This window comes from Glycine max, chromosome 5 (genome assembly GCF_000004515.6).
Source record: "Glycine max cultivar Williams 82 chromosome 5, Glycine_max_v4.0, whole genome shotgun sequence".
Classification (NCBI taxonomy): Eukaryota; Viridiplantae; Streptophyta; class Magnoliopsida; order Fabales; family Fabaceae; genus Glycine; species Glycine max.
In genome coordinates, this window is record NC_038241.2 from 31755850 (window position 1) to 31869325 (window position 113476).

The 113476-nt window shown below is 33.3% G+C and overlaps 11 protein-coding genes and 1 pseudogene across 12 annotated transcripts; 9 read left to right on the top strand and 3 right to left on the bottom strand.

Annotated features, from left to right (window-relative positions):
• Nucleotides 1–1297: 1297 nt before the first annotated feature.
• Nucleotides 1298–7318, bottom strand: LOC100127418 (p34cdc2 protein kinase). Its single transcript, NM_001250701.2, has 8 exons — nt 7122–7318; nt 6837–7021; nt 5677–5797; nt 4680–4853; nt 3753–3916; nt 2224–2311; nt 2089–2142; nt 1298–1765 (listed from the first exon to the last, which is right to left on the bottom strand). The coding sequence occupies exons 1-8, from the start codon at nt 7128–7130 to the stop codon at nt 1676–1678; spliced, it is 885 nt and encodes a 294-aa protein (NP_001237630.2). The 5' UTR covers nt 7131–7318; the 3' UTR covers nt 1298–1675.
• Nucleotides 7319–23203: 15885 nt separating this feature from the next.
• LOC100776919 (probable WRKY transcription factor 35) lies at nt 23204–27741 on the top strand. Its single transcript, XM_006579964.4, has 3 exons — nt 23204–24222; nt 25234–25374; nt 26583–27741. The coding sequence occupies exons 1-3, from the start codon at nt 23600–23602 to the stop codon at nt 27109–27111; spliced, it is 1293 nt and encodes a 430-aa protein (XP_006580027.1). The 5' UTR covers nt 23204–23599; the 3' UTR covers nt 27112–27741.
• A 2524-nt stretch (nt 27742–30265) lies between these two features.
• LOC100776194 (polygalacturonase inhibitor 2) lies at nt 30266–31395 on the top strand. The gene has a single exon (XM_003524721.4). The coding sequence runs from the start codon at nt 30282–30284 to the stop codon at nt 31287–31289; it is 1008 nt and encodes a 335-aa protein (XP_003524769.1). The 5' UTR covers nt 30266–30281; the 3' UTR covers nt 31290–31395.
• A 1948-nt stretch (nt 31396–33343) lies between these two features.
• On the top strand, nt 33344–34849 carry LOC121174866 (serine/threonine-protein phosphatase 7 long form homolog). The gene is made up of 4 exons (XM_041015292.1): nt 33344–33479; nt 33554–33874; nt 34253–34548; nt 34634–34849. The coding sequence occupies exons 1-4, from the start codon at nt 33344–33346 to the stop codon at nt 34847–34849; spliced, it is 969 nt and encodes a 322-aa protein (XP_040871226.1).
• Nucleotides 34850–37191: 2342 nt separating this feature from the next.
• Nucleotides 37192–39314, top strand: LOC100777450 (polygalacturonase inhibitor 2-like; annotated as a pseudogene).
• Nucleotides 39315–43476: 4162 nt separating this feature from the next.
• LOC100777271 (polygalacturonase inhibitor 2) lies at nt 43477–44684 on the top strand. The gene has a single exon (XM_003524723.5). The coding sequence runs from the start codon at nt 43486–43488 to the stop codon at nt 44494–44496; it is 1011 nt and encodes a 336-aa protein (XP_003524771.1). The 5' UTR covers nt 43477–43485; the 3' UTR covers nt 44497–44684.
• A 3841-nt stretch (nt 44685–48525) lies between these two features.
• LOC100777796 (polygalacturonase inhibitor 2) lies at nt 48526–49802 on the top strand. The gene has a single exon (XM_003524724.5). The coding sequence runs from the start codon at nt 48549–48551 to the stop codon at nt 49551–49553; it is 1005 nt and encodes a 334-aa protein (XP_003524772.1). The 5' UTR covers nt 48526–48548; the 3' UTR covers nt 49554–49802.
• A 1993-nt stretch (nt 49803–51795) lies between these two features.
• LOC100777982 (alpha N-terminal protein methyltransferase 1) lies at nt 51796–57950 on the bottom strand. 2 transcript variants are annotated; one of them, XM_003524047.5, is made up of 8 exons: nt 57665–57950; nt 57373–57523; nt 57007–57065; nt 55328–55447; nt 54227–54328; nt 53582–53636; nt 52612–52709; nt 51796–52191 (listed from the first exon to the last, which is right to left on the bottom strand). In XM_003524047.5, the coding sequence occupies exons 1-8, from the start codon at nt 57896–57898 to the stop codon at nt 52066–52068; spliced, it is 945 nt and encodes a 314-aa protein (XP_003524095.2). In that variant the 5' UTR covers nt 57899–57950; the 3' UTR covers nt 51796–52065. The 2 variants fall into 2 exon arrangements, with proteins under 2 accessions (XP_003524095.2, XP_040871382.1); XM_041015448.1 differs by lacking the exon at nt 51796–52191 and adding an exon at nt 52203–52541 and having other exon boundaries at nt 57665–57935.
• Nucleotides 57951–58322: 372 nt separating this feature from the next.
• LOC100779045 (LRR receptor-like serine/threonine-protein kinase FLS2) lies at nt 58323–60560 on the bottom strand. Its single transcript, XM_003524049.3, has 2 exons — nt 59318–60560; nt 58323–59204 (listed from the first exon to the last, which is right to left on the bottom strand). Exons 1-2 carry the CDS (start codon nt 60558–60560, stop codon nt 58864–58866), a joined length of 1584 nt encoding a protein of 527 aa, XP_003524097.1. The 3' UTR covers nt 58323–58863.
• An 880-nt stretch (nt 60561–61440) lies between these two features.
• LOC100778329 (DNA polymerase delta subunit 4) lies at nt 61441–62107 on the top strand. The gene is made up of 2 exons (XM_003524725.5): nt 61441–61653; nt 61759–62107. Exons 1-2 carry the CDS (start codon nt 61509–61511, stop codon nt 61950–61952), a joined length of 339 nt encoding a protein of 112 aa, XP_003524773.1. The 5' UTR covers nt 61441–61508; the 3' UTR covers nt 61953–62107.
• Nucleotides 62108–76562: 14455 nt separating this feature from the next.
• On the top strand, nt 76563–78670 carry LOC100778869 (E3 ubiquitin-protein ligase SINA-like 10). The gene is made up of 2 exons (XM_003524726.5): nt 76563–76974; nt 77799–78670. The coding sequence occupies exons 1-2, from the start codon at nt 76660–76662 to the stop codon at nt 78444–78446; spliced, it is 963 nt and encodes a 320-aa protein (XP_003524774.1). The 5' UTR covers nt 76563–76659; the 3' UTR covers nt 78447–78670.
• Nucleotides 78671–100362: 21692 nt separating this feature from the next.
• Nucleotides 100363–102438, top strand: LOC100779395 (berberine bridge enzyme-like 28). Its single transcript, XM_003524727.5, has one exon. The coding sequence runs from the start codon at nt 100619–100621 to the stop codon at nt 102266–102268; it is 1650 nt and encodes a 549-aa protein (XP_003524775.2). The 5' UTR covers nt 100363–100618; the 3' UTR covers nt 102269–102438.
• The last annotated feature ends 11038 nt before the right edge of the window (nt 102439–113476 follow it).

Genomic DNA, 113476 nt, shown 5'->3' on the forward strand with positions numbered 1-113476 from the left:
AAGAAATTTAAAACGTATACGGAAAATTTTCAAACAATTTAATTAAATTCATATAGTAGTGCTCATGTTAAAAAAAAAAAAAATTATGATGTCACAAGACTCGACGAAAGTTAATATTTATAAAAAGATAAGAACTCCAAGTCAATACAGTTCTTCAAACCTATGGTTAATATTCTTTCACCTCGTAAGTTCATTTTTGTAAGATACCTAAAAGATAATAGATAATGTACATCTAGATCTAGTGTGGGATTGCACAGTGGAATAAAGTTTGTTGTCCAAAGGAGAGGGAGTTTAGGTATTAAAAATCTATAAAAATTCAATGAAGCGGAACCGGAGGGCATTGGCTAAAAATAATAGCTTATGGTGCAAGGTGTTGAAATCCAAATATGAGGAGTTAAACAGGTTGGGAGTAGGGGTATCTAACAAAGGGTCGGTGTGGTGGAAGGATATATGTAAGGAAGTTATGGGGAGGGGTCAATGATGAGGCTTGGGTTGGAAATAATATAAGTTGGAAACTTGAGAATCGACTAAAGGCTAGGTTTTGGCACGAAAATTAGGCAGGAGATAAAATCCTATATAAAAAATTCAGCAAAATGTTTAAGAATTCAGGTCAAAAGATGTGTTGTGTTGGAGAAATGGGTAGATGGGTGCAAGGGAGGTGGTAGTGGGAATTCGAATGGAGGAGGGACTAGTTTGAATGGGAAAAAAAATGCTGAAAGATTTCATGCAACTCATTACCCAAAGAATGCATTAATGAAAAGTGGGTATGGAAACATGACAACAGTGCAGTATAATATGTTAAATTTGCGTATGCATTTCTGCGACAAAGACATGATCATGATGACAAATCATTTTTTTCACTGCTTGTGGATGATGAATATACCCTCTATTATTGCGACGTTCAGGTGGAAGGTGTTACTTGACAATATTCAAACTAAAGATAATTGAGAAAGAGAAACATTTTGTTCAAAATAGGGATTTACAATGCCTGTTCTGCCATATTGAAGAGGAAAATACTATACATCTCATGTTTTCTTGAAGGTTTTATCCATTGTTTGGAAACATTGTTGCGGGTGGCTAGGAGTCCAATCGGTGCAGCCCATGGAGCCTATGGTTCATTCTCTACAGCATACAGGTGGGCTTTATTGGAAACAAATTTAATTTAATATATAGCATGACGGTTTGTATAGTTTGCTGCTATATGGATTTTATTGTTGCATATTATTAGAGTTTGAGATACTTTTTTTAAATACAATGTCCTAACTTCAATACAGAATTTTAAATTTTTCCAAGAATAATTTACTCGTACATTGATGCATCATATGTTGTTCATGGAACTTATGTCCTGATACCAATTTGGGAAAGCAGATAAAAGCAGTTTACAGACAGGAACAGTAGCCAATTTTACATGCCCCGTGCTAAGCAACATTCAGCATTAAGTACAAACAAGTCAAGCAAACTGAAATTTGCTAGTTGCATTGCATCGAGACTAATACATTAAACGGGTAAATAGGTAACAAGATCACACATACTAAATAAAAATGTAAGAACAAATAAATGAAATATGATTCGGTCCAAAAGCATTGAAGAAAAAAGCAAGGACAACACGCGTTTGAGTCAAAACCCATAAATGCTACACATACTAATAAGACACCTCAGCCTTGAAGATAAGAAATCAGGGTACAAATTTAATGTCTTTGAAGTATTCATGCTCAAGAGCGCTCCTAGCAGTAATTCTTTTGCTGGGATCCAAGTAAAGCATGCTCTGGGATACAACATAAATTCACTAAAGTAAGCACCAGAAAAAATCAATGAAAACAATTTTGAGGAAGGACATAAAACTTAACATATCTTCTCTTATAAACTAGAATAAATAAATTTGCAAGTGAGGCTCTCTCTCCAATCTCTCAACCAAAAATTCTCTATTTTTTCTTTTGTTTTATCCCTTTTCTCAACAGAATAAAAATTCTCTATTTTCAGCCAACAGAACTCTTTTGTTTTATCCCTTTGGCTACACATTTTATCACCATATTAGAGAAACACTTATTTTTTATTATTTAAAAATATTATATATGATGTTCCACTTACAGAAAGAAGATCAAGACCAGCTGGCTCAAGATTTGGAACCACATTTTTCAGGTCCTGCAAAGTACAAAATAAGGTTAAATTCTAAATTTTTATAGTAATTACAAAATCAGGCAAAGAAAAAATCCATTTAATTACCTTAGGTTGCCATTTGGGAAAGGCTGATTTAAAATCTGGCAATGATGTCACTCCAGGCCATGTATCTTCATTTGGTGTACCCATGATTCTTCATACAAGGAACGATGTGTCAAAATATAAGCATACATTATGTAGCTTGGTTTATTTATTTGTTACATGCCTGTTTGAAAGCAAAAAAATGTATTGTTTGCATTATATAGATTGCAATACTTAAAATATAACAGTTTCTGTACTATAAACTTTAAGCCAATTAATTAACTGGTTGGTTAGAAATCATGCAATGTTAATTAAAGGAAGCTTCGATTAAAAAGAGAGGATATAACAGGTTTATACATTTTACACCTATGGCTGATAATCAGTAATCACCTACGAATTACCATATTATGGTATCACTCTTCAAGCAGTAGTAGTAGAATGTAGAAGGTTCAACCAAAAATTCAAAAATGGTCCAGGCAAGACACAAGGAAAAACCAAAAACCAGATGGGAAAAAGTGTAGAAGTAGAACAGTCAAATATATTATACTGAAGCTCTAATTATATGAATATGTAAAATATCCTATCAAGTATATATAAAAAAGGTAGTCCAACATACAAGGCTCTCATAATGGGCCCTGAGCCTTTGAGGAGGATAGATGTATGTAACCTTATTCTTACAAGTGGAGATCTATTTGCTTTCCAGGATTAGAACCTGTGACCTCTGGGTCACAAGGCATCAAGCAATTCTACAAACATACATTTGCGTTTAAACATTAGAGCAATGGGTTCCAAAAAATAAAAAGTTACCAAGGAGATATACTCAACACATGCTGATAACACTTTATTCTCCTTAGAATGACAAAAACTTCAGTATCTAATCAAAAGTATTCCTTAATGACATACCCACAAGTACAACTCACTAAATATAAAGAGTACAGAAAGCCAACTACAAATATAACTATCTGATGGACAATCTAACACAACTAATGCAAGTCGTGAAAGAGAATCTTTCAAGACTTAAAACTATACACTTTGACCAAAAGATACACAAGTACTAAATTCTAGGTTGATCCAAAAGACAGCACATCAAGTATATGGAAAATCTCAAAGGGATTTCTCATTTCTGCCATTTTCCCTCCCAAATCCTCAAACTAGATTATAAAGTAATGACAGAAATTCAACTTAATACAGAAAAGTTAATGTAACAAGCATCTGAGAGACTGAGACTTCAAAGTTCATACACATGCATATTATTTGCATCAGTCCACCAGAGTATGACATTTAGTGCTCAGATTCTTCAATCAGAATCCCCATCCAAACTTTTAATTCCAAAATATTAAAAACTGCAAAAAGTATTTGCAACCTCCCAATCATTAAGATCCACATTAGTCGGAATATGCCAGATTGCCAGTACATATTTGTGCCATACATCCATTTAAGTCTAAAGACTGTTAGGGGAATTTGGGCAGGCATTCTTTGTCAAGTTTTCAGCCAACAGATTTTAATATGCTTCCCAAAGAACAATAGAAATTATGGAAAAAAAGGCTATTCACCTGAATATTTTAAACAATTCATCAATCTCAGAGTCCCCAGGGAAAAGTGGTCGTTGATTTACCATCTCTGCAAATATGCATCCCACTGACCAAATATCAACTGGGGTAGAATACTGACGGGATCCAAGCAAAATTTCCGGAGCTCTGTACCACAGTGTTACCACCTACAAACAATCGCCAAATTTATAACTCAGAAAAAGATAATTTGATGTTTTTACTGTCCATCTACCATTATACCTTTACAAAAGATTTATATTTTTTAAGAGAATCTACTACCATATATCTATCAATTTAATAAAATTATAATAATTTTCCATTAGCAAAAAAAAAAAAGAAGAAAAGTAAAGATTATGTAATGTGACTGATATATATATAACAGTTTGAGTATCAGTTAGACAAATAGTACGAAACAGATCAATAATCTTTCAGAGTTTCTAACGAGGCAATTTTCTTACGTTAATTTGCAAAATTTTGAAGAAAATCCACTTCTTACAACTCAGATAACTATCATGGGTTATTTCTAGTAAAAACAGTTAGAATTAACAAACAATATTAATAAAGCAACAACATTCAAGCCTTTATAGCCTTCTTGCATGGCCAAACCACATTATACGATTTTTTTATGATTTTCTCCCCAATTTAATGAGAAAGATGAAAGAAAGAATGCAGGACAATAAGAAGGAGAATGCCAGCTGCTGGCACATACTAATGAATTTTAGATCAGGAGAAGAAATAACAAACTACCAATCCCATCTCCAAGATGTGTCGCATTGTTTTAGCATTATAGGGCAGTAACTAAAGTTTGGAGATCAAAAACATTCAACCTTAAAATGCTGCATGAGTATTTCTTCTCTAGTACATAAGCCCATTAATTTCAAAGTTTAATTATATCCAAGGTAAGAACCCAGTACAAGGTAGCACACAAACCTCATGTGTAAATGTCCTAACAGGAATTCCAAAAGCCCTGGCCAATCCAAAATCTGCAAGTTTCAGTGCATTAGTGCTGCGATCTATCAACAAATTCTGTGGTTTTAAGTCTCGATGAAGAACTCTATGTGAATGACAGTATGCAATGCCACAGAGAATTTGGTACAGGAACATCTGCAGAAAGCATCATTTAAAAATTTTAATTAGCTCATCTTGTTTTGAAACCACAATAAAAAATAAAACATATTCAATTAACGATGCATGATAAGGTGGAAATACGTAGTCATGAACATGATCAAACATAGAAACAATGAGTAGGAAAGTTAATGGGATTGGGAACTTTGAACATTAATACAAAATTACACATGTACTCATGCTCAGATACTTCAATCTTGAGGAGGCAGACAATGAGAAAAGGAGCCAAAATCTAATGAAATAAAAAAGCTGCATGTTAGTACAACATCTTTATTGTCATACTGTAATGACTTGAACAAACAAAATAAAGTTTTTTCGGCCGAACTGAAAATAAATAAGAATAATTAACCTATAGACGTCGTTTATTTTTCTTTAAGAATAGAGAACTCTACTTTAGCATCTTCAGTTTTAATAAGCACTTAACAGCGCAAATCAAAATGCTAAAGGCAAAACTTATTACACACATCACTTGTCTTCAGAAACAAGAAGCTTTTATGGACAAAGTCATACCAATCGACTGCTATCCACGTAACTGGTAATTCATCACAAAATTCATGAGACATGCATATTATGTATGGACCTGCATTTTGACAAGCTAAAGTTATGTCGAAACCATAAGGGTATTTAATCATCATTGGCTCTCATATTTGATTTATTTAATTTATGCCAAGACAAGAAAGTGGATAAGAGAACCAGGCATTTGATGGCTACGCTGTATTTCTTGCTCTCTCTTATAACTATAACTTCAGTTACAAAAAGCTCAAAAATCTACAAAGAAAAGAAAACAAGATAAGTCACACACTTTTACTTGTCGTGGATCTTTTGCAAATTCTGGAGATGAATCCATGTGCTTCTTTAGATCTAAGTCAAGGTACTCAAAAACCAGATACAAACTCTTCTCATCGTGCACTACATCCTGCAACCTGCGTTCCACACATACACCAATGATAATGAGGAAATGACTAAGAGACAAATAACATTAGGACAACAATGTATGAACTAAATGAAGCAACATAATTAAAGGAACTAAAGTCAACAAGTTTTCTTGGGCCATTCAATCCTAATTTTAATGGCATACATAACACCCCACAGCATGTTTTTAGTAGACCTTATAAAACAGTGCAAACAGAATTACGTCCCTTGGGAGTATTATGCTGGGACACTGAAAAACATAGGGACATTAAGTATGGTATTTTTTTTTCTTTACATAAACAGCCAGACTCGGAAACGAAGATGTTCAAACATTATTTATGCATCCAAATGTCACATACACGAACAATTCACAGCTGCAGGGTTTGTCAGACGATATATCAGACAAATTTACCAGTTGCCCAAACATTACCATTAATTGAATGGAATTAGAGTATCAAAAACAACAAGACAGGGACAAAACTATGAAGAATATGGATATCACTGTAATGGCTAGCAATGTCTATATGCAAAAAAATATTGGTGAACCTAGGGTATCTCCTTGCTGGTAGCCAAAGACTAATCCTTCAAGTTAATGAGATTCACTTAAGAGGTTGACCTCTCACAACCGATATTTTTCCATACACACAGACATGAGGATCAAACTCCTAACCACATGATTAAGGGACAAGGTTATCAGCCAACCACACCATGCTGGTGTCTATATGTGACATTGGAGGGACTAAGAAAATACACACATTATTCAATTAATAAAATATATATCGTCCTGCACAAGTTTAACCATGCCAAAATAATCATTGATTCCCTACCTACCTTCTGTCATCTATCATAATTTAAATGCTTAAGCATTGGTGTTCTATGCAGAACCAAAAAACAACACAAAATGAACACCATGCCGAGACACCGAGGCTCACACCGAACATTAAATCTTCCTATTTTTCTAATTTCTACCACTACGTCCATATAATATTCTTTCTCAGCACATGAATTGCACAATTGAAGACCAACACATTCTTCAGATATATTATATACCTAACAATGTTCCTGTGCTGCATTTCTTTCAAGAGAGAAATCTCGCGAATGGCGGTGCTGGGAACCCCCTCATCCTCCTGCTCGAGGCGAATCTTCTTCAACGCGATGGTCTCGTTGGTGACGCGGTCGCGACCCTTGTAAACGACGCCGTATGTTCCTTCGCCTATCTTCTCAACCTTCTCGTACTGCAGAAATTCACAAAACGCACACATACGCAGAGTAGAGGGAAAGAATCGAAACTCAAAAGTGAAAGTGAAGCTTCAAAACGCAGTGCGTTTTACTAACCTGTTCCATCAAAGAAGCTCTCTGAGTTCCAACAATCACCGGAGAGAAAAGAGGAAGAAGACGATCTGGGAAGTTAGGAGTTACAGTGCGTGCAGTTGCTCTCTCGCTCTCAGCCTCCTTGCTTCTGCCGATTTGTCTCTCTTTCTCACCTCTTACTGTAAGCGCTATCAATTTCTTTCCTCACATCCCTATTCTCCCTTCTATTCAACAATTTCAACTGTTTTTACTTTTTACTTTTACATTTTTCTTCCCCCCTAATTTTACTTTTACTGTTTTTTTTTTAATTTTTCAATTAAGTTCTTAACGTTTTTCATTAACATTGAAGTGGCATTTGTTGTTTAAAAACATTTTATTTCCAATAAGATTACTTTGCTGGAAATGAAATTATTAAGAATGAGATGTTTAAGAAAAAAAATATAAATTCCGTTTCAAAAAAAAGAAAATATAAATGATATTTAATTATGAATCAATTTTTAGAAATATGTATCATTTATTTTTTTATAGAAAATTTTAATTAGATTTAGGAATGATAATGTTAGTTGACCTGAACCCGTGAAAAAAATGGTAAAATGGACGAAATCATCTCAAGTCCCTAACTGATCACATTTAACCTACTAACTCGACTAGTCAAATGTATTGACCCATTTGATTAGTTTTCTTTTTAAAAAAAGAAGCTTATTTTTAGTTGATTTTTTGTAATTTATTTAAATTTAACTCATATTTTACTATTTTCTTAAAAATATTTTATGTAATGTTGAATTGAATTGATTTTTTTAAATATTTTTTGAGTCAACCAGTCAACCTCTATTTTATAATCTACACAATTATTTTTATTTTTTACATAACCGGCGAACCCACTTTAACAAAAGTAAGTTATATTTTTTAACTTTCTTTTATTAATGGGTCAAGCCTTGCTCACCTATTGAAATGCAAAATTAAGTAAAAAAGAGTAACGTTTTCCAGGGACAAAATCACTGGGTTTATGGAACGTGTAAAAATTTACTAGCTAATTTTAGTTAGTTAATAATTTTTTTTCGATACTTTAATTAATAATTTTACAAGGGTCCCCACATACTTAGATAGATGCATGTCACATGAGACTTGTGAGACACTGAGACTTGTGTCTGTAGTAGCCTTTTCACTTTTCAGCGTACCATACAGTAAGACACGCAATTTCGGTTCATTGCTATTAATACTATTCTTAAAAGAAAATTTGAAAAAAAAAATGGAAATATATGAAAACAATTTCATTACTAAAAGTCTAAAATGTAAAAAGACATTGAAGTCCAATCACCAAATCCGTGTTTACATTTTTTGAAATTTTAAGTAAAATTTGTACTTAAAATTTAATTTAATATTGTATTCTTTTTTTCTAATTGTGATGTTATATTAATCAAGAAATTTTAGTGTTTTATTTTCAATAAATAATATAACTAGTTAAGCCTAAAAAATTTAACCATTATTTATCAGACTAATTCCTGCACCTACGGGCGTTTATGCATGCAAAAGATAAATACGTATAAACCTATAGTAACAGCTTTTGATTGAATTAATGAATGATCCCTTCATTTACATTAATTTTAACCATTTCTTATACACTTTTTTATATATGTTTTTATACATTATGCGAGGCTTGTAAGTATAATGCGACTTGCATGTTTTAGGTCTCGACCGTGGGGGAAAAAATGTTGAAATGGCTATGAAATCAAAGGAAGATAGGAAGATATATGATGCCTTGCGGTATATGTACAGGTCAAAGGCCAATTAAAGAAGAAAACGCACAAACAGCCTAAGACAAACTCTACAACTCAGCTTTCATGCTTGGCAATCTGCACACACATTTGCCTCTCCAAAAAATGTCATTAACGGAGACACTCTAATTAAGCTTTGCTTAAAAGAGAGTGAATGCATGTCTACTACTACACTTCAAGAGACATGGAAAGGAACAAGAAATAATTGTCTATTAATTACATAACATGCCTACAAAGATTAGATTCACTCAATACTTTACAGTTTATATATAACCTATGTAAGTTCCAAGCAAGATTAAACACATGTTTAGCTGCTTAGAGTTCAATAAGGAGCACATCACCGAATGAAATGTTTTCTGAGAAACCCTCCTAATTAATTAATCCAACATTGTGATTACCCCCAGGTTTGAGACTACCTCTTAATTTATGAAATGCAAATTCAAATATTTCATCCATTAATAACATGGGTCAATAAAGTCATGGTTAGATTGATTCTTAATTAGCATAGTTTAAACTCCTATGTGAAATAAAATAGTTACTATTAGTTAGGTTAAAATATCATTTACAATCTGTACTTCATAATACATACTTAAATTTTGGATGAACCTACAAAATTTGTGGTTTGAGTAGCAGAACAACATTCAAGATACCACCATGATGTTGAGATGAAGAGGAGGTAAGAGGCCTTGGAGTAATAGCAACACTTGACTGACATAATAAACTATTCTAAATAGGATGAGGATTTGAAAATATAGTTCACAGAAAAAAGTATAAATGATTGTCTTATCAAATTCTCTAAATGACTATGTATGTAATAAGTCTCAATGGATTATCAAAGTTGTTATATATGTCATTAGTTAACGTTTTTTTATCAAAGACTAAAATAAAAAAAATTATGGGGACTAAAACAAAAAAAAGTTTTTAAAAGACTAATTAAAAATATAATATTTTATAGGGTCTAAATAACTATTTAAGCCAAAAAAAAAATTGAATTATGCCAGTGGAAAAAGAGAAAATGTTAAGAGTGAATAACCAATGCTTTCTCCTTTCTAATTTATGCCTCCCTTTCAAGGAGGTTTCTAATTAAGAAAAACTCACATTCAAACACTGTAAAGATTATTGATCGATCTTGAGAAGTCTGGATATTCGTTGAAAGAAAACTTGCTGAGTTTCTCAATTTCTCTCTTTTCAATATAATCGTGCCCATTAGGATGGGAAAAAAATGTTACTAATGAATAACTAACACTTTCTACTTTCCACTTGAAAAATATTTCTTAAACAATCTTGAGTTATTTATAATTTAAAAAAAAGAAATAAGTAAAGTTTGATTTATAATACAGATAGGAAAAAAAGAGATAAAGAAAAAAAATATTAAATGAGTATTTAAAATTTTGAATTATCAAAATATAGTCACTCTTTCCAATTTAAGCCTCCATCTACGGAAGTTTCTAATTAAGGGTCCTATAGTGCATATATATTCAGTTGGTAATGATTCGGTTCTGCGATTCAACCATTATGTATTACACATATATATGTAATTAAATATGTATTTGGAACTAATTTCACCACACACCGGAATCACATGCACTATTTTTTTCTTCTCAACTTTCATTTGTGTTGAAATATATATCTATGAACCATAGACACTATATGTGACAATGAAAAGACAAATGCCGAAATGAGATATGAACACTATCTATATGGCTTTTCTTGAACTTCAAATACACACACGATCCATAAATAATCCCCCACATGCATATATAAAGGCCAAAGATTCACTAATCTCTTGATTTCTTCTACCCCTTGTTGGGCGAAAAAAGTTGTTTGTATCACACGGGAAAGGACCACACGTCCCAAAGTTTTTCAGTTAATATACGCGTATGAGGTTCCAGCAAAAATATGCAACAAATCTTAATTTTTGCAGCTCGCAATGTATGTATTTTATCTGAACTATTTTCCTCATCTTCATAAATTGAACATGTGCTGACATTGGTTTGGTTTGGTTTACATTTTCCTTGAGTCCATTCACGCTGTTGAGTGAGGCACGTATAATTATTGAATTCTAATTGCACCAATTAAAAATACGTGTAGGAAATTTTTTTTATGACAGATCAGGAAATAAATTAAAATAGTTTTTTAAAGCTATTGGTCGAGTTGCATGCGTCACGAGATGGAGGATGTAAAATTGTAAATATGTGTAGTTAAGCTATTCTTCATTTATTTGAGAGGCTAAAATTAGTTTTAGTGTGATGGTCCAGACCCACCATAAAATTCTACAGCTAAGCCTACTAACTAGGCACTGTATTTAGTGGTTCATGGTTGGAAGCAATTACCCCACATCACATCCCTTAAGATCATCGATCCAGATATAAAGTCAGACAGTCCTCTTGCAAGTTGCAATTGGTTTGTTTCCTTAAAAATAATAAATATATGCAACACTGAGCAATTCTGGAAGATGGAGTGCAACTTAGAATATTGAAGCAAACGCGGGCTATTAATGTAGTTATAAACCCTGATCTAGCACCTAATTAGTTAAGTTGGGTCATCACAATCAAATGGTAGCATGCATATATAATCACACCCGTCCAGATGAGCATTTCTATATATATAATTGATATTTGAATGAAATTAATCTGTTAAAATTGATTTTCAAAAGTGATTTATATTTAAATGCTTTTTTTCTTCTTAAAAGCAAGTTTGTTATAAATTTTAATGTAACTTCTTCATCTCAACGTAGAAGCTTACTGTTGTTACTTCTAGTTAGGATGTTCAGAATCAAACTGTCCAAAAAAATAAAATAAAAAATTGATTCAAAAAATCCATAATCAATCAAAATTGAAATGTTTTTGGATTTTTTGATTTAGTGAACCAAAGAATTCGGTTTGATTTTCGGTTTGAAGTAGCGAAAACCGGTCTAAACTGAACCGAACAACAGGGGTGTGTATAGTAAACCTAAAATTAAAATAGCAAGTGTGTGTAGTGTAGTGCTTCATTACTTCTCTTCTGTTGTGCTTGCGTCGCGCACACTCTCTCTCTCCTCCGTCTCTCAGATTCTCACTCTCGACTTGACCTCTGATACGGGGTTGGGAAAGGAAACTGGTTTTCGAGGAACCAGGGACCTCCAAAACGAAGAAAAAGCTCAAAAGATAATTCTCATTTTTCATTCCCTTTGCTTGATTTTATTTACATATATTTATACTATGGTTTCTAACAGAATTTGGATATTTGCAGCTCAAGGAATCAGAATCCGTTAAGCTTGTCCCCCACTACCAAGCAAGTATCAAGCAAGCTAAAATACCAAGCTAAATTCCTATCTCGCCCCTTATACATAATCTCTCAGGTATGATGGTTTAATAACTGGTCTTTTGGGCCTATTTGCTAATTGTACCCTCTGTTCTGTTGCCTCTGCATTTTCCTGATTTGCTGCCATTGTAGTAGCTCGTTCCTCTGTTATAGTGGGTTGCAGTGTTTGTTCCTCCGTATCATTCCACGGCCCATGGAAAAGCACCTTGTCCTCAAGGTGAAATTCATCGCGAAGGGTATCCCAATTCTCCCAAGTAGCATCATCTGGAGACAATCCCTGCCACTGAACCAAAACTTCTATGAGTGCATCACCCTTTCTACGTGTGGCCAAGATAACCAATGGAGCCACTGGTCTTTGTTGATCGAAGGAAATACTTGTGAAAGTGTTCGACGCCACTGCTGGATCACCATGGAAGAGTTTGAGCAAGGAACAATGAAAGACTGGGTGCAATTTGGCCTTGGGTGGAAGTTGGAGCCGATAAGCAACTTTGCCTACGCGCTCGACAACTTGGAAGGGGCCAAAAAACCGCTTAGAGAGTTTGTTCGTGACCTGCTCAGAACCTTTGGCAGAGACTTGTCTGTGAGGGTGAAGTTTAAGCAAAACCCAATCACCAGGGTTGTAAGTGACTTCACGGCGTTTGAGATCAGCTTTATGTTTCATGGCCTCTTGTGTCTTCAACAGCTTCTTGTGAATCATGTGGAAAACTTCATCGCGGTCTGTGAGTATCGTATCCACAGTGTCAATGGTGGATTGACCCGTGAGGTAAGTGAGAAAATTAAAAGGCTTTCTTCCAAAGGTCACTTCATAAGGTGTGGTCCCCGTGGAAGAGCTCCATGACGTGTTGTGAGAATATTCTGCCCAAGGAAGAAGTCTGCCCCAAGAAGTTGGTTTCCGATGGACGAAGGCCCTCAGGTACAGCTCTATAACCCGATTGATGACTTCAGTTTGCTCGTCACTCTCTGGGTGGTATGCCGAGCTCATCCTTAGCTGGGTACCACTCATGCGAAAAAGCTCTCTCCAAAAATTGCTTATGAATAATGGATCCCTGTCAGACACCAAGCTTCGCGGTGGACCATGAATTTTGACTACAATGTTCAGGAACAATGAAGCAACTGCATGCGCAGTGTGAGCTGTGGGCAACATTCCTAAATGAACTCCCTTGGAGAATCGATCAACAACAACAAGTATTACAGTATGGCCCTGGTAAGGTGGTAACCCCGTAATGAAGTCAAGGGAGAGATCCTCCCAAGGTTGCTGGAGAACTGGTAATGGGCATAATAGGCCAGGCTTCTTCTTTGTTTCATATTTTGTGCATTGACATTCAAAGCAATTGGCGACAAAGGTGGAGACATCACTACGCATTCCTGACCAAAAAAAGTTCTCAGAAAGCCTGGTCAGAGTTTTGGTGATTCCGGCATGGCCCCCAGTAGGGGTAGCGTGGTACTCTCGGAGCAGAGTGGGGATGATGGGCAGATCGCGAGGAAGCCAAATTCGATTGCGAAAGAGGATGAAATCTTCAGTCAAGGTAAACCCCTCGAAGTTGGTAGGATCAGTCGTGATGTTCTGACGTTGTCGGAGATAATCATCATGGAGTTTCAGTTGTTGAATGAGTTCCTCCAAGAAGGTGAAGCAGGGAACTGAAAGAATCATGTAGAGCGTGGAGGGACTAACAGGAGCGCGCGACAAGGCATCTGCTGCTTGGTTGTGGGCTCCTGATCGATACATAATCTGATAATCATAGCCCATGAGACGGGCCAAATACATGTGTTGTTCCGGTGTCTGCACAGCTTGAGTGAGAAGTTCCTTAAGGCTTCTATGGTCCGTCAGAATGATGAATCGGTGACCCAGCAGGTATTGGCGCCACTTCTTGATGGCGGCCGTGATTGCAAAGAGTTCCTGAACGTAGGTGGATGAGCGAAGTAATTTGGCGCTAAACGGTTTGCTGAAAAACGCAATTGGGTGACCTTTCTGAGATAGAATGGCTCCCATACCCACACCCGAAGCGTCTGTTTCCACTGTGAAGGGAATACTGAAGTCCGGCAAGGCTAGAACTGGGGCAGAGGATAACGCCTGCTTCAAATTTTCGAACGCAAGTTGAGTTTCCGGCGTCCACTGTAAAGGGTCAACGGTCGTTGCTTTGACCAGAGGGGCAGCAATGGTGGCATACCCTCGTATAAAGCGACGATAGAACCCTGCTAAGCCCAGGAAACTACGAACTGCCTTGGTGGTCTGAGGCACAGGCCATTGCTGAATGGCAGTGATCTTGGAAGGAAGGGGCTCGACACCGGAACGTGAGACCAGATGGCCAAGGTACTCTACCTGAAGTTGAGCAAAGAAGCATTTAGAAAGCTTGAGGATGAAGTGATTGGCAAGCAGTACCTGGAATGTAAGCTCTAAATGGTGCAAATGGTCATCCATGGAGTAACTATAAACAAGAATGTCGTCGAAGAAGATGATGATGAACTGACGGAGGTACGGCCTGAAAATCTGGTTCATAGTGGCCTGAAATGAAGAAGGGGCGTTGTAGAGCCCAAACGACATGACTTTGAACTCATAGTGACCGTGATGGGTCCTAAAAGCGGTTTTCGGTATGTCGCCGGGATGCATTCGAATTTGGTGATACCCCTGCAGAAGGTCAAGCTTCGAAAAGTAACAAGCTCCGCCTAATTCGTCCAAGAGCTCGTCGATGGTCGGAATTGGGAACCGGTCACGCACTGTCAAGGCATTTAGTGCCCTATAATCCACACAAAAACGCCACGACCCATCGCTTTTCTTAACCAAGAGCACCGGAGATGAAAAGAGACTGGTGCTTGGCTGAATGAGTCCCCTCTGAAGCATCGAATCCATCTGCTCTTCAATTTCGCGCTTCTGATAATGAGGGTATCGATAAGGTTTCACGTTGACCGGAGCTGCGTGTGGTAACAAATGAATGTGGTGGTCAGTGTGTCTCGGAGGTGGGAGGGACTTAGGGGGTTGGAAAAAGGAGTCGAATTTGTCAAGGAGTGTTTGGACGGGCTGAGGAAGAGGGTGGGTTGTTGAATTGAGGTCTGGTAATAGGGTGATATGATAATACATGGCATTATCGGGCTTTCGGGATAAACGGCGGAAGAAGGATAGTGAAGTCAAGGAAGCATCCATGTCTCCCTGTAGTGTGATCAGACCACCATTATGAAAGAACTTCATGAGGAGCGTATTGTAGTCCTTCAATACTGGTCCCAGGGACTTCAGCCATTGAACGCCCAACACCACGTTCGCGCCGGAAATGGGAAGAACATATAAGTCAACGTGAAAATTGTGAGCCTGAATGGTGACCAGAATGTCCTTGCAAATGGTGTTGCACTCGAGTTGGTTGCCATTGCCAACCATGACACGCAGGGGGGTTGTGGTTTTGCAAGGGAGGCTCAGTTGAGTCACTAGCTGCTGTTGAATGAAGTTATGACTGCTCCCGCCGTCTACAAGGAGCACTACATCATTGCTGGCAATCGTGGCAATGAAACAGAGTGTTTTAGGAGCTAGGTGGCCCGCCATGGAATCAAACTCAATTGGGCCGGGCACGGGTCAGGGTTATGGGTCGGGTCAAAAGGTGGGTCTGGGTCAGGGTCTAGGTTGTTTATAAGAGATGAGTCAGGGATGGTTAGGGTGTCGCCGTCCTCAGCGAGAAGGAGAAATACCCGAGAGGCACACTGGTGTCCTCGATGGTATTTCTCATCACAGCTGAAGCATAGTCCTCGTTCTCGGCGAGAAGCTATCTCGTCCGAGGTGAGGCGCTTGAACGGCGGGGGTGGGTTGGGGCGAGGATTTGGGGAGGGTAACAGAGGGTTCTGTTTGGGAGAGGGTGAGGGAAAAGAGGATGGTGAAGGAGAACGAAGAGGTGGGGTGAGGTAAAAAGGGGCGGAGGGTGGTCGCAGACGGCTAGGGGGAAGGAGGGGTCGCGACTCAAGGAATTTTTCTTCCTGTAGTTTGGCGAGGCCCGCGGCCTGGGTGAGGGTAAGGGGTTGGTGGGCTTGGACTTCACGGCGGATTTCCGGCGTGAGGCCGGAAATGAAACAGCCAATGAGGAAGGTGGGGGGAATGCCAACGATGCGGTTCGCGATATCCTCAAACTCCGACAGGTAATTGGTGACTGTGGTTTTCTGTGTGAGCTTGCAAAGGATTCCAATGGGATCCTCGTATTGAGACGCCGCGAACCTGGTCTGAAGCGCCTGGATGAACGCCGGCCACGACGTGAATTGCGCGTTGCCGGACATCCACTGAAACCATGAGAGGGCTCGACCCTCCTTGTAGAAGGACGCAATCTGGAGACGTTCGTGCTCAGGGGTCCCATGGTAATCAAAAAATTGATTGACCTTAAAAATCCAGCCAACGGGGTCCGTCCCATCGAAACGGGGGACCTCTAATTTGAGTCTGTGTTGTTGTGCAGGATTGGGAAAGACGCGAGGCAAGGAAGAGGGAATGGCAGGTGTGGGGTGGGCGAGATGGTGGATAAGGTCGTCAATTTTGTGAGATAAGGACAATTGCTGGGTAGTGAGGGCCAGACATGGGAGGCAATGAAAGCACCACTGATACGGGGTTGGCAAAGGAAACTGGTTTTCGAGGAACCAGGGACCTCCAAAACGAAGAAAAAGCTCAAAAGATAATTCTCATTTTTCATTCCCTTTGCTTGATTTTATTTACATATATTTATACTATGGTTTCTAACAGAATTTGGATATTTGCAGCTCAAGGAATCAGAATCCGTTAAGCTTGTCCCCCACTACCAAGCAAGTATCAAGCAAGCTAAAATACCAAGCTAAATTCCTATCTCGCCCCTTATACATAATCTCTCAGGTATGATGGTTTAATAACTAGTCTTTTGGGCCTATTTGCTAATTGTATCCTCTGTTCTGTTGCCTCTGCATTTTCCTGATTTGCTGCCATTGTAGTAGCTCGTTCCTCTGTTATAGTGGGTTGCAGTGTTTGTTCCTCCGTATCAACCTCTGTGGTCTCTCATTTTCGTCCCTCACTCTCTCGCTCAACCTCTCTGTCTCTGCTCTCTCTGTATCTCATTCTCTCGTGAGACGTTAATAGCCACCGAGAGCCAACGTGAGCACCACTATCGCAAGTCTCGGCCTTTACGCAGATCTGCTACCTTAGCCACCGTGAGCCAGAGCCCAGAGCCACCGTAAGCCAGAGCTGAACCACCATTCTCGTCTCTCGCAAGTCTCAGCCTTTCTCGCAAATCTGCCTTTTGAGCATGAGCCACCACTCCAAGCGTGTGAGAAGCACCACGAGGGTTTTAAATTGTAATTGTTTTCTTCTCCCTTATACTAGCTCTTTATGCTTCTGAACTTTTATGTTTTCTGGTTTGTACCCATATAGCTAGCTAATTTTCTTCAGTTAGGGTTGTGATGTAGCTATGTTGTGTTTGTGAACCCCAATTCTCCATTCAATCGGATTCCTATTTTATTCATTCTAGAATTATTTCACTGCATTAATCTATATCATAGAATATTAGAATCGATCACTTTAATGCTTAATTAATTAATTATATACTATCTGTTGAACAGTGCAAGAACGTTCTTACGTTCAGTTGGATTAAAAATTATTAATCATATCATCCTCTAAGTGCTTCTTGCTTTTCCCTAATTTCAAATTAATCCTTTATTATAAGCTAGACGTTTAATTAGAGAAAAGACGATAGATAGAACTTGACCAATTTTTGTTGATAATTTTAAGAGAGCTAATTGGTAGCTGAAGTTAAATTAGGAGTCAATAGAAATAAAAATTGGGGGAATTTAAAGCACAATTAGAGTCACAACCCTATGTTCCTTTTGCTTGTAGTCCTTTTAAAGTATCATATTAATTCCATCTTAGGTCCATTGTTACTGTCGTGTGTCGGGTGTGTAGGATATGTTTTTACTTAAGCACATTTAATTAGCATTGAGAATTTGTTAACAACTAAATAGAGAGAAAGAGAAGCAATGAGATAATAGAACAAGCATAATTAAGTGCATAACTAGATGGTTGTACCATCAGAAATATAGAGTATATATGAAAGCATACGTAATGTGAACAAAAATATGACAACTACTTGAAAATATGAATATGTCAGTAATTATGGAGACTTTATTTGATTAATTTTCATTATAAAAGGTCCAACAATGGTATAGCAACAAAAATCACAAAAGCTGAACCAAATTAAACAGCAAAAGATTGCTTTGGTTTAGTTCAAATTTTATTTTAAATAAAAATCTAATCAAATCAAATTGTATGTGGTTTTAAAGTTTGATTCAAGTGATTTTTGATAAAAAAAATCTTATCAAACTGAGTCACAAACGCCCCTACTTCTAGCTAAACTAAACTTTAAAGCAAAATTAATTTTACTTATAAGCCAACCAAACATCAATATTTTTATACAATCAAAATTTATTGTAATAAAAATCAATTATTGTTATTTTTAGCATGCGTTTGGATGAACATTGACAAAATTAATTTTAAATATAATTGATTTTGATTAAAATTGATTTTGAAGTGATATAATTTATGTTTGAATGTTTTTCTTATAAAATCAAATTAGAAGTAAAATTCAAGAAAATTTTGAATTTAATGTAAAAATTATTCAAAGTTGTTTACAATCAAGTATGAATTCTTCTCCTGGGTTAAACTAAATAGAACACTCTTAATTGAATTTCAAGGACCGTGACCGGTGTAGTGCATGTTTGAAAATTGAAACCAAGTTTGAATGCGGATCTAACACTTTCTCTCTACATCTTAAGATCAAAAAATGTAGAAGCTGCATAACTGAGATTGCTTCTAGGTGGATGTGATTTTTCATGTTTGAGATGAGCATACCAGCTAGTAACCGTTAAGCTGCGTGTGAGAGGATGACATATCCACGCGTCATGAATTGAAGTGTCCCTCCTTGGCCAATGAACATGCTTGTCACAGGCATCATCTTAAGATTATTTTAGTGTATATGGGTTTAAACACTTTATTAGTTTAATCAGAAACTTTACAGTGGTCACATGTTTAATATTTTATACGTACATAATAGTTATTATATATGAATACGACTAAATTAGATGGCCTGCTGCACATGATAGGATGCTGATGATCCTCATTGGGAATACAAAATCCTTGTTAGAGTATGGGTGGGACTAGAAGAATCCCAGTGCAATGTTATTTGTTTGTGTGATCGATCGGCATGTCATGCAGAAACGTACGTGGAGCAAGTGTTTCTTGCCAATAATAATGACTTTGCGAGACAAAATACCACGCAAGTTATGCTCACAAAATATAAAACAAAATAAACAACACATATTTATATCTTGTTTAAAATCTTATTTTTCGAAAATTCTTGAAAATTCCTAATTTACACAACACGAAGCTCTACTATAGTAGCAAACAAGCTTGTTCGAGTTGTGTTACACATCTGGTAAGTAGCAAAGTAACAAACCATCAGAAGAGCTATTTATTTGTGAAAATTTATAAACCTTATATAAACTATGATGTCAGAGACTTAGAGAAGAGGTGGGAAAAGTTTGACAATTCAGATTTGAACCCAGACATGATCAAGATGGGGAGAAGATCACGAACCCAGTACAGATATACAACCATTTGAAATCGACCAATTTTATTATGATACAGATTCATATGGTTAAATAATAAAGTAAAGCCACATGGGTAGTATTGTTCAGATTCACAATTCTAGTATAACAAATGTTAATGGGGGGGGGGGGGGGGGGGGGGAGGTGTTGACTATTCATATGATTATTATGTGGATATTGTATGGGAAGATAACAGTAGCATTTATAGTTGGCGTAATAGTAGCTCTTTTGGAACGTATGATGTCAAAATCAAAACCTAGCATGACAAAAGGTCCTGAGAAGAGAAAGAAAAGTTAGAGGTGATCGAGTTTTTCACTGTGCTTGTAGTAGATTCTCAAAATGTCTCGTCAAAGATAATAAATATATAGGTCGGTGATTCTCGTCGTGGTCATTGGTCCATCGAAACTTAAACGTGAATTCTTCAAATTGTAAACAGGATTATGGGGAGGAAAACGTTTCAAAACCTCATTGTAAAAAAGTAACAATCAAGGCCCTCGATGTCTTATCGTGTACATGTGTCAATATATTAACAAGATGATTTAAGCATATCAACTTTGAATGTTTTCGCAAGACGAATCCAAATAATAGGTCAAGAGAATCCTTTAAGAAAAATAAAGTTTAGTATATTACACTAACAAATCTTAGATTAGGCTTCCTAGTTTTACTAATTAATCATTGTCCTTTACCATTCCGACATATATATTAGTATTTCCCAGTTAATTGTATCGATCCTAGTCTTATCAAAATCATTGTAGAAGTTTAATTATCCTTAAAAGTTAAAAAGCCATCTTTAACCCTCTCAAGCATTCTTTGGCTCTTAATTCTGTTCCTAATAAACCTGTCCATTTATATATATCTTTCATACTTCATAGTTGTGAATAATGACCTCTGAAAATGATGAAAAAAATGGCCTGATTCCCATTAAGAGTGGCTTCTGAAAGCAGATGATATTTGCATAGAAAGAAATGATCTCAACCACGAGAAAATGCATATATACCATATGGCTTGTGAGGTGAATTCATTTTGACTTTAAATGAAGTAAGTGGTCCTGGATGTTCTCAACCACGCACGCTTCTCTTCGATAATACGAATAAGATCATTCACTAATTTGTCTCAATTAATATTTTTTGCATAATTCCATAGTCATTTCGTCATTAATGGAGATGTACTATTTGGATAATGCATCTGAAACGTTTACGGAGAATTATTGACTAATGTTTTGTGAGCGCCGAATATTAGAATACTGTAGTAGTGACTAGAACTATAAAATTGATAATCAGATAAGATAAGACAATTGATTGAAACCAGAATTAATGGCTTAGTCCAGAACAAGTTTGAGAATTTTTAATGAGCATTTATTTTGGTAATGTTGGAATTCTTTCCGTAATTGATGGAGCAATATATTAAGGAAAAGGTTAACCAGTCCTTAAGGGAGTGAAAATCAATTATGCATGTTAGTAGTCTAGGAATTTAACTGAGTAGTCTTGAAATCACCATTATCCCATTTTGAAGGTTCTTGGAAAGATAGACAAACAGCTAATGTTCACTCATGTATGAAGTTACATTCCTCCATTATATATATATAGAGAGAGGAATACTTGAAACATTCTCATTCTCAATCTCATTTGAGAAATCTTCTTTAAAAGGATAAGAGTGTGTGCGTGAGAGAGTTCTTGTATGAACCTTGTGCTTCCTAGATTTAATTAGATGACACTCTTTGAGGCAAAAGATGATGTTTTCCATTTGACCGCGTGCAAGGAACCTATGAAGCACAAACTTAGATACGGATAGAGGACATGCACATTAGGATACGACTAAAATCTAAAACATAGAAAATAAGGAATATATATATATATATATATATATATATATATATATATATATATATATATATATATCACAAAAATATAAATTAATAATTAAGATTTATATAAAGACAAATAAAGGATGTATCAGAAACGCACGAAAGGAAAGAAAAGTTAACAAACTAAAGAAAAATAAGATGAAGTAATGAACAGAGGGACCACCGCAAATTCAGTCAAGCAAGACAACCAAATGTCGACAAGGCAATGACGAATGGAAATAACCAGTGACACTTGTGGGCTCTAGAATGTGAACAGATGGTGACAGAACATTACGTGAAAAAGGCTATTAAAATAGGTTAATTTAAAAAAGAAGTTTTTATAATCTAATGTTTTAGGTTAATTTTTAAAAGATTTGATAAAAAAAACTAAAAAAGTGTTTTTTGTGTGTCTAGAGAAGTGTCCATTGCTGGTTCAGTTGTTTGGAGAAGTGTTTGAAGCATATCCAAGCTAAAAGAAAAAAATTGGACACCACAAAAAAAGTGTACAATACATTATTTGCCGTGTGTTTAAGGAGTTCGGTGTTATAAAGGTGTCCTACATCTAAAGTGTCCGTGCTTTCTAGCAAGGAACACTTCTGTATCAAATTCTGCAATTCGCAGGTGCTTGTTGCTAATGGTTTATAGTCATGTTCCACTACTTCGCATTCATATGAGCTCTTATGCAATGTCGGGAAGATAGTGGGATGGTGGGGGACGTTGGGCATTGTTGGGCCAAAGAATTGAGGAACTTCCAATTTTCAATATGCATTTAATTAATGTATGATTTTAAATAACGTTTCGCAATTATAATTGCTGCTATAATATTAAGGTATTTTGATCTATCAATGCAATTGCAATTACAGATAACATTTTCCCTCAATTAGTAGTAATATAAGGATTTTTATGACTCACCGTAATTATGACTGTGACCATAATTTAAAACCCTTTTTTTTTAATTAAAGAAAAAACCTTAAATTTTGCATTAAAAGAATCTCATTGTTTAGTTGTGAGAATGAAGAAAAATCCTTACATAGCTGCAATATACTACTATACTATATGTTCAAATAAAATAAAAAAATGAGGGAGTCAGATTGAATGGTTCGAAAGGTTTCTCCGATAAATGCGGCTACCTGTCGCCTCTTTTATTTCTCCTCAATTGTTTTAGGAGGGGTGACTATTATGTAATTTTCTTTTAACTGAGAGAAAAAGATAAAGAAATTAATACTTATTAATTAATAATGATTAACAGAACATAATGCATCATTTTTTAAGATTTAATGATAGTGTTAGATAAATTAGTGTTATTCCCACACTTAAAATTCCACAACTTTTATTCATACTTAATGATAAATAAATTATTAAATAATAATATACTGTTGACGATTATGACATTTTTTTATTTTTAAGAAATAGATTATTAGTGCAGTACGTATTTATTATAAATACCCATGAATTAATTTCTCATTGGCGTGTGAGAAGTGTAGTATAACCTAACGTGTATAAGAAATACTTTTCATTATATCCCACCTCTAACACTCATTTTATATTTATATTAGTCCTACCATTTTTGTTTTCTTGTTAGTATTTAATAAAATAGTTGCGTGTGAAAGGGAGTGCTTGGAGCCATTTTGTGTCAAAAGTCAGCGTCTGTGTTTTTCAATTCTCTTCTGTGCGTATATGGAGAAAAGAACAGTCAGTTTTCAACCTCCGAGAACCTGTTCATATGCTTTTTCTTGCCTCTTAGTAACCAGAATAAATCCCATATCCTCAGGAGAAAGTTTTCACTCTCATTAGTCCCAACCTCTTAATTATCAAAAAACCTATAACACTCCCACACATACAACAAAATTTCTAGATTTGCATGTCTATATTATAAACTCTGCAAATTAGAGGCTACAAGACATCTATGTTCCAAGACATGGCACTGCTAATTTCCTTCTAGTTGAAGCCTTTTCTCTAAGGAAAAAGCATGTGCAATAACCCTTGCAACAATTATGGACAACTATCAAGGTGATTTAAGTGACATAATTCGTGCTAGTGGTGCATCGTATGGCACTTGCAGCACGGGAACTCCATCATCTGAAGCTGCTAATCCCTTCTCTCGTGGTCACTTGCAATTCTCTTCTGATCCCATGATTTTCTCTTGTGTTTTGGAAGGGTTCAATAGCAACTTCGGTGATCCCTTCTCAAACATGAGAGATCCCTTTCTACACGAGCTTGATTTGCCTCCTTCTGCCTACTTTAACATCACAACAAGTTCATCTGCAGAAATGAGCAGTTCTGGGGCATTGGAAGAAGCAACTTGTTTTGGTGGTGGGGTTGTTGCTGGTAGTAGTAGTAGTAGTAGTAATAGTTGTGTTTTGGCACAGAAGATTCTTGAGGATGATGATATGAGAAGGCCATGTAACAGCATATTTTCAAACATGATTCAGATCTCTCCCAATGATAAGTTACCCATCTCGCCAGCGGTGGATGCTTTGTCAAGGGCACTCAAGCCTTCTAGTATGGTAATTTCAGGTGACAACATGATTGATTCAAAGACCTCTATAGATCATTGCTTGGTGGACAACACAGAAGTGCAGATCTCATCTCCAAGGAATCCAGGTCTTAAGAGAAGGTGAGTTACTATTAATTAATTGATTAATTATATGATATGATTTTGCTGACCAATATAAAAATTATAGGAAGACGTAAAAATATTTATAAACAACGTAATTTTACACGTCTAAAAAAAAATATTCTTCTCTTGGTTTTTTAACCCGTGCCATATTGTATGCACAAAAAATCCATGTGATTAAAACATTGGTTAGTATTTACCTAAATAATAAATTAGTAGTTGAATTAAATGGAGAACTGGTTCCAAGAATCGAGTCAAAGTATTAAATTTACATTTGTTGATTAATTTTAAGTTGGAGTCATAAATTTTCCAAATGGAATTAATCAGAGTCATTTCTGGGAACTTAAATTTTTGTGAATTCATGTTGAGGTAGGGATAAAGTAGGGTTTGGCATGAGTGAGGTAAGGTAATTCCTTTGTCTTACTTTCCAAATATGTTTGGTTGACTGCATCTGGTCATAAAAACTTAGAGGATTATAATCAGTTTCATGTTGGAAACAGTTCATTGTGATTAAGACTAAACATGGTGCATCGGAGGCTTTATAGGGTTAATCCACCTGAAAAGAAGAGCTAGCTATATAGGTGTCACCGTAAGAGTCACATACTGAGCTTTCAAGAAAGCTTATCGTGAACTACTTTTCTTCCGAACACACCTGAAATGTCCTGTTCCTTTGATCATCAGATAGAAACTATATCCCTTTTACTTGGCCACAAAATTTCTACTATTTCAGTGGAATTAACAACTAATTAACCAGAAAGTTTAATTGGAGTTATTAAACATTCTCTATAATCATATATGCATTTGCACTTTGTTTTGGTACGTACACATATATAATTGACAAATTATGTTTGTATAACTCCTTTTTACTGTTGTTTCTATAATTAAATAAAAGATAAGAAGAGAAGAAAATAAGTATTAGTATATAATAAATAATATGATCAAATGAAATGTGTTGTTTAGTTAAAGTTTTAAGAGGAACAATGTAAGTGATGATAATGTTGTGTATTGCAGAAAGAGCCAGGCAAAGAAGTCGATTTGTGTTCCTGCACCAACTGCACCAAATAGCAGACGAAGTGGCGAGGTAGTTCCTTCTGATCTGTGGGCTTGGAGAAAATATGGTCAGAAACCCATTAAAGATTCTCCATATCCAAGGTATGTAATTAAGTTGGTATAATGTGATCTTTCTCGGAAAGAGATAAGGTATTTTAACGAAGATTTTGCCTAACTTCTTTCAAACAAAAGAAAGCACGTAAAGTGACAAAATTTAAGTACTGAATTTTAGGTTTTGCATTTTTTTGATTAAAATTATAATTTTATTTTGACAATTTGTGCAATAAAGACTCACATTGTAAAGCTTTAATTTTAATTAATGAATAACACTAAAAACACTTAAAGTACCATATTCTCCTATATAAAATGAGAAAAATAATGTCCTTACATCTAGATTATTAAACTATTTGCTAGCCCCACTTAATTTAAATGAAGGATATATATATATATATATATATATATATATATATATATATATATATATATATATATATATATATATATATATATAATCTTATTCTTTTCACTGCACACATACATTAAGGTAAGTATATATATAAAAGTAAAAGTTTTAAGTATAATATAATTGTAAAAGAGTTTAATTTTCATACGTTATTAGTGTAATTTTTTTTACAATATTAACTAATTAAAAATCACTTTAATTATAAACGTCAATATTTTTTTTTATTAAAACTAACCATCTTTCCATACATAACAAACTATAATTTGAATGACCGCATAAAAATGTCAGGGACAACTTCCTTGTACTTTATTTATCAATAATGTTTTTGTTTATAAAAACTTTAGAAAAATCACTTGATAAAACCATGGGCAACTTGCAATCTTGAAGTAAGATCTAATTAAATCACCTGTTTCTTCTGAGGATTCCTTTCCTATAACCTTCCAAAAGAAAAATGACCACCTCAACAGATGAAATTAACATTATTTTTCAATCATGTATCATGCATATTTTTATTGGATGACAAAGGAAGGGAGCAAGAAAACGAGCACATGTGGTATGATATCCCTTGTAGTGTTTTTTCCATTATTTGTCACCCAGTGCTTTGGTCACTCACAGTTAGAGGTCCAAAAAACAACTAGGTAAAGTTATCCCATTATTCCAAAAGTTTTCTATGGCAAATTATTATATTGGAAGAAATTTACTGTACCCACGTCAAGCAATTTGTATTTATGGTACGCAACATTATGTCATTGGTGCAGGTGATGGAATTCTTGGTCCTTCACAATACCAGTATCATTAATGGATTCTTATTAATTATGTTTGTCTCTCTCTTTGTTACCACATGTAGGGGTTACTATAGATGCAGCAGCTCAAAGGGTTGTCCAGCAAGGAAACAAGTTGAAAGGAGCAGAACAGACCCAAACATGTTGGTCATTACTTACACGTCAGAGCACAACCATCCATGGCCAACACACAGAAATGCTCTCGCTGGTTCATCTCGATCCCAACCATCGAAAAACAACAACATTGCTGCTTCAAAGAATGAGGAAGAAGAGGAGGAGGAGAGCAACAGTGGCAGCAATAATGTAAATAACAGTGCATTTGTGAGGGAAGAAGAGAAGCAGCTTGAGATGGATGATGGAGAATTCAGTGATATTGGAATCCCTTATTGCAAGCCAATATCTAAGATGAAGAACAGCCAACAACTTGATCAGGGTTTGTTAGCAGAATTGGGAGAAATAGAATTTGCTGACTCAGTAAACCTATTGTCTCCACCACAAGGTTTTGATAATCAGAAAAGGGAATCCAACACTTTAGATTCATTCCATTTCTTTGACTGGAGAGGTGACAACAGCACCAAGTACCACCTTGTTTGAAGCATCTAAGAGAAGGTCGTATATTCACAAAAGCCTTTTAATAGGTGCAGGTCATCATCTGATTTCAAATGTGTCATGTGGGGGAGATTTGAGGAGATCATAAAAACGCCTTTCTTGTTTCTGTTTTCTTTTCTTTTTCTCTTTACCTGTCATTTCGCATAACAGTAAGGGGGGTAAATTAGTGGAAGAAAATGAGGATTCTATATGTGGGAGTGCTGCTTGATTGGAAGCACACACAACGAGTCCCACGTTCCTTTTGGAGTATTGGTGGATGGGACAGAAAAGCCGAGGAACAGAAGATTTTAAACAGTTAAAAACAATTTTCTGAGACTTTATTGATTCAAAAGCTCACTGGGTAGATTAATGATTAAAGGATGAGAGGCTAGTCCTTTCATGTTTTCAAGTGGGAAAAATTATTTTAGATCTCCCCCTTGGTCATGTGGGTTATTCCAGAAAATGACGAGAAATTAAAATAGGTTCGGAGATTTGAGATTAATTACCTCCCGGATGAAATTGATGTAGATCATGAAGAACAGTATGGTAAAAGTAGAGTGATGATATATATATGGACCCTAGGTCTCCATATAGATCACGTTTTAATAAATACAGAACATAAAACTTAACTCTAAATTTGACATGCAAGCTCTGATTCCTTAGTTTTCTGCTTCTCTTACTATCCAGTATCCAAAGACTTGCATTAATATTATTTTTTTTTTCTTTTCTTTTAAATGATTACTTGAAATGTTACTGTTTAATAGTTTTAAAGTTTAATGCTATTGTTTTTCACAAAGATGATTCTATTGTGTCTTTTCTGTTTGTACTAGTGCAGAATAAAAAAAAAATTGTTTGTACTAGTAGTATCTGGTAGCATAAAAAATCCAGCAAATCGAGGTTGGCTTTTAACCATTTTGCATGTGCAGGCTAGTCAACTTGTCCATATGTAGCTTTACATTTATAGTTCCTGTATCATTCGTATATGATATTGTCATATTGATATATTATATAAATAGTAATAATACATAAATGTTTATTTATTTAAATATTTTATTAATATCTTTTATTTCTTTTAATATCTATATATATATTTTTCTTTTTATGTATCTTATAGCATAATGGGTATTCATAAAATATTTTTCTTATATAAAACCATAACTTGCGTTCGGCAACTTCCCAAAGAAAGGAAAATATTAAGAGGTAAATATTTTGTAACAGCTAAGAATCTAAAATGCTTATGAATGAGTTAAAGAGATAAGAAGAAAAAAAAGTAGAGAAAGAAACAAATACAAATGATAAGTAGTACTCTCATATAAAAAAAGAAAGGGGGAGAAAAAAAAGAAAAAAAAAAGGAAAAAGGAAATAAATAAGAAAGTGAGTGTATATATTTATAATTCTTTTACAAAAAGATATCGTAAATAGAAATGTGTATTTTTTTTTCTGAACTCACTATTTTATAAGTTTTGTTGATCACCGAATTCCAAAAATGTTTTGAAAAGCCTATAGCTTTGTTTTCTTTAATTTGGTAAGATGTGCTCTTTTAACTTTTTGGACTAAATAATTTTGTGAATAATATTAATGCTATTTTCACGTGGAAACACTGTATTCAAACAGTTACTCCCAACCATCTTTTGGCAAATAAAAATGTGGTAAGACCAAATATCCCCACCACCACCCTTTGAAAATCCAGCCATAGGTTAACTCTTGATCCTGAATGGACAAGGGTCCAGGAGGCCCAACATGTTTGGACTGAAGTCCAAAGCTTACCTGCCTTAGATAACATCCATGCTCATCACTCCATATCAGGCTACCACTGGCCCTTGAGCAAGGATGAACTGATATAATCAACCCATTTAGTTACTAAAACCTTAATTATATTTTTAATCCTTCTATAGTGTTTAATGTGAAATTTTAATCACTAATTTTTTTGTTCAAGTTTAGTTATTTAATATTTTTTTCTTATTGCAATTATGTCCTGCCAAATTATATTTATCTAAAGTTCTCAAATTTTATGAGCGGGCTTCAGCCTTCTCCTCCCCTTTAGACTATCATTCTTCCGGATAGTTTAGGGTGAACTTAATTTGTTTGTTTTTCTTTCCATCGAATAAAAAAAAAATCTCTATGAAGCGAATCGCTTAAACTATTGGCCACGTAAATTATAATTATCCTGTAATTTAATTTTATTTAGTCATATATTAACATTATACACATTGAATGAGTGTGGAATAAAATAATTTTTGACTTTTTTCCATGTATACACAGATGGACATATGGAGTGAAATGATTAGAGGATAAAATTTGATTAATTAATTAGGTGTCACACCAAGAATGCTTATGCCGTTATTCTTCAATTAAGATTTAATGAAACTTCAATTATAATTAAATAAAAAAGAATACTAAAAAATACTTAAGTATATTGTACGTAATTAAGTTTTGTATAATATGATAAAGGTTTAATTACCTATTTATTTTTTATAATTTTTAAATTTATCTCTTCTAATTTCTATAGTTAATTAGTAAATTTTTTTAGTTTCTCAAATTTAATAAGTAAATTTTTTAGATTTACTTATTAAACTTCAGACACTAAAAAACTATAGGAGTAAAAGAGATGAATAATTAAACATATTATAAACTACATCATTGTAAACCAATGAGCTGTGTGATGATTTGTGAAACCACGAAATGGTCAGTATCCGCAGTAACATATGCCAATGAGCTTCTTTCCGTCAAAAGACATTGTATTACACTACATTATGATTAATTAATCATTTCATTGTAACATTCTGTTCAACGAAGTCTAGGATAGACATGCATATGCATGATCCGATGCAGAAATATATTAATTAAATTCATATTAATTTACGTATATTTTTTTAATTGGAACCTATATCCAATAATACCACAATCGGTAATTAAGTTTTGTCCATTGGAAACTATACCCAATATAAGACCATAGCCCATAAGTTTTGTCCATTGGAATTACTATATAAATAAGACCATAGCCCATTGGAGGGGAGGGCAAATACATGCACAACTTTTATGACCACTTACGTACGTAGCGCGAGTTAACTAGAATTAGGAGACACGCTGTGATGCCATTACATACATATATATACATGCATGAAATCCACGTCCATTTTCCACACTCATTCAAAATCCCTGCAAATTAACGAAAGATGTCACGCTTAAGCATTCTGATTCTCCTACTCATAGTCCTATCCTTCAGTTCCGCACTTTCAGAACTATGCAACCCACGAGACAAACAAGTCCTTCTTAAAATCAAGAAAGAGCTTGGCAACCCAACCACTCTTTCTTCATGGCTCCCAACCACTGACTGTTGCAACAATTGGGTAGGTGTCTCATGTGACACCGTCACCCAAACATACCGCGTCCACAACCTCGACCTCTCCGACCTTAACCTCCCCAAACCCTACTCTATTCCTTTCTCCATAGGTAACATTCCCTACCTGGAGTTTCTTTCCATCACCGGAACCCCCAACATCATTGGCACAATACCCCCGACAATCACCAAACTCACCAAGCTTCGTAATCTCTATATCAAATACACCAATGTCTCTGGCCAGATACCTCGTTTCTTGTCCCAAATCAAAACCCTAGAATTCCTCGACCTCTCCTACAACAAACTCTCTGGCAACCTCCCTGCCTGGCTCCCTTCTCTCCCCAACCTCGTAGGAATCTCCTTCGACGGCAACCGCATCTCCGGCGCCATACCGGACTCCTTCGGCTACTTCCCGAAGTCGTTCGTGATGTTGTCGCTCTCCCGCAACCGCCTCACCGGGAAGATTCCGGCGACGTTGGCGAAGCTGGACGTGAAGTTTGTGTACTTGTCTAAGAACATGCTGGAGGGTGACGCGTCATTGTTGTTCGGGTCGGAGAAACACACGCGGCACATGTATCTGGGAAACAATTCGTTTGCTTTTGATTTGGGAAAACTAGGGTTGTCGAAGACCTTGGAGGGCTTGGATCTTAGCCATAATCGTTTATATGGGACGCTACCTAAGGGACTTACGTCGCTTAAGGATCTGTATTATTTGGATGTGAGCTACAATAATCTATGTGGAAAGATTCCACGGGGTGGTAAATTGCAAGAATTTGATGCATCTACCTATGCTCATAACAAGTGCTTGTGTGGCTCTCCTCTTCCAAGCTGCAAACGGTTCTAGAGCTCAATGGAGCATATATAAGAACATAGTTCACTTGTGCTTACGAGAAAATTAAGGGTATAAGAATAAGATAAATTCTCTTAATAAATAAAGAGAAATTCTTTAATGTTCTTAACTATAATGTTAAGCTACTTTGCTAAGAATTTTTTTTAGTACTATCTATGCTAAGAATTCAACGCGTCACATGATTGTATGTGACACTGTAATTGTATTACATTTTTCGTTTATCAGTATATTTTAAACATTGTGTATGTTTTCTGTCAATTTTTAATGCACTACTAGCTTCTTCTTTTTTTCAATTAATCACCTATGAACCTTAGCTGCAGGCAGGCAGAACTTTTCTTAAATTAACAAAAAAGAAAAATTCTACACCACGGATAAGTGAGAAGAAAAGTTCGGTAAATATATTACTGAAGAATAAATGGTTGAGATCAATAATTAATTTATTTTACATCTTATAAACAAGAAAAATTATAATGCCTCAATAGTTGTCGGCTTAAATGGCATTGACAAGTCATTTTATATTGTTGCAACCACTAGAGACTTATGAGTATGATTATTAAATTCTCTCGTTACGAGTCTATTTATTCTCTGTAAGTTGACTCTTGAATAAATTCTTTCTTTAGTAAATTATGCATAGATTCTATAAACTTTAAGTAATTAAATTCAGTAAATTCTCGAATTTACCCCACCCCAACCCCTCCTGGTCCCCCCTCACCCCCTGGTCCCCCCTCACCCCACTCCCTCCTTCTCCCCCAAACTCTCTTCTGTCTCAAGCTTGTTCCCCCCCTCCCAACACTCCATTTTTGTTTCCATTCTCCCCCAAACTTGCTGGTATGTTATTTTTTTAATTGTTTTAAATTTATTTATTTTTTATAAATTGTTATATTTTATTTTTTGTATGTTTTTTTTTAAGGTGGTCATCTTGTGTACAAGAAAATTGTATTAACTCACAACATAACAAGTTTATTTTTTTTATCTTTATATATTTTTGCTGTTAGTTTAATTTGTTTATTATTTTAGTTATTTTTTATTAATTATATAACAAATTGTTTATTTGTGTTACGGTTGTTTAATTTTTAAAATATAAATTTAATTAAGATTCATAATAAATATTACTGTAATAATGTTATTAGGCGTATTTAAAAAAGAAAGGCATATTATTATTATATATATAAAAAAAAATATATATATAATATATTATATATATATATATATATATATATATATATATATATATATTTTTTTTTATATTATTTTCTGAAATTTGTGAAATTGAGGAAAAAATATATATATTTTCTGAAAGTTGAGAAAAAAAATCCTTAATGTGAAGAAATTATTTTTATTATATATATATATATATATTGAAATTTTGAAATGACAAAAAATATATATATTTTTCTGAAAATGAAGAAAAAAAATTCTGAATGTGTAAAAATTATTTTTATTATATATATATATATATATATATATATATATATATATATATATATATATATATTGAAATTGTTGAAATTGACAAAAAATATATATATATTTCTGAAAATGAAGAAAAAAAATTTCTCAATGTGTAGAAATTATTTTTTTGAAATTGTTGAAATGGAGAAAAAAATATATATATATTTTCTGAAAATTAAGTAAAAAATTCCTCACTCAATGTGAAGAAAATTTAAATTACGTGTTTGTTTATAAAATTTAAATTACGTGCTCGTTTTTAAAATTTAAATTACGTGCTCGTTTCTAAAATTTAAATTACGCGTACGTACTTAACTTTATTTATTATTTATGATATGTGTGACTATTAATTTTTTTTCTTTTTATATAGGAGTTTTAATATGGCTAGTTCATCATCTTCTCATCATTATGACGTAGCATCTGGACCATTAGAGGATGATTTATTGTGGATGCAAAAAAATCATGTATCCCAACATATTTGGAATGGTGCTAATGATAGGACATTAAAAATTCGACGAGCCACACCACTGTACAATCATAGAGAAGCACCGCCCGAAGAAATTATTCCTCTATTACAAATTTCGGGTTTGTACCCGATAATGAAATTGGCGCAGCTGAAAGTGAATGGAGCATTGGTGAATGCTTTTATTGAAAGGTGGAGGCCAGAAACGCATACATTTCATTTGAAGTGTGGAGAGGCAACTATTACACTTCAAGATGTTTTTGTGCTACTTGGTATTCCTGTGGATGGAAGACCATTAAATTGAGTTGGTTGTCTTCTCATTTTGCAAATATTCATGATTTTACAGGCAACCAAGAAGGCCTTAAAAGATTTGCTCGTGCTTGGATCTTACGATTCATAGGTGGGGTAATGTTTGTTGACAAAAGCAGCAAACGGGTGCATTTGAAATATTTGCAGTTTCTGAGAGACCTTAGAGAGTGCAGTAGTTATGCATGGGGAGCTGCTGTTTTGGGTAACCTTTATAGAGAGATGTGCATCGCAACAGACTATAATGCTAAATCAATAAGCGGTTTCACTCTCTTGATTCAATTATGGGCATGGGAACGATGCCCAACATTAGCCCCTCAGTTATTCCTCCACAACAACAAAACGCGCCACTTGGTTACAGGTATACTTTCCTTTACTATTTTGAATTCATTATTAATAAACATGATTGGTTGATGTTAATCATTATTCTATGTAACATTTTATTTTGTTATTTAATTTTTTGTGAAGATGGTTGGGAGGTGAATTGCATCACATAGGAAATGACAATTTAATTGAGTTTCGTCGTAAATTAGATGTCATGAAACGCGATGAGGTAACAATTTTGATGTTTGTTTATTAAATGATGTTGTATTTCTTAATTAATTTATTAAATTTAACTTTTATATGCAGTTTGTATGGGTCCCTTATGCTGGACATGTGGAAATGAATTTGAGTTAAGTTTGTTTTTTTGGGTCTGTATTATGGACATGTATCATACCACTTATTTGTTTTCAAAAAGTGGAATGGCACCAGCCAGATAGAGTCATGAGACAATTTGGAATGCAGCAACCTATTCCGGGACCAGTAATGCAACCCAACAACATACATGACTTGACATTAAAGGGAAAGGAAGGAAAAAATTGGATGCGACTAATGCAACCCGCGCTTAATGAATGGAATAGTCGCTATGAAAGGAGAGTAGAGCAGACGCCGCCACAAACAGGGACCCTCGGTCTGAACTCTGAATATATGAGGTGGTACAGGCGTAAAACAAAAGTTTATGTGGACCCAAAACATGCAAGAAGAGGACTATTGGTATACATTGTCTATTATAATTTAGAAAAGAATATTGCGCTTATTTAAGATTATTTTAATAACTATTCATTTATTTTCTATGCAGGGTGAAATCGCCGAAACACTACATTTTATGGTGTCGCCTGTTGGGAGAAGGGTTTCTACTTTTGACGATTTACTGCCATGTATCGAGAAGATCACTCTTTTGTTGAGGAAGAGGATAGGATACTTGAGGCACATGAAGATGCTCCCCCTTCTCAGCCACAATTTGAACATCAACAGTTTAATATACTACGGCAAAGTGTGGAGACTCGAGGCTTAGCGCGACGTCGGGAAACTGTTGATGCAGCAACATATAGTTTGCCTCCGATGCCAGAACGACAACATGGAATGTATTACACACCGTCGACATTCACCCAAAAACCGTCTCAGATGCCGCCGATGTATTCATACCCACATGATTTTCAACCAGGGTATAGTTTTGCAGGCATATTTGGGTCCTCTCCTTCTTCAACGGAAACTCCTTCATTTACCCAAAGTGGTCAAGTATCGACCCCAAATGCCCCACTTGCTGGTCCGTGGAATGTACCTGGAGATATACCCGACATGGACGACTTATTAGGGGTCGATTTACGTCATGATTTCTCTGCCGAGGCTGACCAAGTGGATGAAAGGGCGAATCCTAGAAGAAGAAATCCTGATAGGGCAGCTAGAAATTGGGACCGGCCATGTGGAACTTCGTCGCGACATCACAGACATAGTGATGATTGATTAATAATGAGTTTACATTTTTTCCGCATGATTTAACATTTTCATGTACTTTGTATTATTTTTTTCCATGTGTTTCATATTGTCATGTACTTTGTATGATTTTTTTCATGTTAATTTAATATTATTATCACTTCAACGTTTCAATTTATTGTGCAATGCTTTTAAAATAAATAAAAATAAATAACCATAATGTTAATGACACATAAATCAAAAGTGATCTCTAACGTAATTTAATGGCCAAATCAAAAAAGAATTGACCAAATCAAAAAGCATTTTAAAACATTTTAGGATTTCAAAATGTATTTTAGGTGAAAATGTATTTTATTGAAAATGTACTTATATATACTTCAAAAAGAGAGAATAATAAAATATAAAAAAATAACAAATAATACTAATAATAAAAATGAAAAAAATTTAAATTTTTGATAAACAAATTAAAAAATATACAATTTAGAGTGTATAAAAAATAATCTTATTGAAATTTTGGGGTGGGGAAATATAAAAAAATAACAAATAATACTAATAACAAAATTTAAATTTTTGATAAACAATATAAAAAATATAGAATTTTCGGGTGGGGGGGTGTGGGAAGTGGTTGGGGGGTGTGAGAAGAAGAGACTGGGGGGTGTGGGAAGGGGCTGGGGGGTGTGAGAAGAAGAGGCTGGGGGGTGTGGGAAGGGGCTGGGCTAGCCGTAGCGCCTGACCCCTAGGCGCTACCAAAGGCGCCTGACCCCTGGGCGCTATCAAAGGCGCCTGCGTCAGGGGCGTTACCTCCCTGTGCCACGTGTCACGTGCACAGTGGAGGCGTCGGGGTGGGGGGCGCTTTGCAATAAAGAAAGAGACCCCCCCCCTCCCGGAAATAATTGCAAAAGGGCCCATTTTTGGTAAATAATTTCTAAAAAGGACCCCTTTTGGTGTTTTTGCCAAGAATGTAAAGGTTTAAACTGTGACCGGCTAGATTTATTAATCTTAATAATAAGTTTATGGTACGTATAGAAAAAAAAAGAATTTTACTTAAATATTTTTTTTTCTTAAAAAGTGTTTTATTTCAATCTTTATTTTATTGGTATATTCAATATTATTTATACATGATTTATAATATTTAGTAATGAGAAAATTAAGAAATATAAATAAAATCTTAATGAGATTTACAAATATGTTATTAATATAAATAACTTTATAGAAATTTTAGTCCAGAAGTTTATTATCAGTCACCACTCCTTTTGATCAATTCAGAAAAGGTAATCCAAAACGAAGGTTTTTAATTCTGAATTATCTTTTTCAGAATGAAAAAGTATGCTTACTAATTTTTTTTTAAAAAAAATAAATAATTATTTTCTGAAACTTAGTACGTAATCTATAAAATTTACTTATATATATTGGATTTTACAGTAATGCATTAATAGTGTAAATATTTTTTTCATTATAATCTAATTATAAGCTTTAATGAAAGATAAGATTATAAATTTTTATAATAATTACGCTATAAAATGTCATATCTAAAATATTTTCAAACAATTAATAACTTAAAAATTTTATAGTGACAATATATTGATTAAATCCATATTAATTTAAGAACGATTTCTTGAATCGAAACCTATATCCAATAATACCACAACTACAAGCCACATTTTTTGTCCATTGGAATCAAAATCCACCAAGACCATGGCCCATATATAAGTTTCGCCCATTGAAACTATATTCCCACAAGACCAGAGTCCACTGGCGGCCGCATACATGCATGACCTTTTTGACCCGTTCACCACTTACGTATCGCGCATTGACTTGAAGGAGACATGGATGCCAACACACACACACACATATATATATATATATATATATATGCATGGAATTCACGTCCATTTTCACACCCCATTCAAAATCCCTGCAAAGATGTCACACTTAACCATTCTCATTTTCATTCTCTTACTCATAGTCCTATCTTTCACTTCAGCACTATCAGAACTATGCAACCCACGAGACAAACAAGCCCTTCTTCAAATCAAGAGTTTGGCAATCCTACCACTCTTTCTTCCCGGCTCCCATTAGGGGTGGAAATGAGCCGAGCAGTTTGTTGAGGGTCTTCGACTCGATCTATGTAAAGTTCGGCTTGACTTGTTTATTATAAAGATCAAGCTCAAGCTTTTTAAAAAGTCTTTTTAGATAAAAAGGCCAAGCTCAAACCATAAAAAAAGCTTGTTAAGCTTGACAAACCGGCTTGTTTAACTAATAATAATAATAATAATAATAATAACTTTATTTTATCAAATCTTATCTTATCCAGATTTTATTCTATCTAGATTTTATTTTATTCAGATTTTATTTCATCACATCTTATCTTATCTTATTCAGATTTTATTTTATTTCGTTTATGAGTTTGGACTTAAAATAGATTTGTAAGTTTTGGGGCTGAGGACCTATATATTATGCTCTTTTTATTTTCTTTTGATATACTTTGTACTTTAACGACCTAAATTCAATATGATTTTGTTTATCAATTATTTTTGGATTTGTACATTACTTATATGAAATTTTATAAGTTTCTGTTTTTAGTTAGTATTTCACTAGATTTTAAAATAATTAATTAATCAAAGACGTCTTTAAGCAGACTTTTAAATAGACTTGTGGGTCAAATCAGGCTTTTATATAAGCCGAGCTGAGCCTTAAAAAAAACTTATGACAAGTAATGAGTCAAGCTCAAGCCTTACGTATTCAACTCAGGCCGAGCTCAAGCCTAGTAAGGCTTGGCTTGGCTTGGCTCATTTTCACCCCTAGCTCCCATCCACTGATTGTTGCAACAACAACTGGGTTGGTGTCTCATGCCCAACAAAACCCTAGCATACCGTGTCAACCACCTCCACCTCAACGACCTTAACCTCACCAAACCCTACCTTATTTCCCCCTTTGTAGGTAACCTTCCCTGCCTCAATTTTCTTTCCATCACAAACACCAACAACCTCGTCAGCTCAGTATCCCTCACACTACGGCATTTCATGCGGTAATACTTCACTCAATATTTTTGTTGGTCAGAATCCTCTACTGATCAGAACCGTCCATAGATAGTTCTTTTCGAGATCTCAAAAATCAACTCTGACTATTTTTAGGATTAATAATTGATTCCACAAACCAACACAAAACTTTTTAGCGTATTTTATCCTCACTTACATGTTTTTCAAAAAAATATTCAATAGGTCACTCATCTCATAATTACTCCAAGTCAAACTTGTTTAACTATGGAGTTCTTAAGTAATGGATTATCAAAAAGTAAATGTATCTTGTTAGTTTAGGTAGTACCAATTAATTTTTTTAAGTCATCTTTAACTACATAATCTCATACATGTACAACCTTCAAATCTCTTTCATTCTGGTGTGATTTGATCGGAGTGTTATACCCAACCATTACCAAACTCACCATGCTTTGTGAACTCCAAATCAGATTCACCAACGTCTTCGGCGAGATACTCCATTTCTTGTCCCAAATCAAAACCCTAGAAACCATTATCTTCCTCTATAACAACTTCTCCGGAAACCTCCCTCTTAGGCTCCCTTTGATCTCCAACCTCTACAGAGTCTCCTTCGATGGCAACCGCATCTCTGCCACCATCTCGAACTCCTTCGGCTCCTTCTCGGAGCCCTTCAAGCTGATAACTCTCTCTAACAACTGCCTCACTAGGGGGATTCTGGAGACACTGGCGAAGCTCGTCTTTGATTTTGTGGACTTGTCTCAGAACATGTTGGTGTGTGATGTGTCGGTGTTGTTCAGGTCGGAGAAACACATCTTTTAGATAAATCTGGCGAACAACTCATTTGCTTTTGATTTCGGGAAAGTAAGAGTGTCAAAAACCTTAGAGATCTTGGATCTTAGTCACAATCATTTATATGGAACGTTGCCTGAAGGTCTTACGTCACTTAAGAATCTGGGCTTTTTGGATGTTAGCTACAATAATCTGTGTGGAAAGACTCCACGGGGTGGTAGGTTGCAAAAAATTGATGTTTCTTCCTATGCTCATAATTAGGGTGGGCAAAAAAATCCAATATCCAAATCTAATCTGGTCCAATCCATTTTAATTATTTTTAATGGTTCAGGTCTTTTACCACATTCATAATTTAAATCTATTTATAAATCTAGAACCCACTTTCTTTTCATATGATTTTTAAGTGGAAAATCCAAAGTCCATTTTTTGGACATCTTCTACACTCCAAATACAGTATCGTTTTCCAGCAACCATCTTCACATCTTCAGAATCACGTTCAGATTCGTTTCTTCAAACCACTGCTTCATCTCCACCAACAAATCACTAGAAATCACACCTCTTTTCTCCGCCGATGCTCTTTGTAGTTCTCTCAACGAGCTCTCATCTCAATCGGCAAAATCGTCATTCCTTCTATCTTCTATCATTCACATGTGTTTTGCAATTTCTTGGAATGAGTTGTTTGCATCGGCCCCTTTTTTTCTATATGCTTTTGCTTTGCTTCTCCAAGCCTATTTAATGAAATTCCTTAATGGGGTTTCTGATTTGGGAATTAATTTCTCGTGTTGTGTGTGTTTTTGGATTCTCAAACCTTACCATTACTATTATATGGATAATAATAATATTTATTCTTACTCTCCTATCATCAAAATCCTCCTTTCTGCAATTATTCTTTTATAATACTATTATTATCATAGTGTTCCCCCTTTTAATACTAATCATTTCTCTTCTGATGCTCCTTTCTTAAAGGCATTGAGTGAGGACTCTTTTCTTAGACTAGTGTTCTTTCATACAAGTTTTGGTGGCCTATAGCTAGCCCTTAATTGAAAGCCTGTTTGTTATAGTATAATTCCTATTTACAGTATATAATATTATGTGTGTTGATTGCAAGCAGGGAAAGGTGAGGTTCAGTTCATAGTTGAAGTTGGCGTAGTTGGAGAAAAGGCAGTAAAACACAAGGTTTTCTTTTCTACTAATTTTTCTCACCCTTCTTTCATATATTCATTTCAAACTAGTCATATAATAGTAGTATTTTTAAGTAAGAAGTTAAAACAATACATTTCCTTTATAAATTTTGGCACTGAATATACCACCCACCTGCATCATGTGTCCATATTCCACTCAAAGTCCACAACCCTGTAACTTCACTTTTGGTTTTATCTATGACTCTCCTTAATGGATTCTTTTCCTTTTTTTCTTGTTTGTGTGCATGAGTGATCGGGTAGTACTAGTAGTTTAGGGATACTATGCATGTAAATATAAAGAAAAAAACATGGTGTAACATGTAAAAAAATATATGTGAACGTATGCAGCTGGGGAATAGGAGAAGTACTTGTATATATTTTTGGGATTAATAGTTTGGGGAGTTAGCAAAGAGGATAAGTGATGATGGGAGCAACAGTATAATCTCTATGGTTTTACCACAATATGAATTACTTTAGTGAAAATATAAGCCTCTAGATGTCACCAATTATATATATATATATATATATATATATAAACAGATTCAATATAATTACAATTTAAGCAAATTATCTGTCAGTTCAGCCTCATCGACAAGGTCAATAGGAAATTCAAGTAGGCAATCGCCCACCACCAAAGTAAAAGATATTCATATGCAAGTGCGTAACTATTTAGCATTTTAGGATGGCAAAAAATCAATAATTATGTCCTTATTGGGCAACCCTCGTGAAGGACTAAAAGTTTAATTGCATTGTGTTGGTAATGGGACTAAAAGCTAGTAAAAATAAATAAAATAGGAAAGGTGCAGTTAGAAAAACGTAATATCAGATTAGTTAATGGATCTTTCACCTGCTATCCTATTTATTTCCGTTAATGAATCTTGTGCAATTCTTTAGATTGATCATGTTGCCTTTATGAAAATAAAGAATAATATAATTCCAGTTGTTTGGAACATTACTTTTAGGAAACTGAAGAATCTTAAAATTGGGATTTTGCTAATACTTGCATGAATATACTTGTCTTACGAGAAAGGGTAAAAGAATAAGATAAATATACTTGTCTTCTCATAAGTCTTAATGTTAAGCTACTTGGCTATGAATTTAACGCGTCACGTAATTGTATATGTGGCACTATGTAATTGTATCTCACTTTTATTTTATCATCAGTATATCTTATAAGTTGTAGACGTTTTCTTTCAATTTTTAATGCACTATTAGCTTCTTTTGCATCGCACAAAGTCAAAAATAAAAAGATTATAATAAAATGTTTTTTTATTAAATTAGAGTAAATAACAAGAATTATTTTAACCCATTTACCTAGTTTACAGACTTTTTTAAATATCAAAATAGGTTATTTTGCAAATTTAATTATCAGAGTGGGTGTTTTATAAAACAATTATCTATTATAAGTGATTTTTATCATGTAAGATTCACGAAGTGACATCTAAATTTTAATTGTCCTTTATCAAGATGTACTACTTTGGCAATCATCTCTATGAAATATTTAGTGTTAGATTATTTAACGATTAGATTTCATGTCATATTTTTACTCAATTTAACAATGCAACAGCGAAAAAACATTTTAGAATATGTTTCATGCTATAAGATAAACAAAAAACAAAACATGTTACTTAGGATGACAAGCTTAGCATCCTACGTAACAAAAATCACTTATAACAAATAAATAATTTTATAAAACATTCAATTTAATAATTAGTTTTGAGAACTAATCCATTTTGGTAAAAAATCGAGTTTACATTAATGAGAAAACCAACAAGCATGCCACACCTCCGGCTAAAGACACAATACCAACTTATCCTAATACACGATATAAAAGGACTAACAATCACCTTCGCATAGAATCATTATATTAATTTTCATTAAGATTATCTAGGCGTATACGAATTAATAGATTCAATTCGTTTCTAGAAATAGCACCTTACACACAACCCAAGAGACCAAAGAATGAAATGCCAAAGAAGAACTCCCATTTGCTTAGCTTTATTACATTGAAAAACACCGCCATGCAAAAAATTTGGATCTAACAAATTGAAAGGGAGAATATAATCAAATTGGGATATTGGAAAATACTGTTGTAATCACCCTCCATTTAAATATGTAAAATAATAGCATATAACATATTTTTAACACCATCTGATAGGAATATATGATTGGCATAATTAAGTTTAGAAGCATCTGCGGTTAAACCCAAACCTAATCTTCAACCATCACCTACATGGCGGATGCCAAGCACCAGTCTTTTCTAATTCCCTGATCTTGCTTTGTTCGTCATGCTACTTGGCATTGATATTTAAGTCAAATTTGGCTGAGCCAATGCAAGACTAATGGTGTAAGACTTGAATGTTTTGTTTATATGTGAAGGGAAGATGAAAAAACAAAATAAAAGTGTTTTTTCATTATTTAAAAGAAAAAAATAAGAAAAGTTATTTTTCTTATTTTAGTTGAAATTATAAAAAATATAAATATATAATAAATTATAATTTTATCTTTCTTCAACTATACATAATATATATATATATATATATATATATATAACTTTATTTATATACATTTTCTTACTGTTTATTTCTCTTTAAATAATCAAGTGAAGTAAAGAGGTAATTAAAAAAATATCTAATGACCGTTTTGATCATGAGTACTGATTTAAAATAGTTATAATTAAATAGCAGCTAAAATAATTATTTCTATTCATTTTTTTTCCATAGTTTTCACTTTCTTTCATAGCTAAATCAGCTAAACCAAAGATAGTGTGAGTGTATTTTTTGCATCGTTTTGTTAATGAATTAAGAATTTGAGCACCGTCGATGCGTAGATTATGTAAACCATGGGACTAAGTTTTGTCCATTGGATTGGAACTAATATCCATGAGACTGTAACCCATAAGTTTTGTCCATTGGAACCTAATTAAGAGAATAACCCATAAGTTTTGTTAGATTGGAATCAATATCCATGAGACTACAACCCATAAGTTTTGTCTGATTGGAACTGTCATCCATGAGACTGCAACCCATAAGTTTTGTCCATTGGAACCTAATTAAGAGAATAGTCCATAAGTTTTGTTGGATTGAATTGGAATCAATATCCATGAGACCACAGCCCATAGGAGGGGGAATACACGCATAACTTTTATGACCATTTACGTAGAGCGATTTATGGTGTGCCATGATGCCAATACATATATATACATTGAATCCACGTCCCATTTTTCACACCCATTCAAAATCCCTTCAAAGATGTCACACTTAAGCATTCTCTTTCTCTTGCTCGTAGCCCTATCCTTCACTCCCGCACTGTCAGAACTATGCAACCCACTAGATAAACAAGCCCTCCTTCAAATCAAGAGAGAGCTTGGCAACCCAACCAATCTCTCCTCATGGAACCCAAAGACAGACTGCTGCAACAACAACTGGGTAGGTGTCTCATGCGACACCGTCACCCCAACATACCGCGTCGACAACCTCGACCTCTCCGAAATTTACCTCACCAAACCCTACCCTATTCCCCCCTCCATAGGCAACCTTCCCTACCTCAAATTTCTTTTCATCACCAACTCCCCCAACATCGTTGGCACAATACCCACCACCATCACCAAACTCACCAAGCTTCGTGAACTCTATATCAGATACACTAGTGTCTCCGGCCAGATACCCCATTTCTTGTCCCAAATGAAAACCCTCCAATTCCTCGAATTCTCCAACTGCAAACTCTCCGGCAACCTCCCTACCTGGCTTCCTTCTCTCCCTGACCTCTACGGAGTCGCCTTCGACAACAATCGCATCTCCGGCGCCATCCCGGACTCGTTTGGCTTCGTCTCGAAGCGGTTCGGGTACATGACACTCTCCGGAAACCGCCTCTCCGGGAAGATTCCGTCGTCGCTGGGGAAGCTGGACCTGAAGACTGTGGATTTGTCTCGTAACAAGCTTGAGGGTGATGCGTCTGTGTTGTTTGGGTCGGAGAAACGCACGGAGATGATATATCTGGCACACAACTTGTTTGCTTTTGATTTTGGAAAAGTAAGGGTGCCAAAGGTCTTGGACTCGTTGGATGTTGGGCACAATCGTTTATATGGGACACTACCTAAGGGACTTACGTCGCTTAAGAATCTGTACCGGTTCGATGTGAGCTACAATAAACTTTGTGGTGAGATTCCACGGGGTGGTAAGTTGCAAGAAATTGATGAGTCTTTCTATGCTAATAACAAGTGCTTGTGTGGCTCTCCTCTTCCAAGCTGCAAACGATTCTAGAGTTCCACGGAACATAGTTCATTTACGCTTACCGGAAAAGGGTATAAGAATAAGAGAAATCTTCTGTGTTCCCATAATGTTGAGCGAATTTGCTAAGAATTTAACACGTAAGTCACGTAATTGTATATGTGACAGTGTAATTGTATCCCATTTTTAATTTGTTATCAATATATGTTAAATATTGGATAGTTTTCTTTCCAATTTAGTTTTAATGCACTATAAGCTATTTAGCTTCATTGCATCGTACATAGTAAAAAAAAAAATATAAAATGTTTTTTTATAATTTATTTTTAAGAGATTGTTAGCTAGATATAGTAAGATTTGAACAGGATTATTTTTTGGTAAACAAAATATATTAAATAGAGTACAAGAGTTGTTTTCACCCATTTACATTTAAGAGGAGTTCACATCAATGACAAAACCAACACCAACAAGCATGTCACACCTCCCGTACGTACTTTAAATAATGAAAATAATCAAAATGTTACCCTAATATTATTTTTTTAAAAAGTGAACTTTTTATTGTAGTTTTAGTCAAGTGTTCTAATTCAATTGCTTATAGAGAACCATATTTAATTGTAATTTTTTTTTATAGATGTCACGGGTATCTTGTATACAAAGCAATTTTAATTGAGTTTGGATAAAATTATCATGAACAAAAAATTATGTCATCCAAGAATTTAATGTAATTGTAGTTCTAAGACTTAATTTTGAGATCATTTGTAAAGTTTCTAGCTCGAACGTCGAATGATCACTTCTCTGGATTGAGTTTTGAGCTGTATGTTTATAGTATCGAATAGATTTTGTAGGTCTCGTACGTAGTGGGTCAAAGCGGTCGTCAATTTGTTGATCATGTCATTGACATAAGCTTCTACATTTCTCCCCAACATGTCGGCGAGTACATTATCCATAAGTCGTTGATATGTCTCCCTTGCATTCTTTAATCTAAAAAGACATGATCCAGTAACAGTAGTTGGTCGTCTTGGCCTTAAACTCAGTTTTTGCCTCGTTTTAGGAATGAACTCGAATCATGTTGTATCCTAAATAAGCGTCAATGAAGCTCAACAGCTCTCACCTCGAGGCATCGTGGACCAAGCAATCAACATTCGGGATGAGAGTTAGAGTCCTTAGGGCATATGTTTTGTTCAAGTCAATGAAAACAATGCACATTCTCCAGTTGTTGCTCGGCTTCTTGACCATCATAACGTTGGCTAGCCACCAAGGATACTGAATTTCCCTTGTGAGGTTTCCTGGTAGTAGTTTATGGGTTTCCACTATTATTGTCTCTCCTTTTTTCTGCATCGAACGTTTAGACAATTGGCTTGGTCTTTGGGTCAAGCGCGAGCTTATGGCATAAGAATTAGTATCACGGGCATGCGTCTGCAACATTCCAAGCGAACATAGTGATATTTCTCTTCAAGAGATTGACCAGGACCTGCTCGACGTTCGGCGTTAGGTTCACAAGCGCTAATTTTTGCTGTCTTTCCTCCCTTATGATTATGATTATCTCCTTTTCCTCCTCTGCATGCTAGGGCCTTCGTTCACCAAACCCTTCATGGGGTCAAAGGACTAGCAAATTATTACACATTCAACTCAATGCAAGTGTAAATGTATAAAAAAAATTTCTTCTAATTTATCAATATGTTATAGATTGTACTTAACTGTTTTCTTTCAAGTTTTAATGAACTATTGCTTTGCATCGCAAATATTAAAAAAATAATTAAATAAATATAAAACGATTTGTTATAATTAAATTAGAGATTGTTTGTACATAGTAAGATCTAGATAGGATTTTTTTGTGAAGCCAAATATATTAGGCTTATTGTTAGGTCTACACAACCATATATTTCATCTATTCTAAATTTTTAATGTATAACTTAAGTATAAATTATTGATATTTTAATGAGTTATTGATAAGTGAATAGAATTATTATATTAAAGAAATATTGTCCACAACTATAGAGAGTATGTTGCTTCAACCTAGTATCTAATATGCTATATTAAGTGAGAGTCTACTCTTGTCCATAAAATATAACACATTGTCATAAGTAATTTTGTGTCTTCATTCTTAAGGATTGAGTATCACGAAAAAGGAATGTACACATATATTATTTTATTCAAATTTCATTTGTCTTTATTATATTTGAAATCTAACATTTAAATTCAAGAAAATGACAATATAGAAGAGATTAGAAGACCTCCAAGGAATATCCTTTGGAAGATTGCTTTCACAAAGATCAAAAAGCACACGACACTATCTGTACTTCATATAAATCCTCGAAGCTTGACACGTGGATCAATTCTTCTATGTGAGACAACAACCCTTTTAAGATAACGATACACATCCCGCAATGGATATCTCACAAAAGCTTATAAAAGGAAATCTCTTTCAATGAAGTAATTAACGAAAAACGAGAAAAAAAAAAAGAACAATAGTGCAAGAAAAATACTTGAGACGAAACTTTATTTTAAACACTACACATTCTACATTGTTATTGTTCTTTGCTAAACAAAATAGTTTGTATCTATGCTTAATTGTATATTCACTCTCTGAGTATTAAGAATACTTGTTATATTCAATTAAACATTTGTTTATGAAAGTCATAAATGACTTAGTATTAAAAAATATTTGGGTTCTTAGATTCAGAAGGAGTATAAGAAAATACTAAAAGTGGTTTAGGAATATTTATAAAATTAAGAGTGACATTAACTTTTATTTCTTAGTGAAATTCTTTAACAGTAGTTAAGGTTGAACGAACCAATATAATGAAATGTTTTTATTTCTTTTCATATTATTTTATCAAGTGTTCTTATTACTTTTTCTAACATTAACTTTACACAAGTGCTTATTTGAAAAACTATTTTAATAAACTTTTATTTGTCACTAGACGTTTAGTTTATTCTTTATTACTTAGTTTGTTTATTCTTAATGAACGACATGTGTTTGTCTTTGTATTACCCATATATATTATATATGTTATTGCGAAAAAGTTTTTATTTTTCATATACACATTATATCAATTCCTTTTAGTGTATTTCTTACACTTTCACTTATTTTAAGAATAAGCTTAAATGCAGGTTTAGATGTGTTTTTGTTATTGTTCTCCAAGTAGAATTGTATCTCGACAGCATAATAAAGGTTTGCATTAATTTCATTATAAATTACCAAGAGGAAATTGCAATTCAGCTTAAAAAACAACGCTGAAAGCACTTATGAAATTATTTATACCCAACTCATACTCGTGCAATTACAAACTTTTGTCCTGATTCCAGTATTCGCTAATTACTTATTTGCCTATACCTGCACTCAGCTACTGACTACTTTCATTTTACTTAACTTCAAAAGCTTAAAATTCAAAGATAACTAGTACATGACTACATGTTTAATGTAACTAATTTCTAAAGTATTTTTTTATTTTTATTAAATTTGGGGAAAACAATTTAAAAATAAAGAATTATTTTATAAAATCTAATCATTTGTAAAAATTAAAGTTTTCTAATTGGATTTTACTATGATGAAATAAATGTGTAAATATTTTATAAATTATTATCTAATCATAAATTATAATGAACGGTAAGATTATAAATTTTTATATTAAGTACTTTAAATTCATATCTTAAATGAATTCTAATTGATTATTAATATAAAAAATAGTAATACATACAAATTAAACTTGTATTAATTTAAGTATTTTTTTCAATCTTTAATCAAAATAAGAATTTGAGTGCCGTCATTTCATGCGTGGATTATCTACATGCTGAGGGCAAGATTTCTGAATTGATACTTAAAAATCTACAAGACCATAGCCCATATGTTTAGTTCAATTGGAACCTAAATCCATAAGATCACAGTCCATAAGTTTGGTCCATTGGAACCTATATCCATACATAAGACCACAGCACATTGGAGGGAGCACACATGCATGACCTTTTTGACCGCTTACGTAGTGCGAATTAACTCGAAGGAGACATTCGTGATGCCAACACACCCATATATATACGTCCAATTTTCAGAGACAAATCATACTGAATTAATCAAAATCCCTTCAAAGATGTCTCTCTTAAGCATTCTTCTACTCATAGTCATGTCCTTCTCTCTCGCACTCTCAGAACTATGCAACCCACAAGACAAACAAACGCTACTCCAAATCAAGAAAGAGCTTGGCAACCCAACCACTCTTTCCTCATGGCACCCAAAGACCGACTGTTGCAACAACAGCTGGGTAGGTGTCTCATGCGACACCGTCACCCCAACATACCGCGTCGACAACCTCGACCTCTCCGAACTTAACCTCCGCAAACCCTACCCTATTCCCCCCTCCGTAGGTAGCCTTCCCTGCCTCAAATTTCTTTACATCACCAACAACCCCAACATCGTTGGCACAATACCCACCACCATCACCAAACTCACCAAGCTTCGTGAGCTCAACATCAGATACACCAATATCTCCGGCCAGATACCCCATTTCTTGTCCCAAATCAAAGCCCTCGGATTCCTCGACCTCTCCAACAACAAACTCTCCGGCAACCTCCCTTCCTGGCTTCCTTCTCTCCCCGACCTTTACGGAATCTCCTTCGACAACAACTACATCTCCGGCCCCATCCCAGACTTGTTCGCTTCCGTCTCGGAGAGGTTCGGGTTTATCTCACTCTCCGGCAACCGCCTCATCGGGAAGATTCCGGCGTCGCTGGGGAAGCCGGACATGAAGATTGTGGACTTGTCCCGGAACATGCTGGAGGGTGATGCGTCGGTGTTGTTTGGGTCGGAGAAACACACAGAGAGGATATATCTGGCAAACAACTTGTTTGCTTTTGATTTGGGAAAAGTAAGGTTGTCGAAGACCTTGGGGTTGTTGGATGTTGGCCATAATCTTATATATGGGACGCTTCCTAAGGGACTTACGTCGCTTAAGGATCTGTATTATTTGGATGTGAGCTACAATAATCTCTGTGGTGAGATTCCACGGGGTGGTAAATTGCAAGAATTTGATGCGTCTTTGTATGCTAATAACAAGTGCTTGTGTGGCTCCCCTCTTCCTAGCTGCAAACGGTTCTAGAGTTCAACCAAACATAGCTCATTTGCGCTTAATTACCACAAAGAGTATACTACATACGAATAAGAGAAACTCTTGTGTGTTTTCATGGTGTTAAGTTTCTTTGCTGAGAATTTAACGTGCCACGTAATTGTATATGTGACACTATGTAATTGTATTGCATTTTTAATTTCAGTGATGCTATATGGTGCGATGTCGGGTTTGGAGTTGTGAAACGCACGAATTGAAGCTGGCTTGTTATTACTTCATAATAAAAGCTGACATGTCTACGGTGAATAGTTATTTTTTAAAATAATAAATTAAAATGTTAAAATAAACAAGAAAAAGAATATCAAACTTCTGATTTTATCCTGCTAATTGTGGAATTTTTTATTACACTATGGTTTTGAAAATTATTTATTAAGGATTGATGATTTTAGTTTGTGATATTAGTTATAATTATAAGTAAGGTAAAAAAAATGACTTTTAATATTAATTATAATCAAATTAATGTAGAAGTGGCTTTTTTATATGGATAAGAAATTAAAAGTAAAAATCATTCATCTCTTATCAATAGTGTCCAATTTCGTCCGAATCACTTTCGACTTGGATCTAAGGAACAACCGTATCTATGGGACGCTACCTCAGGGACTAGCTACGCTTAAGTTTTTGCACCATTTGAATGTGAGTTTTAATAATCTGTGTGGTGAGATTCTGCAGGGTGGAAACTTGCAAAGATTTGACGTGTCTTCTTATGTTAATAACATGTGCTTGTGTGGCTCTCCTCTTCCAGCCTGCACTTAATAGCTAGCTAGTGAGCTTGCACTTTGGTTTGGGCAATATTCTATGGATGGATAACGTGTTTTCATTCAACGCGTGGTTTTATGTTGCAGTTAATCCATGTGTGTCTTATGTTTTAATAAAGTCAATAATAATGGCTAATCTAATGGGAAGCATACAGTGTTTATTTCTCTATCTGATGCAGCCGAGTTTCTATAAAGCATTCATGGACAGCCAATATACTATTTTACACTTAATAAGAAAAAGAAAAAGAAAACATAAATATTTAAATATTATGATGTGAACATGAAAAAATAAATAAAGAAACATTGTGAATGCTAATTAGGTATTTAAAATTTTTAGATGTATGTGTATTATTACTTTTTGTTATATAACTAAATCTTGAATGATATCTAGGACGAGTTTAAAACTACCTCCACAACAAATTTTAACAAGACACTTGATTAAGTGCAGGTGGGAAGAGGAGAGCCACACCAGTACTTAATCAAATTAAAATCAATATGCCAACTTTTTAAATAATATTTTTGAAATACTATTTCTTTACTTCATAAAATCAACGGCATAATATGCAAAATTAGAGAAAATAATAGTTAAATTAATGCAGGTAGTTAATTAATTAAGTATACAGGATCCTATTCACCCAAAAAAAAAGTATACAAGATCCTTAAAAAAAGTATATACAAGACTTGATTTATTTTAAAAAGTAATCTTTTATTTTTATCAATTTATGGAAAAGGATTTTGAAAAATAAATATTTACTTTCGAAATTTAGCGATTCATAAACATTTAGGTATATTAATTCAAATAGTTTTTGCGTTGCTTTGCTAATTAAAATAAGAGTTTTAGTGGTAGAAAAAAAAAGAATAAATAAAAGTTTTAATGCCGCCACTTTATGCGTACGCAGATTATTTAAACATAAGCGCTGATCTGAGCACGAAAATGTTTTCGTCATATGTGTAGGTCAAAACGCGTTTTATATTTTAAAAATTACTTTTTTCTTAAAAAAAAGCATTAGAACCTGCCTATATCCATACGTTTTGTCCCATTGAAACCTATATCCATAAGATCACAACCCAAGTTGAGAGTGTACAAACTTGACCTATATTCATTGCGCGAATTGACCATAGTAGCTTGATGGCTTCCCAAGGAAATGACGCCACATTGTTGTACCACTTGGTTTTAGATTGTACTTTTCAGATCGATAAATAAAAAATTACCCATTTTTATATATAAAAAGTACATACTTATAATATTTTTTCGATAACAGTTTATATTATGGTATAGTATTAATGTATTATTGTATTATTCTTTTAATACCAAAAATCAAGTTCGGTTTTTAAGGTATAGTGATCAACCTTCATCAAAATAAGAGAAGTACATTGATGAACAATTTAATCGGAGGTTTCTAGGTAGGACCAGGTACGCTAAAAATGAAGAGTTTTTAGAAGGGAGAGAAAAAGAGAGGTAAGAAAAAAATTAAAAATTATTTTACTAGTAGAGATGTTACACGAATAGGATTCATCAATAACTCCCATCAATATGGTAGTAAAACAACTCAAAATTTCGCCTTTAGATAATCTTGGGTAGCTGAGATAACGGAAAATTGCATTTCACATACAAGCCGATTTAATGGCTTATGACTCAAACAAATCAATACCTAATATACAACATGGATCTCCCAATTGGAAGCAAAAAATGGTTTACGAAGAATATTCAAGAGCAATTGAAAACCTGATCACATAATGGTTCTAGGTCTATTAGTTGATGTTTTGGATTTTGCTCGGGGAGCCTTCTTTGGAGGGTCTGTAGTTAGTGCATACATCTTCACAGCAAATAATTCTTCGGGGAATCCTTTCTGATCCTGATTGAACAAAACAACACCTTAGAAAACAGTAGTGAAACTAAAAAAGGAATGGTGAAAGGCAAGTAGAAAAATAGAAGACTCGAAATAATATGAGGGATATATATCACATAGCGTGAAGGACATCAAAGGAATCCTATGGTAAAAAGTTGAAAAGTTCATAAACGAAAGACATCAGCACGTGGAAATATATCTTTTACTAGCAGAATAATAACGTGAAGCACAGATAATAAAATGTAACATTTCAGGAAACATTAGATACGATTTTTCATCAATCACCATATTTGAAGTCATGTCCGTATCCTCCTTGTCATAGGAAAGTAAGAGACCATGTTGAAAATTTCAAAAGGCTGTTCAAAATATCTCCATTAATGTGAAGAAATATCATAAAGAATCCAAGTAAAAGCATGTGCAATTTACCTTTGATTTGTAAACATGTAATCCACAACGAGAAAATAGCTCTTTGAAGTACAAATCAGATCTTGTAACACTTCGGTCTTCATTATCAAGCACGAATCCTGCACGGAACAAAGCATGAAAACAAAGATGCAAAACCATAAAGTAAACGTCCAAACTTAAACTGAAAGGTGTAAGGATAAATTAATTGATGACAGCAAAGAAAATTAAATTGTATTGACATCATTCAAGACAGTATTTGGGAGTTTCCAAGAGGATGTAATTAGGTGGGTCTATGAAGGGGAGCCACTCTCCACAGTTTGGACTTTGGAAGCCAATATGATGAAAAGTCTTGATTTTAAACACCCTAAAAATATAAAACACCCCAAAGAGTGTTTAAAAATCCTCTACAATATCCATTAGATATTCTAATAGTGCTCCTCAAACTAAAACTTACTAAACTTTAAGCTTGTTACAAATGAACTCTTTAGAAAGGAGAAAAACATAATCTGGGTTCCACAAAGCTATTCCCATCCGAGTTCCTTAAAATCTTGAGCTCCAATCTACTGTGCTTGAAACTGGTTGACAAAAGTTTTGACGTGTCTTAAAATTAACTTATTCTGTCCTCAAAAAAGCTAATGATCAAAAACTTACTAATATGATTAGTTTTCCATGTATTGCATGGTATCTCTTTAACTAGCCACTCCACGGAAGTTTATTTGTGGTGCTTTCCTAACATATTAACATCAATTAATAAAGTTAAACTTGTTGCTCCAACTCCCATCTATAAAGCATTGTTCTTCATGGCTCTGCTCAGCACTCGCCATATTTGGGGAACACCATAAGAGACTAGGAGCACTCTCCATGTACAGTTAAGTTTGAGATATAGGTTTCAGAAAAGCTGCCTGAACTAATTTTATTAGTTTAATAAAATGCAGGAAATAAATAATTCAGTATGATTAGAAAGACAGAAATGCAACAAAGATGAAAGTACCAGATCTGGCAATATTCTCCTTCAGGACAAAAAATCCACCTGCTTTGAGGCCAACCTATAGTAATGCATATGTCAATATTTAATAGTGATAAGATAAAATATATACAAACTTTCAGATTATCAAATATTTCTGCATAGCCAAATTGCGAATAAGAGGTACAGTTTAGCCTATAAAAAAAATCCCTTTAAATATTTAGTTGCAAGTATGAGAATATTTTTTGATAGTATAGAAATGGAATATCCCTTCATAATGGATAGCTGTATATATAACACATGCTTTTAGAAATGGTGGCTAGTTTCATACTATCTAATCTCATTCACTGCAATAATGCAAGACTTGTACATTACTAGCAAGCACCAAGGCAAATGCAAATCACATATATGGCAAATGTGAATCAAAACAAAAAATTTGAATCATAGGTGAGCAGAAATAATCAATAAAATAGATTACTTTATCAAGCATGCACTCCACATCTTTGCATTCTAAAGAATTATTAGTAGAGAAAGCTGAAGCCTCAAGTATATACTTAATTGTGTGGAACCTTTCCTTATCCAAAATTAAATTTTTTAAATGTAATCCTTGACTCCCAATTAACAAAATAACCTGATCTGCAAAGGATATTAACCAAATAATGGACGAGTTACCTTTGCACTCTTGAAAAATGAAACAAAATCTTCATCTGTAAGATGACCTATACACCATTGAATCCATATTACATCATATCTTGCAGTATCTGGTGTAAAATCCTAAAAGAAGTAAAGCAAGAGGTGCTCAATAACATTACTGAAGAATGGGCAAATAGTGGTGCTGAAATGATGAAAGTCCAGACAAATATCAAAAGTGCCAGAGATGCCACATTAAATTGAATGCATCTACTAAAGACTATCATGTGTACGAATGGCCAGAAAATACATATTTACTTAATTATTTTGGGAGCAGAAGAGAGAGTAGGTACTACATAGAGGGAGGCGGAAAAGACATTGAAGTTGGATTGTTATAAGTATTGTAAAAGGACTCTACAAGCATTTAAACTAATATGCAGCTGCTTCAATGCTTACATCTCTATGAAGATAAATGCAAGTTTCCAGATATTTATTTATTTGTTAAATATGAGAGTTCATAAAAGTAAACCACATACCAATATTACCTGTGAAAACTTGCTTGCACATTACAGCCAAAAAATATGGAAAGAAATAACTGGAGTGTTAAAAAGAAAAACATAATACAGAGGTCCATTTAAAAGTCTGAACTATTGAAGTAACATCTCAAAAATAAAAGAAAAGCTACTCTTCCTATTTTTCAATAAAAAAACGATGATAATACCAGTTTCCAGGTAGTTATTTACTTGCAGAGACAGAATTTGCCGGGGATGGGGTGCGGTTGTCCAGGGAAGGGTTGGACAAGGCAGGAGGCTTTATAGCACCAGGTTGCATATGCACACCATTGTAATATGGCTAGTGTCTAATTCAATTCAATATCTCAATTTGTATAAGGTACATGTCAAGGGTCAGATTGTACAATCATTCAGAAGACGGTAATATCTCTCCAAAATGTTATGTTAGCTGTTGTTGTTTAAATAGTGTTCACAATGACCAACTTATTCTTACTCATTCTATGGGAATATAAGGCAGGGAGGTGAAATGTTTCAATGTGAATTCCACACTCTATTCACACCCCATATCATATCAACTATCTAACCTAATGAAAGAAAGATGCTGTCTTTTACATGGAGACAAAGTACACACCTGAAGAGGAACACAGTAAAAATTAACTGCTTTGTGCATATCTGAATTTGTCTGACATCCCGAAGCCAAAGTTTCACGTGCAGTCTCTAAGAAATGTGATACTGGCTCCAGAAGATCAACCTGAATTTTAGAACAAATAAGAAAATTAGAACTTAAACATTTCTCTAAAATATCATGCATCAAATAGTTCCAGATTGAATTTAAAGAAGAAAAAAATTATAGACAAATGTAAGAAAGGCTAATAAATGCAATGGGCACACCAATGGCAACAAAATAGATAAAAGATAATGCTATCTCTAACAAGTCATAAGAAAAAAATTAAATTAAATTAGAGAAACAAAGAATGAAAGAGGGGCAGACATCGACATCAGGTATTAGGTAAGGCCATCGATATCATAATTCAGAAGCAAGCAAGCAACCAAAACAGGTAACAATTCATGTTATATAGTTAGTAAAAGCTAGAAAAGATAGGACTTAAATTGCACTGTTTAGATACTTAAATAATTGATAGGCATTTAAATGGAACATGTTCAAGTTAGTATATTTTTGTTGTTAGAACAGGGCTGTGACACTAAAATGGTCAACCTGAACACATCCAGAATAGCTATATAGCTCAACCTAAAAGGCTAGCATGACCTGTTTATAAGTTAGGTTAACCTCCGTTGTGACACAACAAATCCATATAAGCATAACCCAAACCCATGTATTTTAGATTCTGCTCTATATCACAATCCCTGCTTCTTTTCCTTACCCTTCTAAATAGGATAACTGTTTGATATCCCAGAAGCTGTTAAGCCTGGATCGTTACACATTAAGTGGAGTTGATCCCACCCCTGACCCCATGAATAAATTTGATACAACTGGAGCTGGGTAGGCTTATAACCAGCAGTACACTTCAAATATATATAGAAATAGAAGCTACTCACCACTATGGTTTAAGTAGATTGGGAATACCCTACTAGCTGTTTAAACTCCAAACTAGGGCATGCGTTCATTTAAAGAAGGCTTAAATTATAACAAGGGTAGTGCAACCAAAGTGGAATGATATTGATAGGCCCCTAGTGCAGGATGTGGCCCAAGTAAATAAGCCCAAAGTGTGGAGAGAGAATGATGAGGTGGTAGTGAGAGAAAGAGAGTGAGGATGGTTGGTGAGGTATTCTGTTATAGAGGGACGTGGGGGTGAGTGAGGGGGGATTATTCATGATTGTGCGTATCCTTCTGTTAGGCAGAGAATGCATCCATTCGCTGAGAGAGGAGCTAGGCTCTGTGGGTAGTAGGTTTCCCCTACTGCTATTTCTCTTATTTCATCAATAATATATGTTCAATTCCTTTCCTTTTCCTCTGTTTATTCCTATTTCTGTTCATCTATATTTCTGGTCTGCATCAGATATGGTCCAAAATAGATTCAATCAAGCACCTAAAAACAAATTTCCTGTTAATTTCATTGCATTTCTCTTTAAATGTCACGAACGTCATAATCCCAGACAAGAAAAGTACCAAATATTCTTGGCATTGTAAACATCAAAACAACATATGCTCCACTGACTTTTCATTAGAATTGTAGCGCCAACAATAATTACTCAGTTAAGAACCGTAAAAGAACAATACATGCTTGGTGAATGGCAAGCCAGAAGATTGACTCACAGAAAAGATATATAAAGAAGGTAAATCTGGCAAACCTCATTGAAGTATCTTATTAACAGATTTTTGGTGACTCTGCCAATGCCAGAACCACAATCTGAAATTCAAGAGCTTGCTGATTAGATCCTCAATGTACAAAAAATAACTATTCAAAGCAATTCTTGCATTACATTCATCAAAAGCAGGTACCAAATGTCACATGTCGCAAAAAAAAAAACACCTAGAAAGTGCAAACGAAACAAAGTCTAAAACACAATAGTTATCTTTCCCAAGAAGGAAAAAAAAATAAAGTAAAACCCCAGCTAAATTCTCATTCGATTTGAAAGTCTATGAAACTATATCACCAAGAACCACATTGGTTTTCAGAAGTGGGGTTCAAGTACAAAGAGGCAAAGAATGTGTACCAAGAGCAACAAGTGGTTGGCGTCTAGCATCAGCAGCAGGAGGAAAACGTTCAGACAAGAGAATGTTCAAGAAATCCTCACTGCAACTTATGTCAGGCTCGTTCACATTTGCAAACCCTCCCAATACCCCATCCATATTTGCCTTAACACCCTGCTCATACAGACAAACCAAAAAGCAAACTTTTTTTAACAACAGCATATCAATTGCAACCTGAAAGTAACTTATCTAAATTTCATGTCTTTTCTTTGTAAAACAAAGACCCATTAAGAAAGAGAAACAGAGGAGAGGTACCTCCCAGTAGGAGACGCCGTCACGATACCACTGGGTCTTCTTGCTAGGGTCACCCGCCTGTTCCCTCCACATGTCCTCGGCGGTGTTGAATTCACGGCCATCGGAATCTAAGCCGCCGGCGTCCATGCACCTTATTTTTGAGTTCGAGGGGAAAGAGAAAGAAGAAAAGTACGAAGCTGTGAGTCCCAAAGTGCTCGTGCTCAATAGAGAATATGAGGAAAGGAAATACACCATAGTCTTCTTGTGTCGAGCTATTCTTCAGCATGGAAAATAAAATAAAAAATTAATTAGAATACAGTGAATGTGAAATTTTGAATCGTCAATTTTAAAAAATTATTGATTTTTGTGATAATTATTGTAAAAATGATTTTTTATTAATTAATAATATAAAATTCTTTATAGCAACCATTTATCAGAATTAAGCAGTATATGCAAAGGTATTAAAAATTTGGTTAGTTATTTCGGTATACGAAATATTAGGAGTAAGTACTTATTCCAAAGACAAAATTACTCTGACCCTAAGATTGGATTAGTAAAAAATCAATACGAAAGAAATATCCCCTCTGGTCCTTTTTTACTAGAAACCACGAAAAACAGTTGTTATCACTTTTATAAGAAAGATGGGATAAGTAACTAATGTGAAAAACAGTTGTTATGAAATTTGATATTCGTACATGAACGGTGTAAGAACGATATAGAGAAACTAATGTGTAAATAATAAATATGATGAATTGATTATGGATCATCTTTTCATTCTTTTGGAACAAAAGTTAAAAAAAAATAAAATTATGCGTATGACTGTGCATTCCACGAATTAGTTTCGAAAAGAGTTATAGGTTGGTTTGATACTTGAAAGGGGCTTTAAAAGTTGAAGGGAGAAGAAGAGGAAAAGTGGTGGATTTGAATCCTTTCACTATATAGCATTCTAGTAAAAACTAACAACTAAAATTGGTTGATAAAAAAAAAAAAAGATTTGGATGGGTATGCACAGTGAATCGGTGATGGTTTATAACATACTATACCGGCATTAGATTTTAAACTACATACAGTTTTATCAAAATACATGTATCACATTACTTTAACAATGAATATATTATAATCAAATTATCAAAATAACAACTCGGAAGTGAGAACAATGACAACACTTGTTCTAAGAAATATTTCAAAAGAAAATGTCCACTGAATACTGATATGACGACTTATTTGGTTTGAACAGGCATGTGTCTCTTAAATCTATGATTTGCAGATGGCAAAGCATGGCTAGCCTTGTAGGCTCTTGCTATAGTGTTAAATATCATGGCCAAGCTAGGCTTGTCACTGTTTGATTGGTCTATGCACATTAATCCTAGAGACAATGCCTGTTTAACTTGATGAAAAATTGTTTCAGTTACTTTCATTCTCTCATCAATCATCTGCTTCAAATCTGCAAGATTAAGGGTTCTCATGAATCTAATAAATCCAGCATCACCTCCATCAAACTCCTCTTGAACCTTTCTACTTAGTATCATCTCTAGAAGAAATACTCCAAACCCATGTATCTCTACAATATAAAAGAAAATACCAATTAACAAGCATGCCATAAAAACAAGAAAAAGGAAGAGACAGCACAAGGGAAGAAATGGTGTTTATGTGACAATTGTCTATTATTCTTACTTCTTCGATTGCTGTTTTGATCTCCAACTTTGAACCTCGAAATCAATGGTTCCACATTGTCAGACAATAAAATACTACTTGTGTTGAGTTCATAGTCAACTTCAGGCCATTCCTCCTGCAGATAACGCATGCATGCAACAACTCCCATTAACACTTTCAGTCTATGATTCCATGGTGGACCTGACCCTGATAACCACATTTCAACATTCTCTTCTCTTGTCCATTCAGTTATAATAGCCCTGAATTTTCTGCTCCTACACCACCCCAGAAATCTAACAAGGTTCTTGTGATGTAACTTAGACAGAACCTTACATTCTTCAACAAATTTACGGTAACTATCCCTCGGTATATCATCCCAGTACATCTCAATCTTCACTTCAGTACCATCTCTCAAGATCCCTTTGTAGATGTGAACAACATCACTCTTTCCTACCAAATACTTATTTGAAAAATCATTAGTTGCTGCCTTTAGAATTGCCGGTGTAAACCTCCTACTTCTTTGAAGTTTACTTGGTAGAAAATCAGGCCTTTGGAAACAAAGCCATAAAAAGCAAATTACCATCAAAATGACAAGGATGGGAAAGCCAACCAATAGAAAAATAGCCTTTACTGTAAACCTTTTTTGATCCAAAAGAGCACCAGAATGAAGAAAACTAGAAGAGTTAAACCTTTTGAAGAATTGGGAATCAGAGAGTTTACTCTCTGAGAAGCAGTTATAGGAGAGGTTGAGAAAAGTGAGGTTGGTAAGGGGAGAGAAACTTTGAATTGGAATGTCACCAGAAAATGCATTGATACTTAGATCAAGAGACTGGATTTGAGTGCAATAGAGAACATCAGTTGGAAAATCACCCTTCATAGAATTGTTTGACAAATCAATGGACATAATGCTTAAGGGGCAATACTTCCAAAAGAAATCGAAGGACAAATAAAGAGGTGCAATGTTTGGTCGGTTTCTAAGATCAACTTTGGGGAATGACTCCACACAATTGGGATTCTTTGACTCATTGCAGAGATGGCTTGCAACAATAGTGAACTTGAATATTTCATCAAGGTCCAACATGGGAGAGGAACTGCAGTACCTTAGAGACGGGTTCTTGAGACAGTTGGAGAAAATTGTAGAGTTAAAATCTGGTGGTTGATGTAAGTTTTTGAGGTCTTCTAGCACTGATGCACATAGTGTTATGGGGCATAACGATAAAATTATGGGAAGAAACAAGTACCAAGTTGAAGAAATCGTAACCATGATCATGATTCATGAATGAGTTAGTTTTGAGGACATTTGATTTCGGCACTCAAAATTTGGATTTGCAGTTGTCTTAGGAAACTAATTTAAGCGTGTTTAATTTGCGTTAACTGTCCTCCTTGTCATCTTAGAAATCAATTGAGGGGGAATGAAAAAAAAAAAAAAAAAAGGAGAGTAACTGGCAAATAGAGATTTCAGCGATTAGTATGCAAAACCTGAATGTCTTAATCTTTCTGTGAAAAATCTACTTTTATATTTTAGGAAAAATTACTTATTTAATTGTTATAGGCTCTTATGAAATTCTATTGGTTTTTGTTATTACAAATTAACTAAAAAATAAAAGATAAAATTTATGTAACAATGGGAATCAAAAGTGATTTGAAAATATTTACAGAGATAACAAGTAAAATTCGTATAACTATAAACTATAAATACTAAATAAGTAATTTATTTATATTTTATGAAAGATTAAATATATTTTTTGTTAATGTGAAATCAGAATTTTTATTTTGGCTTTTTTTAAAAAACTGATTTCCATTCCTTTTATTTTACTGAATTGATTTCATTCTTAAAAATCTGAAATTATTGATTTTGATCCTCATTATTATATGAATTTTTTTTAATTAAATCGAAAAGTTGCTCGCTTAATAAGGGTTAAAGGAGTTGTAAAAAAAAGGGTTAAAGGTGAAGTTGTTAAAATGAAATTTTAATTTTAATTTAGGTACAATAGCAAAAAATAAAAAAACTTAAGTCGTTCATATTTCTATAGATAAAAAAATTAATGGCACACTATGCTCATTAAAATAAAAACAAAAAAAACAAAAAATAAAGTAGAGGCTTTAACACTTCAAAAAAAAAGTAGATGCTTTATAACCCAAACAAGTCCCTGCCCTAAGTTCAGACCATTTCAAAATTCAAATTTGAAAAGAGCGATAGACAAAGAGAGAAATGGCATCGGTGTCCGGAAACATAAAGGGTTTTTACAGACAGAAGAAAACCACCGCCACCAAAAAATCTTCCAAAAAATCTCCGATTCCCGCCGCGGCCCAATCACCGGCCCTCATATCCCACGGCGGAAAACCCGACCTAGAAGGTCAATCTAATCGCTAGGGTTTCCTCATTTCTTTCTTTTCCAATTTCATTTCTCTCTTTCCTTTTTTGCGACTAAATAAAAGGTGAAATTTCGTTTTGTGTGCAGATGAGTACAAGGAGAGCGAGGTGGCGCTGCGGCAATTCGACCTGAACATGGCGTACGGACCTTGCCTCGGGATGACGCGGCTCGCGCGGTGGGAGCGCGCTCAGAGGCTCGGCTTGAACCCTCCGCAGGAAATCGATAGGCTCTTGAAGAGTGGCAAGGTTCAGACTGAGTCCTTGTGGGATGGTCGCATTTAGGGTTCCTTTTGTGTATTTAGGTTTTGCTTAGGAAATCAGCTTCTGGCTGTGTTCCTTGTTATTATGTGACTCTAAACCAAACATTAAAAAATTGGTGTTGTTTTCTTGCTTCTGGTTGTTAGTTGTTGTTATGAAATCATGATTTGCACGGTTAACTCACTGGCTGATCCCTGCTGTAATCTGTGTGAATGTGAGTATTTCTAAATTTATAAATTGATGCCTGTCTCTTCACTTTCATATTTTTGGCTTTGTTAGAGTTAATATTGTGTTAGCTGTAAGTTAGATTAATGTTGTAAGTTACAAAATTGGTTCATGGACACCCAGCGACAGAAAGAGATAGAAGAGAGAACAAAAAGTGTGATGAAATAAGAAGAGAGATAGTGAAAAAATGAAGAGTGTGTTAAGTGCAGTGTTATCAATGGTGGATGGCAGAACACGGTGGAAATCCACCAATATAAACATGCCATTGTAGCCTATAGCGCCTCCATAGTGGGCCTTCCTTCACAAATTGCCTATGGCGGTTGGCAGAATAAAACACCCGCCATGAACACTGGTTAAGTTTTTACAAAGGTGTTGATGTATCATTATTTGAGGATTTGGCTTGATGTATTTGGGATGATATAAATCGATGTTGCTTGCTGGTTAAATATATTAATGACATCTTATTGAAATAGGAGTTTCCAGAGAATGGTGTGCCCTCTTTGTTTGCATGTATCCAACGTGAACCCACTGTCTAACATGTATGCATGTGTTTTTCTGCATCATTTTGAAGATTCTTTCATCTGATGTTCCAATGTTTTAGTCAAGTGTCATGCCACTATTAGTATTTGATTTTTTTTTTTTTTGTATAAACCATCCCTCAACGAGCTTGGTTATATTTTTAGTTTCAATTTGTTTTGATGGACGTAGCAGATTGCATATCCCTTGAGGGGGGGTGGGGTGGGGAAATAAGATATCAGCTGTGTGAGGAATTAGGTGAAATTAAGCTTCAATGATGATTATTATGAAGTTTTTAATTTCTTTGAGATTCCAAAGCTAATATGGGCAATGAAACAGTCCAGGGGACTATATTAGACTCTGTTTAGGACATGCTATGGGGTGGTAAAAAAAAAAGGAAGGGGATATGAAATAACTGTAGTGATGCATTGAATGGGTGTAAAGTGATTGATATTATACCTTCAGAACTTGTTTGAGAAGGTGAATCTATCAAACTTGATCAGCCATTAACAAGTAACCCAAATGTGGGTGAATTTGGTTAGGGGATGCGGAAATAGTACTTCAAAATCCTTTACAAGTCCGAGGTCTCTTGTTCTTCTTGACATCTATTATTTTAGCACAAATCTTTTTAGTTCTTAAAAAGAAACAATTTGAGAAGGTTCAATTAACTGCTGGCAGTTCTTATCATGAATTGCAACTTGCAACAACCAGGGGCCTGAATTGGATTCATATGCCCATCATCTTGTATACAAAAAAGAGGTGATATGCAACCATTCAATCAATGAGTTTCTGTAAAAAAAAAAAAAAAAAAAAAAGGAAAAAATAACCATGCAAATGTTGTGCATTACACGGGACAGAAGTATAAAAGGCCTAGGCACAGAGGAAGTATCAGTGCAGGTGTTTTGCCTTTGAATTTAATGAAGAATTTTTGCCGAACATGATTAGAAGTTTTTTTTTGCTACAAACTTGCATATTAAGTATCCCATAGATGATTCGAAAGTCACAATCTACTAGAAGAATAAAAAAGATGAAAATAGCACTGCACATGCTCCTTTCACCATGTGGTATATGCTGCATATATATACATGAGCTGGTTGGCTTTCGTTTCTAAAGATGCCATGGGCATCCCCTCAACCTTATTTCACTATCGGAATCACTCATTTTAGGTGCACTTTTTTTTCGTCCCTCATTTTTCCAATTCCACTCCACTTTTTTTTTTTTCTCCCTTTCTATCCCCATTTTCAGGAACTGCAATGTCCAGATAATTTCTATTTTCTTGCAAACTTTCGCCGCCGCAAATTAAAGTGTTTGCACTCAATCTCTTTCTTTCACCTATCGTAAAAGGTTCATTTAGGTTCGTTTTATTAATTTATGAATTTTTAGGAATTAACATTTAAATAATATGTATTAAGATAAATCTTTCGTTATGACTATTGATTCGAAAATTGAAAACAGCAAGGGTGAGTTTGATTGTGTTTTTATTTTTGAGTTTTAAAAATTATTTTGTATAACAATTTCTTAAAGACTAAAATGGGGAAAGATGTAAAAGTAATGATAAAAACTAAAATTAGAAAATTAAAATGATTCAGAGATGTTTCGATATTTTGTTGTTTTGATATATATATCAATCAGTTTCGGAAACAATTTAAAAAAAATATTATTATCAAACAAGTTTATTTTTGTATTTTAATAATAGAAACAACTTTCAAAAACAGAAAACAAACATGTCCCAAGACTTTGCCTTCTCTAATAGTTGTTCATGCATTTCACTTGTATGAATGAAATAAGAAAAATGTTATAGTAAGATATTTTTTATAATATCCTTTAAAGTAAATTTTGTGAGTTTTACTAAAAATCCCCACTCAACTCTCATTTTAGTGGCTTGCGCTTGCGCATGAAATATTAGCATTCTCATCAATTAGGAGGATAAGACAAATTTTGACAATACAATTTTTAACGTTTTAAAAATGTTTCGTATTATTTGACGAATTAGATGTGAGTTTTGTAAAACTTTGGGCCAAATTTCTTAGTGGAATTTGAATACAATTCACTTAATAAAAATATGTTGAGAAATATATCGCTGGCAACACTATATTGATTAATGTTTTGCTTCTTGGCCTCAGGATTTTTTTTTATGTCTATTGGCTCCTTTTGGGGTGCTTATGCAATGTGCAATGCAGGGTCTTGATCACATGCTTTCATACTTTACTTGTCATTAACCATTCGTATATAATAGTAAGACAATATATAGTAGAATTACCCATTGCTGAATGTCTACAATCGGACAATGTCCATAAAAAATAAAAGCTATTCGAATCATATTGAATATTTGATGATACATTTTGTATATTGCTAAAAAAATCGATCCTTATTTATTAATTATATATTATTTAACCAAATTCAATTCTTTCTTGATATGTTGTTCATCAAAAAATCCTATTTGTGCTAACTCTTCTCCCATCTAACAAAATCATATTGACAGAATTATCACATATGGAATTGAGCATAATTTTTTTTAAAAATAGTCTACTTGTTTCTCAAAAAGAAATGAGAGACATTAAGTATGAGTTTAGTTCCTAAAAAATAAGATAATTTTGATTTTGATCCTTTCAAAATATTGATTTTGATTTCTTTAAAATTTAATATTTTTTTATTTTAGTCTTCAATGACAAAATAACGACATTAACATTTGAATGACTTTTATTAATGAGTCTCATAATTGATGTAAATTATTTTAGTAAATTTTATTTTTAAATTCTTATTTATTCAAAATAATTGATGATGTCAAATTAGTTCATAAGATATTTAAAAATATAGTTTATTATTGTGAATGATATAACAAGTCACTAAAATATGAATGTCATTGTTATGTCATTAGTTAACGTTTTTATTTGACAGTAGAATCAAAATATTAAATTTCACAGGGATTAAAATAAATAAAAATAAAGCGTTAAAATCAAAATTACTCTACTTTTTAGGAACAAAAATCATATTTAAGTCAAAACTAAATAGTATGAAGTCTCAAATGATAATAAAGTACAAAATTCATTTTAATCAACATGACATTGGTGTAGAGTATTTAACAATTTTGTTGATGACAAATCTTGGTAAATGACCTCTTACACTAACAAACAAAGATAAAATGAAGAATTAAATGATGTAATACTATGGTAGCCTAAAAAAGAAAAAATGGCTTTATCAGGGCTGGGCAAAAGCTAGTGTTTCTGACTTTAGAGTTGTTCACTGTGGTGATGAGTTTTATCAGGGCTGGGCAAAAGCTAAATTCAGTTTCAAACCGATGGCCTCCCCTGCGACTCGGAATAGCATCAATTGGTCCCCTCCAATCTCGGGACACCTCAAGTGCAACCTTGATGCTGGTTTTGCTCATGGCACTAACATCACTGAAATGGGGTGTTGTGTTAGAAACCATGTTGTGGCTCTTGTTGCTAGTTACATGAACTCGAGGTCACCATGTATGGATGTTAAGGAAGGAGAAACATAGGCCCTTCTCACAGCTATGAAGTTCGTGATTTCTCTTGGTCTGCAGCATGTGACTTTTGAAATGGATTGCAAGAGCATCGTGGATAAGATAATCAAACCGTTCATGGATGATTTTGAGTTTGCTAACATTATCCAAGACATTGAAGTGTTTTTAGCCGTAATCCAACCTTTTTCGTAGGTTTTATTAAGAGATAAACCAATGAAATTGTCCATGAGCTTGCTAGGGTGATACCATTCTTTCCTAGTCTCTATGGTTTCTATCATACAATTCTTTGTATTGGACAATTGCTAAGTAATGAAATAAGATGAGTATGTTTTTGTAAAAAAGAAAAACAAGAAAAAGAAAATTGACAACACAAAATGCCAACAAAATATAATTACTCAGACATGCATCGGATTCAAAACATTAGTCTAACAATAAAATAAGTCACGTTATAGTTTTTCTCTAAACATTATATATGAGTCATTTATGAAGAAGAAAACAGGTCATTGGTATGCATTAATGAAGTTTTCAAACACTTTTACTTCTTCAATATTCATTTAAGGGATGTATTAAATTAGGATTTCAAAGGATTTTAAAAGATTCCTTTAAAAAAAAATTTGAAGTATTTAATCAAGATTTTTAAATAATACAAATAAGTCTCGTGATATTTAATCAAGACTATTAAGAATTTTTAAGAAATTTAATAAAATCTGTTGATATTTAATTAAGATTTTTTATAATTTTTTAAAAAAATCTTATGATATTCAAAATATATAAATTTTGACGGGTTAGTTCTTAAGATGGATTTTATAAGACTTTTTTTATGAGAAAATACACATTAAACAATCTTAACTAAATCCTTAAAATTTTATGTGATTTTTTTTCTTTCTTTCTTTTCCTACAAATTGATATGTTTTTTTCCATCACATATAATTCCTTGTCATTTTGTTGAAAGTGGTAGACATTCATAATTTTTTTTACTCTTTCGACCAATGATTAACATGTCCCGAAACGTGTGATATGTGAGATTTTTTCAATTATTTGAATTTTAGGAACATCTTGACTACATGCTTATACGATATATTCACATGAAAAATAAAGAATTTTAATGAGCTAAGAAGTTCACTCGTGTATAAGTGAATAAATTATATAAATGAGATTTAAAATAATTCTTGTACATGTTTTTGTTTGGTGACTCGTTATTGTGGGAATGATTACAAATATCCGTATTATTTACTACATTGGGTTAACATAATTGATGATTGAAGGGGAATAAATTTATTGTGTTTGTAAATGTGCTAAGAAAAATTGATTTGTTATGTAACAAATTTATAGTTTTTTGTATAAGATGAGTTTTTATTGAAGTGTTAGGTGAATAAAATTTATGGATTTTTATCAATAATCTTAAACATTTTTTAAAAATTCACAAAATCCTCTGAAATCTTAAAAATTTATATTCTTAAAAATATTATGAATTCATATTTTGTAAATTTATTAAAATCTAAACTATAAAATCCTAATCATAAAAGTATTTCAAAATCCACATAATTATTTTGTCAAAATATTTTTTTTAAATTTTTAATCAAATACACCCCCTAAATATCATTGCATTAGTTCTAGAATACTTTGTTTAGTTTTAGGAAATATTCTTATTTATCGATGAACTTTCTCTATATATTTCTTGGGTAAATAAGTTTTCTTTTTTGATATCTTTTACACACCAAGTGTGTGATTGAGCCATGGAGAGGATTTTAGAAGAAAGAATAATTGAGATATATAAGGATTTGGAAAGACTTGTATAAATATAATTGAGCGGTATATTTTGTTGTATTTTCAATTGATTATGTTGAAAATTTCTAATCAATGTGTCGCATACTAGATGTTTTTTTATTAGCAAAATCAATATGTATTATAAAAAGCACGAGGAGTGCAGCACATACAAAGGGATTGTCCATAAGAAGGCCAATCAAAGCAGAAGAAACACGTATGAAACCCCTCCAATAATTTAATTCAAAAATCTGTTTACAACTAGTTTTTTTTTTTTTTCAAGTCCTTCCACCACACCGATATGCCCATAGAAGAGTCTCTGACATCTAAACCCATCCAAACCTCATATTAGATGTAATTTTCGTGATTTGAAAATGAACTAGAATATATTTCTAGTGTGTTTATTTTGTTAATTCATTATCTCCTTGTTTATTTCTAACTTTTGAGGTAATCATGTGAGGTAGTATTTTTTCCTCGGAAATGTTTTCTAACTATATATTTTAAACGAACTCATGCATAAAAACATCATTTCAAACATCAAATGAACTATTCCAAACCTTCAATTTCTTTGTTTCTTTAACTTTTAGATGTTTGAAAAGCATTTTGTTTTGCCAAAATCTTTTTGAAACACAATTAATTGACTCCCTTATCTATGTGTACTATGTCCTTTTCTAGAATGAACAGTAAAGATAAGTTAAAAGTTTGGATTCATGCATTAACATTATAGCCGACACATGACATATAAATATTGTTCACGTTCCTTGCACAATAATAAGTACATGTACTACTACTTTGGAAAAAATAATTAGGGTTTTAGGTTTATGCAGAATGATTGCATGTTTTTTTTACCATATATCATCCACTACAACTTAATTAGGGTTTTAGGTTTATGCAGATATTATAATTGATGTAGACGACTTCGCAAAAATGCGTAGCTTTTGGCATAATGAGTGAGTGTGCTAATGAAATGAAGATATATACATTAAAAGTGCTGATTAAGATACTTGCTTGCAAGTGTGTGTCAGCATTTCATCCATGACAAATTCAAGATTTTCATGTATATTCAAATTAAATGTTATGATTGATGTAAATGACCTTCTCAAGACAGCATGACATGGAAATATTGCTCATCATATTTGTTGCATAGTGAATTAGAGTGTGCTAATGCAGTGGCAAAAATAGGAATGAACAATAAAGATATGTTGAAGGTGTAGAATGAATCACCCAAATTTTCAAACCCTTTTCAACATTAGTTTAACGTAGTTTGCGTATCTTTTGGGTTAGGCTTGAGATCTAATTTTCCCATCGTGTTATCTTGGACCAATCTCAGGTTAACCTAAAATGTGAAGTATTCATTAACTGAAGTCAACATTATGACCAAGGTACAAGATTGCTATACCGTACATGCTTTGGCACAAAGGTGTTTAGTTCAATCCAAAGTAAACTGATAGCATTTTATCAAAAAATAGGCTAACATTGTCTTTTAGAGGTCTTAGGCCTGTCGTAGAGAATTCAACTCATTTTATCAGACCCCTTGCAAATACAAACAACCTCAACAATGTCAGGTATGAATTGAAGTGCCTTTGTAGGTCCTCAATGTTAGGAATTTTATAATTCCTAATTAATTAATATGGGCTACATATTATATTATAACATTTATATTAGTTATTTACATTTAAATGGGTTTAATATAAAATGATCTATTTAAGTGAGCCCATTAGACGACTAGAAAATTGATATGGACTTAATGAGCGAAAACCAGTTTGGCCCATTAGGGGATAATGAAAACCCTAATAGGTTTAAAACATAAGGCATGGTTATGGTCCCCAATATACCAAATCAACAAACAGTTTCTCCTCTCCCCATCTGAAGAGAAAACGAAGGTCCCATAAGGAAGAAGGTGATTTGGTTGAGGAAGGTCATTAAACAAATTGTTCGTGACCACTGTCAGATTCCGCTGCGTGTTAATCAAGTTCTATGGATCCAGGTATTCCTTAAAACCTCTTGGTAATCTGACGTAATGTGTTTTGGTGCTCATTTGGTATTGTATATGGTTTATTGAAAATTTACAACAAGTGGTATCAGAGCCACCATTACTATTAGATTATTGGGATTTAAAGCTCTATTTGATATGTATTATATTTAGATCATTTTAGTTATATGAACCCTAATTTTATTTTGGGGAGAAACTATTTTGATCAATAAAATTGTAAAACCCCTAAATTCATGTGTTATGGCCATAAAGTTTTTCTCCTCTTTAGAATTAATAAAAGGCCTCTACATTTGATTTACGGAATTGTATAATTTTTTGTTTTGTTTGTGTTGCATCTGCTGGCATATTATTCTATTTGGGATAAAGGTTTTACGTATCTGGTGTTGACATTTAGTACGTGACAGAATTTATGTTATTCATGTGGTTGGTATAAATTTGTGATAGTATCGTGATATGTTTGTTTCGGGTGCATAATTAGTTTACCATGATGTAGTTTTTCAAACATTTACTGCTATCACAATTGGGTGCAAATTTGTGCAAATTTAACCATTACAGATCTTTTCCATTTGATTGTGTGTCCAGTGATTTTAATTAAATTGATTGAACCATTATGTTGCCAAAGTAACCTCTATTGTGTAAATTGATTTAATTAAATTGCATGGATGTTAGTATGGAATTATTTATGCGAATTGTGTTCGGCCCAAAGGAAGACGCAATTTGGCCAAATAATAACATACATGCGATGATAAGTATGTGACAATTATTAAGTTTTTTTTCATGAGAATAATAGTCGGTCCAAAGAAAGGCTATTATTTGTCATAACTAATTGTCAATATTTGATCATTGCATTGAGAGTACCAATTACAAATTAATTTCTCTATCCAAAGACTAGAATTAATGTTGTGCTAGCTATCTTGTGATGGATTTGTTATGGGAAATATTTGCATGTCTTGTTATATATACTTTATATGACTTGCTTGATTATTTGTGAACATGTTATTATTTTGTTCTCTCTTTAGTTAATATTACCAGTGCTGCAAATGTTACTGTCCAAGTGAATTCTATCCCAATGCTGAATGAGACGAATTTCAAGGTCTGGAAGGAAGCCATAGAAATTGTTCTTGGCTATATGGATTTGGACTTGGCATTGAGGACGGAACGACCCATTTCCACTCCGGAAACCTCTAATGAGGTAAAAATTGAGAAGTGGGATCGGTCTAACCGAATGTGCCTTATGATCATGAAGCGCTCCATTCCAGAGGCGTTTCGGGGGCTCTATTTCTGAGGGTCAAAGTGCAAAGAAATTCCTTAAGGAAATTGAGCAATACTTTGTCAAAAAATGAAAAGAGGGAGACGAGTAACCTTTTGGCCAAACTCATCTCCATGAAGTATAAAGGCAAAGGAAACATAAGGGAATACATTATGGAGATGTCCAATCTCGCATCAAAACTCAAGTCACTTAAGTTAGAGCTTGGTGTAGACCTGCTCGTGCACTTAGTTTTGATCTTGCTTCCTGCACACTTTGGGCAATTCAAAGTGAGCTATAACACTCAGAAGGACAAATGGTCCCTCAATGAACTTATATCTCAGTGTGTGCAAGAGGAGGAAAGGCTACAGAGAGATAGGACTGAAAGTGCTCACTTGACTTCGACCTCTCAAAATAAGAAAAGGAAGAAGACTAAGGGTGCTGCGGAAGGGACTTCTCAGCAAAAGAAACAAAATAAAGATGAGGAATTTACCTGTTACTTCTGCAAGAAGTCGGGACACATGAAGAAAGAGTGTCCCAAGTATGCCGCATGGCGTGTGAAGAAATGTAAATTTCTTATTCTAGTTTGTTCAGAAGTTAATTTGGCTTTTGTACCTAAAGATACTTGGTGGGTAGATTCTGGTGCTACTACTCACATAAGTATGACTATGCAGGGTTGCCTGTGGAGCCGACTAACAAGTGATAATGAAATATTCATCTTTGTGGGTAATGGCAAGAAGGTTGCAATGGAACCTATTGGAACTTTTAGATTACATTTAAAAACTGGATTTTATTTGGATTTGTTTGAGACTTTTGTTGTACCGTCTTTTAGATGGAATATGATTTCTATTTCTAGTTTGGACAAATTTGGATTTTCTTGTTCATTTGGAAATAATAAAGTTAGTTTCTACCAAAATTCAAATATGGTTAGTTCTGGTTCTTTAATTGATAATCTTTACATGTTTGATGTTGTTAGTTCCTATAATGAAATACTGCAAAGTTCACATGGTACAAAATGAAAAATTGAATGAGAATTCAACCACCTTATGGCATAAGCGTTTAGGCCATATCTCTAAACAAAAAATTCAGAGACTTGTGTTGGATGAAATTCTTGACCCTTTGTATTTATCAGACTTTGAGGTCTGTATTGAATGCATAAAGGGCAAACGAACAAACATAAGGAAATTAGATGCCGAAAGAATTAAAGACGTCTTGAAACTTGTGCATACAAACATTTGTGGTCCTTTCCCTACAACTTCTTGGAAAGGCCAAGCATTAAACATTTGCACATTTGGGGTTGTCCAGTTGAGGCACGACCTTATAGGCCATATGAAAGAAAGCTGGACTCAAGAATAATTAGCTGGTATTTTGTTGGCTATGCTGAACGCTCTCAAGGCTATAAATTTTACCATCCCACCTTAAGATCTTTTTTCGAGACGATAAATGCAAGATTTCTTGAGGAAGTTGAGTTTGGGAAGGAATAGAACATAAAGAATGTTGTCTTTGAGGAAGAACCTGTTATTTACAATGATCAAGTCCTCATACCTATTACTGTTCAAGACACAACTCCAGTAATAGAAGACAATGTTCAAACTATTGACATTGTTCCAGAACAAGATAACAATGAGGTTCCCCCTCAAATACCTTTAGAGCAACCTCAAGAAGTGTCATTAAGGAGATCCATTAGAGAGAGGAGAAATGCAATCTCAAATGATTATATTATATCTCTCTAAGAACATAAGGATGGTGTTGGTTTAACAGAGGATGATCCAATCAACTTCTGTCAAGCTATACACAATTCTAACTCTTAAAATTGAATTGATGCCATGAAGGATGAGATGAAGTCTATGAATGACAATGAATTTTGGAATCTAATCGAATTGCCCGAAGGTGTGAAACCTATTGGTTGTAAATGGATATTTAAAATCAAGAAGGATTCAAAGGGTAATATCGAGAGATATAAGGCTCGTCTAGTTGCTAAAGGCTTTTCTCATAAGGAAGGCATTGACTATAAAGAAACATTTTCTCTAGTATCTTTAAAAGATTCATTTGGTTAAATTGTGTAATTTTAAGAAAATTTGTGTAATTTTAAGACCTCCCATTTATTGTATTAAATTGTCTTGTATTTTTGGTTAAATTGATTGAAACAACATGTTGTCAAAGTAACCTCTGTTGCGTAAATTTATTTGATTGAATTTACATGGATGTTGCATGAAATTATTCATGTCAATTGTGCTCGGCCCAAAGGAAGACACAATTTGACAGAATAATTACATGCTTACAATGGTAAACATGTGGTGATTATAAATAGTGTGATTTTCCATGTGAATAATGAAATGTTCAAAGACAATCATTATTTGACCGGAATAATCGTCATATAAGTTTTCCATGTGAGCAATGGAGTGTCCAAAGACAACCTTTGTTTGACAGGACTTATCATCAATGTTTGATCAATGCATTGAGAGTACCGCTTGCAGTTAGTCTTTTTCAATCCAAAGATTGAGGATTAATGGTGCACTAGGTATCTTGTTTGGGTCTTGAAATTTACCATAAAGATTATTTATACATTGCATGTTTGTTGTTCTCTTCTTTAATTGTTGTTGTTGTTACTATTATGGTTTAAATTACTCATATTATGTGAATCCCAAATCTGCATGTGTAAAATTTAGAGTTTGAAATTATTTTGTGGGAATCCTAAAGTGATATATGAGTAATCTTGGCATGTAACACTAGAAGTAGTAAAGCGCATTATGCGTTAATTGAAGAGAACAAGAAACTACGTGTTTTCATATCGAAAGTCTAGAAGTTTAGAGATCATTGGGTATTCTGACTTCGATTATTTCAGAATGTTATAATAGCAATCACTTCACATAAGGATTCACATTTGACCATGTTGGTGGAGTTAATATTTTGCTATGATACATTATACTATAATTTATGATTGCTAAATTATTGTAACTGGCTTGCTTGTTGTCGCCAACATTAAGTAGCCATCAGGTGTTTATTGAAACAATATCTTAGCAGTCTTATTAAGGATTCAACCAAATAAATGTTTGTTGACATAAGGTATTTGGTTGTTAAATAAAGAATCCAAAAAAATATAGATTTGTATAGAACATATAGGAACTCATTCCATGCTAGTTGATCCACTTACTAAAGGTATGACACTAAAATTTTTTTTCATGAGCACATTGCTCATATGGGTATAATTCCAAACAATACCTTAGTTTAGTGAGAGTCTTATTTATGTTCTATATCTTATAGTTTACAAACATATTTGTTATTTGGATTTTCTGCAGAAATAAAATTGAAGTTTATCATTTCATTATAAGTTTGTTTGTGTACAATATTTGTATTGCATTTTGGATTGATCTCTATAAAGAATAAAGTTTGGACTAGTTGGAAATAGACATGATTAAGATCACATTGTATGTAATTTTCATGCCGCTTATCCATATTTGATCTATGTCATCGAGTATGAGTAACAATGGTGATCATTGTGGCTTAGTCAAACTAAATTGTGATGAAAACTGCAGTGGTTTCCTGTTGCTATATGAGATGGACCAGATTGTATAAAAGGGTCTAAAAGTAAATAACATACGGTTGCGCGCCTAAAGAATTTTGTGATATAAATGTCTAAGGTTAATATGAAGCCCAAGTGGGAGATTGTTAGGAATTTTATAATTCCTAATTAATTAATATGGGCTACATATTATATTATAACATTTATATTAGTTATTTACATTTAAATGGGTTTAATATAAAATGATCTATTTAAGTGAGCCCATTAGACGACTAGAAAATTGATATGGATTTAATGAGCGGAAACCAGTTTGGCCCATTAGGGGATAATGAGAACCCTAATAGGTTTAAAACATAAGACATGGTTATGGTCCCCAATATACCAAATCAACAAACAGTTTCTCCTCTCCCCATCTGAAGAGAAAACGAAGGTCTCATAAGGAAAAAGGTGATTTGGTTGAGGAAGGTCATTAAACAAATTGTTCGTGATCACTGTCAGATTCCGCTGTGTGTTAATCAAGGTCTATGGATCCAGGTATTCCTTAAAACCTCTTGATAATCTGACATAATGTGTTTTGGTGCTCATTTGGTATTGCATATGGTTTATTGAAAATTTACAACACTCAATCCTTTTCCATTGCATCTCAGCATTAGAAGGAAAAACCACCATTATATGACTTGGAGCTTGATTAGTAATAACATAAAATATGTAAGTGTTAAGACTTGAAACCGTGGAGGAGGTGCTGATACAATATCTGTAACTAATGCAGAGGAATGAACGTGAACAGTGGGTCAAAGACCAAAAGGTTATTTAATATTTGAATCTTGTAATTTCAAATATGGTATAATCTTTAGTGGACTGATCTGTTTTTGTAGGACAATATAAGAACAATAGATGTAATCTTTGTGGGTATTACTTGTACCCACTGCAGTTTTATATAATATCTTATTTGTAGAGAAAAAAAATTAATAACATCAAATTGTTGGTCAAAATTAACCAAGACCCAATTAAGTTAATTAAGTCGAACACTAACTTATGTTTCCCCAGCAAACTAAAAAAATCTATGGAATAGAAAATCTATACAATAGGTCTTATTGATCACATACTCTTTCTTGTGTTTAGGTGAGTGTGATTTATATATTCTTATTTGAATAAATGTATCATTTAGTTATTTTGAATGACACTTTCTCTTACTTTCTTTTGATATACATAAATGTATTATTATGTTTTTAAGAAGAGAAATTCATTAACATCCACGAAAGACTTAGATAAATTTTGAAACATATTGAGACACATTTTTTTAAGTTTATCTTTAATGAATGAAATTCTTGTCAATCTAAATAAAGTGGATATCATTATAATCATCTTCATCATTTATATATCTTGTAAAAAATTAAACACTAAAAAGTTATAATTTTTTTATCGCTATAAAATTATAATTAAATACTTTTTTTTACATATTTCAAATATATATATATATATATATATATATATATATATATATATATATATATATAATAAGTTAACAAAATCTTAAATTTATTCGCAAATAAATGTTTTTTTAACTTTTTAAATAGACATATAATTAAATACTTTGTATCATGAATTACCCTAAATTAATACATGTCCTTATAAAAAAAATCGTTAGATCTATCAACCGTTCTGATTCACTGATGATGGAATTGATTCATCCCTATCCATGAATTGGTACCGTTTGATGAGGATCAGAAGATCATACCTTTAAATGCATATCTTGACCAACAAAATACCTTATATGCACATTGACTAAAATCTGAACCGTTCGATCTTCATCAATATGATCCGATTGGTTGGCGCGTTAAAATTAATAAATTTGCGACCTTACGGAATCAGGGCACGAAACGACAACCATTTCTGCATACAAAAGGTGTGTAGAATTCAGAGGGAGAAGCAGAATCATTGTGTGTGTGTGAGAGAGAGAGAGAGAGAGAGAGAGAGATGGTGAAAATCTCACTTGGTGGGTACGATGATGGGGAAGGACCCAGCAACCGAACCCATAAGCGACGCAGGGAAGAGGATGATGATGATGAAGAAGAAGAGCAACAACAACAACGAAGCTTTGAAATGGTGGACCCTTCAATTGGAACTCAGGAGCAAGAAGATCACGCTGCTCCACCCCACGATGGATCGAATTCTAACGCAAATGGGGCTGGAACCAGTAGCAGGGATAGGTCCGTTCCAATCTTCGTTTCCGACCCTGATGTCCTCGATTGCTGCATTTGCTATGAACCCTTGGCTGCCCCTGTGTTCCAGGTTAATTTCCCTCCATGCCCTTGTTTTTCTTTTTTCTGATATAGGTGTTTTTGTCTCTAAAGTTTGCATTTTTATTTGGTTTTTCTTATGGGATTGCATGTGAATGCTATTTTTTCTCCTGTTTGCTTGGTGAACTGATTCTGGATGGAGGTTTGTGAAAGGGTTGTTGTGGTTAGAGGCTTGAGAAATTCAGTTAGGATTCTTAGCGTTTTAGGGCTGTGTTTGAATTGTGTGTGATTTTGAAATTTTGAGGAAAAAAAGGGTCTTATGCTTTTGATCTTGGAATAAAGGCACAGCCTTTGGGTAGTGATTTAGGTTGGTTAGTCGTGTGAGTGGAGATGTTGGTGAAGATTTTTTTTTTTTTTTTTTTGAATATCTGAAGTTTAGGTGAGTTGGGTCCGGACCTCACCAGGACCATGACATGCCTTAAGGCTCACTGGGCACTGACAGATCACCCAACAACAAGGTTCTCACATTGCGAAAGGGATTCGAATCCACATCCTTGTAGTTTGTGAAGAAGTTCGGTACTAAAAGGAATTGACAAAGTAGGGTCCATTAACCAAATGTTATGTAATAAACTCATAATGAGTTTAATTCATTGAAAAGATTTCATTTGGTTAATGTAATAGAAGAAGGGGAATTCCCCGGAAATTCATAGCAATCAGCTTGACTTGCTATGCTATTTTCCTTTAGCCAAGGTTTTCCTAGCTCCATTTTATTCCCTTTGTTGTGTTTTTCTTTTATTTCCTATCTGTTTTGTTGGTTTTTCCATGTAATGAAAAATCTAATTTGATAACTTTATTTGTGATTAAATGACAATTCAGTGTGAGAATGGACATATTGCTTGCTCTACTTGCTGTGTGAGACTCAGTAACAAGTGTCCTATGTGTTTAATGCCCATTGGTTATAACCGTTGCCGGGCTATTGAGAAGGTCTTGGAGTGTATTAAAATGTCATGCCCAAATGCAAACTATGGCTGCAAAGAGACATTTAGTTACAGCAGGAAAAACAACCATGAGAAGGAATGCATCTATCTACCATGTTCATGCCCTCTTACTGGTTGTGATTTTGTTGCCTCATCCAAGGAGTTATTCCTCCACTTCAGCCATAGACATGTAGGCATGGGAACACGGTTCGCATATGATAAATTTTTCACTGTATTCTTAAGTATTAACCAGAGAACAATTGTTCTTCAAGAGAAAAATGATGGTAATCTGTTTATTGTTCACAATAACCATGAGCATCTGGGGAACATAGTCCGCATTAGCTGCATTGGCCCCAAGTCCATGGCAGAGTTTCAGTATGAAGTCTTGGCTAGGCATCAAGGAAACGCTCTGATACTACAATCTTTTACCAAGATCGTGCAAGGGCAATATGCTGATGCTCCATCAAGTACGTTCCTTTTGATTCCGTCTTGTTTGTTTGGCTCTCCACAACTGAAACTGGATATTCGCATAAAGTCACACCATTAAACCTTGGGTGGAGATTGATGGAGGCTGTATTTTCGTTTATTGCTGTATGTACTGGTTTTAAAATAGTTTATTCCATGTAGCTCAGTTGACTTTTGTCTTGAAGGTTGCAGTCATATGTAGGAAACTAAAGAACTTTTTTATGCATGCGTATCATGTAAATATGAATATGCTTAAACTCTATTATTACATATGGATTTTGTTCGTGTCTCTTAAAATACACAAAATGTGTTGAAATGCAAAAGTTGTTGCTGGTAAAGTTTTTGTCCAGTCACATTGGGCAGAACTTTTCATTGGATTATATGGGTATTGTGGTAACGAAATGTACTTCATATCTTCGGCTTTCAACTGGAGAATTCTTTGTTAGGAGGTATGTTTACAGTGAAGTATTTCCAAGGAAAAATGTTCTGTCAAAAGCTTTACAAGATAAATGTCATGTTAATGGTTATGGAAGGTCACAGAACCTGAGAAAATGCTTTGCATGGATCTTCAACAGTTATGAAATTCACTGCACTAAATGTAGTGAAAATCTTATCGGCTCTCAAATTGGAAAGCTATGCTTATAATTCTTTAAAGCAAGTTAAATATTTTAATGTTCCTGATCTTATGCAGTGCTCGAGTTTGGATCTGTAGTAGATTTGCACTTTTTTTTTTAATGAATTATTATCCGTGGACTTTAATTTTTTCTGACAATCATGCAGCGTATGGTAACTTCCATTAACTGTTTCATTGTGAGAAGCTTGCTTTAGGAAAATAAAAATAAAAATCCAAAGCATCCGAAGTTTTCCACCTAATGGCATCGACCATATCAAGTTCTCTTCATTGGAAGTGTTGTTCTCTTCATTCAGCTGGAGTCTCCTCCTATTGAGGCTTCTCTTTTCTATCCTAACACTTCTATTATCCTATTTTCTTTCATCAAATCCTGTCATTTTACAGGGTGTACCCGTGTCAACATGTTAAATAATCAAGTGAACACTCCAATGTTATTTAATACCTAGAGGGGAAAAGAGAAAAAGTATAGATATAATAGATTATATAATGTCTATATATCATTATTCGTATCTATTTTTGTATTTTTTATTCAAAGCAATGTTAGTTTCTCAGTTGTCTTTGAGCCTAGAGTTCTGTGTCTCTGGATCCTCACCCATTTGTTTACCCTTTTTTCCTTTGTCTCATCCATCACTTTGGTCTCCCTTTTCCAACCTTCTCTTCTTCGGGTTTTGTTCATTTACCAACATCTAGTGAAGCCAATTTGAGCCTCATTCAGTTCATGCTCAGGTGGGTTGTGGCCTGAAAGCTTAGATGAGGAATGTCCTGACTCTGGCTAATTTAGAATTTTCATTTTAAAATTGAGAAATGGACAAATTCCTTATTATGTTCTTTTTCTTCTGTCATCTTGCTCTCGAGCAAAAAGAAGCTGAAGAGTAGAGAATGTTCAATTTTCCCCATCGACTGAGACTCCAAAACTGTTTTCTTCCAACTTCAAACCGAAGAACCTTTCTTCAAGTTAGCATCAGACGAAAGGTGACATACTTTTGTTGCTATTTAGCCTATCATGGCTTCAGTATGATAAACTTTTTATAGAAATTATTGCAAGTTTGGTTTAGCTGTTCAATTCTTCTAACGATCCTGTTTGAAATTGGTCTGCATATTGGGATACCCATCTATAATCTATTTTAGGTAAGGACGTAAAGTACTACAATTATTAACCAATATACAATTCACAAGAAGTATCCATTTCATTATTAATGTAATCTAAGAGGAACTAAAAATCTATTGTATACACATATAAAAGGTAGACAAACAAAAGATATAATGAAACAAGATGGCTTGATAAACATGTGCATCCTAAAACCATAAACTTAGCACTGCTTTATTACGCTGATAAAAAAAATACACATACAAAAACTGATACGAGCAAGCTTATAATCCCAGAATACAGAGGAAGCACCAGCAACAAAGGTGCAAAGAGAAGAAGGGACCAAGAGAAGAGTGGTGAAACCAGCGTACCTTGATGATGACGTCTAAGGGGCAAAATTGGAAGACTGGATTAGTAGAATCAGCACCAAATCCTACTTGGGGTGTTTGCTCCCTCATAGGCATACATGCATAACAAAATCTGTTATTAGAATATTCCTTTTGAATAAGAATTGACACAAATCTGTTATGTGAATTCCTCTATATATAGCCATGTAAATAAACAAGCAGGATATGAGAAATAGAATTTCCTCCTTACCTTGAGCTTATCTTTTTCTTCTCTTCTTCTCCTGGAGATGCTGGACCCTCGAAACCAGCAACCACAAACCCAACACCTAACATTTGGTGCTTTCATTGAGAGCCCATGGCCGCCTTCCATGGCTGCCATACCCATTTCCACACACCTTCGTTGCTGCACACCCCTCCTCCCTTTGCGCATCTAGCTCAATCCCTTGGGATTGATTTTGAGAGTACCTGCCAATGGTTGTTGAGCTTGTTCGATCCCGAGAGAACCCCTCCCTCATTTCAACAACCACTGTACCGGGCTTCCACCTTCCATTACCCTTCTCCCGCCGAACAGTCACCACTGCCACCTCCCCTGCTCATGCCGACTCCACCTCTGCAAACCCGTTTTGCTTCGTCACAATACGAAGACCCAGCAGGTGTCCTATTCAAGCTTACTCAGAAAAGTTCAGTAGCACAATACCTGACAGAATTCGAAGACTTGACCAACCAGATTATTGGGCTATCGCCGCCATTCCTCTTAAGCTGTTTCATCTCCGGTTTGGCCCCGGAGATTCGCAACGAGGTGCAGGCGCACCAGCCCCTCACCTTAGTCCAAGCAGCCGGGCTCGCAAAATTACAAGAGGAGAAGCTCTCTGTCGCTCGTCAACCACCGCGCGTGCGACCACCTCCCATTCCACCTCCTCTTCGCGTGACGACCAGTACGCCAAGTACGGAGCCTCAGTCCTGCGCCGCATCACTTCCGCCACTGCTCCCGGCCCCCCTTCGTCAGCCACCTCCGGTGATCAAGCGCCTCACCTCGGACGAGTTTGCCTCGCGTCGTGATCGCGATTTGTGCCTCTATTGTGATGAGCGGTACCATAAAGGTCACCATTGTGCCTCTAGGGTTTTCCTTCTCATCACGGAGGACGAAGACCCCTCAAGCCCAAATATACAATCAGCTGACCCGATTATCGACCCACCCGAACCACCCGACCCGTACTCGGCCCAAATAAGTCTGAATTCTCTAACGATCCACTTGGCACTTGAAGCTTTGCGCTTAGTGGAACTCATCGCTGACCATAGTGTGGTGCTCCTCGTTGACAGAGGAAGCACCCATAACTTCACCCAGCACCAGCTCGTAGCTCAGTTGGGGCTCCCTTGTCGGGCGACGTCACCTTTGCAGGTCATGGTTGACAATGGCCAGAATTTGGAATGCACCACAATTTTCTTCAACAGGTTCTTCAACATTGCCCTTCTTTATGGGCCTATCATGGCCGCATACAAGCCCCAATCAATTGCCTTTGCACTATGTTCAACTGCTAAACCGAGTGCAACCGGAATAGACCTTGGGATCCCGACATTACTTGGGTAGCCATGGTTTGAAGCATATCACCTTGAGGGCAAGGTGAATTTCCAAGGGCCGTGGAATGATACGAGCAAGCTTATAATCCCAGAAAATAGAGGAAGCACCAGCAGCAAAGGTGCAAAGAGAAGAAGGGACCAAGAGAAGAGTGGTGAAGCCAGCGTACCTTGATGATGACGTCTAAGGGGCAGAATTGGAAGACCGAATTAGTAGAATCAGCACCAAATCCTGCTTGGGGTGTTTGCTCCCTCATAGGCATAACAAAATCTGTTATTAGAATATTCCTTTTGGATAAGAATTGACACAAATATGTTATGTGAATTCCTCTATATATAGCCATGTAAACAAACAAGCAGGATATGAGAAATAGAATTTTCTCCTTACCTTGAGCTTATCTTTTTCTTCTCTTCTTCTCCTAAAGGTGCTGGACCCTCGAAACCAGCAACCACAAACCCAACACCTAACAAAAACACTATTGCAATTACAAAGATAAGGTGAAGTCGGTTGGATATCTAAACCAAAAGCATCACAACAGAGACAACCCATCCCCATGGCATTGATGATGACTCCACATCTTCATCATGCAAACGTGTTGCGCTTGGTGCTGGAAGCACGAGGCGTGTTCCTTGGGCTATGAGGGTCAACACTGAGGCAAAAACAAGAGGAACAAGTTCACGTTGGTTGTGGCTATTTGCATGGATGAGTAGTACGTTGTTATTTAACTGTGATGAAACCCATAGCAAAAACACCACGATGCCAACTATGGCCAGTATTGGAAGAGGAGGAGCAGATAACAAAGTGTTCCTTGCAGTCCACGCTTTCTTCCATTCTGGTTCCCTTGTCTCGTTCAATGGTGTAGCCATTCCTTTATCAACTTTTTTCTTGTGAAAGTTGTGGAAAATAACAAGATAAACTTGAGTTTTATTCAGTGCAGTTCTTTTAGTTCCTCTATAGTGTGATATATATTGATACGAAGCTGTAACAGTGACAGTCTCCTATTAAATGAGCTAGAAGATATCAGATGCAGTCAAATTTGAATTGAAGCAAATCTAATCAGGTTGGCATCTTATCCATCTTGTCCCTCATTACAGATACAGGTATATTAAAGGGGTATATAATATATAGTGAGGAAAATAATTTTAATTTTTAACTATTTAAATGTAATTAAATAATTATCTTATAATTTTTATTTTTCAAAAACCAAAGAATTCACGTTTTATAATATATAGTGAGAACAATAATAAAAATATATTTTATTTGATTATTTATGCAGACTTGATTGTAATTATGCTTTTTTGTTATATGTTATGGTCCTACAAACCTAATAAATAAGTTAAATTTTGTCTTTAAGAAAAAATTAAACAGTCATTTTTATCTAAAATTTAGTAATATATTAAAAATTTAAAATGTATAAAATTTAAAAAATATGACTTTGGGTTTATGTGATTCAAATTAAGAAAATAAATAGAATTGTTTATATATGAACTTGAATGAGTCAAGTTCAGTTGAAAAATAAATTATCTCATGTTTGAATCAAGCTCGACCTAATTAGATATTAATGAGTCCAATCGAGTTGATATATATATATATATAAAGTGGTTTATCTTTGGCATAGATTCCTCGGCGGGGAGGTGTTCATCACTCTCAGTTCTATTTGGCAAAGATTCTGGGAATTGAAGAAATTTATAAAATGAAGGACCTAAATCAGTATTCTAAAAGTTTTGAGCTAGCGAATAAAAGATTGAGGTGCAGTACGTGCAGTACTTTTTAAATGGACAAAAGAAAAGATCTTGGCCAAATTAGAGGAATTGAATGAAAGTCATTTAAATCAGACAAGTAAAGAGGTCCTTATTTTTATGCTATTTATGTTTTTTTTTATTTATAAAATCTTATGTAATATATGGTTGATCTTCAATTTCTTATTTTTTTTCATCTCTAAATTCTTTGATTAAAATAACCAAATTTTGGCCTTCATAAAGTTGTAAGATTTCTTTTTATAGATAAAAAAAGGATGAATATGAACTTTTAAGGATTTTATTGATAGTATTGGTTTTTTAAACACAAAAATTAATATTTGTCACCAAGTAGTCACTTATAGGTTGATAAAACATTCTTCTTATCTTCCTTAAGTAGCACTCCAAATAAAAAATATTAGTTCACAAGTTAATTGAAAATGTCCTTCTCAAAAACTTATTTCGGTTATGTATATAGTTGGGTACGTATCTATATCCTATCAAAACATGTTTTTTTTTTTTGGTTCAACAATGTTTTGCACCCCTATTATAATAAAAACATGTTTTTGTTAGGTTAGACACTTAACTATCAAACAAAAACAAGTTTTCATAAAATTGAGAAAAAAAAATATTTTATTCATTTGGTATTTATTTTGTTTCTAAAGGAGTCGAACTAAAATAATATATTTCCTAAACTACATTTCAAAAATAACTTGATAAATATAAATAGATAAAAATATATAAGAAACCATACTAAATTAATCATAAAAACATAACACAGCGTTAAAAACACAAAATACAAAAATAAAAAATGTGAAATCAAAATGTATAACTAAATACGAAACGTTGTGAGCATGCTCCTGAAGTGTCCTCCTCTTATGCCCACCTTAGTAGCTGACCTATATTCGCATATAGCTTAGTATCAGGGTTCATTTTACTCATATCCAATATGGTCTGGAGATTCTAAGCGATGCCCAGAAATGGGTTATATAATAATAGTTATATAATAAGAAAGAGAGATATAAAGATAATTACATAACAATCATGTTTATCATCTAGCTAGGTGTTTGGTGTAACATGTATTGATATGGCATAGAGGGAAGGCCTCTGACTAGGGGAGTGATTTGGAAGTGTGAATCCAATCTAGATAGTCTCAGTAGTGCCGATTAACGAGGCATCGACAGGCACAAATGGCCCTCGATGCTCGGCAGGAAAAACATTCTTAACCCATCATCGATAATGTATGGCCAAATTCGCATAAGACCTGATTAGAAAGATAGGCGATGAACTGGTTGCCAATGAAGGTACGTAGCTAGTGAGGAACGATTTCTTATGAAGTAGTTGAACCTTTCTATGATCATCGTACGACGTCTAGTGACCTTGTTCAGTTGTAGTGCATCCAGGATCGTCCTCGTGGGCCCAACCAGTTCATATATCCTTGTCTTAATGTATTTCATCATCAACTTGTAGTCGACAATCAAAAAATGTCCATATATCCTTGTTGTAAACACAAGATTAACATAAACATAACCTTAAAACCAATTTAAAAAGCTTAATTAAATTTCATAACCATGGCCCGTCCCATGAAATGAGCACCAAGGAATAGGCTTCCCAACAATAAGAATGTGTAGGAGATGCTATCGTGTTGAGCTTTTCATCCTTAAGCATGGCAGCCTTTCACTCCTACGTGGTTGCCAAAGTTTAGTTTTCTGCTTATAAGCATTCAGAAATTGTGAGTGACACTCGTTTAGAAGCGTGATATGAACCTACGTCATCCCCCTATAGCCAACTCGTCCACAATATATAATGTATCATGTGTGTGATATGACATATGTATAAAAAAAATTAATTAAATAATACAAAATTAATTTAAAAAATACTAATCGGAGATAAGTTTCCGTTGTGTACCTAAGTAAACAGCGAAAACAAGTTTCTAATGTATACCAATAGGTACATAACAGAAAATAATAGGGAGGCAGACCTTTGCTTCTTTACTGCAAACTTCGTTAGTGAAAAGGAAGGATAACTCCACAAAGAGGAAGTGGGAGACTTTGAGGGAGAATAAGAGGTTGGGGGAGTAGGGGAGAGTTTGAGGGTGAAGAAGAGGACTTTTTTCTTATCCCTATACCTCATTTCTTAAAATTATGTACCAATATAACCCGTCCTCAAATTATTCTTCCAAATGCCCCTTTTTTTGTTTGCCGGTGTTAATTTGGCTTTGGGGGACCTAAATTTAAATTGAATTTTTTTTTCCAATCCCGTTAGGAATTCAAGTCCCCCCAAACTCGAATTATTAATGTTTTTTTAATTTTAATATACTTAATTTATTTATAATTTATTTTCATAATTATTTATATTGTTGTACTACAAAATATATTTAAAAAAGATATTCAAATTAAATAAATAACATACATATACAACAATACAAAAAAATATTATTGTTGGCTAGAAGCTCCTTTTGGTTTATGAAGACATTTATTTTTGGAATCTCAATGGTTCAACATATGTTACACTTTTTTGGGTGATTCTTTTCTCTCATGTCTATCTTGGTGCGTATGCAACTTGATTTTGAATGACCATGGGAATTTCTTTGTATCTCTAGATCATGACAACATTGATGTAGATCAACTCGTTTGATAGTAACCCAAATGAATGATTGTACATGTTGAAAATATTTTTTAACTTGTAAATGGGAGACTCAAATTAAATGACATGTGATCTATACAAACATGTGCACATGCAACAATGACATGCGGGCAAAGACATGTGTAATGTGTGAATTTTCCATAGTCACACTTTAGTGTTTTGAAGATATGCGTTGTTGTTACTCCCGCCCACCCATTGCCTTCTCTATTGTAGACACTCCTAATATATTTGTGCTTTTTCGGAATTAAACATAGTTCATTTTGGGGGTGTGAGTGCGTTCTTATATTTTTTAGAAAGAAGAACCAAACATCTATTGTTTCACCCTTGACAATGAAAAAGAAAATAAAAAAGATGTGATTGTTTTTGTCTTGTGCTAGTGATCAATAGAGTTTTAGTGTGTTTTTCATACAACTAGGTTCCACCAACTTGGATAGTTGGCTTGCAATATGAAAATCCTTCAATGCATGGTTTGAAAGCCCAAAAATGTCGATGAAATGTTATCTTACTAGGAAGCGAACAACCATTTTCATTGGTCAGTCACGTCTCAAAATTTATGATTGTTCCAAGAAGAAAATGTTTCATGGCAAGGAGACATCTAGGTAATTGTTTGTACGATTCCTCCTAGTTGTATACACTTATGCACAAAAAGAACTTATCTTCTCTTGCATTACATGTCTACTCCTGATTTATAGTTTTTTTTTATTTATTAAAACATGTTTTATGCTTTAGCAACTTGATTTGTTCATGTGTTTTATATGTACGTTGCATCTTTCAAAACTTGTATTTATCTTATATCATAAATATTGAAAGGTTGTTAAGTCGTTAGATGAATCAGGACCCTCAATCTTTTTAATTTGCTGCAAATAAATATTAAATTTAAAAAGCTGCATTTGAGATGCATATACAAATGAAAAGTGTTAAATTAGTATTTGATGGATCAAATGATAAAACAAAAACATTAAAGTTTGCATCATTTAAGATCAAGTTAATACTCTATCTAATTTATACTTCATGTATGGAATATTTGAACATTTTTTATAGGATCTGTCAAAGAGAAAGAAAAAAAAAGTAATATAATAAAGATATCTCTTACATCAAAAGGCATGTCTAAATTAGAAGATATTATTCTTCATAGTCCTCGTTCAATTTCTTTTTATTTGTCGTTTAAGGTTATTTTGTAAAAATAAAAAAATATAATAAATTTTCTTGATTATAATAAAATAGTTAGTAAAATTTTCTATTTCACCCCTTTTCTTTTTACTCCATAAATGCATGTGTACATTAATTAAAGATATAAAAACAAGTAAGGATATAATTGATAAATGAGTAATTATTGTAATTTTGAACTTTACAAACGGCAAAAACAAAAATTCTTCACAAATCTGACAATTAAAAAGGAATGGATGAAATATAAAAGTTGATCCTCTCTTTGACGCCAAATTTGGATTGATAATAATTTCTTTAAATTTAGTTAAACAGTAAATTTAATATTTTTTAATATACTTTTATATGAATAAATGAGAGAATATTTTGAAATAATTATAGAAATATTTTTCTTTAAACTAATTTTATTGATGGATATCCTCCTATCTATCCACGAACAATGTTAATGAATAGAATGAATTTATTTTATTAAATGGACCATGCATTTTTTTAATAAATTTTAATGAGTTACAAGCATATTAATGAATTATTTTTAATCCATTTGCTATAATCTAAAAAAGTAAATCAAATTTATTCAGTTCACCCATTTGATATATAGAAAGAAAAAGGAAGCACCAAAGCAGACAAAAATAATATACAGTAGGTCGTCAAATTTTAGATAAAGTCAACTAAATAAAATGTGAAAAATACTATTTGGTACGAAGTTTTTTTTGTTCTCCATCTTTTTTCGTGTAACAAACAGTGTGATTTCCGTCGAATCTATTATATATTTATACGTGTTTGTTGGTTTTTTAATTTATTTTTGGTGGAATTTTGGTTTTTTTAATTAATAATGTACTATTATTTGTTACACTTTTTTTTATATAAAATACACGAACAGCTTATTTCTGCGAAACTACGTCTTATATACAAATATCTTTTCGTATAAAACACACAACGACTAATTTCAGCCGAACTTCGTTTGATTTTGTTTTGGTTAATATTTGTTTTAACACAAGTGCGCTATGCACTCTGCGGATCGATTGAGGATGCGGATCGATCGAGGATCCAAACAACTAGGAAAATTTTGAATTTCTCGTAAGAGATTGATATATAATGAATGTGGAAACAAGAAAATAACTTTGTGAAAGACACATGTTGGGGTAGGAAACAGTTTATAAAAAGGGACACGCATGGTGAAATTTTTTAAACCAGTATCATGTGGGTGGTGTTACCTATAAGTCCTTAAATTTCAATATCTTTCAATAGCAAACAGGTCATCAATAACTTTAATTTTTTGTATTTCTTTCATTTTATCACATTTTATCATTCTTCATTCGCTATCTCTCAAGGTGTCAATTAATTTTAAGTGTTTAAAGATTTTTTTTGTTAACTTAAAGTAGAGTAATTACATATAAACATTCCATTAACACTAACACCCATCTTTCTCTCTTTTTCTAAATTCTAATAGTTTAACATTCCTAAATATTAAATGCTCCATCAAAGTTTTTAATTTCTTTCTTCAAGTGTATCAATTGATTTTAGTTTTTTAAATACTTTTTTTCCTATACCTACACTTCTCTCTCTTGTATCTCTTTATTTCTTTAGGTGTTAAATAGCATGTGTCCATCGATCATTTTCTTAATTTCTAACTTAAAGCCTAAAATTGGATAGCAGAATTCTTATGGAGACAGAAACAATAGCAAACCAGGCAGAAGCTACTGATTTGGATGAGAATATGTCAGCACCACCATCACCATCACTGCACGACATTGGTGGTGGCAGTAACAAGAATATCACTTGTCGCATTGATGGTGCATTATACTTTGCTGCGGTGGAAGGCAACTTCCAAGAGTTCATCAATATCCACAATTTGGAGAATCTGCTCACCCCAAACAAAAACACCATCCTTCATATACACTTGACTTCTACAACAAGTAAAAGTGGTAAAACAACACCTGCTTCAGCACAATTTGTGACTCAGATTCTTGTCAAGTGTGGACGTCTAGTTCTACTCCCTAACGCCAAGGGAGAAACACTCCTTCATGTCGCTGCAAGGTATGGACACTCCAATATCGCTAAATTATTGCTTGAACATGCCAAAGCTAAAATTTCACCAGACATTGAGAATGGTGTTGGAGCAGATCAGAAGTTTATCAGGGCCACAAATGATGAGTTGGACACTGCATTACATGAGGCTGTGCGCTATGATCACATTGAAGTGGTGAAGACCTTGTTAGAAATGGATCCTGATTACTCCTATTATGCAAATAATGCCAAAGAGACTCCGCTTTATCTGGCGTCAGAAAGACAAAATCTGCAAGTGGTGCGTGAGATATTGAAGAAAGTGAAATCACCGTCATATGATGGCCCCAATAATCAGACAGCATTACATGCTGCTGTGATTAACCAAGATATAGGTACCAAACCTAGCTACGTACGTTCATCTGCTTTGTCATTCGTTTATTTTCTAATAATTTTTATGTTGTTGGTTACATTATTAGTTTCTCATATGAAGCCTATATATATTTGTCATGATATTTTTCTCGTCGTAAAGTATATATGTATGCTCTTTTACTAAGTTAAATTGAAAATATATTAATGAAAATAGAAGCAACTAAGGATCCATTGGGTTGGGCGGAAAGAAATAAAATGAAACTGAATTAAGATAAAAGTTTTAAATTAAATAGATTATAAAAATATGAATTTCATCTCATTTTATTGTTTTTTTTTTCTTGTTTTTTTCACTGCAAACTACAGAACCTAACCGAACAAGAGGTGCCTTAGTCACATTACAAAAGATAGAAATAAAAACACCAAAAATCCCCAGCTACACCAATACATGCAACCCCTAAAACCAAACCAACATATAAAGATCCCTTTATAGACCCTAGTACACAAAATCAAAAGTTTATCTCTACAAAAGTGAAATAATCAAACAAATCCCATTCTTATTACAAGAGAATGCGATTTATATTGACGAAATAATCAAATGTTAGTTTTTGTTAGTAGAAAGATTCGAGCTCATAATCTTTTTTTTTTTTTTCTTCATTTATCAAATATGAAATCAAATTTTATTTTAATAAAGGAATGTATTGATGAGGAAGAGGATGATAATGATTTAACCTAATAACAGCAATGGCAAGAGATCTTCTAAAGAATGAACATGTGAGAGTGGCGGTCAAACTTGCGGACAAGAAAGGTTGGGTTCCTCTTCATTATGCTGTGAAAACAAGGAATGCAGTTTTGACTAAGTTGCTGCTTAAAGAAGATGAGAACACTGCATACATGCAAGATAACGAGGGCAGAACCGCTCTTCACATCGCTGCTGATAGTGATAGTCGGCGTATTGTGAAAATGATAATAAAATACTATCCAGATTGTTCGGAGATAGTCGATAACAAAGGTTGGAATGCTCTTCATTATGCTGTGAATGGGGGGAAACAGAATACAATACGTAGAATCATGAGAAACCTGTACCTGAGCAACCTTTACAATGAGAAAGATGTTGATGGTAACACACCCCTTCATTACCTCCCAAATTCCAACCTCGTTGCGTGTCACAAACTTGTAGGTCACCCCAGAGTCGACAAACTTGCAGTCAACAAGAAAGATCAAACAGTTCTTGATGTTGCCTATGTTAAGACCGAAGATCCAGATCCAGAATCAGATAAACGTACAAGAGAGGTAATTAAATATGATTTTACTAGAAATTTATTTCATTTTTTAAAATACAATTTGGGATTTTCTTTTTTATAAACTAAGAATTTCACTCAAATTTGTTTAAAATATAGTAATCAAAGAGTTGGTCGAATTTTAGAGTGAAACAAGTTTCATTCTATTGATTTTCACATGAAGTAAAAATCACGTGATTCCTCAAATTTTGTTTACTAACATGTTTTTACAAAAATATGTTTTAGATTTTAATAAATTTAGGAATTTTGTTTTGGATTTCTAATACTTTTTTATTTTGTTTTAATCATTTCAATATGTATATTTTATGTTTTTTTCCCTAAATTATGCATATCATTTGTTATAAATTTTTATCAAATATTTTTTAAATGAACTAATATAAAATGAATTTTTATAAGGATTAAATTAATAAAAACAGATATATTAATTAAAAGGACTAAAATAAAATAACAAAACTAAAAATAAGATTTTTATTTTATTAAAAACTCAATGTAAAAAAAATTATTAAAAATTTAAATTTAAATTTAATTATTTATCATGAACCTAAAACATTTAAATCTTACTGATATCATCAACCATAAACCGCGATGCACCATGCATAAAATTGTTAGAAGAATTATACATATCCTTCTTGAGTTAGCAATATTAGTCCTCCTGAAACAAACTGTAACCGTATTAGATTTTTATTAGGTTCTTCAGTTAATTAACTACTATTTCACCTAATGCATGCAGGGCCAAATTGTGTTATTAGAAATGGCTGGAGCCAAACGAAGTTTGCGACTAGATCAAAAATCAAAGAATGGGCTAAACGGGCTAGTGTTTCCGAAGGAAGCAAAGCAGACACATCTATTAGTGGCTACACTCATCACAACCGTAAGTTTTGCAGCTGGGATAACCCTACCAGGAGGTACCATACAAGATGGGGAACTTAAAGGTACCCCTCTTTTGGGGCATAAAACCTCTTTCAAAGCATTCATGGCATCAAACACTATAGCAATGGTTTTGGCATCTACTGCAGCTTTTATAAATCTTTTCACGCCACTGACTAAAACTAAATGGAAGGATTATTATTTCTCAAAAGCAGCCCTAATATTCACTTTGACGGCCTTAGTAACAATGATTGTCGCATTCGCTACAGGCACGTATGTCGTATTGGGATCTTCCTCATTTGGTATTGCAATTATAACTATTGGATTGTCCTTTTTTATTTTTGCATACTGTGTAATGGAATTTTGGGGTACTAGTTTAAGTTTTATTATGAGCGCGGTACTAGTATCCGGACTATTAGTTTTTGGAACATTAGGCCCGCGACTTTTCGTTAGGTTTCTTAGATAGGTTTCAATATTTATACACATTAGTTGATAAACAAACATTCCATAGCTTGTATCTTAACTGTTTTTTAGTTAGATATAATTGTAATAATTGTCATGTGAAATAACTTTTAGACTATGACTACTCATAATTAATTGAGAGATTTTTAAAAGCAATTTAAGAATAAATTAGAAATAGTTAATGTGTACACAAAATGGATTGTCTTTATTAACAATAATAAAATAATATATGCTTCTCTTTTGATTCTTAAGTATTCAGTCTCTCTAATTCAACATTTTTATTTTCTTTATTTTTATATATTTTAAATGGATCCTAAGATTATACATTATTAATTTTCTTAATTCCACAATGCATTTTGTTTTTATTTTTTATTAGACAAATATTATTTATTATTAAAACATGTTTGTTGCACCGTACAAGCCTAATACATTGTCAGATTCTAAATAGGAACATATCTTAAATAAGAACCTAACGTTTAAGCATCTTTGATGCGGATGCTCTTAAAGTATCAAGAAACTATATTAGGTGGTTTAAGACTCATGTTATATGGAGATTAACTTATAGAACATGTGGTTTAGAACTACACTCTCTCCTATATAGTCTTTAAATTAATTAAATTATATATGTAATCTCTAAAATATTATTTATCTATTACTTCTGATCCTAGATTGTTATATTTTATTAACACAGGGATTAATTTGAAGAAATTTTCAATACTTGAGGAACTATGTATAATTTCTTATACAATTTCGTTATTTAAGTATTATTTTAGAGAGAGCGTAATACTTAAGGAGCAAATTGATGATCTATTCTAAATTTAAATTAAGGATATGTGACCTATTTAGTTGGATTATTTTCTGGTTCACAATTTCATTTCTAAAACAAGAAAATAACTAATTTGGTCTTAAAATATGTAAAATATATGATAATTTAATTCTGTCGTTAACCTTTGACCATTAGAGTTAATTTTTTTTTGTCTACACATTAAAATTAACATAAGTACATACATGACATGTTGTCATAAGACTATCATGCCCAACAGAAGAAATTATGCATTTTGCTGAATTAATCCTTGAACGAATTTTCCTCGATTACTTTTGAGTAAAACAACGAACGGCTTATTTCTGCCTAACTTTGTTTTATAGTATACAAAAATCTTTTCGTATAAAACACAGGCAGGAACGGCTATTTCGGCTGAATTTTGTTTTATATTTTTCTTATTTTTTTTAATTAGGATTTGTTTTAATTGAATTGCGCTATGCGCCCAGCAGATTGATCGAGGACCTAAACAGTTTGATAATTTTAAAATTTTCTGAATTAGTTGAGAAGTAATATTTAAATGAATAACTTTGAAAGTGCATGACACATGTTGATAAATAGTTTATAAAATAGGTCATACAAGAAGTATATGTGGGTTAAATAAGAGAGGCCTGGAATATATTCGCGTCATGGATATAGAAGAAGCAGCAGCAAACCAGGTAGAAGCCCCTGATTTGGATGAAGATATTTCAGCAGTATTTTCACCACCATCGTTACCGTCATCATCACCGCACAAAAATGGTTCCAGTAACCAGAATTTCAAGCGCTTTGATTGTAAATTATACTTTGCTGCGGTGAAAGACGACTTCAAAAAATTCATGAATATCAGAATTTGGAGAGTGTGCTGACCCAAAAAAAAAAAACATCGTCCTTCATATACACTCGAGTTCTACAACAAGTCAAACAGTTTCAGAACAATTTGTGTATCAGATTCTTGAGAAGTGCAGAAATCTAGTCCTACTCCCTAACGCCAAGGGAGAAACACTCCTTCATATCGCTGCAAGGTATGGACACTCCAATATCGCCAAATTATTGGTTCAACGTGTCAAAGCTTTTCCACCTGCAGATATTGAGAATGGAATTGGAGCGGACCAAAAGTTTATCAGGGCCACAAATGATGAGAAGGACACTGCATTGCATGAGGCTGTGCGCTATCATCACATTGAAGTAGTGAAGACCTTGTTACAAATGGATCCTGATTACTCCTATCGTGCAAATAATGCCAATGAGACTACGCTTTATCTGGCATCACAACGACAAATCAGCAAGTGGTGGCTGAGATATCAAACAAAGTGAAATCACCGGCATATGGTGGCCCCAATTATAGAACAGCATTGCATGCTGCTGTGATTAACCATGATATATAGGTTGGTACCAATTAAACCTGGCTGTGTTCATCTGCTTTGTTATTCGTTCATTATTATTATTTTGTTTTTATGTTGTTCATCTGCTTTGTTATTCGTTTATTATTATTCATGGATATTTACAAAATATAAAATTGTTTTAAAATATTTTAAAAAATACTTTATTATCGGTGGATATTCCAGCTCTCTATTTCTAGCAATATTTTCCGATTTCAACAACATCCTTGAATCACCATTCATATTATCATCTTTTTTAGTGGAGCTCAGATTTTATGTTTTTATTGGGAGTAAATTTTCTTATACCAAGCTAAAGCTTAATAAGTTTCATGTCGAGAGAGAGTACTGAGAATCATGAATTTAATGTATAATGATACAATAAGATATGTAGCATCTCTTTGACATACGGTTTCAGACCAAATATCCCTCAGTTTCTCTAATTTTACAATTATATTTTTTATTCAAGTATTATGTTTTTAAAATAATTTTAATATTTTCAACAAAAATTAATCAAATATTATACTCAATTAAAAATATCCATGGATAAGAGTAGCACTTCTAATATTAATATGATATTCAAATAAAAAGAACTGATCGAATTTTAGAGTGAAACAAGTGTCATGATCTTTTGATTTTCACATGAAGAATTATACATATGGTTATTGGGTGAGCAATAGGTGACATTATGTTAGAGTGCTAAAAGCTAGTCTACTACTACTCTAAGAAAACACCGTTAAACTATAAATAAAAGAGCTAAAGAGAATAAAATTACAATAGGTGAGGATAAGTATATTTATATAGTCCTAAGAATTTTCAATATCCAAGTCTCAACATCATATTATTTTAACATAAGTAAAATAAAATTATAATTTATAAATTACATATTTAACTTCAACTTTTTGAACCATTTAATTTTGAACCTAGAGCCCATCCTATCACATTAGCCTTCCTAAACTATAACTGTATTAGACATTTTAGGTCCTTCAGATAACTATAATTTCACTTAAATGCAGGGTCTAATAGGGCAATTAACAAGCGCCGGAGCAAAAAGAAGTCAGCGACTAGATAAAAACTCAATTACTGAGCTAGAAAATATTCTCGGGCTAGTGTTTACTAAGGAAGCAAAGGAGTCTCATCTGTTAGTGGCCACACTCATCGCAACCGTAAGTTTTGCAGCTGGGATAACCCTATCAGGAAGTAACTTTCAGGATGCTGAACTTAAAGTACCTCAATTCTGGGGCAAAGAGCCTCTTTCAAAGCATTCATTGTATCAAACACTGTAGCAATGGTGATGGCTACTTCTGTAGCAATGGAATAATTTAAGTTTTTTCTGTCCAATTGAGTTGACCGCGTCATCTTAAAAAAAAGTAGTGGTTTTGAAATACAAATAGCAATGGTTTATAGCTTTTATTATTATAATTTTATGTTTTTAAGAACTAAATTTTGATTCCAACTTGTAAGGTGAGGATTGTTCCTCACTTATATAGTTTATCTCGATATTATTTTTATTGGATGTGGGACTTTAACATGTCTCATTTTTTTCATCACGTGGGACTTTCAACATATCCCTCTATCTAGGTGTGACAACATCTTGTAAGGTGAGAATATCTCACTTATATAGTTTATCTCGATATTATCTTCATTCATGTGAAACTTCAATATATACATTTTCGAAATTCATGAACTATAAGTCACCCTTCAACATATACATCTTCATCCTGAACGTCAATAACATTTTTTTCATTCATATAAATTTTATTTACTTTAGAACCTATCTCCATTATTGACAGAATAATCATTTTCAGATTATAGTTGTTAGTTAGAGTGTTAGTTAAGTTTGTTAGTTGTAATTAACTACTATTTGTAAGAAAAGCTTATATCAATTCAGATCAAACACCTTTTTGAGTTCTAAATCTCTTTTCTTCTTTGCCAAGCTTTCTTCAGTTCATCATTATTAATTAGTTTAATTTTGTTATGGTATCAAAGCTCTTCAATTGAAGAGTTTTGATGTGTTACTCTGATTATGTTCTTCCTTTCTTTTACATTGTTCTTGACTCTTCGATCTCAGCTTCAAAATCTTTGATTCATCATGAACAATGACACTGATCAATCCCTAAATGTTCAAACCCATTATATGCATCCAAGTGAAAGTTCAACTATTGCTCTTGTTTCATGAGTCTTGGATCCAACAGATTATAATTCGTGAAGCAAATCAATGCTTACTGCTTTGAGTGCAAAGAACAAAGTTGAGTTTTGATGAAACTATTACACAACCCTTGATTTATGATCCTTTGTATGCAGCTTAGAAGATATGCAATAATATGATAGTTTCATGGTTTTTGCATTCAGTTTCAGTTTCAATCAGACAAAGCATATTATGGATGAACAAATTAAAGCACTTGAGATTTGGAAAGATTTGAAGTCCCGATATTCTCAAGGAGATTTGCTGCCAATTTCAGATTTACAACAAGAGGTTTCATCCATTAGACAAGTGATTCCTCAATTAATGATTACTTTTTGAAATTGTACATAATAAGGGATGAGTTAGAAAGTAATAGACCAGCTATGAAATGTTCATGTGATGAACTTACTAGTGTGATCATGTTGCTTCATCCTTATCTTTTTATACTTCATATAAGCCAATAAAACCCATTGTTGTTAGATTGTCTATAGGATAGGATGTGTTAGCCACATACTAAGGGATAGTTTATTTGAGTCTTTATTACTTATTGATGTCCTTTATCTACCTAGTTTCTCCTTTAATCTCATTTCCATTTCTAAGTTAGTTTCATCATTGAATTACAAACTAATAAAAAAAGTCACATAAAGGACGCAAGCAACCTAAAGATGATTGGTATAGTTGATGTGATTAAGGGATTGTACAAGTTGGTTATGCCCTTCACTTCGGGTAAACCTTCTAGTATTGTTGAAATATCTCTTTTTTATAATAAAAAAAACCAATAGATTTGTGTCATTTTCATTTAGGACCACCATCCTATGATAGATTGGTTATCATGAAACAATTTTATTTTGTTATTTTCAATGATAAATCATTTGTACGTGATACTTGTTATTGTGCTAAACAAAAAAAGTTACCTTTTCCTAGTGATTCTTATGCTTCTCATTCTTTTGATTTGATACATGTTGATGTGTGGGGCCCGTGTGCCAGTTCTTCTATAAATGGACATAGATATTTCTTGAGCATAGTTTATTATCACACTAGGCATGTTTAGGTCATTCTCATGAAATCAAAAGTTGAAGCACAAAACAATTTGAAATATTTTATTACTCAGATTGAAAAACAATTTGATTCAAAAGTTAAAATCATTCATTCTAATAATGGTGTAGAATTTATTATGCGACAATTTTAAGCTTCGGCAAGCATTCTTCACCAAAATCCTATGTTAGAGACACCTCAACAAAATGCTATTATTGAAAGAAAACACTAACACCTTTTAAATGTCACTGGTGCTTTTTTATTTCTGTCACATTTACCTTCCATGTTCTAGTCTTTTGCAGTAACTCATGTTGCTCATTTGATAAATTGTTTGCCAACTCCTTTCCTGACTCTCAGCATATCACAAACTTTATGATAAACCTTATGATGATTCTCTTCTCATAGTTTTTGGATGTTTTTGCTATGCTAATACTTTAACATCTCAGAAAGAAACTTGATTCTAGAGTTGTCCCTTACATTTTTCTTGGCTTGAAACCTCATACCAAAGGTTATGTTGTTTTTAATCTTCAAACTTGAGCCATATAGAAGTGTCTCACAATGTTATGTTTTATGAAAATTGTTTTCCTTATTCACAGCCACAAAATGTTAATTTATCCACCACATTACCTTCTCCCAATATGACATATGATTTGTCTACTGAAATTGCTTGCCAAAATAACACTCAACAATTAGAACTAGAACCTGAACCAGATACCTCTAACCAACCTGCCTCTCCCCCTTCACCACATTATGCCTCTCCCTCTCCACCACATTCACCTTTTTCCCCCTCTTGGCATTCCCCTTCGTCGCTCAGTGACATTATCAAACGCCAACAAAGTACAATGATTTTCACACAACATTCACATTAGCTATCACCACTCATACTTTAGCTATTTGATATCCCCTCTCCTCAATCATTTCTTATAATAAACTTTCTCCACCATATGAAGTTTTGTCATGCCCTTCTTACAAGTGAATTACACATGGGTTCTCATTGATCTGCCCTTCTTACAAAAATGTTATCAGTTGTCGTTGGGTATATAAGATTAAACATCGAGTTGATGGAATGTTATAAAACATATTTGGTAGCAAAGAACTGCTCTCAAATGGAAGGAATGAACTACACAAATATCTTTTCACCCGTAGCTAAAATCACCACTGTCCAATTACTGCTTGCACTAGCTGCTATGAACAATTGGTATCTTAAGCAACTTGATGACAATAATGCTTTTCTTCATGGTGATCTTAATGAAGAAATCTATATGATGCTTCCACCAGGTCTTACTTCTTCTAAACTTGGCAAGGTCTGTAATTTACAAGGATCATTGTATGGTTTAAAATAGGCCAGCCGTCGATGGTATGCCCGTTTATCCTCTTTCAATTCCCAATTTCCCATGGTTATACTCAATTCCCTTCTATTCACTCTTTGTTCTTAAAGTTTGTCTCTCAGTCTTCTATGACAACACTCTTAGTCGATGTTGATGACACAGTACTTACTGCCAATAATATTACTGAAATAGTTCACATCGCTGAAGAACTTGACAAAGCCTTTAAAAATAAAGATCTTGGTGATTTGAAATTTTTCCTTGGTTTTGAAGGAAGCCACCAATTAATCCAAGTTGGCACTTCCATCTATACAAGATACACCATTTGAATTTCCTTCTCCATATACGACAAAAAGAACCATGAAACACAACTTAAGTTGGTGCCTCCTAATAAGATAAAAAAATCTAAAATCACCTCACTTTCGTAATTGGGTCCGAAAATAGTATTACTTGCGTTCCTTTTAATTATAAGAAACAACTGATAATATATTTTATATTATAACTTGTTTTCTTATAAAAACAAACTTAGTATTTTTTTAATACGATTTCGATCAAAAGCCATCACCTAACTTCTATTGAAGTCAATTAATATGACTAGTCGTTTTTGTTTTCAATATAAAAAATGTTATTTTAATAAAGTTGACAAGTACGTTGTACCTACGTAACGAGTGTAGGCAATGTTTTCTACATTTGACTGTAGACCAACTAATATTTTTGTACAACAAAATTGTATAAATAAATAAATAAGTATATATATATATATATATATATGAGAAAGACAGGCAAGGAAGAAAGAGGAGTGTAATATATAAAATGAGTGGTGTAACGAAAAGAGATAGACTATAATATAAAAATTAAGATAAAATATGTTTTTAATGTCTCTAAAATTTAAATATTTTGAAATTTAGTTTTATTTTTTTTAAAAAAGTAATACGGTTTTAATTCTTCTAATTTAAAAATGTATCATTTTTAGTTCTCAATGTGGATTATATTGTGTTTATATATAAGTGTAATTAAATGTTATCTTAATAATTAATCAAAGTTTATTTTAAAATTTAAGAGACTAATATCGGATAAAAATATTACAGGAATTAAAATTATATTTAATATAAAAAAATATTGTAAAAATATGTTGAATACAATAATTTTTTTTTTGTTTTAAATTCAAGGGTCAAGGGGGCATTGGATGTAATCAGATTAATTATTCTCACCCTCAGTCTCAGATACTTCCTAGCTAGCTATTTCTCGTGCTTGACTTGTCCCGTAGTCCAGCATAGCTAATTTAAACACACGTTAATTAATCTATAGTTCACATTCTTATCTGCTATAAATAGGTAACCAATGAATCCTCCAATATGCACCACCAGTACCACACCATCAACAAAAATGATGCCTCTAAGCTCATTATTTCCTGTTCTTGTAATTGCTCTTGTATCTTCATTTACATCTTCAGCAGTTAACACTAATTATGAAAACTTCATTCAATGTCTTTACAGTTATTCCCACAACTCCTCTTCAATCTCTAAGGTTGTGTACACCAAAACCAACGCCTCGTACTCATCCATACTTCACTTTTCCATTCAAAACCTCAGATTCTCATCCAACACAACTCCAAAACCCCTTGTCATTGTCACACCTACGGAAGTTTCCCACATTCAAGCTGCAATAATCTGTTCCCAACGCCATGGCTTGCAAATTCGAACCAGAAGTGGTGGCCATGACTTTGAGGGTCTCTCCTATGTTGCTGAAGCTCCATTTGTAGTCATTGACCTCATAAACTATAGAAGGATTGATGTAGATGTAAACAAAAGGGTTGCTTGGGTTCAATCCGGGGCCACTGTTGGTGAACTTTACTATAGCATTAGTGAGAAAAGCAAAACTCTAGGGTTTCCAGCGGGTGTCTTCACCACTGTAGGAGTTGGAGGGCAATTTGGTGGCGGCGGCTATGGATTCTTGCTGCGTAAACATGGCCTCGCAGCCGATAATATAGTCGATGCTTACATAGTTGATGCGAAAGGTAGGCTTCTTGATAGAGAAGCCATGAGTGAGGATTTGTTTTGGGCTATTAGAGGGGGTGGAGGAGCAAGCTTTGGGGTCATCGTGGCATGGAAGGTAAAACTAGTTCCAGTTCCACCGACTGTGACAGTGTTCAGAGTTGCAAGAACATTGGAACAAAACGCAACCAAGCTTATTCATAAGTGGCAACTAGTGGCAAGTAAACTTGATGGGGACATAGCCATCAATATTTTAGTGCACAGGGTGAATTCAAGTAGAAAAGGGGAGTTCACAATAGAAGCTTTATTTCAAAGCTTGTATCTTGGAGGTTTGGATAAGCTAATGCACTTGATGCAAGAGAATTTTCCAGAACTAGGGTTGAAGAGAGAAGACTGTGCTGAGATGACATGGATTGACTCAGTCCTTTATTTTGTGGGGTATCAAAGCCGTGAAGCTTTGTTGAACAGAAGCCAAACTACAACGGATTCATTCAAGGCAAAATCTGATTTTGTGAGGAACCCTATTCCTGAAGCTGGCTTAGAAGGGTTGTGGCAAATGCTTTATGAAGACGGTGCACAAGGTGCACTGTTGGTGCTCTTTCCTTTTGGGGCAATAATGGATACGATTCCAGAGTCCGAAATTCCATTCCCCCACAGATCTGGAAACTTGTACTTGGTTCAGTACACGGTGCATTGGCTAGAAGAAGAGGATGAGATAGCACAAAAGCACATAAGTTGGGTTAGGAGACTTTACACTTATATGGAGCCTTTTGTTTCAAAGTCTCCAAGGGCTGCATATGTCAATTATAGAGACCTTGACATTGGGGTAAATAATAACATTGGCTACACAAGTTATAAGCAAGCCAGCATTTGGGGTTCTAAGTATTTTAAGAACAACTTCAATAGATTGGCACATGTGAAAACTAAGGTTGACCCTCTTAATTTCTTCAGGTATGAACAGAGCATACCTTCTCTTCTGCCTGAGGGACGCAAATAGAAATCCTAGGGTAGCATTCAGCAGTTCAAAGTTTTAATAAAACGTAGCAAGCTATTTGGCTGCCTAGCTAATAAGTTGAATTATCATATTTGTCCTTTTCAGCAGCTCCATATATATGTTTTATGACTTGAATATGATTTTTGTTATTATCAATAAAATAAGTTGCCTCTTATTATTTTAGCGTAAATGATTCTGACCCTTACCATTATTATAAATATCATTATTTTAAAATCACCGTTTTTGTTGAATGATAAATGTTTTACTTAAACTGAGTTAAAAATTCACATAATACGTCAGCACATAACAAATTTCTGGTACTGACAAGGGCAAGAGAGCTGACTTTAGAAAGGAAACAAAATAGACACAACAAAATTATCTAAATTTAATAGTTCAATAATTTGTGGCAGCTCCATATATTTTTTTTATAAGCTACCAAACACGTGAATCAATTAAAATCGGTTGTTATGGCTTAATTTTAATTTTATTAAATATTCAAAAGAAGAATTTATAGCTTATAATAATCCTACAAAACTCAAATAAAATTATTTCCACTAAAAATAGGCGTGATTTAAACTAAAAATATATATTTTCTATGACTTATGTTTTCTATTCTTATGATCAATGCATAAGTGGTCTCTTATTATTTTAAGACTAAATCAACTTCAGTTATAAAAAAAAAAAAACAACCAACTTTGGTTTTTGGTATTGACTTTTGATTCATGTAACTTGTATGTGGATACTGTCAAATTTTACCATTGAGGCTATTTATACGGTTGTTGATTTCAATGACCGGTTTAAAAGACTACATTTAGAGATTGTTTTAGAAACTAATAAAGTTAGATACCAATTTAGACACAGTGAATGATTTAGTAATTGACTTTAAAAATTGAATTAGAAGCTAATGTAGTGACCAATTACTGAGACTAAATTAGGGACCAAATTTTCATTCGTGTTTAAAATGACAGTTATTGTCTTGTTGATTTGGGATAAAATTGTAACTACTTATGTTGTTTGGTAGGACTTTTATCAATGTTATTTGCGGCCCCTAAATCAGTGGATAAATTTCCTAATATTATATAAACCAATTTGATAATTTAATTTGTAGAGAGATATGAAGCTAGTAAATCACATACATTTAGACTCACTCCACCACAAATAATCATAAATTAAGAACATCTAATGATCTCTTGAGGAAACTGCGATGCACTCTCCTCTATTTCATCTCTTTTTATTTTTTTTCCTTTTGTCAGTCTTATTGATCAACAAAAAGTATATCATTCATCCTTATCATTTTCATTTATTTGATTCGAGCGCATACATTAAGAGAGAGAAAATCATATAAGCACTGGTATAATTGTAGAACCATGATCACACTAATCTAGCTGGAGATGCGTGCAAAACGTCTATTGCTGTTCAAGTTCGGCGGTTTAAACTTGAAGGTATAGAGAATGGATATTTGAATATTTGAAGGGTCTATTTCTAGGGTATAAACAAATTAAAAAGATCCAGCTAACCATCATCTATGCACAGTGGCGTAAGTTGCCCAAACTTAGCATTCTATATAATGCATCTTCTCGTATCCGAATGAAATGATTACTGCACATGGCACAAATTTCATATTTTAAGGAATGTCTAAGTTATAGATCAATAGTTTATAATATATTCAACTAGTAGAGATAGGGAATATGTTAAGTTACTAGCTAGGCAAAGCTCGGATCTCGTAATATACCGCAATTACAGCCCAATACACACACACGTACATCTTTTATGAACACGAGTATTTGGTAACTTAAGCACAACGTTAAAATGTTCAGTACAATTATAAGCACAAACAATAGTTTTTATATCATTAGCATTACATATATAAATATTGCATGCCATAATATATGTTGAGAGGGACGAAATTACAATTGCAGAATGAAATGTGGAGATTATGTACTTGTGATTTATAGATTTACAAAATTAAAGGTAGAGATTCTGTATTATACATAATTTTTTATAAATTTTTCGTGCTATAATCAAGACGTCACTATAACTAATACTTGCATAAGGTATAAGTGTAGAAAATCAAAAGCTGAAGATGATATTAAAATAGTTTCAGCATGTATTTTAACATGTATAAATTAACTTTAGCATATAAAAAATGTATAAATAAAATTTATTATTTTATTTGAATGGTTGTTAATTTGTACCTGTAGACATCTCATGCAAGAACTACACCATAACTATATCACATTTTTTTTATGTGTATATCCTACCATTTTAAAATTTTTATTGAGCAAGTTAATGGAGAGAGAAGATTAAAAGCTCGGCTATATATTGAAAAGAACGATTCCATAATTGAATAAACAATTCCAAATATTTGTCAATGTTGATGATGCACTGTTCCCGTTAAATTCTATTATTTATTTAATTTTAATTCATTCCAATATTTTATTTAATTAATTATTTGTAATATTATTTTTTTATATATAGATATGTCATTAGGTGGTATTGATCCTCTCCGACTCGGTCACTTGACAATAATAAAAAATAGACAAGTGAAAAGAAAAAATAATATGTGGTTAGACTATTACCTCCTAGAGATAGTCTATCATCATCTATTTCATCCGGTCTGCTTCGAATGTTGTACCTACATCATCTCCACCTTCAACTGAAGTTAGATCATCCTCATTCCCGATTGATTCACATGGATTGTTTCTAGTACCTATATCTACACCATCCCCATCCCTAACTGTAGTGAACATACCTACTGATGAAAATGTTCCAAATTTGGCCATGGAAGACCCCCTCCCCCCATGATCATCCTACGATTACACTTATCAATGGAGCATAAGTATTAATTACAAAATTTAAATAATTATCATTATATATCATACATCATTTGATCTTTTAATTTTTCATGAATTATTTTTTCTATTTAAGTTTCATCCATCTAAGGTTGCGACAAAGGCTATCACATTGTCCATTAGGCAACAATTTGGTAATCCATGGCCTATATGGGGAGCAATTCCAAAAGATCATCAAGAACTATTTTTCCAGCGTTTTAAGGTAACTTATTCACCTCTTAACGAATTAGTTCAATCGTTGAAATAGATAGCTCATGTTTTAGTATTTTTTTTTTCATTTTTGCTCTATATTTAATATCCTTCTTTTTTGCTGGAAAATCAATAATAAGTAATGTTGATTTTGTTTTATTTGATCTGAAATTGCAAAACTGATATTTTGCTAACTATGTGTCATTTCATAACTATGTGATGCTTTAGAGAAAATTGATTTGGAGACTCAAGGAAGAGAATGACATTAAGAAAACTTTTAACTTGAAAGTCTCTCATAGAGTTTTTAAGATGTTTAGGAATGCCCAAAATGAAAATAAAAGGTCATATTGGATTGGAGATCGTGTCTGGAATGATTTGTTACTACATTGGAATGCACCTGGGTATCATTCCAAGTGTGCATAGGCCAAAAAAAATTGGGCATTTGAAAAGGGTTGGTGTAAACACATAGGTGGTTCTATTAGCTTTGCAGGATCACGTCATTCACTTGGTATGTACATTAAAATTATAATACATACTTCTTTGTACTTGTTTAATTTACTACTTAATATTTGTTTTATAATGTTTGTTAATAGTTAGAGGAGCTTGGTCGATTTGCATACATAGATGAGGTCTTTCAACAAACTCATTCACGAAATGATACTGGTCAATTTGTTGATGACAAATCTCTAGGCAGACACATGTGAGACCATTATCTTGCATGCTTTTTTTTTAAAATGTTTATTATATTTATGAAATAATGACTGTTTATGAATGACAAGAAGGTTTTGAGGCTAGACTATCTCAAGATAGGTCTAATGATGTTGGTGAATCACAAATCACTCCTTTATACCCTGCTGAAGAATAAAGACTTAGGACTTGGTTTTGGGTTGCAGTTGCGGGACCAAAACGTAAGGGATGCCTTTACAGTACTGGAGATCTTGCTCATACTTATAAATGTGGAGATGACAGCTTCATGCAGCATATGCAAGGATCTTCCAGTCACTCTTAAGATTCAAAGGAGATTTATTGACTAAGGGAGAAGCTTCGTTAATCAAAGGAGGAGACGTGTGTATTGTAGTCAATTGTACTTCAGTTCCTATCTCCTGAAGCGTAGAATATTATTCATCAACATCCTAACCAACAACTACAACAAGACAATGGCCAACCAAATGACCAGCAACAACAACACAATGACCAACAAACATATAACCAACAACAAGACGATGAATATTTTGATTACTAACTTAGCAACACAAAATTACTATTGACATATTAGACATTTTGCTTTTATTTTAGATTTATTTTGAATTTAAGTGATTTGTTTTGGATTTATGAATTTGAGTATTTCATTAATTACATGTGTTAATTCAAATATTGACATTAATTAATATAAATGAAAAAAATACTAAATTATTGATGTTAAATAAAAAAATTAAACAAAACCAATTATTGACGGTTTTTTCAACAAAAATATCCATTTGTAATTATCGAAAGAATTGTCCATCAAAAATTATTGACGGACAACAAAAATCCGTCTGTTAAAATTTCCTATGAACATTTTACCAACAGATTTGGGTTTGTGGAAATATTAAATTGTCAACAAATTTTTTAGATTACTGACGAATTTGTGCGTCAGAAATATACCTTTTTTTGTAGTGGTTCAATTCACTCCTTATGGAGATTTCAGAATTTGTCATTCCATTCCCACACATATCTGGAAACTTATTTAATATTTAGTATGGGGTGTATTAGCAAGAGGTAGGGGATGAGGAGCCACAAAAGCACATCAATTGGACTAGAAGACTATATAAATATATGGAACCTTATGTTTCAAAGTGTCCTAGCTAGATCTCCATATCTGAATTATAGAGACCTTAACATTGGGGTAAATAATAAAAATGGCTACACAAGCTACAACCAAGCCAGTATTTGGGGTCTTTAAGTATTTCAACAACTTTAAGAGATTGGCAACAGTGAAGACCAAGGTTGATCCTCAAAACTTCTTCAGAAATGAACAAAGCATACCTTCTCTTGTGTCGAAGGGACGCAAATAGAATTCCTTGGATATAATAAGCGGTGGATCACCACCTAGTTCATCAAGCGTTATTTCTTTTATGCATTTATAAACTTAAATACTTGTTATATAGAGATTAGTTGAGACCATTGATATGTGATGATACAAATTAAACCACCTAAGATATTTTTGAGGAATATGAAACCCAAAACCTCATTTTTAAACACAATCAATAAAAAATTGACAACTAATTAAACTAAAGACTAAATTAGTCACATGATCTTTTATGGTTATTTTATGTTGTAATTTCATCTTTTATTTTTTAAAAGATGAAAAATGGTCCCTTAGTTATTAAAAATTATAAAATGATCCCTAAAGTAATTTTTTTATTGCATTGTTTATCCCAAAAAGATAACGGGAAATATGTTATGAAAAAATTACTTAAGAGTAATAAGTATTGTTAATTTTAAAAAGAAATAAAATATAGGTATTTTAATTTACTATATCTTTGTCACTACTTAGAGTCTAAATAATTCTAGGTTAGCCCTTACAAGATTTTATAAAACCTATAGAAGACCATTAACAAAATTTGGAAAATTTGCAAATTGGTCCTTAAGAAATGGATATAAATTTTTTTGAAAGTAATGGACCAAATAAAACTCTAGTATCACTAATAAAACATATTCTACCTAAACTTAGTTAATCGGTATCAGTTAATTTTAGCTTGATTAAAAAATAATGAAGGAAATTTTAGTCATAAATCAAATTTTAATTAAGGATTAATTAGAACATTAGGCTGATCAATGAGATTTCACCTGTTGCACTAATTGTGGAAATTATTTACTAGCTAGATGAATTAGTTGAGTATAAACTACTAATTTTTATCCTTAATAATAACGATCCATTGGCCAATGATGTTCGTTTAGAAAATGAGAACAGAGAGGAGAAGGACATTGTTGATGAGGACATTAATGAGGAGGAAAATTGATGAGAAAGAAGACAATTAGAATAAGTTATGTAAGTCGACAACAAACAAAGTGGGGCAGTTTAATTTCTCCTTATGCAAATGGGCCTCATGACAATCCATTTTCTGTTTAAAGAGTGTTTAATGGAGTGTCTGTTTATTACCTTATACTGGTTTACGTCTTCTTGTGGTCTTAAGCTCTTAATATGCAAATGATGTTGCCCACTCTCTTGTAAGGGAGGCAACATCTCATGTTAGGCTCAAAGTTTATCACCGTGTTCCTACTTGTATTGTCCAGACTTTTATCAATGAAATGACGTGATCCAGTTTCTGTAAAAAACCATGCAGGAGCACGAACAACTGTCAAGAGGCTCGGGCTCATGCAAGCAACGTGTTTTGGTAGTTTTTATAAATACTTGTGTGTGTTTATTAATTAGGAGGGGATCTCTTTGAAAGAAATGATGGGTCACTTAATTATTACTGTGAGGGATGGGTTTTACATACAGGTCGAACATAACTGCTTGTATTCAATTCCAGGTACTGCTGGTATAACTATCAACAAATTATCTTTTTTGACTGAAAAAAAAAAGTTATGTAAGTTGACATTGTACAATTTTGAAAAACTCAAATAGGAAGGTTATTTAACAATATTGCTTTTGCTGATTTTAAAAAAAAAAGGTTATTTTACATTCTGTTGGTCGCGAATAAGTTGCATATCTCTTGGTTTTTGTATGTATCTACTAAAGAGAACCAACTTTAGTTATAAAAATAAAAGCGAGAGAGAGAGAGAGAGAGAACCAACTTTGATTTTTGGTATTGACTTTTGATTCTTGTAACATGTAAGTGAATACTGTTAAATTTGACCATTGAAGCTATTTATATGGTTGTTGATTTCAATGACCGTTTTAAAAGACTAAATTTAGAGATTGTTTTAGAAACTAATAAAGTTAGATACCAATTTAGACACAGTGAATGATTTAGTAATTGACTTTAAAAATTGAATTAGAAGCTAATTTATGACCGATTTCTGAGACTAAATTAGGGACCAAATTTTTATTCATGTTTAAAATGACAGTTGCTGTCTTGTTGATTTGGGATAAAATTGTGATCACTTATGTACTTTGGTAGGACTTTTTTATCCATGTTATTTTCGGCCCCTAAATCAGTGGATAAATTTCCTAATATTATATAAACCAATTTGATAATTTAATTTGTAGAGATATGAAGCTAGTAAATCACATACATTTAGACTCACTACACCACAAATAATCATAAACTAAGAACATCTAATGATCTCTTGAGGAAACTGCGATGCACTCTCCTCTATTTCATCTCTTTTTATTTATTTTTTTCCTCTTGTCAGTCTTGTTGATCAACAAAAAGTATATCATCCATCCTTATCATATTCTTTAATTTGATTCGAGCACATACATTAAGAAAGAAAAAAAAAAACATATAAGCACTGGTAGAATTGTAGAACCATGATCACACTAATCTAGCTGGAGATGCGTGCAAAACGTCTATTGCCGTTCAAGTTCGGCGGTTTAACACGTATAATCCAGTGGAACATGTCAAAATAGATATGCTTTGAACGTCGGCTTTGAGACTTCGAGTTTTTTCAGGTTATCAATGAAGATAGATAACTAGGAAGGTTTTCTTGACGTTGAAGTTATGAACGTATATGTTGTCAAATGTCAATTATATTGTTATCCTCATATTCGTAAATGAATCATGGAGAAATTGTTACTTTTCTTGGAATTAATTTGCGCGCTGACCTTTGACTTCAATAATGTCGATGCTATTGAGAAAATGTAAATGACTTGAAGGAACCATACATTTTCCTATCTTTATTAGTTTAAATTAATAATTCGGATATTATCGAAGACGACTCAATATAATATAAGTCTAGAATTCAAACAAATTTTATGATGATATCATTTTAAAATAATTTATTAAAATTGTTATAATTTTATTTAAAGTTTACCTTTTAAATTTTAATATATTTGGGATGAGATTACTTATTAAATTATTATAGTTAATTACTAATTTGCGTGCTGACCTTTGACTTCAATATATAATATCGATCCTGTTGAGAAAATGTGAATGACTTGAAGAAAAACCAAACATTTTCCTATTTTTATTAGTTTAAATTAATAATTCAGGTATTATCAAAGACGACTCAATATAATATATAATTATTTATCTAGAACTCAAACAAATTTTATGATGACATCATTTTAAAATAATATATCAATATAATTATAATTTTAGATAAAGTTTACCTTTTATTTGGGATAAGGTTACTTATTAAAATATTATAATTAATTATTAATTTGTTTGCTGACCTTTGACTTCAATATATAATATCGATCCTATTGAGAAAATGTGAATGACTTGAAGAAAAATCATACATTTTCCTATTTTTATTAGTTTAAATTTATAATTCAGGTATTATCAAAGGCAACTCAATATAATTTAGAATTATTTATCTAGAATTCAAACAAATTTTATGATGATATCATTTTAAAATAATATATCAATATCATTATAATTTTACATAAAGTTTACCTTTTATTTGGGATAAGGTTACTTATTAAAATATTATAATTAATTATTAATTTATGTACTGACCTTTGACTTCAATAATATCTATCCTATTGAGAAAATACGAATGACTTGAAGAAAAATCATGCATTTTCCTATTTTTATTAGTTTAAATTAATAATTCGGATATTAGGATAGGCAATTAAATATAATATACATCAAACAAATTTTATGATGATATCATTTGGATAACTTATTTGGATAAGTTTGCTTATTGAAACACTGTTAACTTCAGGTAAGATTTTATTAATTTTAATTTTTAAAAACTTTTATCTGATAAAGAAGCTTTTATTGAAATTGTTGACATTTTTATTCTATAATAAGTAATTCTTGTTATTGAAAGAAGAAAAAATCTTCTTAATTATTTTTAAGGTTTTTGTAGAATCTTCTGCTTCTTCTTATGCAATTGATATATTATAATTATATTATTTTCTTAGTATAATCCCTTTTAAAAGTTACAAAATAAAAAAGTATTGAAGTTTGAAAAAGAAAATATTTATAATGCTTGGAAAGCCTAATAGGTGATTAAAGTTTAAGGTAATTAGTTTTTGGTGGCTCTAATTAATTTCAATGGTGTCAACAATATTTTAGAAGATATGTGTATTTTAAGATGAGAAAATTTAACTAATAACAAATAATGTAGTTAATAATTAGAAGCAGAGAACCAAACCAAGACAAAAATTTAAAAAAGATGGGGATATAAACATTCCCATTTTGAAAACTTTGGATGCGTTTATTTTTCGGATTAAAATTTTATTATGAAAGAATGTAAACATGAGAATGTAAATATTCTTTTATATTTGTTACAGGTTTTGATTTTTTTATTTTTTCAAGTTATTTTTTATTATAATTGATTTTTTAAAATGTTGTAACTTTCTTTTTTACTATATTTTCCTGTAGTTTTATTCCCATGAAGAGAGATGAACTGTAATATTCCCATGAAAATATGAAAAGTTATTTTATAATACATAAGTAACTTCTATATTTACTTTTTTATTTAAAATACTTTGAATTTTAAAAAATAATCCTAAAAATATTAAAATGTAGTCGAACACATTTCAAGGCATCATATTCTTAGGAATATGATTCCACTGAATACAAAATCATTTCTTGAAACAAGTGCTTCCAAAGAATCTCTAACTTTTTAAAAGAAAAGTTGTATTCTGAATACAATTTATTACAAACATAAAGGAGTTATTTATGCCCTAACAATATAAAGTAGTTATATATCTATTGTTCATTTAAGTATCAAAGTGTTTTATGTATTTTCAAATCGGAATGAACGATCAATAAATTTAGTTTAATTGATTGAACATAGAATGTAATTGATTGAATATATATATATATATATATATTGTAGATACCACATATATAATCCATGAGAAATAATCTTCGTCAATTAGAATTGACCCATTATAAATGACGAAATTATTTTTCAAAAAATTTAACACAATAACATAGTCAGGATTTAAATTTGAGATGAATGGTTAAGTTAGAATAACCCTAATAAATTGATCTACACACTCTCTGTATTTCCAAAAGCATATTTGAATGTTGTAACAAATTTATTTTACTATCATTGTTAATATTGTGCTAGAAACGAGAAGGTGATTTAATGCTAGTAATATTGTGTCTTCTTATATCTCAATTAAATGCTAAATCACAAGAAATTACGTATCTTTTATGAAAATTTCATTTCTACCATTTTATCTTTATTTTTTAAAAAATGCTTATAATTAAAGTAAATCTAGTTTACTTAATTTGATAGAAATTAAAAATTAATTGATACATTATGAAATTATTTAATTTTAACTTATTCAAAATTATTTGTTTATATCAACTTATCTTAAAAAGTTTGCCCATGATTACGTACGATATGATGAATTATCTGACTTAATTTATAAAATTCATATTATGAAAATATATCAATGTAACCTGTTTAAGTGAAAAAGATTTGATTCTTCGTAAAAAAATCTCAAAGTTTGAATCAGATAAATAAATAAAAAAATGAGCACTAATAAAACTTCGCTTGTTATATTGTTGCACTAAACCTATTTTCGTTAGTGAAGTTTATGAGAACATCCCATATTTAATTCCTTGTACGTACAAGCAACTTTGCTCATCTGAAAAGCTGGGTCCCACTATATTTTTTTTTATTTTTGTATAGAAAAAAAGGAAGAAACCAACTACTTCAATATTATCTCTTTTTTAAATAAAAATGTTTCTTGAATAATTTTAAATTGTCTATAATTTGATAAAGAAACAGATGAAAAAAATAATTGATTTTATTGATGAAATAATATGATAAGAATAAAGAGATAGAAAAAAAAAGATTTATTGATAGGATGTTTCAAATTTCCGGTTTTCTAAATATAATCACTCTTTTTAAATTAAAGATCTCTAAAATTAAAATAAAAACAAAAATGGGTGATTTAATATTCCAAAAACGAAATAGAAAGCGAATATGAGGATAAAGTTGCTCTGAAATCTGAATATGGAAGGTTTAAGACAAAGGGAAAAAAAATCTTAGAAAAGATAATTATTCAATTATCGGAAGGATTTTCAAAATGCAGCAGTACGTGAAGATT

Bases quoted from the DNA above. Each gene is read 5' to 3' on its own strand.
- LOC100127418 (NM_001250701.2), bottom strand. The intron at 4,854-5,676 runs GTGTGTGACTTA...TGCTTTCTGCAG, and splicing joins AAGATCCACGACAAGTAAAA to ATGTTCCTGTACCAAATTCT. The intron at 3,917-4,679 runs GTTTGTGTGCTA...GATTGTTTGTAG, and splicing joins TTAGGACATTTACACATGAG to GTGGTAACACTGTGGTACAG.
- LOC100776919 (XM_006579964.4), top strand. From the start codon at position 23,600: ATGGACAACTATCAAGGTGATTTAAGTGACATAATTCGTGCTAGTGGT. The intron at 24,223-25,233 runs GTGAGTTACTAT...TGTGTATTGCAG, and splicing joins AATCCAGGTCTTAAGAGAAG to AAAGAGCCAGGCAAAGAAGT. The intron at 25,375-26,582 runs GTATGTAATTAA...TACCACATGTAG, and splicing joins AAAGATTCTCCATATCCAAG to GGGTTACTATAGATGCAGCA.
- LOC100776194 (XM_003524721.4), top strand. From the start codon at position 30,282: ATGTCACGCTTAAGCATTCTGATTCTCCTACTCATAGTCCTATCCTTC.
- LOC121174866 (XM_041015292.1), top strand. From the start codon at position 33,344: ATGAAATTGGCGCAGCTGAAAGTGAATGGAGCATTGGTGAATGCTTTT. The intron at 33,480-33,553 runs GTATTCCTGTGG...ATGATTTTACAG, and splicing joins AGATGTTTTTGTGCTACTTG to GCAACCAAGAAGGCCTTAAA. The intron at 33,875-34,252 runs GTATACTTTCCT...GTTTTCAAAAAG, and splicing joins AACGCGCCACTTGGTTACAG to TGGAATGGCACCAGCCAGAT.
- LOC100777271 (XM_003524723.5), top strand. From the start codon at position 43,486: ATGTCACACTTAAGCATTCTCTTTCTCTTGCTCGTAGCCCTATCCTTC.
- LOC100777796 (XM_003524724.5), top strand. From the start codon at position 48,549: ATGTCTCTCTTAAGCATTCTTCTACTCATAGTCATGTCCTTCTCTCTC.
- LOC100777982 (XM_003524047.5), bottom strand. From the start codon at position 57,898: ATGGTGTATTTCCTTTCCTCATATTCTCTATTGAGCACGAGCACTTTG. The intron at 57,066-57,372 runs GTACACATTCTT...CTTGAATTTCAG, and splicing joins CCAACCACTTGTTGCTCTTG to ATTGTGGTTCTGGCATTGGC. The intron at 55,448-57,006 runs GTTTGCCAGATT...TCTAAAATTCAG, and splicing joins TAATAAGATACTTCAATGAG to GTTGATCTTCTGGAGCCAGT.
- LOC100779045 (XM_003524049.3), bottom strand. From the start codon at position 60,560: ATGGTTACGATTTCTTCAACTTGGTACTTGTTTCTTCCCATAATTTTA. The intron at 59,205-59,317 runs GTAAGAATAATA...TTTATATTGTAG, and splicing joins TCAAAACAGCAATCGAAGAA to AGATACATGGGTTTGGAGTA.
- LOC100778329 (XM_003524725.5), top strand. From the start codon at position 61,509: ATGGCATCGGTGTCCGGAAACATAAAGGGTTTTTACAGACAGAAGAAA. The intron at 61,654-61,758 runs GTCAATCTAATC...TTTTGTGTGCAG, and splicing joins CGGAAAACCCGACCTAGAAG to ATGAGTACAAGGAGAGCGAG.
- LOC100778869 (XM_003524726.5), top strand. From the start codon at position 76,660: ATGGTGAAAATCTCACTTGGTGGGTACGATGATGGGGAAGGACCCAGC. The intron at 76,975-77,798 runs GTTAATTTCCCT...ATGACAATTCAG, and splicing joins TGGCTGCCCCTGTGTTCCAG to TGTGAGAATGGACATATTGC.
- LOC100779395 (XM_003524727.5), top strand. From the start codon at position 100,619: ATGAATCCTCCAATATGCACCACCAGTACCACACCATCAACAAAAATG.